This window comes from Phaseolus vulgaris, chromosome 4 (assembly GCF_000499845.2).
Source record: "Phaseolus vulgaris cultivar G19833 chromosome 4, P. vulgaris v2.0, whole genome shotgun sequence".
In the NCBI taxonomy this organism is placed as follows: domain Eukaryota; kingdom Viridiplantae; phylum Streptophyta; class Magnoliopsida; order Fabales; family Fabaceae; genus Phaseolus; species Phaseolus vulgaris.
The window spans coordinates 46479476-46623654 of NC_023756.2; the positions used below are offsets into that span (position 1 = coordinate 46479476).

The 144179-nt window shown below is 29.1% G+C and overlaps 12 protein-coding genes across 17 annotated transcripts in view; 3 read left to right on the forward strand and 9 right to left on the reverse strand.

Annotated features, from left to right (window-relative positions):
- The window catches only part of LOC137838909 (mediator of RNA polymerase II transcription subunit 25-like), a 4866-nt gene extending 3367 nt beyond the window's left edge, over window positions 1–1499 (forward strand). Inside the window, exons 9-15 of the mRNA XM_068648118.1 lie at window positions 1–237; window positions 532–585; window positions 679–773; window positions 902–976; window positions 1068–1158; window positions 1357–1443; window positions 1488–1499. The exon at window positions 1–237 is cut by the window's left edge and continues 228 nt beyond it. Coding sequence (XP_068504219.1) covers window positions 1–237; window positions 532–585; window positions 679–773; window positions 902–976; window positions 1068–1158; window positions 1357–1443; window positions 1488–1499 — 651 coding nt within the window. The remainder of the gene's footprint in view (window positions 238–531; window positions 586–678; window positions 774–901; window positions 977–1067; window positions 1159–1356; window positions 1444–1487) is intronic.
- A 15619-nt stretch (window positions 1500–17118) lies between these two features.
- Window positions 17119–22168, forward strand: LOC137836544 (mediator of RNA polymerase II transcription subunit 25-like). 2 transcript variants are annotated; one of them, XM_068645212.1, is made up of 12 exons: window positions 17119–17528; window positions 17744–17874; window positions 18293–18493; window positions 18586–18651; window positions 18996–19200; window positions 19487–19812; window positions 20009–20062; window positions 20253–20281; window positions 20683–20757; window positions 20842–20932; window positions 21636–21722; window positions 21833–22168. In XM_068645212.1, the coding sequence occupies exons 1-12, from the start codon at window positions 17384–17386 to the stop codon at window positions 21857–21859; spliced, it is 1437 nt and encodes a 478-aa protein (XP_068501313.1). In that variant the 5' UTR covers window positions 17119–17383; the 3' UTR covers window positions 21860–22168. The 2 variants fall into 2 exon arrangements, with proteins under 2 accessions (XP_068501313.1, XP_068501311.1); XM_068645210.1 differs by having other exon boundaries at window positions 17244–17528; window positions 19484–19812.
- A 1987-nt stretch (window positions 22169–24155) lies between these two features.
- On the forward strand, window positions 24156–27718 carry LOC137838050 (nudix hydrolase 20, chloroplastic-like). Its single transcript, XM_068647264.1, has 9 exons — window positions 24156–24467; window positions 24938–25002; window positions 25250–25436; window positions 25531–25611; window positions 26167–26292; window positions 26515–26594; window positions 26803–26918; window positions 27006–27126; window positions 27455–27718. Exons 1-9 carry the CDS (start codon window positions 24204–24206, stop codon window positions 27522–27524), a joined length of 1110 nt encoding a protein of 369 aa, XP_068503365.1. The 5' UTR covers window positions 24156–24203; the 3' UTR covers window positions 27525–27718.
- A 167-nt stretch (window positions 27719–27885) lies between these two features.
- LOC137838051 (probable strigolactone esterase DAD2) lies at window positions 27886–31448 on the reverse strand. The gene is made up of 2 exons (XM_068647265.1): window positions 30931–31448; window positions 27886–28599 (listed from the first exon to the last, which is right to left on the reverse strand). The coding sequence occupies exons 1-2, from the start codon at window positions 31335–31337 to the stop codon at window positions 28170–28172; spliced, it is 837 nt and encodes a 278-aa protein (XP_068503366.1). The 5' UTR covers window positions 31338–31448; the 3' UTR covers window positions 27886–28169.
- An 18701-nt stretch (window positions 31449–50149) lies between these two features.
- On the reverse strand, window positions 50150–57989 carry LOC137838052 (fe-S cluster assembly factor HCF101, chloroplastic). 2 transcript variants are annotated; one of them, XM_068647267.1, is made up of 15 exons: window positions 57871–57989; window positions 57638–57769; window positions 56213–56355; window positions 56079–56129; window positions 55719–55874; window positions 55195–55338; window positions 54976–55118; window positions 54625–54694; window positions 54062–54157; window positions 53751–53840; window positions 53569–53622; window positions 52243–52366; window positions 51663–51787; window positions 50944–51066; window positions 50150–50513 (listed from the first exon to the last, which is right to left on the reverse strand). In XM_068647267.1, exons 1-15 carry the CDS (start codon window positions 57941–57943, stop codon window positions 50439–50441), a joined length of 1599 nt encoding a protein of 532 aa, XP_068503368.1. In that variant the 5' UTR covers window positions 57944–57989; the 3' UTR covers window positions 50150–50438. The 2 variants fall into 2 exon arrangements, with proteins under 2 accessions (XP_068503368.1, XP_068503367.1); XM_068647266.1 differs by having other exon boundaries at window positions 56213–56361.
- A 2029-nt stretch (window positions 57990–60018) lies between these two features.
- LOC137836545 (FT-interacting protein 3-like) lies at window positions 60019–62488 on the reverse strand. The gene has a single exon (XM_068645213.1). The coding sequence runs from the start codon at window positions 62458–62460 to the stop codon at window positions 60118–60120; it is 2343 nt and encodes a 780-aa protein (XP_068501314.1). The 5' UTR covers window positions 62461–62488; the 3' UTR covers window positions 60019–60117.
- A 2165-nt stretch (window positions 62489–64653) lies between these two features.
- On the reverse strand, window positions 64654–72125 carry LOC137838053 (VIN3-like protein 1). Of its 3 annotated transcripts, none has more exons than XM_068647270.1 (6): window positions 71946–72125; window positions 71003–71071; window positions 68492–68559; window positions 67032–67659; window positions 66338–66648; window positions 64654–66230 (listed from the first exon to the last, which is right to left on the reverse strand). In XM_068647270.1, exons 4-6 carry the CDS (start codon window positions 67478–67480, stop codon window positions 65041–65043), a joined length of 1950 nt encoding a protein of 649 aa, XP_068503371.1. In that variant the 5' UTR covers window positions 67481–67659; window positions 68492–68559; window positions 71003–71071; window positions 71946–72125; the 3' UTR covers window positions 64654–65040. The 3 variants fall into 3 exon arrangements, with proteins under 3 accessions (XP_068503371.1, XP_068503370.1, XP_068503369.1); XM_068647269.1 differs by lacking the exon at window positions 68492–68559 and adding an exon at window positions 71455–71532; XM_068647268.1 differs by lacking the exon at window positions 68492–68559.
- Window positions 72126–78841: 6716 nt separating this feature from the next.
- On the reverse strand, window positions 78842–81618 carry LOC137838055 (uncharacterized). The gene is made up of 2 exons (XM_068647271.1): window positions 80996–81618; window positions 78842–79078 (listed from the first exon to the last, which is right to left on the reverse strand). Exon 1 carries the CDS (start codon window positions 81468–81470, stop codon window positions 81000–81002), a length of 471 nt encoding a protein of 156 aa, XP_068503372.1. The 5' UTR covers window positions 81471–81618; the 3' UTR covers window positions 78842–79078; window positions 80996–80999.
- Window positions 81619–84584: 2966 nt separating this feature from the next.
- LOC137838056 (copper transport protein ATX1) lies at window positions 84585–86185 on the reverse strand. Its single transcript, XM_068647272.1, has 3 exons — window positions 85749–86185; window positions 85436–85511; window positions 84585–85013 (listed from the first exon to the last, which is right to left on the reverse strand). Exons 1-3 carry the CDS (start codon window positions 85944–85946, stop codon window positions 84877–84879), a joined length of 411 nt encoding a protein of 136 aa, XP_068503373.1. The 5' UTR covers window positions 85947–86185; the 3' UTR covers window positions 84585–84876.
- Window positions 86186–88981: 2796 nt separating this feature from the next.
- LOC137838057 (uncharacterized) lies at window positions 88982–96102 on the reverse strand. 2 transcript variants are annotated; one of them, XM_068647274.1, is made up of 13 exons: window positions 94432–96102; window positions 92715–93024; window positions 92233–92306; window positions 91972–92131; window positions 91835–91859; window positions 91653–91742; window positions 91333–91504; window positions 91175–91248; window positions 90901–90970; window positions 90647–90718; window positions 90435–90568; window positions 89965–90038; window positions 88982–89508 (listed from the first exon to the last, which is right to left on the reverse strand). In XM_068647274.1, the coding sequence occupies exons 2-13, from the start codon at window positions 92911–92913 to the stop codon at window positions 89450–89452; spliced, it is 1203 nt and encodes a 400-aa protein (XP_068503375.1). In that variant the 5' UTR covers window positions 92914–93024; window positions 94432–96102; the 3' UTR covers window positions 88982–89449. The 2 variants fall into 2 exon arrangements, with proteins under 2 accessions (XP_068503375.1, XP_068503376.1); XM_068647275.1 differs by lacking the exon at window positions 94432–96102 and adding an exon at window positions 93344–93365.
- A 12315-nt stretch (window positions 96103–108417) lies between these two features.
- Window positions 108418–111534, reverse strand: LOC137838058 (leucine-rich repeat extensin-like protein 4). The gene has a single exon (XM_068647276.1). The coding sequence runs from the start codon at window positions 111194–111196 to the stop codon at window positions 109019–109021; it is 2178 nt and encodes a 725-aa protein (XP_068503377.1). The 5' UTR covers window positions 111197–111534; the 3' UTR covers window positions 108418–109018.
- Window positions 111535–133551: 22017 nt separating this feature from the next.
- LOC137838059 (probable sulfate transporter 3.5) lies at window positions 133552–139949 on the reverse strand. The gene is made up of 12 exons (XM_068647277.1): window positions 139440–139949; window positions 138580–138787; window positions 138152–138323; window positions 137652–137717; window positions 137125–137238; window positions 136901–137017; window positions 136695–136821; window positions 136048–136334; window positions 135523–135710; window positions 135355–135428; window positions 135191–135267; window positions 133552–133877 (listed from the first exon to the last, which is right to left on the reverse strand). Exons 1-12 carry the CDS (start codon window positions 139798–139800, stop codon window positions 133710–133712), a joined length of 1959 nt encoding a protein of 652 aa, XP_068503378.1. The 5' UTR covers window positions 139801–139949; the 3' UTR covers window positions 133552–133709.
- Window positions 139950–144179: the final 4230 nt, after the last annotated feature.

Consider the following 144179-nt stretch of genomic DNA (forward strand, 5'->3'; position numbering starts at 1 on the left):
CCCTTTCCTTCAAGTGAAAACTCATTCAATATTCTACCCTACCTAGCATCAATGCTTCCTGATGGTGCTAGCATTTGTTGCCCACGTCTTCCATTCTTAGCAGCAGGGTTTGATCCATACGGAAGACCTATATATGAACCAAATGGGGTTGCTCTTGCACCTGTAACACCTCAATTTAACCCCTTTGAGTTTTGGCCTCCAAAGTCATCTGTTCTAAATCTGGTGCAAGTATGGCAGGTAAGTTGATTGAATAGCTTCATTATTCCACATAACCCCAACATATACATAGTATATATGCCTTCATAATTGCCAAAATCTTTGAAACTATATATGTGCTGTATGTTGCTTTTTAATTTGTTTCTTATACCAGTTTCCTCTATATCCATATTTGATTCTAGATTGTTTACTAATGAAGAAACTACCTGGTTTATACACTGATATCTGATATAAATATTTGAACGTGCATAATGAAAACACACTCTATAAAATATTCCATACTTTCTACTTATAAAATTCATCTTTGGTCTCCAGGGAAGTTTGGTTGCAGAAACGAACAGGAGTCGCAAAAGCAATCATAGAGGAAAGGTATGATAGAATCAATGAACCTATAAAATAATCTTCCTTGCCCTAGAACTAGTTTGTTAGAGATCAACACATTCTAACAATTATGCCACTTAGCTATTAGCTACAATGACTGAACTTTTCCCCTCTTTCTTCTCATCAACAGGCTCACGTAAGAGCAACATCACCCTCCACGTAAGTGCACCTTCCATGTATTCTCAAGGAAAATTTGATAACTTGGATTATATTCAATGATATATAAAAGCTTAAATGAACAAAAAAAAGTAAACTAAAGTTGAAAACAAAAGACATGTTTCAACTGTTTTCTAATTTTTTGCAGGCTTACTATGGAGTGGTCGAGTAGGCTAGAAACAGCCTTCTATTTGCCCCAGAAAGCTCTCGAATATACGATAACGTAATGTTTTTAACAATGCTATAGCTACTTCATAAACGAACACTTTCTTCAGTGGGAATCTAACATATCTTCCAAAAACATTTCAATGTAGAATTTTTCATGGACCCATTGATTATGTTTTCTTCTACATGTTGAACTTCAACAACCTCGACTTCTTCGAACATCTCACGAAACAAAATCTGGTCAGTCATCTATACTTAATTTTTTATCAGTAAAAATATTTCAGAAATAACTCAATGCATATACATGAACACTGTATCTCTCCATATGTTATAGCTTTCTCATTAACAATCAAAAGATATGAATTTGCATTGCATTTTTATTTGATGAGTTGGTTCACGTACTCTATTTAATGATAAATTTTGTGCATGGTTTTGCAGTGTGCGAGAGTTACACTCCCTACTCAGATTTTGATCATATCTCCTACAGAAAACCAACACTACTACGTAGGAACAGTCTTCCCTAGGGTGAGTGTAATGTAAATAACATTTCACATTGTTCTTCTTCTTAGGTTGTCTACTGAACATTTAGCTACACACATGTTTTAACCTTTTGTTCTTTTCTGAATACTTTAATTTTGACTACTACGCAGGATATTACATTTATTCAAAGGAACTAAGTATGCAAATGAAGGGAATTTAAAAGAGCTGTTTGGGGTTTAAAAGAGCCTTAAAAGGAGAGTGTTTAGGGAGTGTACATGGGTTTCCATCTTCTATTGTTTCAATTTGTTTAATAAGTTTCTTTATAGAAAGTTTGTGAGATGTTTAATTTAGGAGCAACTAGCCAATTGTTGAAGTGTTATCATTAATTAGTTTTTGTATTTCAATTTACAAGTACAATGAATGTAACTCAATTTTGCTCTACTCATGAGTCCTTCCTCTATTTATTACTCACTAATTTTCTTTTTGGAAAACTATGTTTTCACAATAATTATATACGATTTTTTATGTGATTTTAGAAAAAAAAAAATATATATATATATATATAAAGAATAAATTTAAAATTGAATGATATAAAAAAATAGTATTATTGAGTATATATAGAGTGAAAATCAAAAAAAGTTAGTCGTGAATATTAAGGTATTTCCTTTTATTAAGAAATAGGTCGATTGACCAATAAAATATCATAATTCTTCCATTCCTTCTAAAATAATATTTCAATATAGAATAAAGTTTATTTGATATTTTAATAATAATAAAATTATTCAACAATCATTTTTTTAATAAAAATTATAATAAAATAATAATTTATTTAGTTGTCGAGTAAATAAAATTGATGTCGATATCATAGTATAAGTTGTGAGGCAAGATCAAATAGTCGAAGGTTATTTTACCAACCAAATGCCAATAAGCTAGAATTAGTGAGTAAACAAGAAAAGAAAAACATGAATAAACAACCAAATTGAAAAAAAAAATGGTTTTTTTATTATATTAATAGTTAATAAGAAATATAATGTAATAAAAAAATCAAGAACTTAAAGCAAAACATTTCAAAAGAAGTGAAATCATATCATGAATAAGAAAAAGGATCAAAAGACAATTAATTACTAAAAGTTAAACTATTTTATAAGAGGTTAAAAAAATCATCAAAAAGACTTACGAAAAAGTATTGTAAGGACTTAATGTATGATAGAAAAAAAATAAAAAATATATTACTAAAATTATAAAGAGACAAATACAAAAGGAAAAAAATATAAATTTTTATTAATTAAGTACTACTTCCATCCTTATTTTTAAGTAAGAAAATTATATTCTAAAATATATGTAAACTTTTACTTTTAAAAAAAATACTTAACTTTAATTAGTGCTTTAACTTTACGTTACACTGTTAATTATAATATTTTTTTATTATAAGAAAAGCATTTTAGGAAATTTTGTTTATTTTTTTCCTTTTTAAAGGAATCAAGTAATGTAACAAATTACCTTGAATTTAGTAAAATATTTATAAGATTTTTTATTTTACTTTTTTCAATTTTACATTACAATAAATGAATGGATATGTATAAAATAATTAATATTAAATAAATAATAAGAGTATGAAATGTAATTAATATTTTCTTTTAACTTTTTGAAATTGACGGTTGAATAAAAATAAGTTTTTTTTTCTTTCAAAAATACAAAATTAAAAAAGTATTGCTACAAAAATATTTTTTTTTCTTATACATTATACATGAGAATATATAAGTAGTATTTCTCAAGTGATGCATCTTTATTCACACCCTCATTTTTGTCTCCTTTACCATGCATCTTTTTTAAGTTTTCTTTTCCCTTTTAATTCTATTTGAATACAATGTCGGTTAAGAAATGGTTTAACATAATAATGAATGGCTCTTACTTTCCTAAAAATGTTTATGAAAAAATTGGTTTAAACTTAATAAATAATAAAAATAAACATTATCACAATATTTTTACAAGCAATTGAAAAATTGTCTCAGGAAGTTCTTCGATTTTGAGAACAAGTAGCCTTTTTATTTACATCAAATAGTGAAAATAAGAAAAAAAAAATGGAAAGAAACAAAGTGAGTAAAGAAATGAATTATTTGAATTAAAGGAAAATGAATGGGAAATAAAGAAAAATGAAAAGAATTATTTTATTTTTTTACTCACTTTCTCTTAATTTAAATGATTTAACTTTTTATTTTTAAATTTTTTTCTTTTTACTCTTTGATTCCACTTCTTAATCTAAACACTAATGAAAAGTAAATGATTTGCAAAAATAATGGTTTTTCGACAACTGTAAATCAATGTATGAGACATTTTTGTGAATCTGAGCTATTATTTACAATTTACTTTAATATAATTAACTTCATTATCTTTATATAAAAATAATTATTTATAAGGGTGGGTATTAAAAAAAATTCGAACAGCATATTTATTATATAAAAATACATTAATGTTATTACATTAATAACTGTTAAAAAAATATACTTTATTTAAAACTATTTATAATGTCATTGGAAATTTAAATTGCATAATAATTTCAAGGCTTACGTTAATGAACATTATTTATTATTTCCAGAATAAAGACACTAATAAAGTTTTAACTACTATTAAACATATCTTCAAAAATATTAATAATCTTGCGTTTTCCTTTACATTAACTTTTTTTTACCTGACAACACATTTATTATTTAAAATATATTTAATGTTATACCATGTGCAGTTTTATTTAAAATAAATATTTATTGGGAAAACAATATTTTCATTTAATTGACATGTTAAATTCATTATTGCTCAATTAATGAATATTCGTATTTTGCAAAATTAAGAAAAAAAGCATAGAATTAACAATATTTTTAGTCCAGAAAACTTTACAATTTTTTGTAATTAGCTCCTAATAATTTTTAGTTTCATTATTGCATTATTAATAACCAAATTTCCATAGGTAATTTAAGGTCACCATTCGACTTTTCACAACTTCAAAATTTTCATAAATATTTTATTTTTATTTACTTAATTTTCAAAACACCTCAAAGTAGTGTTTGGAATATTCATCACAACATTCCAACACTACTTTGAGCTTTTTCTTTTCTTGTTTAAAGTTTTGTACTGCTAAAATAATTTATTCATAGCTTAGTTGTTTTTTCATTTATTATTTTTTTTAACCGAGAACCGCTTTTGTTTGCAATTTTTTAGTTAAAAAATAACTTAAGTTTTTTTTTTAAATTAATTTTTTCTATGTGAGCAACTAAAAAGAAAATTATGATTACATAGAGATAAAATTCTGAAAGACTTATTAAGATATTACATCTGATTCATACATCGATTATTAGACTAAGTTCAAACATCTAATATCGATTATTGTGTATAAGGGTGGACAAAAAATCCAAATTACAAAATCCAATCCATAATTATCCAAATCCATATTGGTTTTGATCCATTTAAATGGATTTATTTCAAATCCAAATCAATATTTTTGGATTTTAAATCCAATCCATTTAATTGAATATGGATTAGATATAGATTGGATACATTTTTGGATTATCTAAATTACATTTTGGGTTGGATTTTGACTTAGCTCGATCCAGGTTGAGCCAAGAGAATTCAGGCCCAGGTTGAGCAAATTCGACCCAAGTCCACGTCGAGTTGAGTCGTCCGGACCCAAGTCGAATTGAGTCGGTATGAACAAAAGTCGAGCAAAGTCATTTCGGGCCAAAGTCGAGCCAAGTCAACCTTGGGCCAAATCAACCCGAGTCGACCGGGGCCGATATTAAGCCGAGTTGGCCCATGCCGAGCAGAGTCTTTCAGGTCCGATATTGAGTCAAGCGGGCTCAGGCCGATATCCAGACGACCGGGCCAGGGCTAACGTCGAGTCGAGCAGGTCCAAGCAGATGTCGAGTCGAACGAGCCTGAGCCCATGTCGAGTCGAGTGGGCCCGAGCCCATATTGAGCCGAGTAGTCTAAGGCCCATGTTGAGTCGAGCAGGCCCAGGCAAAAGTGAAGCCAAGCAAAGCCGGGACGATGTCGAGTCGCCTGGGCCGAAATCGAGCCGAGCGAGTCCGGGCCGATGTCGAGCCGAGCGGGTCGGGGCCGATGTCGAGTCGTTTAGGCCCAGGCCGATATCGAGTCGTTCGAGCTCGGGTCAATGTCAAGTCGAGCGGGCCCAGGCCGATGTCGAGCCGAGCAGGCCCGGGCTGATGTCGAGTCGTACGGGCCTAGGCCGATATCGAGTCGTTCGAGCCCGGGTCGATGTCGAGCCGAGCGGGCCCAAACTAATGTCGAGCCAACCGGCCAAAGCCGATGTCGAGCCGAACGGGCCCGGGCCAATGTCGAGTCAAGCGGGCTCAGGCCGAAGTCGAGCCAGAGCGGGCCCAGGCCGATGTCAAGAAGAACGGGCCTGAGTCGATGTTGAGCCTTCTGGGTCGGGGCCGATGTCGAGTTGTGCGGGCCATGGCAGATTTTGAGTCGTTTGTGCCGGGACCGATGTCGAGTCGTGCGAGCCCGGCCGATGTCGAGACGAGCAGGCCCGGACCGATTTCGAGTCGAGCGGACCCATACCGATTTTGAGTCGAGCGGGCCCAGGTCGGTGTCGAGTCGAGCGGGCCCAGGCCGATGTCAAGCCAAACGGGCTCGGGCCGATATTGAGCCGAGCGGGCCGGGGTCGATGTTGAGTTGTCCGAGCCCAAGGCGATGTCGAGTCGTCTGAGCCCAAGTCGATGTTGAGTCGTCTGGGTGTGGACCGATGTAGAGCCGAGTTGGTCTGTGTCCAGGTTGAGTCGGTTTAGGTCCAGTTCGAGTCAAGTTAGTCTTTGTCCATATCAAAATGAATTTAATGTAATTAACAAAGTGGATTTGATATAATTAACAAAGTGGATTTAATTTAGATTCAATCCACTTTAAATGGATTTAAAAAAAAAATCCAAATATATTTGATCTAGTTAAAGTGGATATGGATTTTAAATCCAATCCATTTATTTGGATTTGGATTGGATCTAGATTGGATTTTGGAAAATCCAATCCATGCCCACCCCTAATTGTGTATATGAACTTCCTCATGAGCTTTCACCACTTGATATCTTAGTCTATATGACTTGTATAATCAATAAAACTAGAGGATATCTATTAAACATGGACTTTTAATACTAAGTATACCAACAAACGATAACTTATATATTACTTATATATTACCCAAATGTATTACATCAATTTCATATAATTTTTGTCATTCACATATAATTTATTCACATAACATTCAAGCAACTTTCTATCATAAAAAATAGCACTTTATACATTCGATAGAACACACTTATTATTAAAATAAAAAATTTATATATTTAGTCAAATCTTTTAGCACATGGTTATATTGAAAGTTATCCAAACTTATAGTAAAAACTTATCTTCAAATCAGTTTCGAAAACCAAGAAATTATGTTATGCAAAGAGATAAGAACCTAAAGTAAATCATTCACACATAACCAAATTTCAGTTTATGGTAAAACAAGTTGAAATAATTACTTTTCTTAATATAGCCCACTAAGACTAATGACAAAATCATAAGGAAAAGTAAAGAACAAGAGATCTTTAAAGTAAATAAAATTTTACTTAGTTTGAAAATATCAAGTAGAAATGATCATTGACTCATCAACTACCTACAAGTAAGTAGGGGCGCAAGTGCGTTACAACAACAATACATATATCATTCATAATTAATAAAGAAATTTCTAATATTAATTGAAATTTAGTTTATGTGAGAGTTACGTGTTTAGAGAGAGTAAATCATAATATTAATTGGAATTTAATTTAAGCGAGAGCTACGTGTTTAGAAAGAAAACAAATTCTTAATATTTATTGAAATTTAGTTTATGCAAGAGTTACGTGTTTCAAGATAAAATCAATTATAATATTAATTGAATTTTAATTTATGCGAGATTTACTTGTATATTGAGAAAATACATTTGATAGAACATACTTATTTATTAAAATAAAATAGATATACATTTAGTCAAATCTTTTAGCATATTGTTCTATTGAAAGTTAAATTTAACTCCCCTTACCTAATAAAACTTATCTTCAAAGCAATTTCAAATACCAAGAATTTATGTTATGCAAAGATATAAGAGCCTAAATCAAATCATCCAAACATAACCAAATTTCAATTTATGGTAAAACAAGTTGAAATAATTACTTTTCTTAATTGATCCCACTAAGACTAATGACAAAATCATAAGGAAAAGCAAAGAAGAAGAGATCTTTAAAGTAAATAAAATTTTACTTAGTTTGAAAATGTGATTAGGTAAAAATGATCATTGACTCATCAACTACCTACAAGTAGAGGCGCATGTGCGTTACATCAACACTACATATATCATTCACAATTAATAAAGAAAATTCTAATATTAATTTAAATTTAATTTATGTAAGTTACGTGTTTAGAGAGAAAATAAATCATAATATTATTTGGAATTGCATTTATGTGAGTTACGCGCTTAGAGAGAAAATCAATTATAATATTTATTGAAATTTAGTTTATGCGAGAGTTACGTGTTTCAAGAGAAAATCAATTATGATATTAATTGAAATTTAATTATACGAGATTTACTTGTTTAAAGAGAAAATACATTTGATAGAATAAAACATAGTTATTATTAAAATAAAATAAGATAGATATACATTCAGTCAAATATTTTAGCATTTTGTTCCATTGAAAGTTAAAGTTAGCTTCCCTTACCTGACAAAATGATCTTTAGAGTAGTCTCAAAAACCAAGAAGTTATATTATGCAAAGATCTAAGAATCTAAAGCTTATGGTAAAACAAGTTGAAAAAATTATTTTTCTTAATTGAGCACACTAAGACTAAGGACAAAATCATAAGTTAAAGCAAAGAAGAAGAGATCTTTAAAGTAAATAAAATTTTACTTAGTTTAAAAATATCTTCGGCTACCTACAAACAGATACGCAAATGCGTTACATCAACAATACACATGTATCCTTCATATTAATAAATAAAATTCTAATATTAATTGAAATTTAATTTATGTGAGAGTTACCTATTTAGAGAGAAAATAAATTATAATATTAATAGAAATTTAATTTATGCGAAAGATACAGAGAAAAAAATATTTATAATATTAATTAAAATTTAATTTAAGTGAGAATTATTTATTTAAAGATAAAATATATTTAATAGAACATACTTATTATTAAAATAAAATAGATATACACTCAGTAAAATGTGAATATTCTTATTTTGTGTTAATAGATTTAGATATTATTTTATAAATACAAATTCATTTTTTATTTTTAAAATTTTTCTTCTATCTTTCATTGAATTTTTGTACAAGCAATTATAGTAATAGTATTTTTTTTATTCTCTATCATATTACAAAACCAAAATTGAAATTATACTCAACTCTTTTTAAAATTTATTTACATTTAAATTGTTTCTTCGAAACCAAATTAAAATTAGTTTCAACATTTTTAATCAATTATTTTAAATTACTTTTATAATTTTTCTTGAAATAAAATTTATTTCCCTTTTAAAAAAATTGAAAAAAAAGATCAAAATTTGATCTCCGATAAATCAAATTATAACACTAACATATTTGTTGGTGTTGGGAACCATTATTTACAATTGAGAATTTATGAGAGTCGAATTCTAAACTCACAATAAATAAGTCTAATTTAAAAAGAAAGTGTAAAAGATCTGTTTGAACATCTTTTTTAAATTAGGTTTATTTTTTGAAAAAAAACTATGCAAGAGTTTTTAATATTCAAATAAAGAATAAAAATAATTCAATTAACTGTTCACATATATATTTATAAAGAAAACATAATTATGTATTTTATATTAATAATTTTTAATCAAAATAATTTAATTTAAAAATTGTTCATTCATTTTCACAATATTTTAACTTATTTAAACAACATCAATTTCTACTCTTTTATTTATTATCATTTTTTCTCTCCTATTTTTTTTTCTTTTTTTCCATTCAAAAACAGCTTTAAAAAACACATTTTGACATTTCAGGGACTAAAGAAACACAACAATTTTTGAAACTGAAATTAAATTTCCAAATTTTTAGGGAAAATATATTTTTCTAAAGAAATGTAATAATTGATTTTTTATGGTTATTTGTCATTAATTACATAAAATCTTTAAAATAAAAAAAAAATTATGAAAAATAAAATAAAAATAGTGGTTCAAATAAAAGAAATATTATTCTTAGTTGTGTAAATAGATATAAATATAATTTTTTATTAATTTCGTAGATTTTATAATTATCTATAATAATTCATTTTTTCAATGTTGTAAACATTTTGAAAGGAGTTTTTAATAGAAAGGTAAAATTAATATTAAAAATGAATTGATATCATAAATTTGGTGGTAAAAGTTGAAAATATTAATACTAAAATTAAAACTTAAAATTTTAAAAATAAAAAATTATATATAATTTTTATGCAATAATTATTTAATATAAATTTATTTTATATATTCACTGAAGTATAATAATAAATTTACGTAATAATGTTTGAGAAAAAAAAACTTATATATAGATTGTAAAGTCAATAGCAAAAAAATAAAAATAAAGATAAACTAATGGAAATAAATTTCATAAAATACTTAATACATGCAAAAAGAACCAATATGATTAGTCATTCATAAAAATTCTTTTAAAGGTTGTCATATAAAATTTCAATATCAATTACATTATTCGTATAGACCACATATAGATCTATTTTCAATCACAATCATTTGATTTCATTTCAATCCACATTACTTTGATTTCATTTCAATTATATTGACTACATCTAATATCATATAAACTCCCTTATCAAGGGCTCACCACCCAATATCTTAGTCTATATGACTTAGATTATCAATGCAACTAGAGAATCTTTGTTAAAGATAGGTTTTTCGTACTTAATGTACCATCAAATAACAACTCATACATTATACAAATTTTTTTTATCAACAATAAACAATAAATTAAATATGAATCACTTCAAGGTGGTTAAACCCTTATACAAATCCTGTCAAACCTCACAAAACCAACACTAGTACAACAACAAAAAATATCACTTAACCAACCTCATACAACCCAAAGGATCATACATTATCCAAACGTATGACATCAATTTCAACTAATTTTCATCATTCGCATATAATTAATACAATTCATTCACATAACATTTCAACATAAAAAAACAACACATATCCACCAAACTATCAAAATATATAATTTTTATATCACATCATATAATTAAACAATTTCATTAAATAACAACATTCAAATGAGAAAAATTGAATATTGAAACCACAAATATAGAGGTACTAGTGCGTTACATGTACATAAACAATACATATATCCTTCCTTATTAATAAATTTTTTTAATATTAATTAAAATTTAATTAATGTAAGAGTTATGTGTTTAGAGAGAAAATCCATTTGCAATCACATTACATTGATTTCATTTCAATCCTTATTTCTTTGATTTCATTTCAATTATATTGAGTACACATGGGTCGATCGTCTTCCAGAAGACTCATCAAGTATGCTCCTCCCATATACTAACATCTAATATCGTATGAACTCCCTCATTAACTTCTCACCACCCAATATCTTAGTCTATGTGAGACTTAGATTATCAATGTAACTAGAGAATCTTTGTTAAATATAGGTTTTTCGTACTTAATGTACCATCAAACAACTCATACATTATACAAATGTTTTTTTATTAGCAATAAACAATAAATTAAATATGAACCATTTCAGGGTGGTCAAACCCTTATACAAATCCTATCAAACCTCACAAAACCAACACTAGTACAAAAAAAAATACATCAGTTAATCAACCTCAAACAAGCCAAAGGATCATACATTATTCAAACGAATGACATCAATTTCAACTAATTTTCATCATTCACATATAATTCATACAATTCATTCACATAACATTCAAGAACATTTCAACATAAAAAAAACAATACATATCCACCAAACTATCAAAATATATAATTTTTATATCATATCATATAATTAAATAATTTCATCAAAAAAACAACATTCATCTGAGATAAATTGAATATTGAAACCCGTGTGTTACATGTACATAAACAATACATATATCCTTCCTTATTAATAAATTTTTTTAATATTAGTTAAAATTTAATTAATGTAAAAGTTATGTGTTTAGAGATAAAAATAAATTTTAATATTAATTGAAATTTAATTTACGGAAGAGTTACGAGTTAGAGAAAAATTATAATATTAATGGAAGGATAAGTTATGCGAAAATTACATTTTTAGATAAAAAAAAATACATTTAATAATGAAATAGATATACATTTAGTCAAATGTGAATATTCTTATTTTTTTTATGTAGATATTATTTTATAAATAACGAATATTTTGGTTTTTACCAACAATTCGGACTATGATTTTTCACACTCCTATTACATTTTAGCTCTTTTATAAATAATAATAATAGTAATAAAAATAATATTTTTCTTCTTATCTTTCATTGAATTTTTGTACAAGCAATTATAATAATAAAAAAAAATATTCTCAATTATATTACAAAACCAAAATTGAAATTATACTCAACTCTTTCCATTTTTTATTTACATTTAAATTAATTTTTATGTTGTTGTTTCTTCCAAACCAAATTAAAATTAGTTTCAACATTTTTAATAAGTTGTTTTAAATTAATTTTAAAAGAAAAAATTTCCTCTCTACAAAATTTGAAAAAATAGGTGAAAATTTGATATCTCAAAAGTCAAATTCTAACATATTTTTTTGATGTTGGGAACCATTTTAAATATAAACTAATTTTAAAAATTAAAATAATTAATTATTATTGGATCAAATTAAAAACTATTTTATAAACTAAAAAAATTATTGATATTTAAAGTATAATTACCAAGAATAATTTAGCTAAATAATAGGTTATATCCTAAATTAGTATCTATTAGTCTTTTAGAGACTAATTTGTAATATAAAATATCGCAGTTAAAACTTTGGTAACTAATTTAAATATCAATTTAAAATTTATTTTATAAATTTTTATTGATAATAGAAAGCATTTTAAATTAAATAATATTTTAATCTCTAAAATAGTATATAATTTAATCAATGATTTTTTAGTTTTTATTTTTAAATTTAGATTTAGTTGTTATTTAATGAATTTTTTTAGTGTGTATGAATTTGTGAGAAATTCTAAACTCACAATAAATAAGTCTAATCTAAAAAAGAAAATGTCAAAGATCGGTTTGATATTTTTTTTTTAAATTAGGTTTATTTTGGATAAAAAATCTAGACAAGAGTTTTTAATATTCAAATAAAGAATAAAAATAATTCAATTAACCATTCACATGTATTTGAATCAATACACGAAAATTCAATTAAGCTGTGAAAAAAATTAAATAAAAGATTGGTTATTTGAATAAGGGAAAAAAATGTAGAGGAATTTAATTAAGTTGGAAATAATATAATAAAAAACTTATTTTAAAAAATAATTATGTATTTTATATTTATAATTTTTAATCAAAATAATTTTAGTTTAAAAATTGTTCATTCATTTTCCCTATATTTTTACTTATTTAAACAACATCAATTTCTACTCTATTTTTTTCCTCTCCTATTTTTTCTTTAATTTTTTTCTTTGTCCCTCTCATATTTTTTCTTTTTTTCTTTTCATCCAAAAGCAGTGTTAAAAAAAAAAACATTTTTGACATTTCAGAAACTAAAGAAACATAATTTTTTTTTGAAATTAAAGTTAAATTTCCAAATTTTTAGAACAAAACAAAATATTTTCTAAAGAAATGTAATAATTGATTTTCTTTATGGTTATTTGTCATTAATTAAATATTTAATTCTTTGTTTTTTATTAGCAATATACTCACTGTCAATTACTTTAACCTTTGATAAATACTTGGTCCATTCTTTTTCATTAATCCAAATTCTGAAAACATGATTTTTCTTTTTAAATTTCAATATATATTCTTATTTTTTATTATACTTCTAGTCCTTATATTAATTTTTAAATTATTTACACATCAATTTATCATATCAAACACACACAAAAAAAGAAAAAAAAAATACAACTATTTTACTAAAATTCATTATATTTCCCAAGAATTATTTAAAATACATATAATTTATTTTTTGGAGTGAGTATTTGTCACTATCTCTCATCCATGAATAAAATAACAAAAGTCAATGCAATGTTAATAAGGGTGGAGTCCACAACTAGCTTTATAAACAACCAAAACCCTTCTCTTCCTTCATTCTCATCCTTGTCTCTTCTCTTTGTGCTTCTTCTTCCATTGTTCTTCTGCTTCCATTGTTCTTCATTTTTGTTCTTCAAACTTTCATTTCCATGGCAGCTAAGAAATGGTTAAACATAGTGGTAGATGCCAACTCAGCCTTGGCTCCACACTGGCCCAAGATTGTTTCAGAATATCTAGAGAAGATTGTAAGGTATAAAAATTCTTGCTAAAAATTATAATTTGTTTCATATCATATATATCTTGACATGCATGTTGTGTTTTCTATCATATGCTACATCTTAATCATTCTTAAGTGTGTTTGATTAATAGAATATTTGTTTTTTAATCCTAACAATAATCTTTCTTGGTAAAAGTTATAATTTTTCACTCAAATAATGTGCTATGAATGATTTTTTTTGCAGCAGAGGATGAGTTTTATGCATGAGGAGGCAAAAAATTTAAAAATTGGAAAAAAAAATTTAAGAAAGAAAAGTTAGATTTGATATGTATGACGATAGTTTCTCGATTTATCTTTTAGCTCAGATTTTTTGAGTTGAGTGAAGGTGTTTTTTAATTTTAGGTGTCCGACGGTGCGAGTGTTGAGATAGAGTGTTTAAGGTATTTTATGTTTGTATAAAGGTTGAACCACCTCCGAAATGGTTCACATTTATTTATTTTTTATTATCGAAAAAAATAAAATTATTGCATTGTTTTTAAAATTTAGATCTAGAGTGAAAAACTTTTTCTTCCATCAATGGGAAATTTGTATCATAAACAAGGACAAGCTTTATTTTTATTTTTTCAAAAATTTCTTAATATTATATATATATATTAATTAGTGATGTGTAATAATTTAAACACCATAATGATAAATTGGTTTACATTATATACAATTAGATTACATGACAGTTGATAGAGCATGCAACAAAATGATATTATGAAAACTCATTATTCATTTAATGGTAACAATAAAAATAAATTATTTTAAAGTATTCATTAAATACATATTCTCTTATACATGTCACACTGATTAATAAGGTTTATTAGAAAAATAAAAATAAAAACAAAAAACTAAGTGCAGGGTAAAGGTGGCAGAACTTATTTTTTTTATTGTATTTTATCTTGTTGTATAATGTTATTCTATTTTTAAGCTTTGTGTTATTCTATCATGTTGTATCTCCACCATTTGTTTCTGAATGAAATCATGGATTGTTTACTGTAACTAAAAATAAAAAATATTTATTTGTAACCACAATTATGCAAAATGAATTATTAATCACCTTGTCTATTGATTATGCAGGACCTTCTTTGACAACTCAATAGAAGAGGTATATTTTATAATTTTGTATAGTTTGAATTTTTTTTATGATATACTAAACAACTGACAGAATTTTTTTGATTTCAAAACTAAAACTTAAAGTTTCTTGTTTAATTTTTCCTACACATTGTATCATTCATACAATACTTCACTGAAATTAAAAAAAAATCCCAATCTATTATTCCTATATTAATGTGCTTTGTTGTGAAGATATTTCAATATAATATGATTTTCAAAATGCAATTTTGATTTATTCACCCAATAAATTTTGAACCTACCTCTTACTAGTGATGTGAATGACAAATTTTATTTTATTTTAGTTTTTAGGTATAATTATTATTATTTTACATTGGTGAATATTCGATTTATTACAATAATTTTTAAAAAATATTAATTTGGTTCTAAGGTATTTTAAAAGATATGTAATTTGGTTTCTTTTGTTAATTATTGATGATATGGTAAATGTGAGTCGCACGCACACGTGTTTCTATGGTTAGAGCCTTGTCATCAATCTCAACCCTACATCCTTTTCTATCTCCTCTCTCTCCCAACCCTAACCATCTTTTTCTGTTGGCGGCCACTTTCACAACAATGACTTCTTTATCATCATTTATCATATTCCACATCACAGCCAAAAAAAATTATGATCTTCAGTTTTTAATCCTCAAACCCTTCCATTTCCCTCTTTCTTTAATCCTCCTTCTTTGTTTTTGGTCGTAATCTGAATTCACAATCTCTACATTTAGGGTATTGCATAAGCTTATAGGAACATTGAGGGTATTGCAAAACATTATCAATTTGATTTTGGGGGTATTGTAAAACATTCAACTGAAGTAGAGATTAAAAAGGATAGATAACAATAAGTGGTCAAAGACTCGGCGACGCATCTTGCGACAACAACACATCCTGCAACAGAAAGGCTGACCAGAGGATGTGCGCGAAGGAGGCGAAGACCGAGGTAGAGAGCACGTGAGGGGAGAGGATGTGTGTGCGGCGAGGGTTGTGGGGTTGTTACAACAAGAAGAAAGACTTAGGGTTCATAACACGTGGACTTAACACTTAGACCCTACCTATGCATTATTGTCCCACCATGTGTGACACATCATGTTATGTTAAGTTAAGTTGTTGGTGGAAATTTAAGGAAAGAGGTCAAATTATATATATATTTTAAAAACCTTGGGATCAAATTATTTTTAAAAAAAAAATCAATGTTTTAAATTGACTATTAATTCTAAATGTAGGTTTCTAGAATATTTTTTTATAATATGTTTTCGGATTTTGTTTTCAATAATAATATTTCTAGAATGTATTATTTGTATTTCAGATTTTCCTTTTTAAAATGAGATCTTGACTTTTTAATTCTATTTTAAAATTTTATTTTCAAAATGTAAAAAAGTCTATTTCCGATTTTATTTTTCAGAATGATTTTTTCAATTATGAATTTTCAATTCTAGAACTAAAGGTAATTATGTAGTATAAAAAATTTATAGATCCAGATTAGAATTGATGGGGTGAAGTAAACAAAAACCTTATGAAGTCTAGAAAATATCATTACTTAAGTGAGTGATTGGTAAGAGTAGAGAGATTCAAAGGAAGAGAAAAAAAAATGAGGGTAATTAAAAAGAATTTTATAATAATAGAAGGTTTATTTTTTAACACAAATATAGATATTAAAATAAGTTCAATCAGATGGATATTCCAAAAATTTTGTCACAAGAACTAAATTATCCTAAAAGAATTGTGGCTCAAATGGAATTGAATCATTTTTATATTCGGTTGGTTTGGTTCACTATTTAAATGAATTTAGGTAAAATAGACCCATAAGTTCACAGGGGTCTGTTTTATAAAATAAATTAAATTTTAAAAAGTTAATCTATTTTTTTAAACATTAATTAAAATAATAATTTATATTTATTTACATATTAAATCATTGTATCTAAAATTTAAATTTAAATTTAATAACATTAATTAAATTTTAAAAATATATATTTAATTTTTAATAAAATATTAAAGTAGGTCAAAATGATGGATTAAACCCGGTTAAAAAGTTTTTATCTATTTGTTCTCTCTTTACAAAGTTTTTACATGAGTCAACTACATTCGTTTAGATCAGACTAAATTAGGACCGTTATAATTACGGCCGTCGTTCACCGAGGCTTCGGTCGTCAGCTGCCCTAATCAACTCGACAAGTTTGATAATTCTCAAAAAAAATTTATTTCTACTTTTTTTACATGACTCATCCAAATTCGGTCATATCTAACCTAATCGACTTGACGAATTTGACAATTTTCATAGATAAAACTACATTAATTACAAATTTTCCTCAAAGTATTTTTTTAGTACATCTTCAACTCAAATTCATCCTTCTTTAGAATACTTTTATGCATCTTTGTTTGCAAATGTTGTCTAGTTTCCAAGTCCATGATACATGTCTTCCCTTACCATGCATAATTTGTTTACAGGAAGCTAGTGGAGCAGCATGTGAGTTGGGTCTACTCATGTATAATTCCAACTACAACAATATAGGTATTTCATTTTTGTTTAGATTTTTTTTATAAGATATGCCTTTTTATTGATTTCAATTCCCTTTGGAAGTCCACTTCTTATACATAGGATAGTTTAGCATAAGAAAGACCTATTTCTCAGTGATAATTCCTTCTTAGGAAAGGCCTATTCCACAATAAAATAGTTGTTTTGAAGCAAAAACCAGAAATTTGATTATTTATGTACTTTGTATGCAGGGTTGGACCTCCAATATATTCATTGGACAAGAGATGTGAATTACTTTTTGGACATCCTATCATGCTTAACTTTTAATGGGGACAACCTAAACCGACATGTTATGGTGGAAGGCCTTGCAGAGGCCTTAGTGGTACGAATATGTCATCACAGGCTAATTCTCTCTGCTCAGATCAATTTTGATTTGCACCCATCATTTTTTTTAAAATAATTTCAAATTGTCTTTGTCATCTTTTTCGGATCTTAGCATCCAAAAGCATTTTTATACTGTGAATAGTCATATCCGAAAGACACATCTCAGTTCTAAATTTGCATATCCATAACTGTCTTATTTATGTCTTGTTTATGTTGCGGATATAGATATCCAGAAGATTAAAGGTAAAATAGATATTTTCTATGCAATAAGTCACAATTGATCTGGTGCAGGGAGAATTAGCTCTCAACACAAGACAAACTTTGTTTACTTCTTATTCCAGTGTTAATTTTATTCTAACATGTTTTACCATAGAATGGAAAAATAACAATGCAAGATGTGAATCATGTTCTAACAGATGTTTCCAAGGCCTTCTGATATAATGACAACACAAGAGTACTATAATGGAGAAAGGCACTGTGTTCTTATAGCAGCAAGAGATCCATTTCCTAGGAGAATGGTAGTGTCTGTACCTGAGATTACTAAAGAAGGAATTATTGGCACACAATCACATCATGTAAATGCTGATTTTTACGAGGTGGCAGAGATGTTTGGTCCAGTAATGTCTTGGAACCCTGTTCTTGCATTTTTTTTTTCCATGGTAGCCTTCTGTTTATACTCACTATGCTCATGTTATTTTACTACACGCAGCTTGCAGTATCCCTATCAATAATCTCTCCAATGCTGCATCCCATTTTTGGAGTGATCTTCAACATGGTAAAAGTTCATCTCTCTAGAATCCTTGCACTGATATTTTATTTGTCATATAAGCCTTATGCAATGGACAACAAGTTCTATGATTCATCAAATTACCAAGCAGCCAATTATGCAAATCTGTTAATTTAAATCACAGCATCCATTCGATGTATTGTTCACTTTAGAGGTTCGAGGTATTGTTCACTTTAGAGATTGATATCCTGTTACAGTTTTATCTTTAAAAGATGTCTCAAAGTTTATAAATTGTCTTTAGTCTCGACTCCTAAGACTCCTAAGTGATGTGAGAATATATCGGCGGTACCGAGTTTTGGTTAGTATATAACTGTGTTTTCCTTGTTTTGTAGGGGAATGATGGTTCTGTGCTATCAACCACTCCCATCTCCAACACTGGAATGGATCAATTTACTGTGTTACTGTCAAGAAAATTTAAGGAGGCACATGATGCCTTCCGAGGGAAGAGAAAAATGGATCAAAGGACAGAAGAATGGCTAGAATCAATGAAGAGAATAAATGTTCCTCGATTTCCCAATGTTGCTAAGTACCTTCAAGGTTTTTTCTCTTTCTATATTCTGTGTATTGAAGAGCATATAACAATTCAAACAACTGTGAACTCATTCCCTCTCATAAGATAATTCTACAATGCACAACAATTTCTCTTTTTCCAAGTACTCCACTAAAAGTTAAACTCATGAAAACTTATATCTAATATCAATTATTAGATCGAAACAAAAATATCAAATAGCCAAAAACACAGTTATTTGTCTATAAAAATCTATCAGTTCAAGTGTTTTGATTATGCTTTAACATTCAATTCCACCAATGGTTTTCACAGCAGGAGAAGGGTCTTCAAAAGAAAGAGACAGAAAGGTTGTTCTTGGAGGCATGCCAGAGAACTGGTCAATGTTCCCTCGTTCAACTGGAAGTTCATTCAATATTCAACCATACTCATCACCAATGCTTCCTTCTGCTACTAATGGTGGTGGTGGTCATCAACATTCTGCATTCCAAGGACCCAGGTTTGGTCCACTTGGTAGATCTGCATTGGGATCAAGCACTTGGGCTCCTCCTCCTGCACCACCTGCAACACCTCAACTTAATCTCCCCAATGCTTTGCCTTTCTCACCATTTACAAATTTTCAACACTACTCGCTTGCATGGGAGGTAACTGATTATAGCTTCATCATTCCTCATAAGACCAACATATATAATTTCATATTCCTCTCTTGTTCTAATCAGTTTTTGCACTATAGTTGTTATCGATGGTAAACTTACTTAATAGGCAAATTTATATCAAATGAATGTGTATCATCTTCACATCAAATGGGTTTACAATTCTCTTTCTCTTATGCATCTCTAGGGATATTTGGTTGGAAATATTAACAATATTGCCTCCTCCTTTCACATAGCAAAGGTACGATTGAATCAATTAATCTTTCTGGTTTGTTAAAGATATCAGTTTATTTGTTAAATAAAATTTAAAAATTATTTTATTTTAATAAAAAGTTATTTCTCTTTCAAGTTGTAATTTGGTGCATAATTTTCAATATATCAACACTTATAAATAACTTATTTTTTTTCTCCTCTTTCTACTTATGAAACAGGCTCTCAAAAGAGCATCTTCGCCCGCAACGTAAGTGTATATCTTTCTTATATTCTCAGTCTTATGGAACTACAAATTTGACTGATTGTCAAATCATCACTCAAACTTTTACTCTCTTGTCAAGATTAGTCAATATAGCAACTAATTATTTTTTGTTTCTAAAATTTATTTTTGTTTAATGATTTTTTATTAATGGATAGTATCTAATTTAGTCACTATAATAACTAATTATTTTTATCTTTAAATGTAGTTTTTATTTAATAATTTTTTATGGTGTCGAATTTGTTAATTACTCCAAAACCATGATTCGTGTAGAGTTGAGGGGGGAAAAGATTGTATCAACCATAATTTAGTTTTTTCTCCCTAAAAAGGTGGATAAATACATGTATAATTCATATCAGAAGCATAATAATAATATTTTTTCATTGCAGGCTTGCTAAGGATTGGTCTAGAAGGCTAGAGATTCTCCTCTATTTATCAGAGAAAGCTGTGAACCATACAATAAGGTAATTTGAAGCCACAATGTTATTGCTATTATTTAAACTTTTGTGAAGAAATCTTACATATACTCCAATTACATCAAAATGCAGGAATTACAGTGAGCCTATAGATTTTGTGTTCATCACTATAATGCAATTCAACAATCTTGACTTGTACGAATATCTGAAGAGCGGAAATCTGGTCAGTAATCTATACTTTACAACAATAATGTACAAAAACAAGTTATCTGTCAAATTACTACATCTTTATTCTTAATCCAAAAACATTAGTTTGAATTTTGATAAAGAAAAACAAATTATATGCTACTTTTTATTAGGACATAACTACTCTATCTAACTCTGATGTGGAGAGGATCCAATAAAATGAGATAGTTTAGGAATGTCTCAATCTTATACAGATACTTCAGAAGTGACCCAATCCTTATACAAAAAATAGTTAAGGTCAATCTGTCAAACACCTGAACTACAAACATACTTCAGACTGTGCAAACCACCAAACAAATATTCAATTGAAAGTCATGGTAAGCCACATCAACAGAAATCATCATCTACCCTATCAGAGTCCTTATAATCAGTCTTTAGTCAAAACAATTCACACAAATCATCCCCTAATACAATCAAAAGCCTACAAACACATAACAAAACAAAATCCCTCACCCACAAAAACTCCTCCAACTTGAACTCGCTTTTTTCAAAACCTAAAGAAACTTTACTTGTCTACTAACCTGTCTGGGAACTACGATACCTGTTCATAGCTTCAACAACTATATACCACAATAATCTGCATAAAAATCAAACAAACCTGACCAGAAATCACATTCTCTTTTCATAACCACACCTAGAAAATGCAACAATCTATTCTAATGTTGAGTATCTTTATGCAGTGTGCAAAAATTTGTCTCCCTACTCAAACTATGATCTTATCTCCAACTGAAAGCAAGCATCACTATATAGGAACTATCTTCCTTGGGGTGAGTATAACATCAATAATGTTTCACATCATTGTTTTCCTTTGAAGTTTTGTACTGAACATGTAACTATGAACATGCTGAAATTTTCTTGTGCCTTTATAAATATTTAGGATACCGTATTTGTTGAACCTCTCTAAGCATGCACATGACTCTGAAGAGAAGATAGAAGAGGAAGTTTGAAAGAGTTGCCTGTTGTGGGAAGTAGAAGAACATGCAAGAGAGGCCATTTCAAACATCATGCTTCTCTAGTTTTCATATAAGTTTTAGTTTAGTTATGAATCTGCCATGAATGATATATGTTAGTTTTGTTTTGATGGTTTCGCTTTTAACTTCAGATGTTTCGCTTATGAATGATTGATAACTTTTTTAATTTGGCAGAAAAACCATGGTTCAAAAATTTTCTAGTAAAGGTAGTGCTTCAACTTGGAAGTGCTAATTGAATTTCAGTCATGGATTATTGTTCTAATCATATTTTTAATTCTTGTTTTCTTTTAACTCAATTTTCAACTCAAAACCTTTCTTATTTCTTTGTTATTTTAATCAATAAAGGAATCAGATATTTTCTGTTCCTATTTTATTTGACCTTATACTAAAATCTTATCAGAAAATGCAGGCTTTACGAGATCATCAAACTACCATTTAAACGAAGAAAGAGTTGCGCATATTTAATCAATAAATTACACAATTTTTTTTCCATGTTACACTTAAATCCTATTTTTAAAAATTCTACAGAAATCTCCTTTTTATTTTAAAAATATTACATTACCATTTAATTTTACATTTTACATATACATGTCAATAATTTTAAAAATATTACACTTACATAGAAAATAAGGATATTTACAAAAATAAAATTTTAGAAAAAAAAATAATTAGTTATTCTATGTACTAAATTATATATTATTTTAAAAATTAAAAAACTATTGATATATAAAGTAATTTTTATTATAAATAAAATTTATAAAATAATTTTTAAATTGATATCTAATTAGTTCTAGTAAGATTTTAACTACCAACTAGTCTAAATTTTAAAATTCTAAAGTTGGTAACTAAAATCTTTAAAGTTAATTATATAAAATATTTATTAATAATATAAACTATTTTATATATCAATATTTTTTTAATTTCTAAAACTAGTAACTAATTTATTTTTTCTCTTAAATTGATTTTTATTTAATGATTTTCTTGTATGTAGTGATCATTTGTAAAAATAAATAAATTATGTTATCATTATTTTTACATTACCATACATTTTCTTTTGTTTAAAAAAAAAAGTATATACTTACATTCTTATATAAATGAACCATTATAATGAGGTAAGAAAACAAAAGAGGTAAGTTTGAAAAAAATAAGATAATAACATATATTTACTCCTAATCAATCAACTCCTTTATTAAAGAGACACACATGAACACATATAAAAACTAAAATAGATAGTTGTTTCTCTTATTTTGATCAATAATATATTAGTAATTCATTAGTCATTATATGGAGCTTTTACTTCTTGCATCTTCATTTTTCGCACCCCCACAATTAAGTGAATGACTAAATTGCCCTTTTGTTTGCTTCTCCTCACCGCTCCCCACCATCAGTGCCGCCAGAGCTATTGCACCACCATCATCAGCAAAAGAAGAAGAAAAGGAGAAAGAGAATGTTGTAAAAGAGAGAAAAAAAAACTCAGTTCTAAAAAATATATTTCAAAAGGTATTATATATTTTGGAATTTTTTTTCTAAAATCCTATGATATATTTCATGTGTTTCGGAAATTTCAATATGGAAATCTTAATCCAAAAAATTTATCTTCTTCTAAAAAGCGTGGTTTTGGAATGTATTTCATAAATTCTGTAAAGGGTAATGTAGAAAAATAAAATAAACATGTAATCCAAAAGTCAATTTAAAAAAAAAAAAGGAGAAAATGGTTATTTTGAAAATCGTGGGGATGCGCCAAGAAATTGTGGGAGTGCAGGTAAAAAAAGCCGATCTATCAAAAGAAGGCAATTGCTTCCTACACCATGTCACTTTATCCAATCACAGGAGAAAAACCGAAAATACCCTTAAAAAAATGGGGTGCATATAAAATTATATTTCGGACCTCCTTTTCCAGAACACAATAATCTCTTCTGGATAAATTTTTCCGGTATTATTTTCAGTTCTGAATTTTTTTATCCAGAATGAGATTTTGATTTTTTTTTTCAGATTTTTATATCCGAAACACAAAAATCTCTTCCGAATTTATTTTTCCAGAATGCATTATTTTCAATTTTAAATTTTCATTTCCAGAATAAAGGGTATTTTTAAAAATTTTGAAATTATGTTGGGTGCAGGTTCAAAAGTGTTGGGTGCAGGGAGCATTTGCCTCAAAAGAAATATCTGGCCCAAACAAGGCCTAAAATTGACACACTACAAAAGTGTCTGCACTCCTTTGTTCACGTCATGACATAGATACCTTAATTTTGTTCTGTTGACAAACCAGAGACAGCAATGGGAACGGTTTGCTGCATCAGCAAATTTGCTAGTTTGAGCTATGTCAGATCACGACCCTTTTCTTCACTCCTTCCCTCTCACTCCTTTCCCTCCACAACTTCCACCAACTTCACCTTGGCCTCTTCTTTTTCTTCCTCTGCCACATTATCGCTCACATGGGACGATGCCATTGCCATATCTGAATCTCAAACTGACACACAAGACCGCTCTTGCTATCTCCATGGCTTCTTCAACAAAGTTCAACTATGCAATCGTGGTTCTGTAAGCTCTTTGCACTGTTCTCTTTGCTTCCTTGGAAAACACAAACAGTGAATGAATGAAGCAAATTTCATATATAGAGACACCCAATTGTTTGTTTGTGCATCATACCCTCTATTTTACCGTAAAGTTGTTTTCTTTTCGGTTTTTGAATTTCGGGTCTGGCTAATTTTAAGTTTGTGGGTGGGTGAGCCTTTGCGAAATTGGTTTGACTGCTATTGATTTTACGATATTGGTTTTTAATAGAATTGATTTTGGACTGAAGCATTATGTTAGTACTAAATATATGAAAAGTTATCTAAATTCATGATAGCTGATATTTTAACGTGATTTTAGGTGAAACCGACCATGCATTAGATTGTAGGACACACTTGTTTTTATTTCTGTCAATTCAACTTCGTTGGTGAAGTGATGCCTCTAGCAGAATTGAGTTTAACCATAGTCTTTGTTGTTGACATTGAACTTCCTTGTAGGAGGAACAATCTGAGTTCCTTCCGTTTGTTGTCGAGAACCACATTGTTGGATTCATTCACAATGGGTAAGTTTACTTCAATTCCATCTCTTTTTTCCTTGTAATTATCGTCTCTTGCATAGTTATATGTGAATGTCTCATTGGTTAACCTTGTCGGGTTCTGTCTGATCCATGTAGCCGATCTCACCTTGTGGGATAAGGCTTCTTGTTGCTGTTGTTGTTATTCTGATTTATTTTCATGACATGAACTGCTGCGCCTGCACCTTAGCTAATGATAGTTGCAGGTTTATTGGTTAAACGTAAATAAGTTCAGATTTGTGGAGCATTTGAGGGGCTTTGGCGATGTATTTGTTTTCCCCAAAGAAAAATACAATGGAGTACCCAATGGTGACTTTGTTTCTTTGCATCCAATGCTGAAGACAGCTGACGAAAGAACCAGTGCAGTTGGATATGTAGTAGAGCAGTTGGGAGAGAAGCAGATTCCAGGTATACGGAACGAGGTATAAAATGGCTAGAATGTTATATTTTGTCATTCTTCTGTGCCTTCCTAATGCTCAGGTACCTAACCTATGTCTATTGTCCATGTTTTACCAGCTTTACCCTGTGACCTCATCCTTTGGTGCACCCATTTTCTTTTCACTAGAGCGTGCAGCAGCTCCTTATTTCGGCATAAAGGTACATCGAGATATTTCTTGGTACTTTATTTCAAGACTTGTTTTCTGTACTTTTTGTAGTTTCTGCAAATGTTTGAACCCTTGTATTTGGCTGCGTGTACACTGTGAATTCTGCCCTGGCCTTGCGCTGTTATCATAGTTTACACTGCTATTTCTACTCTTCTAAGCATATTTAGCGCAATTGATCATTTTGGAAGAAAATGGATTTCATCCTCATTGCAGGTTTGTGAACTACTTTTTTCCTAATGAATTTCATGAGAAAAACTTTTAAACAAACCGGACTATTATTCATTGCTAATTGTAATTGAACATTGGACTTGCTTTAGTTTTGTGGAGTTGAATGTTACCAATTTTCAATCTTATGTTGGCATCATTCTGAAATTAATTGGTCATTTGTCTTCAAGCAAACTTGGGGCAACCACTAAATATTTTTTTTCTGAATTTCTAGTTGATTATCCAGTTTACATCCTAAAGCTCTTGTTGTTCATAACCTGTATTTTGATATCTTAATTCCAAAGCTCTTGTTTTAACCCGTTTTTTTCTCTTCAAAGATTAGGCTTATGGAGTCCATATGAATGGCTATGTTGAGGTGGATGGGCAGAAGCATCTGTGGATAGGAAAGAGAAGTGACACAAAACAGACATATCCCGGAATGCTTGATCATCTAGTTGCAGGAGGACTGGTTTGTAGTTTCATTTTTCTCTGTTCTGAGCTTAAACATTCTCCCCAACATCATTATTACCTTTTGTGTGAATCATTTTTCCTCTGGTTAGGAACTGAACAGTGCTAGCAATTTGTAACAACTGAATAAGCAAATCAATGTATAAGATCCATTCACTATTAAATGTTTCCTTTAGTTCAATATATTATCATCAAGTTTCTTATGTAATTGCTACTGTCACAGCCACACGGTATTGACTGTCAGGAGAATCTCATAAAGGAATGTGAAGAGGAAGCAGGAATACCTAGATCTATCTCTGTCAAGTAAATTACTAACCTCACACTAAACTTTTCTCCTTCTCCTCTATTCCTCTAGTGCAAGAATTTTGATCTGCCTTTGGGATGGTCGGTTTACTGTTTTTTTTTTCTGCCTATACTCTTTTACTCTTTCCAATCATTAGCCAAAATGAAAGATTTCAAAGGGGTGGTACACTTTCTCTCTGTCTAATTCTTTTGATTGCTGCTTTCACAGAGCCATACCTGTAGGGGCTGTTTCATATATGGACATTGATGGGTATAGATACAAGAGAGATGTTCTGTTCTGTTATGATCTAAAACTTCCAAAAGATTTCATACCTAATAATGAAGGTAAGCCTTTCATCTCCTTCAGTTTTACTGTTGTTTGTTTTTTTCTATCTGTGCCCTGCTCACCTTTTGTGGTCTAATAAATATCAGATGGAGAAGTTGATAGCTTCAAGTTGATCCCTGTTAGGAAAGTTGCTGAAATCATACGTACGACACAGTTTTTCAAGACAAATTGCTCTCTCGTAATCATTGACTTCCTGTTTCGACACGGGTACTTGTCTACATCTTTCCTAATCATTGTTCTATTCTTGGAACCATACGGTGTGTATTTGCATGTAACACTTTTGGTTGTGTGCTACTGTGGCCTCTGGACACTCAGCTTGGTTCATTGTCATTCCCAAAATTTATGAACTTTTGGTAGAGTATACACAATAATAGATTTGGAATTTCCAAGGCTTTGTGAATATAAACTATGAAATCATGTATTGCAAACATACAAAGTAACAAAAGTGAAATTTCTTTTGCAATAGTTCTCTTAAATGGTTTTTCTTAGGATGGTTCAAGTGAAAACTTGATGAATATTTGTTCTTATATTGCAGATACATCACTCCTGAATATCATGGATATTTGGATCTCCTACGAAGCTTAAGAATAGAAGATTGCTCCTGACAAAAACCATCATGACCATTCACTGTTTCATGCATTGATATTTGTTGTTGAAACTTCATGATGGTTAATTCAATACTATCTTAGAAACTCTTGGATTGAACTTTTCCTTTGATGCAGTCTTCAACTTGGATACTTATATTGTATTTCTTGTTTATGCAATAATTGGTGAGTAAACATTAAATATGTTCAAAGAATTATTCCATGCAAAATCTGACATTTAGATTTCATAAAGTCAAAATTGCGGCTGTTTGTTTTCCTTGTTTCTTTGCAACTACTTAAAATGAACAAAGAAAATTGGTCCAGATCATCATGTCAACACACTTGCCAGCATACCTATGAGAAAGAGATTAAAAAAAGTACATTTCCACAAAGCTAATTCACATTATTATTTCAAGAGTACAATGAATTTAAGTAACACAAACCACACTTTGTCCAGATGAAGACACCATATAAACCTCACACAAACTACACGTGTGTTTGGAACCACGTCAGATAACCCCTCAACGTGCGTTCACTTCAACACAATATGCAGTCACTTCAGTATTGGCGTGGGCTGTGAACGTAGTTCCAAACATGTACATCAACCTATATAAATGAAATCAGAAACAAGTATAACTAAGATGACAAAATGAAGGAGATTGAGAATTACAAGCCAATAACACCCTTGAGCACATCAACTAGCTGAGCTGTTGCAGTCATCTGAGGAAAATGCCCTTTAGCATCTAAAACCTCCAATGTAACTTTCCCTTTAATTTTTCTCTCCATGTAAAGTGCTGCACTGAATGGAACAATGATGTCACTAGTGGTCTGAATGATGGTGCATGGAGTTTCAATTTTCTCAAGCATATCTCTGTGATCACTATAGAACACAGTCTTGGCTAAGGAGGCTGCCACACCAGCTCTCATTCCTCTCAGGCACTCTCTGAATTTGTTAACAGATGGCTCATCATTTGGGTCCACTGCTAGTGTGGAGAAGGCAGTAACCCAGCTGTCATAGTTGGACTCCATGTTCTGCAATAACTCATCAACATCTGAGCTAGTAAAGCCCCCCTCATAGTCATCTATATTAAGATACCTGTATGTTATGGCAAGTTAGAGGGACTTAAAATGCATTAGATGAACAAAAAAAAAATAAAGGATAAGAGAAAGAATTTTTCTTCTGCTTTTTCTAGTGAAATCAAAATAAATTATTTGAATATATACAAACGGTAAAAAAAATGTAAAATAAAAAACCAATAAGACTGACACCTAAAAAAAAGTTAAGAATTACAAAATAACATAATTGTTATTAGCTTTCTTTATAAGCTTTGTATCCATATACTTTTATAAGAGGTTTTTGGTGTGAGTCGGTGCTTATTAATAAAAGCTTAAAACACATTTTTAACTCTTAAGAACATTTATGATGGAAAGAATGATAATGTAGTGATGGAAAAAAAAGATTCTACCTTCTTTTGTTTGGCATATTTTGAAAGGTTAAAAGAGAAAACTGTGGACTTCTAAACCAGAGAGGAAAGAACTGGATCAACCTTACTTTACCTTTATACAATTTTTTGTTTTGTTATTTGTTAAGGGTATTTTTGCCACTGTTGAGTTTTGATATTTTAGGACCTGTTCAGTTTAGTATCAAATTCAAATTTTCACACTGTAGTATACGTGTTTTGTTCTAACATTTCTGACTAAGACTGATATGAACACACATCTTAATCACTTCACCCTTTTAAATTTGTTCATAAATGTCTTTCTGCATTTTCTCTTATACATCTCTTTACTTCAGAGGAATCAAAATTAAAAAATTGTAAAAATGGTGAGAGAATATCTTTTGATCTTCAACTGAAATTGACTTGGCCGGCAAATTGGTGGTTCAAATTTGAAAAGGGCTAAGGTGCCATTTTCCTAATCTTATTTTATAAGAAGTGGAGATAATTGAAGTCAGCAAAGTGGGAAGAGAAAGTGAAGTTTTGTCTTTTTGAGTTAGTTCAGAGTTTTCTGTTTATTCTATTAACAATTTTTTTAAAGATGAAAGCAAAGTTGGTTCATCAAACACACCACGCTGAAAAAGGTGATACCACAAGATTACAAAAAAAAATGGAATCCCTCCCCCAATCCCGTATACACCACATGTTTTGGTTGGTTCATCTTTTTTTTTTGCTAAAATTTTCTAACTGGTTGGTTCTTTTTAATAGTGAAATCAAATTATTGTTTATTTGGACTGTGATATATCCTTATCTTTTGCACAGTGGAAAATTGCAAGTTGCACAAACATAGGTGTGTTGTTGTGTGAATAGTGTTGGTTACTTATTGTTCGTTTTCCCTCACAAATATAGATTCCTACAGACAGTGGAAAGTCCCACAAAAACTTTGGGACCAAACCATTAAACACGGTATAAGGATTCCCTGAAGAGAAAGAGAGAAACTCAAGCCTAACTCAAACAACATAGAGATGATGTGACAAATACTAAAAGAATTTGTCAGTGAGGAATAAAAGAAAGCAAAATTATATTTGTAAAATAAATGTTAAACAGTGAAGGAGAGATGAGAAAGCAAAATGAGATGCAATGAGTGACATGACAGAGAGATGTGTGAAAGAATATAGATTGTAAAATGTATTGCATGAATAATGAATTATATAATAGTAAAACTGATAAATTTGTAAGAGAATATATGATTAATTATAATTCACTCATATTTATATTATAATATTATAATACAATTTTAAAATTTATTTTTTATATAATAAAACACTGACAAAGATCATTTTTAATAATTTACTAGAGGTACTAAAATAAAAATATCAAATAGCTACTAAAAATATTGAAGAAGTTTAAAATTTTGAATTAAGAACGAAAAACATATTTAATATAAAATATATTTCTATTTCAAAGAAAATTGTTTAATATTTATGTTTTTAAAAAAATTTAAAATATTTAATAAACATAAAAGATATGTAATAATTTTCAATCTAAAAACACATGTTAACATAAATCCAAAAAGGTACATGAGAGAAAGCTCATAAAGAAGAAAACAGTTCAAAGTGGTACTATGTCCATGATTAATGCAAAAGAGAAGTACTGTTTCTATCAACAGACTGAGAAACTTCAAACATATTCAAAAAAACTTGCAAGATCAAATTTCTTCTCCCAAAAAAGTAGGAATTGAACATCTAGGATAAGATTTTAAGTGGCATCTACTAGGTAAGTTGTTTCTTAATCTTAAAAGGACAAGCAAACACTGAAAAGTTGGTCTGTCATGAGTGATGAAACCTTTCAAGAGATGTCAACATTCAATAACTCATAAGTTTATGAACAAGGAGAAAGAAAATAACTTTTTTTATCAGAATTTAATGAATAAAAAGAATAACATTTCAGAGGTGTTTGTATAAAGAAAACCAGAAGAAAGAAAAGATGACCTGGGAGAAGCACCAAGGAGAATAAGGGTCTTAAAGAGGTCAGGTCTGGCTATGGAGGCTATGCAGCCAATCATGCCAGACATGGAATGGCCAACAAAGGTGGTAGCTTTGAGGTCCATCTGGTCCATGAGAGTGATCAACAAATCAGCAAAAGCTTCCATGGAGGAATACTTCAAAGGGTCATAGAGGGTTGGATCCACAGCTCCAGAAAAGGGCCAATCAAACAGCACAACCTTGTAGTCTTCAGCAAGTAAGGGAGTGATCTTGTCCCAGACAGACTGGTTTGTTCCAAAACCATGAGCAAAGACTATGGTCTCAGTGCCTGATCCTAGGCTTCTGGCATTCAAGGCAGTAGAAAGCCAAGGTTTTTCCAACATCTTTGGGTTGTTATTACCTTTGGGTTCCATAAGAAGCAAAATTAACAGGGAGAAAAAGTAGTGAAAGATCAGAATGTGTGGTTTCTAGTGCTGCCTTTTCATCTGTCTGCCCATATTTATAAGCCATATGTGAAATGTTTTTCTCTTTCTTTTCTTTTTTATTGGTCAACATAATGATGTTGATATAATAACACCTCATTTTTCATTTACATTTACTTAACCACCTAATTTTTTTAAATCATCACATCATAGTTTTTAGATACAGTGAGTTCTATGGATCCTGAGTTTTAACTATTTCATTTGCATTTTTGTATGTTTGTTGAAACTTTTTAATTTTCGTGTTGAGTTCTTGTACGAATTTATAAATATGTTTACTTAAAATACTATTTATAAATCTTAATAATATTTATTATTTTCAACTATTTAAAATGAATAAATTAAGCGTAAGAGTACTTTTGCAGGTACACAACATCATCTCATTCTGAAGGAGATCATCAGCATCGCTAGGAGGACATCTCGAAAGACACAAAGACTATTAGGCAAGTGAGAATATTTTTTCGGTTCATACAAGAATAATTGACGTCCACCATGTGACCGGAAAGGATGTGAGGAAGATTTAATGGTAGTAACAAGGAATATGAAAAATGATAGACAAAAGTTAGTTGATACCCAAATGATCAAAGCAAATAAAATGGCATTGTTGGTTGAACTATAAAGGGAGATAACTGAGCTCAAAAAGCAGAATGCGGAGGGAATAGTCATCCTAAGGCAAGAAAACAAGACAATGAAAAGAAAGCTAGTAAAAAAGGGGCTCATGTATCCTAGAGTCCCGAAGATGAATCCAACCAAGAAACCTATACAAAGAGCACATCGTCCCACCCGAGACCTTTCCCATCAATTTTAACTCATCAAGAGAAATGTTGAAGTATATGTAGATAACATGATGTTCATGTCTGAGTCATGCGAAAACCATATTGAAAACTTAGGTGAAGTCTTCGCAACACTTGTAGGAGTAATGTTTAAGACCCAAAGGACACCCACACTGAACTTGTCGAAAGGAAATCAAACATGAATATTTGCAAAGAGACACACATACATATAAAATAACTCCCACAAAGCCCCTTCTCATCCATGACACACATTATCAACGACATTGCACTGCTCCAACAAGATTATGCCCACCTCAGCATCTTTCTTAAGCATTGACACACTAGTAGCAGAAGACCCTATCATGGACGACCACCGATACTTAGAAAAGGATTTGGTCAAATGCATATCTACCCCATCATAATCCAACTGAGATGGAAGATCACTCTCAAACTACTCCACGACCAAATTTATTGCTCAACTAGGAGCCTCAACCTGAAATGTCTCAGTCTCAAGAGGCAAAACTAACACTCATTATGGCAATTGAAGGCTCACTAGAATCCTCCAACGGTTACCCACCTGAAGAGGCCGACATAATCGAAGAAGAAGACATAACTAACCTAGGAAAAAGTAAACTCTTTGCACCTAGTCACTACTCGAAATAATGGTAAAACACGGGTGGTCCTAACACAAGGACTGACCCATATTTATAGAATTTGGAAAGCAAGGTAACCCAAAAAACACATCCTTCCCCAACCATCAAATTTATCCACATCCAATAGATGCAACAGTTCCAAAAATAATAATAAACTTAGAACATTCTAGATTCTACGAGGAATACCCCTCTAAAGAACATTCACAAAAAATTTCTTACAAAGACTCTAAAGAAAAGTTTTCCGAGCATGGAAAGTTAATATACTATATAAGACCGAGATAACCTTCACCTTAAAAGGTCGAAAAAAATAAAAAGATAAACTTGAAAATGTCGTCAAAGACATCTTAGGAAACCAACCAAAACAAAATAATTAAACATGATGTTAATCCTAAATCAACTTAATAAACATATTGTATTGTCAGACTAATATGAGGTTAATTACAATATACATACTAATTCAAACTCATTCGTGTTGAGGCCCAATACAAATTCTCAAATAGGTTTACTTGAAACAAATAAATGTTACATTTTCAGTAGCATTTATCGCTCTCAACTATTTAAGAGGACGGACTTGATCATCGTAACACATTTTAGAGGTACATACTTTCATTCCATACCAAAAAAAAATCATCAACATCATAAAGAGAACGTCTCAAAAGATATAGAGACTATTAGACAAGTGAAAGAAAGCATTTTCGATTTATACAATAATATACATGATTTTATTTTAGGACATGAATAACATGTCTTTTTTTTTCATATTCTATATTGTACATATTTTGGTCTTCTCCCCACTATGAATCCAGCACGGGCCTTTGAAGCCACGGGCCCTTGAAGCCACTGAAAAAAATCATCTCTAAATTAGTATTTTATTTTATTATTTCAGTATTTGTTATAAAAATATGTTAGGTTAATTATAATAAATTTTATTATTTATAACGTAGAGTTAAATGTTTAGTGTAAGTTTAGTTTAAGTTTAATTGTATGTTAAATTTTATTAAATTTATAAAAGTTTAGCTATACATTAAATTTTATTAACTTTAACTATGGATTAAATTTAATTAATTATATAGTGATAATTTAAATTTGAAGTATACCCTAAAAAAGTTCATGTAAAAAATAAATGCAAAATATGTTTTTTAATGTGAATTTGATCTTACATTAAGTAAGAATGAAGCGAATACACTACAAGAAAATCATGAAATAGAAACCAATTTTTAGAGACCAAAATAATTAGTTGCAATAGTAACTAAATTAGATACCATTTTAGAAACTAAACAAAAAAATTGGTTTATAAATTAGTTTCTATTATTTTCTATTATTGTTAAATAGTTTCTAAATTGGTATTTAATTAGCAACCAAGGTTTTAGAGACCAAATTTAGAAACTAAATACTTGGTAGTTAAAACCTTGGTTGCTAATTAGATACTAATTTAGAAACTATTTAACAATAATAAAAACTAATTTAGAAACCAATTTTTTTGTTTAGTTTTTAGAATGGTATCTAATTTAATTACTATTGCAACTAATTATTTTAGTTTCTAAATATTGGTTTCTATTTCATGATTTTCTGTGATAAGATATATTTATTTATTTTTTAAAATTTAAGATTTATGATGTAGTAGTTAGGGTTGAAAAGTAATACTTCGACTTTCTTATATATTAAATTTTCCGATTTCAACAGAAAAAATCAACAGTATAAAATACATTTTTTTTATTAATTAATTAATTTTTTATAGATAAAAAATTATTCATTAATATATTTATAGATAAAAATATATTACCATTATAAAAAAAAAAAAACAACTTAACTCCTTCAGACGTAATTACAACAAAAAGAACAATGTTGTTGGATTCCTCTACTCATCTTTTTGTCAAACTGAACTTTGGTCAAAAGCATACGCAAGTGCATTAAGTTGTTTTTTCACTAAATTTCATTTTTCTTTATTTTTTTAATTACAACTTTTTAAAAGGCACAAACAATTTATTATGAATTTGTGTAGATAGTTGGTGACATTTATTATTTTTGAATTAAACAGTGTGTGAGGTCCACATTAGCCTACTACTAACTACTAGGCTACCCACAAAAACAAAAGAAAAATCAAACTCTTCATAGTTCCACTCTTTTCAATTGTCTTTTCCACAGTTCTTCCAACTATTAATATTCCACTGTTTAATCCATCAACTTTTGCAAGCACTTTCTCATGCCTTTAGTTTCATATGAAAAAAAAAACACAAGACTCTTCCATTTTCTGTATAATAATGCTCCACGATAAGTTTAGAAAAAATGAAGAGGAAATTCTACTAATGGTTTGCAATGGTTCATAACTTATTAAGAAGGTGTATTAGAAAGTGATTTTAAGGTTAATTCAATTTTTATAAGATTCACTGATATGATAAAATTTGTATTCACTTATATACTATGAAATCTATTTATTTTTAATTAATATGAAGTTTTCAACACAACGTCGTGTATGTAAGACTATATATATTTATGGATTCGATAACAGGTGACCTAATAATTCTAACAAACTCTCGTTAGGATATATTTTAAATTCCTTTGATACTATATTAGAAAGTGAACTTTAATCTTAATTCAACCTCACAAAATCAACTTATTGTTGGGTATGAAGTCAAGATCAATTGGGTTGGGTTGACTAGACACCATGTTTAGTGAGTAGACTTAATCATTGTACACAATTGAAGCGCAGGTAAACATTGTTTCGTGGCTTCAAGTGAGAGATTGTTGGGTATGAAGTCAGGACCAATTGGGTTGGGCTGACTAGACACCATGTTTAGTGAGTGGCTTAATCATTGGGATCCCTTTATAATTTTTTATTTAAAGAGATCATTGTACTTGTAATTGGTGTGCAACATGATATAATGAAAACCTAATAGTTGTCCGTGTGGATGTAGTTTGCAGTTGGCGACCGAACCACAATAAATCTTGTGTCGTTTATTTTTCTGCAATTGATTTGTGATTGTGTGTGTTGTTTCTACGTACGTTTTTTCCATCACTTATAAGGTGAGGTTTATATTTACTTATATACTTTATATACGATTAAATGTCATTATCTCTAATCAATATCAACTATTGCGTTAGATAATAGTAGTCGATGGTCTAATAAGTTCAACGATCTCTCATTAGACAGACTCTAAATGAATCTTATATATATTAGAAAGTAAATTTTAAGTTTAATTTAACTTTATAATTGACTCATAAAATAAAATTTTATATCTAATTATATAATATAAAATGTCTTTATCTCTAATTTACGTCAATCTAACAAATTATTGTTGTATTAAAGTAACGTTGTGGAGTAAAAAAAAAAAAGAGAAGTTTATGGTGTGGTGAGTTGAAACAAAACATGAACATAGGGTGTGATGTTGTAACCTTATCTAGATGCGGTAGTGATGCATTGTTTAATGTGAATAAAGTAATGAAAAGGTAAATATGAATGGAGGGTATCTAATGTTATAATGGTTGATGGGTGGAACAGAAAAGGCCCCATTTGTCGTGTTATGTTTATAGCGGCGTGACAGTTGGTGGAATGAGATAAAGAAAGTCCAATGCCAACCTTTTTTCCGCCATTAAAACCTTCTCTTCTCATGTCCCTACCCTACACACACCACTTTCTTCTCTATTTCCCCAAAATCATACATTCTTTTATTCCCCAAAACCCTAAAACAACACAACCAAGGAACCTTCATCATAATAACAATAATTTCAACTTATGTAAAATATTTCTTTAACTTCTTTAGTACCTGTGCAATTTTCTTTATCAAAAAAGAGACTATAATAATATTTTCAAATAAATGAAAATTTAATGCAAAGATAAAAAAAAATTACAGGACCAAAACAGGAACTTTATACGGACTGAAAATACAAAAATATTTTTGAGACCGAAAGAGAAAAGAAACATAAATCAATTTTAGAGAAAAAAAAAACATATTTGAACGTAGGTTATTATTTAGGTTAAAAAATGAATTTTTGTAGTTTAAAACTATCTTCTAAAAAATATAATAAAAACAATAGTTGTAGATTATTAGGCAGAAAAGTGTATAATTAAACAGAGTCATTATTGTTTGACTTTTGATAACTATTATTTTTTATCAATATATTATAACTTAAAATTGTTTAATTCAAACTTTATACTTTTTAGATAGGTTTAATAAGAAAATTATTAAAATGAATTATTATTAATTTTTTCTTTACGTAATAAATAAATATTCAGTGTGAACTATATTATAATATACATCTCAGTGATAAATCAACATGAAATATTTTAACATCTTATTCCATTCTGAAAATTCGTTTAATGTGTAAAAAAGATATGGCAAGAACTCATTCCAATAATTTTCATATTACAAGTATCAGAAAATATGAAATTTGGACTAGAGATAAAAATCAATTTCGCGTGAAACTAATGGGACGAAAAACATATTTAATCCAATATTAAAAAAAACTAATATTAAACAAAACCTTATAGATTTAAAGAATATACATAAGCAACTATTGCTTTAATTATTATTATTTTTGGAAATTCATTTGCTTTACCTTTTTCATTTTCCATGTTAAAAGAAAACATTTTTTAGAACATATGTGACGTAATTATGAAGTAGAAAAATCATCAATAATCTATTCAAACTTTTTCATTTCCTTGTGTTAGAGGCTACACAGGAAGAACTTGAAGACCCCATTAAATTTATTTCATCAACTACCTCTAATTGGCCATTTTTATTCTATTTTCTTCAATCCCATTAACAACTCAAAGTGCAACTCTTCAAAACTATCTCTCACCAATAATAATAATATCTTCCACTTCTCACATCTCTTGCCACAATTAATAAATTCTATTTTCTTTTCTCTCTTTTCTCTTTTCTCTTTTCTCTTTTCCAACATCATTCTCTTGATTTGACAAAGATAAGGATTGATGGGTGAGATCTAATTTAGAAATATTTCTTTTTCAAGAGTTTTCTTCCCTATAATAATTAAGCACAACTCTATCTTATAAAGACATATACAAAGAAACCTTATATATCTAATCAACAAATTAATTGATACTTAGATAGCTAATCACACTATAAAATGATTAATCAATAATTAGAAACATAAGGGTTCACTCTCAAAAATTCACTAAAAATAATATAAATAGATTATTGAAAAGTACCCATACATATTTATTATTTCATTTATTCTCCATCTAACTTTAATGTTGGAGTCTCTTGACATATATACTGAACCCCACCAAACAAAAGAAAAGTAGAAGAGAACATCTCAACAATACAAAAAAAAATATCTCAATTATACAAAAGCAAAAAGAGAACTTGCAATCTTAAAGAAATGTTGGTTCTTATAATAATTCACGTATTTAATGTATATAAAATATTAAAAGTTTTTTTTTGTAAATGGCCTATTAATCTTGTTAAAGAGGTTGGGAAATGGCTTATAGACTTTATTTGGACACTTGGTATTAATATTATTGTTAATTATGATACTTTTTGGGAAATATTTTTGAGATTGTTGACACATGTGAAGATATAAGTTTTTGGAATTATTTATGGTATTCTTTTATATGCATTTCTTTGTTTGTTGGTGCCCTTTGTGATGCCAAGATATAACTTTTAACTAAAGTGTCTCATGCTTGGAATGACAGCTAGTGCCTTTTGTCATCTCCTTTATGTTGTTTTCCAGGAATTCAAACTTTGCAACCATGGCTATAACTTTGTTTTTGGATGTTATTAACTAACTATAAAAAAAATTATTAAATAAAAATTAAATTTAAAAGACTAAAATAATTAGTTACTATTTAAAGATTATTTTATAAACTAATTTTAATATCTAAAATGATTTATATTATTAATAAAAATTTATAAAATTATTTGTAAATTAGTATCTAACCATTAGCTATTAATGTTTTAGCTACTTACTACTTTATATTCTAAATTAGTCTTTATTAATCTTTTATAGACTAATTTAAAAACTAAAATATTAATAGCTAAAATCTCGATAGCTAATTCAGATACAAATTTAGAAACTATTTATAAATTTTTATTAAAATAGAAACCACCCTAGATATCAATAATTTTTTAGCTTCTAAAATAGTATCTAATTTAGTCAATATAGTGACTAAGTATTTTCGGTCTCTGGAACCTTGATAGCTAATAATTAGATACCAACTTAAAAATTACTTTATAAGTTTTATTAATAATAGAAACTATTTTAGATACCAATAATTTTTTAGTTTATAAAATGGTCTCTAATTTAGTCAATATAATGACTAATTATTTTGGTCTTTAAAATTAGTTTTTATTTAATGATTTTATTGTAGTGTAATAAGTATAATAACATTAATCATTAAGAAAAAAATATGATTTTAGAATTATAATTTGAGTATAGTTTCAATCTCAAAATTCAAGTTAGCAAATGAGAGAGTTTTTGTACACATATAAATTATTATTAACTAATTAAAAATGTAACATATATCTATCTTTGATGATGGTGACTTTTCTCGAAGTTAATTTATCTCTATAAAAAAAAGTGTTTAACTTGATTGATTGGGTTGTGCATATGAACATTCGACATTAGTGAAAGTTTTCCTTTGCGAGCTTTAAATTTGCTCCATTTGTTTGATTGGAGAATCTTATCCTTTCCACCATCATTGAACCAATAGAAGCTCAGAATTTCAGCTCAAGCAATTATGGGTAAGGTTTCTTCCACTCCCACCCACAAAGGAGTTTCTAATTTTTTCCAATTTTTCATCAACTTAACAAAACTTGGGGTCCTTGTTTGGTTCATATACTTTCCCTACAAATACTTAGGTCCATGTGTTAATGTTCACTCCTAGGACACCATTTTGTCTTCAATAAATAATTAAGGTCCCATAGTGCTGAAATGAGAAGGAATAACATATACTATAACGAAGTTACTTTAGAAATTCTACATCGATTAGATATAAAAATGTTTCATAATATATAAAATAATATATAAACAGGGTTAAATCTTATCTTAGAAGTTGATTTTATAAAATTGAATTAGAGTTCACTCTTTGATATGATATCAGAATCATAAGCACTTTTTTTAAAGATGATACGATTTATTATCCTTGGTTCATTTTGGATTACTTATAATTTTGTCTTTGCATGCTTTTCTTATTCTGATTGGTGCCTTGATCCTTTGATTTGTATGTGTACCGGTATGGCCGACCGACATGCTGACGTGGCTCGGTCTCCCTGACCGAGCTGACCGAGACACCCACGGACGGCCCGGCCGACTGACACATATAATCACTAACGCTCAAATCAAGTTCAGTAAAGCTAAATTACCATTAAGAATTAGGTAATACAACCATAAGTGTGATTCATTCCACTAATCATGCCCAATAAGGTAAGCCCATTAAAATAATATAAATAGCACACATCCCAAGAAACAAGGTACGTCATTATTACTAAATACCTACCCGAGTGTCGAACATCCTCTTTACTTACTTGTGCGTCAGAGTGTCTTTTGCAGGTATCTCCCCCATTTGGCATTCGCCCGAGACTAAGAGCCGAAGGAGTAGCAGGAAGGCAAGAAGGATCCCAGTGAAGCCCTAACAACCCGCCCGAAGGAATGAGGAAGATGAAGACTTCAATAGTTCTCTAGGCCTCATCTCCCTAACATGAAGTATGTATTTGATCAAGAGACTTTGAAACTCTAGGCATTTTGTTTTCTAGAAGGTTGGGATGAAGTGTTAGGTTATTTCTGAGGTGTCTTTATTTCGATGTTGACTTATTTTTTAGTTACTCAAGTAGGATATTTGTGGTAAGTTTATGGGGAAAGGTGATTCATATTTATTTATTTTTTCTTACTGATAAAAAAAATATAAAGTCTATTTTAACCAAAGTTTGTTAGGGTGATAAGTTATCCCTCATAAATATCCAATCTCAAGTCTTATTATATTTAATGAGTTTTTTTTTATTAGAAATAAAAATTATATACACATGAATCACTTCAGAGATGATTCCACCCTTAAACAAAGAAACAGGAACGACCTGACCACCTATCACCTTCCAAACTACTATTAAAAATACTAATTATATTTAATGTGTAAAGTTCCATAAAATTATATTGTATTGTCATGTTATTCGAATAATATAAAATATATTAATACAACATCTGATATATATGTATAAACAACTCAAAGTTCTCAAAATAAAAAACGTAAAAAAAATTATACACCATGATCATCTCAAAACTTGTTTGTTTCTACTCCTACCTATATCAATATTTGTCTGTGAATTGAGTATGATTATTGTAGTCATACGTAGAAGCATTCAAAGAAATTATAGTAAAATATAACACTATAATATATATCACATCATAATCAAGCATACATATGTAAATGAAATTTATATTATATCACGATTAATAACATATACATATTATGTCAAGCATATAGAATCCTAAGTTTCACCACCAAACATAATCTATAATCAAGAAAAAAACTTTGTTATTACATTATTATGATATTATAATAATTATTATTATATTAATATTTTTATTATTAATAATAATATTATTATCATTAATATTATTATTAATATTATTTTTATTATTATTATTAACAGTAGTAATATTATTATTAAGAATATTAATAATAATATTAATCATATTAATATTATTAATAATAAAAATAATATTAAAAATTTTGATTTTGAATTTAGAATATAAGGTTTTGTTTGAATTTTAATTTCTAAACTAAAAGTTTGTGATACATATTTGGAAACGTGTTGGATAATGAAAAACAAAATAAAACATATTGTATTTTTATAATTCAAAAGTATAATTTTTATTTTTCTAATTTTATTAATGAATTAATTAAATATGATTTAAAATATTTATAATTTCAAAAATATGGATTAAAGTAACCACGTTTTAATAATTGTTGTCTATATTAAAGACAGATTTAGTTAAATATGATTTAAAATACTCACAATTAAATATTACATTTTTATTAATTTAGGTCACACTTTTTTAATGTGATTTTTTTTAGACCATTGTTACAAAATTGTGACTTAAACATCCATTATCCTAATAAATATTTTATAGTAATTCATAAGCTATACTTATAAAACGTAGCATTTTTTACTTTTAAATCACGGTTTTATTGTTTAGTTCATGCATCAATGATCTTTGGTAGTATTTAAACATTTGTCTTTTCTATATTTAGGCAACGGTTATATACATGTGGTCTAGTTCAAGTAAAAAATGATGTGATGTATACTTTATATTAAAAAATTTAGTTACACACAATTTCAAAGACTTATATATTTAATTCATAAATTTTATAAATCCAAATAATGCATAATACATAATTATATTTATATATGTTTTTAATTATTATTGAGCTATAACATTAATCAAATCTAAATCATCAAATCAAATTTATGATTAAATTGGTTTGAATTAAATCACTTATTTGATATTAAAATAATATAAAATAAAATAAATTATCAAATTAGTAGAAATTATGCATCTAAGTAAAAGACTATGAAACATTAAACTAAACTTACAAAACTTGTAATGAGGCAATTCGGTATAAATTTTTACTATAACTCAAATCAAGGTTTGGATATGGGTTAGTTTTAAATTTTCTAAGACAAATTTCTCATATTCTGATTGTTACATTAATCTGTTTACATGTCTAAATTCAATTCACTAAAAGTTTGTTTTCATTATCTACATATATTTCATGATTGACTTGTGGATGTGAAGATGTACAAAATGATTGACTACAAGCATAAGCTGAAAAACCTTTGTTTTTGATGAAAATGGATTGCCAGAACAATTCTCAGGACTTTTGTGAGTTGCATGTAAATATATAGACTTTAAGAAAAGAAATATTGTAATCGCTATGTATATAATGTATTGTTTTAGCATAAATAGATGCAAGAATAGAAGCATGTCAACATAACTTTTTGATACCAATATCTCATACTTAAATAGAAGCTTTTGTATATGAGTTGGAGTACCCATATAACCCAGTTCTCCCATTTATACTATTTTTTATTGCGGATTAAAAAAACATACAAAACATAAAAATTAAAGTGCATTAAACTCTAAAGTTAATAAAATATCAAATTTAAAAATAAGACATTATACAATATGATAAATTAATCAATATTCGAATTAAATTGACTACATATTTACATATTTTGAAAAGTATTCGAATCAATAATCTTGGTGGAGATCACACATCGATTAGATATGAAAGTATTTTATTATATATAAGTAAGTGCAAACCTCATTTCATAAACTGGTTTTATGGGGTTGAGTTAGACTTAAAGTATCAAAGTCATTTCGAGCATATACTATCCACTTTCTCATAAATCCAAATGAATTATAACTTCTTTGGATTGATAAAAATTGAAGGAAGTGTTGATTAATTGGAATGTGGGCATAGCTTTAAGAAAAAGATGATCTAAGATAATGTATATGTTTATTTAGAAGTTGAGATGATAAAAGTGATTACAGGTGGGAAGCATTTTCTTTTTGGTGAGAATCTGGTTTCATAAAGACACAAAGATCCATTTATAACAATTTGCCGTCACTTTTGTCTTTTCTATCTTCCTCTATTCCAAATTCTGTGGACAGGGCCATAACTCACCATTTTTTTTATTTTTTTTTTCTTTATGAAATATTCATTACCGACACGACAATATGAACATATCCTAGATTATCCTCACTTTTTAGTTCTATGTTTCAACTTTCACTCACTCATCATTTATTCTATTCTTTTAAACCAAACTCTTTCAACACAAACCCTAACACTTTTAACTCAAATGGGAACACTATTATCGCTTCTAAACTTCCTTTTTTATTTTAAATCAATTAATAATAAAATAAATTAAAATAATCTGTTAAATACTTTATAATATATAAATGGGTTTAAACCCCACTTTAGAAATCGATTTTTATATATAAATGAAATATTTTTATTTATAGATCCATACAAGTGAAAAAAAATCTTCTAATTTGGAAAAAGTTTATATTCTCACATTTCAACAGTTCTACTAGAAGCACTGGTAAAACAAATTATGAGAAATAGTGTTTGCTAAGGTTTTTTTTTCTTTTCAAATTGCAGAAGGAGTGATATCCTTAACTTCAAATTTCTGAAAAATTAAAAAAAAATCCATAATACAAACTGATTTACAGCTAAATCAGTTTTTTCATAAGTTATATATAACTAAGTTTAGAAACATACATGTTGGGTGCTTACCGAGTTTCATCCTATGTTACTATGTTAATAGTTTTGTTAAGTCCTTGTTTTGTTTTTTGGATTTGTTATGAAGTTTTTCTTTTTACTATCTTTTGTATATGAGTTTTTTTTATATGAGTTAAGACATCTCTAAAATGACTATATCAAGAAGTAAACTTTAACTATAACTTAATTCTATAAAATCAGTTTATAAACTAAAGTTTGCACTCATTTATGTACTATGAAATGTCTAACATACTCCTTACGTTGAGACTAACAACTCTTGTGTGAGACTATATATTATGGATAATCTGATAACGATATGATAGCAGGTGACCTGATAAGTCTAACAAACATTTGTTAAAACATATTCTAAATAACTCTGATATCATATTAAGAAGTATATTAAAAAATGAATTTTAAGTCTAACTCAATTCTAATATATATATATATATATATATATATATATATATATATATATTAATGAATTATATGAGGATTAATATATATTAGAGATTAATTGACATACTTAATCAGGTTTTATGTATTACTCCTCAATCTGCGGCATGATTCATGTCCACGAACTTTGTGCGTGATAGTTGTGAACTAAGAGTAAATATTTGACCTAAAATTATATAGACAACAAGAACAATCTTGTTGATTATAAATTAAATGTTTTTTTTAACCATTATAGTAAAGTTCTTTAATTGGATCGAGTTCATAAAATTGGACAATGAATTGAATTCGATCGAGAATAATCTAAGTAGGATCACCACAATAAATACAAAATATTTTGTTATTAAACGTGATAAATGGTTAAAATTATTATAATTAAAAAAAGTAAAAATGTTTTATGAATATTAATGGTTTGGCACGAATTAGGAGAATAGTCATGATACGTTCACAATCTAAACAAATTATAATTATTAAAAATGAAAGAATTTTTTTTTAAAATAAATTATTCTAAATTTATATTACTAAAAATGGAAGAAAAAAATGATTTTTTAAAATTCTTAAAATGATGCAAAATCATGCAAGGAATCTACGTGTTTGTTGGATTGAAAGATACCTCGCAACTTATTATGGCATTTGTGGCTGTGTTCAATACAACGTTATTCTTTTCAGAAACGTGGAGCGTCCATGGAGTGACACGTGTACTTTACAATATTACGTCACAACTTGCATGTTTCTTTAGTCATCGTCACCAAAAATCTTATCACAATACTTTAAAATAAATGTTAAAAGTAATAAAAATGTACAACGAACTTTCTCACTCTAGATATAATATTTTCATTAATTTTTTAATAATAAAATATTATATTTTCTTAATAAAAAATAATATAAACAAAAGTTTAAAATAAAATAAGAGTATTGTTAAGCGAACGTTTTATGTAAAGATATAAAATTATCATTGTTTTCTTACAATGTATTAATCTTTCTTTTTAGCTACTATTCTATTCTATGTTTTATAAACGAGTACATAACTTTTTTATTTAATTGAAATTTGTAATAAATAAATATTTTTATGTTAATTATATCGTAATTGAAATTCATAATAAATAAACATATTTAAGCATGTAAGCTTTGTTTCAAATTTTCAGTAAACAAATTAGTATTTGATTTAATTAAGATTATTTAATTATTGCAATTTATTTTGAAAAAACTATTGAAATTTAATTTAAATATTCACATGAAATATGATGTGTTGAATTATGGTAAAAAAATATGAAAATAAAGATAAAAGGAAGACGAGTTAAAATTATTAGAAGTCAAATGTAAAACTCTAAAATATAATAATTAAAATTAAAAAAACTAATAAATGTATAAATATTTTTTTCTTCTTGAGGGTAAACAAAGACATGAATGAGACTTGGACATATTTTATAGTCTATAATAATATAAAAATAATCGTCACTATCTAATGTATTTTGTAATATATATATATATATATATATATATATATATATATATATTGCTAACCTGCAAAGCACTTGACGTTATTTTCACCATTGCAAAATAATTATATTTTTAATTTTTAAGAGAATTCTAAATTAACTTACGTTATTAATTCTAAATAAAAATTAATGAGTTAGATATACTTGTAGTCTCTGTTAATAAACCTGTTTTGATTTTAATTCCTGCAAAATAAATTATCTACTTTTAGTCCCTTCAAAATAGAAAATTTTTATTTTTATTTTTAATGAATATGACATTTGTTTATGCGTTGAATGAAAAATCAAATAAAAATAATACTTATTATTGTTGTCATATTATATAAGTAACACTTTTAATATATATATATATATATATTTATAAGTATATTTATATATATATATATATATTATATATGTTATTTATCAACTTTCAAGTAAGTACTAAAATTAAAATTAGTGAGTTCAAAATTTAAAATAAATATTGAATGGACTTTACAAAATTATATATATATATATATGTAATATTATATTTTATATAAATATGAGTTAATTATCTGAACTTATAGCATAGTCTACTTTGTACTAAATGTGTTTATTATAGTTATAAAAAACCATCAACAAACAGAATAAATAAATTTAATTAAATTAAATCTTATATATCATATTTATTTTTCCATGTGTAAAATTTATCCGTATTTCACATTTAGTAGTTAACGTCTCTATAAACTACTTAATTTAAGTATAGATTTGTAAGTGAATGACTTCTTAAAGACATGTTTTGAATACACTTTCACTAAAGACTAACATGTGATTTTGGTACATGAGACTTCAAGATGAGTTTCTATATTAGTTCAAAGTTATAGTGATATGTTTGGATAATTGATCAGGATTATGTGTTGCATGTTAGGTTATTCTTGTTTTCTTGAGAGTTTGAGCTCTTTGTGAGTATGCATACTTATAATTAAGTAAGGAAAATTAGTTTTACATTTCAATAGAATCCTATGTTAGAGGATTTGAATATAAAGGTGGTGTGATCACAAGTTTCAAATTTTCTTGCAAAGTTTGTTGTTGAGTAAAATAGATGTTGATTGATTTATTTAATTTTGAAAGTATAGAAATAGTAGATTTTGACGATTTGGTAATTTATAAGTTGATTTTGATGTTGGAAAGATTTTTCAATATGATTAAAATATATATATATATATATATGTTGACACGGGAGTTCAATGAGAGTACAAGTCAAATTTTGAGCAATATAATATTATGTTGAATCTTATATATTTTGTAAGAATATAATTTTGAACCGTAAATTTGAGTGAAAATATGAATTTAGTTAAGTCAACGGGAATAAAATTACATTAAACACAGATCCATTTTCGCTTAAACAAGAAAATGAAGTAAAGATTTGACTTGCTTTTGAATTTATTTTTACTTAAACAAAGAGATTTTCAAGTAAAAATAGTGTTGGATTTAATGATGCATTATCAACTAATAAAAAATCATTAATTGTTATTTTTCTAATTTTATTTCATTGTTTAATAATAACATAAATAGTGATATGTTTGATAAGAAAGAGAAAGTTAGATGACAAATTTTAGAAATTTTGTTCAAAGCAAGTAATAAAAATAAAAAACCTACTATTTACAATATTTAACTAAATAACATATTTCTATGTTAAGAATTCAATTTCCGATTAATCGAATTATAATTTCATTCTGATCATAAACGATAAATCTACGTCATTTTAATAAATATTGTGAATAATTAATTTTAATAATATATTTTAGAAAAAGGAGATTTAAAAGTAGAAAAGGGGAAAAAAGCAGCGTTCAGAGTGATGGTGTGAAAATATCTTAAAACGGGTCCTCTTTTCATTAATTGGACGGTTCCTAATACTGCTACTTCAGATGTGACTCAACTCCCAACTTTTAACTCTCTCACTCAAATATAATAATAATAAATTTTAAATAAGATCTCTTAAATAATTTTCCTTTAAAGGATTTAGAATAAAATATTATTAAAATAAATTTTACAAAACTCTTACATTAGAAAATATAATCAATTTTTAAAATAATATGAAAATTTATAAAAAGTAATTAAAAATTATATATATATATATATATATTTTTATATAAAAGTTTTAATGTTAGACATCGTTATGCAATTTGAGATCTTAGTTCGACTGACATCTCAAATAACAACAATCATTTATCATCACATAAAAGAAAGTATTATTAAAAAAAATACAAAAATTGAAAAACTAAACCAAAACTCAAATATTAACAAAAACGATATATAGGTAGACTATATAAATTCATAAAAAATCCTAAGAACAAACTAAACTAATGAAAATATTCTCTATGAATAAATCCTAAATTAACTAACTTATCAGTATTCTCTTTACGAAAAAATAAGATAAACCTAATTATTTAGTAACAGATAATTGTTACTATTTTAAATGTGAGTATATCAAATTTTAGAATAATATTTAATATAAAAGTTTTTATAAAAAAATATTTTAACTGAAAAGATGACCTAATAATTAATATGGAGAACACCATAGCCTTCCTTCAATGAAGGGCATTGAATGAGATTGAGTGTGACCCATAAATGTTCATGGCTGCCCTAAAGCAATGTCTAATTTATGGAAAACAGGACCAAAATGAGAAGAGTAGGGACAGTTAGATATGTTTGCACCAAGTTAATTTAAGACTCATTGAAAAATAAAGAAACAAAAATTGAGTGTTAGGTTATTTGAATTAAGAAAAAAAACGTGGAAAGTAAATAAAAATAAAGAAAAAGTTTGTAGAAAAATTTGGAATGATTTGATTGATATAATATGTTTAAATTTTGTTAAATTAATATATATGTAAAATCATTAAATTACTTTTATTATTAAAAATAATTTTAATTAAATACTAAATTCTAATTTTATTATTAATAATTTTGAAATTTACTACTTTTATTTTTATTATTAATAGTTTTCTTATTTTTATTTTTATTATTTCAAAACTTTATTATTATTAATATTTTATAAATATATTATTATTATATTTATGTTAATTATATTATTTTTATTATCAATAGTTTTATTATTATTTTATATTTTTACTATCATTAATAAGTTTATTATTTTACAAATTTATTATGCTTAACCAGTTAATCAATTATGTGTTCTTCTTAAAATATAATCTATTATCTCATTTTCTCATAATCGATTTTAATGTGATTCTACCTTTTATGAAACTCTTTATCTTCACACCAAGTTCACCAACGACCCTTGGTGATAATTTAGATTTCACAAAATATAAATGTGTTAGTCTAAATTTAAAAAAAATATAAACTATATAACCTTATTTACATATTTTTCAAGAATTTAATTTTGGTTGTAATATGTTAATTTTTAAGTTAAAAAATAATTTGTTTCTTGACAAAGCCTGTGACATGCACACAGATATAAAATTTATTTTGCATCCAAAATATCAAAATTTCCCAAAACAGATATTTTAATTATATTTTAACAAATTATTTTTAATACACATATAAGTTAAAATCATTTTTTATACTATATGAAACATAATAAATAAAAGAAAAATAACAGCTATGGACATAACAAGGACAAATGTTGTAATTCTATAAGAACATGATTGGACATAGTCAACATTGTCTCTTTCCATTTCTCACAAATCACCAAAATTTAAAACACATGACCATTGGAGATGGTGAAACTTAAAAGTTCTTAACACTTTATGCAAAAAGCATATAAATGTTCAATTTTACCAGGTTCATGGCTTTTTACTTTTAGTTTTCAATGGAAAGTGTGTTTCTATAATGCTATATGTCTCTCTTAAATTATAATTTTTATTGTTCTGTATTTTTTTTCAATGCATGGGGCAAAATGAAAACAATTTTCTTATAAGAAAAGAAAAACAATAAATACAAACTATTAGATATTGATTAAAAAAATAATTAATGTATATGACTTTTTGGGTGGCCATTGAATAACTTAATATTTTGACTATCTATATATAATTCTAGTTACTTGATAGTATAAAAATCTTTATCAGAATACATGAAATTAAAAATATTTTTAGTTTTAACTAAAGTTTTTGTTTATGCTCTTTTATCTCTGTAAAGAAAAGTGGAATTTCAGCAAAATATATCTTGATATCTGCAAAATGATACATCCTTAGAAGGTTTATGGTACAAGGCTAGCAGATGAAAATGGCATACACCTCTGTTCACAGTTCACAAAAATTGCTTTATACTTGAGAAGTGCAGTGAATCTCAAGGCCAAAATACATCTCACAGAATGCTCTATCAAACTCTTATCCCTATTTGTTGAAGGATTATTGAATTGAGGCTATGATACATGTATAATGATTTTTGCCATTCCCAACACCTATATCAATGCAACCCATATGATGTTTTCTTCATCATGCTTGTACACTTGGTTCAAGAACATCATCAACCAACCGCTCCATCGTCTGTAATTGATCATAAGGAGCAATCTGCAGCATGTGCCAGAAATAAAAATTAACCATAGATTAAAAGTTGTCAGTATTTTTATTTTTAGTCGAAGTGAAATCTCTAACACCCCTCGTGTCGAGACCTGTCAACTCGTATGTGGAATTATATATTTATTGGTAGTCCGACAGCGGGTAACCTGATAAGGTCAACAAACTCTCGCTAGAATAGACTCTACATGATTTTGATACCATATTAAGAACAGAACTTTAAGCTTAACTTAACCTTATAAAACCGGTTTATAACATGAGGTTTGTACCTAGTTATATAGTATAAAATGTCTATATTTCTAGTCAACGTGGAATCTCCAACAGTTTGGTTGATACTGTAAAAATTCTTTATACTGTCAATACTTATACTATTTACTCAATTCTTCCTTTTTCCAGGGATTATCATAACAGATGTAAATATTACCTGACTAAACCCGTCAGGCCAAGTTATTGAAACTGCATAATTTCCCATTGGCCGAATTTCTTCAGGTTCAATATCTTCAGGAACATCATTGTACTGCAATTTCTGGTCCCCCGTCCATTCATCCTGTTTTTAAATAAAATTAGCTCCTGATGAGATAGATACCTAAATTGAATATGACAGTGAAAGATCCATGCAGCTATTGATTCAAGTTATTTATTAATAAAATCAAACAAGGATTACTAGTCAATGTACAATTTTTCTTCTTAGAAAGCAACAACTTTTTAAAAGTATTTGGTATGGACTTTCTTTCACAACTAAACACTTTGAATTCCTGGTTAACATGAATTTCAACTTAAATCCAATGTTTCCCTTTACTTTTCAATTCAAAACAAAAATAGACTAGAATTTAGGAATTCCAGTTTTCTGTGCCAAATAGATTTTGGCTTCAGGTTTATTGAGATTGCATGTTGACTATAGATATGATCTGAATAGAGCATATAAAGACTTGGACAGTTCCTGCTTCAGTCCATTTGAGGTTGAATTACACTCAGACCAAAATCTGAAAACCTTACTGAGTTTTGCTAACAAATGCATCACATTGAAGTGTCAGAATAGCATGATAACTTGAAACAGTATAACTTCAGAAATTTTAATTTTAAACTAGAATTTCACTTCAAAATATTATGAAAATAAAATTTATCAGTTAATTTTTCACATACCACACTTTGAGCAGAGCGATCATTCCGTCTCACTGTTGCAGGATGCAGAAAAAATTCTTCCTTTGAATCTGGTACCTTCACTTTGATTGCCTTGATTGTTTTATCATAGGTGACAGCAGTGGAAACTGAATTGAAGTAAAGTATTTTTAAATCAAATATAAAACATGGATGCTTAAAAAAAACTGAATTTCAGTTTTTCAAATATATTGAAATAACAATTTTAGATTTGAACATTATTTCCTTGTTACACTTTTACAGAGGTTATTTACATTACATAGACATATGCTAATAACTAATGTGTACTCCAAAACATATAGAACATAAGTAAAGGAAAAACTGCATTCTGTTTCCCTATGTAGCATCAAATACAATAGTGGGACAAAACATTAATAAATAGCATTGTTTCACATGCCAAAAGGGACTAAAGATCTCAATTACTTCAAATTCATCTGTGATTAACTACTTAAAATTTAACTCCAGTTACATGCAATTAATTGAACATTAGCTTCAGTGTTTTGTTATTAAGAGATTTGGTATAAGGCATTTCATTCTCAAGCATCACCAAGAAGGAATAGAATACCTTGTTGGCGTATTTTGGCACACTGCTGAACAACACATACTCCTAGATTTTGGAATATCTTGGAAACTTCACCTTGAGGATCCGCCACCACTTCTGGCATTCCACTATCTCCAGAGGCTGAGAGCTGTGACACTTATTCAAATAAACTTCATTCGTTCTCAAATCATACTTTGCATTTAGTGATGCAGCAAGAACATTGAGGTTTTGAGACTGGTATAAACATAATATCTTTAGAGAACTAAGCAAACTCATTGCGTACTGTATAGATAGCCAACAATGCTCCTATCAAATTTGAATAAAAGAGGTGCACCTATTTTTGGAAATATGCTGTGGTTAAAACATATCAAACACAAATTTCATTGAACCATGGATGAAAAGATGTTTCAAGACTGATCCAATAAAAAGGTGGCCTTATAGGTTATACCTTAAGGCGTAAGATAAGACAACAAGAGTTTAATAATGATTAGGGGGGGGGAATATAAGTGGAGAGGAAACGGTAGTTATAGAGGGATAGTATAGATGAGAGAGAATATAGAAATGGTACACTTTCTATAGTTAGAGGAATATTGGAAATAAATGGCCAGCATCACACTACATCCATGCAAGGAATGGCAGGGACCTTCTTGTGGACACTCTCCAAATGGTTAGAGCAGTTGATTGTGTAACACTCACCAAGAGTATCTTAGGAACCAGTACATGGCAGAATTGAAACCGATTCTGTGGTAGAACCAGCAAGTTATTCAATAAGCATGAGCACTCTTGTCCAATGGAGTCATGAGCACAAGATAATGCTGAAGGCAGAATATTGTCCAATAAGCATGAGTTTGCTAACAAGGATCACAAATTGTTGAATCTGTTAGAAGGAATACTTATTTTAAAACTCCCTTTACTCTGCAACATTTTGCATCCTTATTCCTACTCACATGTTGACATATTCTTCTTTGGCATGCTTACCAAAACAGAGGTGTCATACATTGCAAATATTAAAGACAGAAGTTTGGAATGTTTCTGAAACATAAGAGTGCTCTTCTTGTAAAATAGCTGGGTTCAGTAGGAGATAAAAAAAAAAACTTTATGAAGGAAGATCATCTGAAAGTATTAGCATTCTCTTTCAAGTTTCCTGTAATTTAAGGAGGGCAAATGAGAACCAAGCTTGGTGCAGGTGGCAGATTTTATTCAAGATTGTAGTGAAGTGTTTTTAACTTTTGAAAGGTGGAGTATTGTCTTTAACTCGTCTAAGCCATTAAAATGTGGAAGGTTAAGGATAACTTTTTCTGGTGGTACAAAAGATTTGAAGAATAAAAGATAAAGTGAAATGAAACATACATTTGGTCTAATAGGGAGATCAAATAGATGAGGTATTCCAAACTGCTGAACAACCTGCAAACATAATCAAACATGAGCCACAGACAGTACAGAATTGTTTTATATTAGGTATCATGAGCTTGTCCACATTTTTTCCTTGATGAAGCAGACAAAAAGCTAACAATCAAAGACAATATTCATGCCTGAGAGCCTGAACCTCTGCCAAATGGGTAATATCGTTTTCCATCAGCATCAAAATGACACATGTTCTCCACAACAGCAACACAAGGCACCTTACGCATTGACAGACAAAAATACACATAAGTATCAAACATAAATAACATCAAAGTAAGTAAGACTCAAATTATGAGGGCAAGTACTTTCACAAACTTGTTTTTAAGAAAAAAAAAATATCAAACAGAGGAAGGATAAAAAAAAATGCCCAACAGTTAGAAGCAGGGAATTAAAAACAATAAAATGGAATAGTTATTCCTTCATATTGTAGAAGAACCACCTTAAGCTTTGAAAACATCCGAACTCCTTTTGCAACGTCAATGAACGACAGCTTTTGAGGAGTGGTAACAATTACAGCGGCAGTTAATGGAACTATCTAATGAAATATGAAACCAAAATCAAATCAAATGAGACTAGGCAACTAAAAAGATATAGGCAAATTAATTAAAGGATATATACACTATATAAGCTTCCTAAGCCCAATGTGATTGATATTAGCCAGATTTCAGCACTAAGAAAGGAGATCAAGTAGCCAAAACTTCAGCCAATATTAGTGCAAAACTACAAAAATAACTGGAAATGGCAAATTTTAGGTCAAAACCATGACTGAGCTGAAGACATGCCCATCCAATTATTTTTGCACTATGTTGAGCTGAATTTGGGCCAGCTTGAACTTTTCTAGGCTGAAATCTGACCCAGCTTAATAACATTTGGCTGTTCTGATTTCGGACAAAAGACAATTAAGCAGGGCCAGTTCCAGCATATGACGGAAGTCAAAGTGTGATTTCAAACGAACCATAAAAAATTATGAAATAGAACAATACTAGTCCACCATTTTAGAACCTGGCATAATGTGAGTTGAATATCTCCAGTTCCAGGAGGCATGTCTATAATAAGGTAATCCAGCTCACCCCTACATTGTATATGGAATCAGGATTATACAATTTTTGGACAGGATTAGAGATTAGATTACTATATGAATGTAATTTTTTTTAACTCCAATGCATGCTCTAGGGGAGATCAATAAGCTTGAATAACATAATAAATTGGAAAAAACAACAGAAACCTTGCCCCAATAGGTGACTAGTACAATAAATACAATGCAAAATACTAAAAGACATGGTTTTATAATCCAATATAGCATGTAATGTTTTCCCTTTTCCCTCTTTAGTATTTTTTTCTCTAAATGCTTACCACTCTGTAGTAGTAAGAAGTTGATTAATGACTCCAGAAACCATGGGGCCACGCATTATTGCTCGTCCTTGTCCAGCAAATCCAAAAGAGACCAACTTCACTCCCGAGTATTCAGTTGGAATTATGGTCTTCTTCACTGGATCCTGCAGCAAGACTCCGAAGAATTATGTTTGCAGAACTCAATAGTTATTTAAAATCAATTGGTTTATCAAATCTTACCATTAGTAACACTCGGTTTTCAGGAGAGACCATGGTTGGCAAGCTTGGACCATAAACATCAGCATCAAATATACCAACTCTAGCACCCATATCGGCCAATGTGTAAGCAAGGTTTACAGCTACAGTTGATTTTCCCACGCCCCCCTGCAAAGTTTGACATAAAAGGCTTTCATAAATGCAAATTATGGTAAATGAATTGGCTCATAATTCCATCTAGAAAATTTTTTGCTTCAAGCAATCGTTGATTATAATGCAACCTTTCAGTGTGGAAGAGCTGCATTCAGTTTTTGTTCCAATTAAAAAATCAAGATATTTTTCAGGTGCTATATGTGAAAAACTATCATTCATAATTAGAATAAAACTTCTATTTAACTCATTTAGATACTGCAAAGTCTTTTATCAGCAGGAATAAGGGGCAAAGTGAACGAAAAAAATATGGCAAGAAAGTAGTCCCAAATTATGGCAAATAATTTGATATAACAGGACCAATATAAGATGAAGGAAAACCTCCCACAAAGATCAACCTTGCAACTGGACACAGCCACAATATTTGAAATTGTCTGTAGACCTGCTGGAAGTTGCTCAGCGTATATAGGTCTTGCTGGTTGTGCAGACATTGTAACTTTAACATTCTTGACCCAAGGGAGCATTGCCACCACTTCATTTGCCTGCTGCTCAAACTTTGACATTCATATAGTTTCATTAGTCTCAATGACAGAGTTAGGGATGAGGAAAATCAAGTAAGAAACATTTCTTTCTCTAATGGAAGATGGATGAAATATTTCAGTTTTTATCCCTGCTACGTACTGAGTTTACAAAAAGAAAGGTCCACCACTCTAACCTACATCAGATATAGCTCAAACAATGGCAATTGAGTCATTTACCATGTCCTTGACTGGACATGCTGGCGTGGTGAGCTCCAACCGAAAAGATACCTGAGATTCAAAGGAAAAACTTTTAGTGAGAAAATTATCATTTACATGTATTGCAGAAAGTTTCAGGCCAGTGCTTTTAAGACCTCTCCTAATGCTTTATCAATCTGCAGATCTTTCACAAATCCACATGTAACAATATCTGTTCCAAAGTCTGGATCAATGATCTGAGACAAGGCTTTCAACACATCACCCTCAGCCGTTCCAGTTGACACTGAAGAATCACCAACTGCATCTATGAAAATCCACAATATTAAGGCAAGAAGCAACAAGTATTCCATTAATAGACCATTTCCTTATTATCTGGTTACTGAACAACTTAAGGCGTGTTATGTTTTATGCATGGAAATCTTCAAACTTTTTCAATATAAATTTGCCATCATCTTTAACCATTTACATGTATTGCTTGTCAATTCTTTATAATCCTTCCACTGATTGACATGATCTCCATGTAACGTCTTTTTATCATTTGATATACAACCCCACTGGTCTTAATCATCTTAGCATTCAAAAGTCTAAAGCTACTGCTGAATGTGAAAATAATCTGATTAAGTGCTACACAAAAAATAATGTTTTGAAATTCAATCTAAAACATTTGATTCATATCCTGGATTAGAGCCATGAGCTTTTTTAATTTATCCAAATTAAAGATATAAATATTGAAAAGATTATTTACACGCACATAAGAAAAAGTCTTATCAAACGTCAACCAAGAAATCATGTGTTCCTGGAAAGACAATTGGGATGGTTTTCATAAAAAATTGACTTTTATATTATTATTCATTCTTTTTTTTTAGTGTATAAATTGTCTAACCAGCCAAATCTGCCATTGGAATGGGCATGTACATTGAACTTCCAACCTGATCCCCAACTTTTAAGATTATCTGGTTGTAAATTACCATTCAGAAACAAAATTATAATTCACAACATGAGATACTAACATTGACATACTTTAAGTATTTTGCCTAAAAATACCACTAGGGAGCAAAAAAATATGAACAGATTCAGTACCCACCTGTACAAGTATGTCTAACTCCCAAATCCTTTGAGAAATATCCTATTTTAGTTCTCCACTATGTCAGAAAATTAGTTCTTTTATCTTGTTCTGTCAGCTTTCTCCAACCACTAATTTGTACAGGAACCAGCAGATTAAAAAAAACAGAACAAATATAATTATGTGAATCTATAGCCATTTCACCCCTATATAGAAGTGTCAAATTCTGCTCTTTAACTTATCATATCAATCCTGATAAGATTATACAACAGGTCAACCAACCTCTGGTGAGCTTAAGATTGATCAAGCATTGGATTTACACTCCCACCAAAACCCAGAAACAGGGAAAATGAATTTTTCATTATAAAACAGTTCCAACCCACACTGATACTCACAATGCCCACATCCCAGTTCACAAAACTTTAACTAAATTCCAAAACTTTAGCACACATAGAGGCCAATGAGTAGAATTAAGCATCTTCCATGCACAGAAAAGAAACCAAATTTAGTAATTTACCTTCAACAGAAGCAGCTCTGGAGGTGACCCTTTTATGGGGGGTCCACAAAAGCCGCTGGTCCTTTTGGGAGTGAAGAGAAAAATGAAGGGTGGAAAAAGGTGAAGAATTTACAGTCACAGAAGGAAGGAAACCTGCAAGAAGAAAGAGAGAGGGAGAAGTGTGATGAGCATAACATGGTGTGAAAAAGGGTCTGAGAGAAGTGGTGTGTGTGAAGAAGGAATGAGTAAGAGACCCCATGTTAGGTGTTGAGGTTTAGAGGTTTGGATAGAAAGGTGAGGAGAAGATGGAGCATGAAGAAGTTGCATTGTGTGTATGTGGGTGAGGTCAGTGACAGTTTCTTTCCCAACCTCATGTTTCAGTTACCAGTTTCCACTACTATATATATTTTTAATTATTATTTTGCAAATTACAACTTCAATATTTCCTTGTAAAATTTGGGTGTTTCGTCCTGCACCCCTACATTTTTCCTTCCTGCACCCTATATATTCTTCAAAATATTCAAATTAAACTTAATAGTTTTGGATAATTCTGAAATAAGATGTGTTTTATAAACAAAAGTATCTTTAGAATAGAAAATCTGAAATAAAAAACATCATTATAAAATATCTTTTCAAGAATATAATTTTTTTACTTTGAGAATGGTATATCTAAAATTCATAAAATGTGTTGTATGTTTCAAAAACATTTTGAAAAGAATAATTTTAAAAGAATGGTATATCTAAAAGTCATTTTAAAAGTAAAAAAGTCTTTTACGAAACTGATGAATTGTCGGCTATGTAGCACAGACAAGGATACGAACACTAAACACAGACACAAAGATACGTATAATTTCTAAAATATACAACACGAGGATACAGATCTATATATTATATAATTATGAATTATATAAGTTGACAATAAATATTTATGTGCATAAGAATGTTTCAGATTTTTTTGGGAGTATGAAGATGTTTTCCATGACTAGTTCAAAAAAATTTGTTCCCTATTTTCATGATCATAATACAAATTTATACAATAAATTTGAGTTTTTAGAAAATTATTCTATTTATTCTTTTTAAAATTGTGTTAGAATCGTGTTAGAATAAATATTTTTTGAATTGAACACTTCATCAATAAGTGTTCTACGAGTGTCGATGTGTTCGACACGGACACGTCATTTAAAAGAAGTGTCCGAGTCTCATAGGCTGCCGGTGAAATTTGTTGGAGGTGCAAGAAGAAACACCCTAAAATTTGTTAGGCCTTTGCTGTATAGGATATGTGGGCTAAACCCATGGCTGCTCCATACAATTTAAGATAAATAATAGGATTTAATTTTAATGCACTTGTTCTAATCTAATTCTCATGTATGATAAAAAAATTATTCTATAAGAATTATTTTAAAACTCACTACCATTTTTAATCCAATGAGTGTAAACAAAGTATAAAAAAATAGTTTTCCAGTAAAAACATAGATTTTGGACTTTTTTAGTTCATCTTCTAAAAGAATTTGACTGAAATACATTCAAAAAATTTGTAATATTATCATATAACCATGTATTATATCTACAAGTCTATAAGATTTCAGATTAGTTATTAATATAAAGATATGCATACTAACAATACATAAATGTTATAAATTGTAGGTTAAAAGAGTTGTGCTGTGTTACAAGGTGAATCCAAGTACTAGTAATATATGCTTGTCTACAAAGATTTAGGAAAGTTAATATTTTAACATTCTCTTTGATTTTAGATGATATAAGGAAAGTTTTTTTTTTTTCCTTAAAAGATGAAGTAGTTTATATATTTTATTATTTGATTAATCAATACTATATTTTTAGTTTATTCATTTTTCTCATAATTTTTTTTAATAGTCTTTTATGCTTTTTATGCTATTTTAGATGTATTCAGGAATAAGCTTTATAGAGAAGAAAAAACAATTTATATAAAATATTAAAAAGTTGACTATATATTATGGGTGATCCGATGGTTCGATGGCGGATAGTCGGATGAAGTCAACAAACACTCGTTAAGATAAATTCTGAATGACTCTGATATTATATTAAAAGTGGATTTTAAGTCTAACACAATCTTATAAAACCGGCTTATAAGAAAGATTGCACCCAGTTATATATTATGAAATATCCTAATCTGGTCGATATGAGATATTTAACGCAAAATATATATCTAAATTGTGAAAGAAACTCAATAGAGAGGTGAATAAAAAAATGACATTATTGGTCAATTTCTAAGAGTTAAAGTGAATTTCAAATCTTAAATCATATGAAATATAAGCACAGTATACACAAAGAGGACAGTGATCATGATTTATTTCAGGTTTCCATAAAAAAAAAGGAAACAAATCATTTCAATTGCTTGTAATAGAATTTATGCCATAGAAACAAATCATATACTTGTGTTTCTGAAAGAAAGAAGTGAAAGAATCAAATTGTACATCTCTAATGGAAAAAGTAAAAGTTTATCTTCCATGTTGATCTCCAACTCAAAGCATGCCATCTGATCTTGAAGGCATTCTTCTGAGGAAGTTTTGTGGAACTGCAGGAATATCAAAGCTGCGAAGCCTTGGAGGTCTCAACAGATAAGTGAGCCAAAAGAACATCAAAAGGCGAAAAGGAACAAAAAAAGTGACAATGACAGCCACAAAACAGAACATAACAAACAAAACAGTTGCTCTTGGATCCCTCCAGCTCAGTAGAGACTCAACCCTTTCTCCTTGAGTTGCCAAATCAGCCATCACTTCCACCACCCTCCCTGCAACTGCCCTTAATCGATCATACCTTCTTTTCAAGTTATCACCACTGAATTTAGATGGAAAGGGATCAAATTCTTCTTCTAGTTCTTCAACAGTGGCTGTGTCAGCCTGAGACAAACTCATGTCCATGTGGGAAGGATATCTTGGCCTTTTTCTATACCGCCAAATTCCAACCAAGAGGAGGAAGGAAAATGCTGATGGCAACACTATTTTAGGAAGGAAAATGATGAAGAGAAACATGAAGTAACTAACCACTGTGGTTACTGAACTCTTCCAAGAATGTATCTCATGAAACTGTTTGGCAGCAGAAACCAAAACACTCAGAAGACCAGCAATCCTGTAAAATTGAGCTTTTCCTCTCCTCATGCTCCACACATTTGCCCCCATGTCTAGCATGTACTCCACAACCTCTTTACTCAGTGGTGGCTCGGCCCTTCTGAACCTCAATGTGGTGATCACAGCAGCTTGGTTCCTCAAACTATCCAACTGAAATCTAGACAAAGGACTTGTATAGTGCATTCTTGGGAGCAAAGGCTGTGCATAAGTTTGCAAAACATTCAATATAGATGCACAAGAAAACCTCACAACCAATTGAATTTCTCCCATCTTTCTGGCTCCTTGAGTTTGCAAGTTTATAAGTGGATAGGAGTGAGTGTAAATCTTATCACTTTCAAGTGTGGACAGACGAATCCTCACCTTGCCAATTCTCTTATCAGCTGCTTCTTCAGTTTTTTTTCCTCCAGCATTTTTCACTACATTCAAGTTTCCATTATCAAACACAACAATGGTGATCACAGTGCAAGGATCATAAACTTCCCATGTGTATTGTTCATTCCACTTTGGAGAAAGACTATCCACAATAGTTCTTGTCCTCACCCACTTGGGACCATACTTAGCTACACAAAAGGCATCAGTGCGGTTATCCTTCTTCATTGGAGAGAGCCCCACAGCATTCAGGATTCCCAATTCAAGAACACCAATACTTGGTTTGCACAAGCTCTTAGATGATGGCCTCACATCACTGGTGTAGTGAGTGGCCTCATCAAGAACATGGTACCCTCCATCCAAAGAGATCCTCATGTTAAGTTTACTTGAAAACTTGACCTTCTCATCACACTTGTTTTCCTTTGGCTTCTGAAGGTTGTACCACACACTAGCTGGTGGAGTGGCATCAGTTCTCTGCTGCACATTCTTCAGAGGAACCACACAACTTCCCACCCTTTCATGCTTGTTGTAATTCCCTTGTTCAATTGTGACTAACAAACAATCATCAAAGGGTTCTTCCACAACAAAGATCAAGTCCTCATTCCACATGGGGTTTGTACTACTACTCCTAAAACGGCTCCTCAAAGCCAAGTTCCCCACAACACCTTGGATGAAAATATCCGAGTTATTACCAGTCTTAAGTTTGAGCAACAAATCCTGAGCTTGAATCACATTAACTCTAAGATACCAAAGCCTAGGAGAAATATATACCTTGGAACGAGTGTGAGCAATGTTTTCACCACAAGTCTCTGCTGCATCTGAATGCCAAGCCTCAGGAAAAGCTTCATCTGCCTGAGTTCCCATCCAAACAGACAACATCAACTCTGCTTCAAGCTTCACCCCTTTTTGATTCTCAAGCTGGTACCACTGTGGTGCCAAGGGGCTATCAGGAGGAACCCTCATGGGAACATCACAAACTGTGAATGCAACACGACCCAATAACTCATCAGGGTCATCACATTTCTTCTTCCAAACCACAAATTCCAAAACTGGTACTTGAATCCTATCCTTGGAAAAAGCAAAGACATGGTTCCATTCTGGGGTAGTGCTTTTCTCCAAGCATCTGGTTGTTCCTGTAAAGCTTCCAAGGTTCACTTTCACATAAGGATTGCAAGGTTGAGATGCACATAAACGTTTGGCCTTCACCACCCTAGCAAACAGAAACTGCATTTTCTCAACCAAGTCAAATGAAGCGGGGAGCCTATCACCACCGATCACTCTTCCAGCATTGATGTTTGGAGTTGTCACCTTCAGAGAGAAATCCTCTTTGTGCTTTTTCTGTTGTTGATTTTGGTTTTGGTTTGCCATTGTTTACTCTGCAAAAGTGAACACATAATACAGTTAAATCAATCACAAACACATACATAACATGAACAAATATCACATACAACCAAAGATGAAACATGCACTCACAAAACTGTTGAATAATGAAGAACTCAAATAATATGTTTCTCTCAATATTTCAAAAGAGAAAAGGATTTGAGAACATATAAAGGAAAGTGAAGGTTTGGTGAAGAAGGCCAACAAAAAAAAAAGCAGTTGTCAGTTATGAAATATGATACATAATTGTATGGTGATTACAGTTTGCAACAGCTATATGAAATTGATTGAAATTTAAATTCAAAATTGAAAATATGTAACAGAGAAAATTTTGTCTTGCATTTTTTACTGTGTGCTTGTTTTACTTATGATATATATATATATATATATATATATATATATATATATATATAAACTTTATCAGATTTAATTTACTATCACTCACTGTTAAATCAAATAATAAAAAGTTCACACACAGGAATGTGAAAAATTGTGAGACAAAGAAGAAAGAATAACCACCTTTAACTTCCTTCCTGTCTTATTCCTTGTAATAATATAATTTAATTAAAAGTGATAATAAGAACAGTTACTAAACTCCATAGATAACGGCTGTTACTCAGTTTCACAGTAGAATGTTCAAAGAAACTTTCCATTCTGTATATATCTTTTACCATGTTATTTCAGTCTATATTGATAATGAACATGCATTTAATTTTATTAAATTATTATTATTATGGGTCTATGATTGGTTTATGTTTCTATGTTTTGTTTGATTCTTTGTATATTTCTATTTCATTATTTTTTTAAGAATACTGGTGGTAATTTATCAGTTTTTATTTGAATTTTTAAAGACTATTCAATTCAAAAACAATGAATGTCATCTAATAATTCAGTAACTCATTAGATTGAAAAAAAAAATCGATTGTATATTCTGAAATAGTTTCACTTTATCTAAAAAAAATTGTTATTTACATGAACATGTATAAAGTTATACAAAGTTATTTGTATAAGGTTAGAACATCTGTTTTTTTTTTAAATAATAATACTTTTAAAAGAAAAACTCAATCACGTACTAATTTTGATGTAAAATAATGGGTAAATACAATATTTGAATCAATTGTCTATTTTTAATTGTTATAGGTGTGAAATATTTATAAAAAAATTAAGAAATTTAGTCTAGCATATAAGTTAAACAAGGTTTGTTAATTATTATATAATTATTATCCTTGTTGATTAAAATATCTAAATTATAGTTTTAGATTATATTTCTTTTAAGTAAACTTTATATTTTAACTTAACTTTGTACTAGTATGAACACTAGATAAAGAATTAATAATTAAAAAATTTACTTAAAATTAATAGAAGCATGGAATACTTTTAATTATCAAAATCTTTAAAATATTAGAATCATTTTCACTTTTCTAATAATGATATTTTTACAACTCGACGGTTCTACTTTTCTAATAATGATATTTTTACAACTCAACAAATAGTCAAAGCATTGACTTACAACTCGACAAATAGTCAAAGCATTGACGTCCCTGCTTCTTGAAATTTGTGTTATTTATATTATCCTAATAAGTCATGCTTATTAGACAAGGTTAGAGAGTTTGAATCATGTTTAAAAGTGTATTATGTAACTCTTGATTGTTAATTAACTTTACTAACTAAACATAATTGGATTTGTGGTGTCGATTAACCCATTGATAAAGACCGAGACATGGTATCCGTCTTACGTCTCTCATCAGTACACAATCAATTAAATGAAAAATAGGATTCATTTTCTAAAAAATCAAAAATGATATTTTTCAAGTTTACTTAGATTTTTTATCCTCAAGTTTGAATTAAAAGTGTAGAAACTACAACATTAGAAAACATATCCTTAATTTTAACAGTGTGAAGCTGGATACAACTACAATGTTATCAGCTTAGTTTAATCACTATTCATGGTGGCTTCAGACCTACAACATAATAACTAAGAGAGTGTGCATGAGCACTAGGTTTACATAATACAGACCCACAGGAAGATAATCATGGTACAAGAGAGTGACAAAACATCAAAGATAAGATAACAAAAGAATGACGGGATGAATAAATCAGCCATCACAATGTTGCTTGTCAAATGAAGTAATGAGAAGAGAGTTCAACACTAATAATGATCTACTGTGACTAAATTCATAATTGATAAATAATTGCAGTAATTTAGTAAATAGCAAATTGCCTTCAACATCCTGAGACTTGATGTCTAAAGATCCTTCTTCACTTCAAGGATCTACTGTGACTAAATTCATAATTGATAAATAATTGCAGTAATTTAGTAAATAGCAAATTGCCTTCAACATCCTGAGACTTGATGTCTAAAGATCCTTCTTCACTTCAAGGATGAATGAGTTACTGTCTGCGCAATCATCAATGCAAATCCTTTTAGCAGGACAAAAACTTGTCCCAATAAAATGAATCACGGTGAGCAATAAAAAATGCATTTACAAGGCAGAAACAATCAGGGTGATTTGAAATAGTGGAAGTCTTGAAGCATTTAGGGATCTCATGTAACAGGATTCCAAAGGCTTAACTTGATGTCACAGTCTTGTTGCAGAACCCATTTCTTGGCCTCTTGTTGGATATAATATCAGAAAATGAGTCAACTAGTTGCCCTGCCAAACTACTAGGATCATCAATCAGAGTTTGAATGAAAGTATTTACCACCCTTCGTTCTTGCTCTGTCGACCTCAAACTAAACCATGTCAGCAATTTCAACCTAAATTCCTGCTTGATATGACCCTGGCATTCTAGCCAGCGAATAACTTTCACACAATACTCAAAGTTTTCATCTAAAGAGAATGGACCATCAGAAGGGCGTAAAGGAGAGCCATTTATCAAAGTGCTGTCACAGTCATGTGTCTCTTCATTTGTGCTAGTTTTTCTTTTCCTACTTGCGTCTCCACGTGAGTCAACAGCCGGAACTTCTCCGGTTTGTCCATGGTTCCATGTTTGCGAACCACCACTACCATGTGATCTTGCTAAATTTTTGTCTAAATCATGAGAAGCAGCATCATCATCAGCCTCAACAGCCTGCTGCAAGGTACAACCATTATCTTCATCCCTGGAAGACTCAAAAGGAGGTGTCAGCTCTTCGTTCAAATCAGGCACTGAAACAACATTTAGATCAAGGTCGCGTGAAACTGAAGGCAACTGCTCTTGTGGTTTGCTAGGCTTGATAGTTTCACTCTGCCCACAGCAATTTCTCTTGTCAGCACAGCAAAACCCCTCAAAGCTACCTTGTTCTTGAGCCCAAGTAAGATGCAAGATTTTCCCAAGGTCTCGAACCTTAAATCCAGAGTCTGCTGATGTGGGATTGGGCTCCAATTTGGAACCAGAAGAATTGCATTCAGCTTGAAGGTTCTCCTTTTTTTTATTCACAGCCACTGATGAAGATGAATTCTTTTCCAATATCTCAACACTCTTGGTGAAACACTTGGTCTCAGAGTGACCCAGATCACCCGTATCAGTAAAAGATACAATCCGAAAAGTATATTCCGTGCAAGGTTGGAGGTTGGATAACAAAATCCTTCTCTGAGATTTGGGAAAAACACAAACAGGATCTTTAGTGTGTGATTCCTCCCTGCTCTTGTAATACCATAGCTTGTATCCCTTAATGTCCCCAGAAGATGCATTTGACATTTCAATTAAAATTATTTTGACTGAGGAAGCAGTCACCTCTTCAAACACAACCTTGCAGGCAGCGGGAAGTGAACCCTCTGCAAATGTTCATCATATACCATACATAAATCAAATTGCCAGGCAAACAAACAAAATATAAATATATATATATATATATATTACTATAAAAAATAATAGTTCCAACCTCTGGATTCTGGATTTACATTGGGAACAGTGGCCAACCAATCATCAGCTTTCTCAATAGCAAGAGAGCAGAGTTTTTGGACATCACTAGCAATAGGGAGTCTGCTGACAATCCCACGTGCCATTTTGGCAGAAACCCCATTAACTGGACCAACTTCAGTTTCCAGTTTAGCCTTTGCTTCTTTTACCATTTCATGCAATTCTTTAAATCTTGAAGTACCATCCAAAAGCCTGTAGCTCAAATATATCCTGAAACATAATACATCCACACGTCGAGCATCTTTTGCTATGCTTAGCTGCTTCTTCCAACATCTGCCAGCATATAACATGAGTCACCAATTATACCAACGTAGGATACAAATTTAGTCACAAACACAAGTAGAAAATGATTTAAATGTTTTATACACCACAATATTCTCTTTCACAACCAAATTAAAAGTACTGATAAAGTGTCTTTGATAACATAAACAGTAGCCGTTAAAGTTTACTTCATTGTTGCAAATATGTCTGAATGATGGACAAGAGACAAAAGAAACATGGAATATATAGTTATAAACACAGTACAGGTTGATGCATGCTTGATATTTCACAGCATAAACACAGAAATCTGAAAAGTTTAATCAAAGCTTCATTCGATATTGATACAAAGAACAGGTAAAACACCAATAATTAGGAAAGTAAAGAAGATTACTCACCCAAGTATCCCAGTAACTTTACCACAGGATGCACAACAATAACCACCATCTAATTGCATCAGTTGTCCGTGATCAACAACTCCAACTTTTTCATGTTGAAGAGCACACTCAATATGGCAAGACAATCCACACGAGTCCCCTTGAGCAGATTCACATGTGCATACTAACCAAAGGCTGGGATCCTTATTATCATCAAAAAGGTGGCAAATACAGCAAGAGCACCTTCTACAAAATGTGTCATCTTTAGAGAGAACTGCTCGACAAGCAGAATTCTTACAAATCCAGGAGTTTGAGTGTCCAAAATCACTAGGTGGGTCAGGAACTGGTACAAACCGCAGAGGGTTTTCTCCTTTGCGATTTTGCTTCCTAGAAGACTGATTGCTGACACCAGAAACTTTTTTTGAGTCCTGTTTCTTGACAATCTTGCTGGTTGACTTAGTTTCAGTCATCCTGCTTTTTGAAGAAATGTTCTTTTCGTCCTTATCAAAGCAAGTTCGTAGAAGCTCCTTCTTAAGACCAGGTTTTAAGAACTCCTGAAGTAGTTCTGAACTTCTTGAAGCATCATCTGAATGACCATTTTTTTCAGGAGTACTTTGTGCACTAGATGAAAGGCTTTGAACACCAGAAACTGGACCGAAATAAAAACCAAATAAAAAGTAAGTCTGGTGGAAACAGAAGGAAAATCTAACCAGAGTAAACAGCAAAACCTACAGTCCGGTATAGATGTTGATCAACTGAAGAGAAATAACAACAATAACAGATTAATCCAGAGCAATAACAAATGCAATAGATAATAAATTATACACAGGTTCCACTTCCACCAAAGATATGAATAAAAGGGTAAGCATGGAGCATTTCAATCTTGAACCGAAGAACTTAAACCAATAATTGACTACATCGTTCAGATCAAGGTAGTCAAAATCAGGATTTCATGCACTCAGAAATGGGAAACAAAATTGCACATCGTGGAATTGTAGCACAGCATAAGATTCTACAAGATTCAGAAAATTCATATAATGCACATTTCATAAGTGAGAGAAAAAAGTGATAATAACACTTAAGATCATAATCATAAACATAAGAAAGCAGTGCTGTTAAATGGAGCCAACCTATAAAGAGTTAATTCAGGAGAAAACCATTAATTCACATTCCAAATACAATAAAATTCAAAAGCATTAGCACAATTTTCCAAATAATGCCACATAAATCTGTTTTGACTCTTGCTTTTTAGACTAAATCATTTATCATGTGATCAAGAAGTATCGTCCTAATTAAAACACAATAATGGTCTTTGAAAGCATTACTCTTTGCATGGACAGAATCAATTCAAATTCATTACCACTTTCAACTTCAAAAAAGCAACGAGAAAATTTAAAACATCAATGTCAAAATTATGAGCAGATACTAATATCGTACTAATTCAGGAAATGAATTAAGCATTTAAGAGAATAGACACACACCAAAAAAAGTTACTTCAGTTCAAGATGAATAACAACCAAGCAGAAGACCTGGAATCGAGTTCCCCTGGCTGAAATGCACAATTTATCATTAGATAAATAGGAGTGACAAAAGTGAGCTACCTGAATCAGTTAAAACTATAGAACAATCTCTAACCTATATTCCAAACAATAAAGATCGGACCTTCTCACCAAAAGTTTGACAATACACAACAAGGACATGATGACAGATAATTGTATGCACACATCAGGAATTCTCATACTTAAAATACCTAAAAGACTAAATACAGGAAATATAACAGGGATTATTGAGAATGAGAAAGTAAATACCTCATAAGCACCACATCCTCCCTACCATGGAAAACAGAAAAAGAAAAGAGATATCCTGACAGAGTTTATGCTAAAGGAGCATCTACAAACAATGTAGCAAATCCTGAAAGGAGTCCAAGGGCATTGCGCGACAGCTATAGTTTGGAATAACCCTTTATATAGACTAGACTATGCAGGAAAAGGAGAAAGACCTAAAGCTTTAATTTTCAACTTATTATGGATATCTTAATTAATACAAGTGCAAATCTTGATTCACGGGCACCATTCAAAATACTTTTAAGGAATGTATTCTTCTTCTATCCAACCATTTATGTGTACTTATTCATCTTGATCTTTCTTGGCTGATATTTGAAAATTTGGTCCTCAATACATACATAAATTATTCCCTCATTCCTATTTATAAAATCCAATTACCTATTTCATCAAGATTAAGAAAGTGGTTATTTAGTAGATAGCAATAAATTTGTCCAAAAATTTATATTTTATCTCAAAAAATGCTCTTGTCATTAATATTTCTCTCTCTCCTAATAATTTGCTGGTACAACCACTCCCTGTTTTTAGTTAGGGGTATTTTAAACTAAAAAAAAATAATGCAAGAGACATTATGGTTTGGGTCTTGTAAAAAGGAACCACTTCTAATTTATCTTACAACTAGGGACAGAAGAGGCAATATTTTCTTAGCTTAAAGAGTATACTGTATGCTCATCTTTAATATTTTCCTGTGAATATTTACAAATCAAATCCATTTCAGATTAATGTGAAATATTATGGCCATGATATCCCATAGAAGTTTTCAGCGAAATTTGTTATAAAAAGGCCTTGTCAGGATAAAATGAGTAGATATAAATAATATCGGAGTGTAATGCATTTTAAAAAAGCATCTTTTGTAGAATGAACTGTATATTTAGGAATGTTCTCCCTAAAGGTAATTGATACAGAAGTATCAAAAGTACTTTCAGCCAAACTTTTAATTCCCAAATCAATTAAGTTTGTTAACTGACAAGACAATTTGAACAACAGAATCATCTTTTGAGGAGCAATTTACACAAGACTAAATTCAATAATCACACCCAATTCTTAGCATTTATAATACCATCAAATTCTGCAGTTTATGTTTTAGTTGGGAGGATTATATGTACTTCAATTCCATCTAACTATACTCTATCCATAGCAGTAACACACATTAATGCATTAATATTCATAATTTCATTTCATATGATAAAAGCAGAACATCATTGGTACATCAAAATTCATATCCCCAAGGTTTAAAGGGAAAAAATAATAGACATTCATATTGTGAATAAACATAACAGGAAAAAACAGAATAAACATCCAGTTAAAAAGAAAACCCAGATTAGTTTTGAAGACAATCTTCGTAGCCTTACCTAATTTATTGCTGAAAATTTTAGTACATCTTATGCCACATAATTCTTCCTTATTATTATCCTTAATAAGATATCACAGAATTTAACATTTCCCCATAACATAGGACATACAGTATTGTTTATTTAGCATAATATAACTCCAATTAACAAATAAGAGGAAGAATAGGAATTACATTAACTTTATGCTGCATTGCGGCCCATAGCCACAATTACTTTCCAAAGCTATACCATACAGAGGAAAAATAGAAAAATACTAGATTGTAACCATATGTGTTCAGCATTTATAAATCTGAGATTCTGATATAACATTGATCCTTGACTCTAAGAAAGTTCCAACAGATAAGACCTCAAGCATATATGACATCAAATGAGCCAAACAAATTTCAAGTTAAGGTTTAGCCAACAAAAAAGGAAAAGAAATGTTGATGAAGCAGTTAGACACTAACACAGTAATGAGGCAACAAACCATCGGGCTATAAAATGATCAAGTAACAAAATGCCTTCCAAAATAAACCACTTCCAATATTTAAACCAAACAGTGGACTGAAACTGTACATAAACATTAGTACATGTGTTTCACATGTATGTATCAGTGATTTTGTCGGTGTAAAACACATAAAATAACATAATCATTAAATAAATCACACAGCATGCATCCTTCCCTTTTTAAATCGTGTCAACGGATGAGAAAACTACACTAGCCCTCGCTCAGCCAGCCAGACAATATTTCAAACACAACAGAATGTTGCAACTTGTAACTACTGAGAGAACAAACTCAAAAAGAAGCTCAAAAACACACCTTTAGCAAGGAACTTGTCTTCTAGATCCATTTTGTAAGTGCCCAACACTATAACAGAATGGCCCTTCTCTGACAAACAGAGAAAAAATGCATTAAAAGGCTGCTTAAGTTATTGTGAAGAGCAACCCTCCATTAAATTCCCACATGAATAGAAAAATGAAACATTTTAGTAATGTCGAAGCTATGCATCACACAAATTCCAACTCATTTTCGGAAAAAAAAACAACCATTCTCAAACACTTATTCATGATACCTCATCTATTATCATTTACCTTAAAGAAATAAGAAAATAACAGTTTACCATGTTTCAAATACACCAATTTGAGAACACAAGAACATAATAAACAGAGACATTCAGAACGCAAAACCATAAGTACATGACACCAACCATTAAAATTAAAAAATATATATCTAAAATTAAAAATATAAAAAAAAAATCAAACTCCAAATACAGCTGTACTATCTCGCCCATTTGACTCCAATCCACGTTCCATCATGGAAATGATTCAACTCCAATCAACACTCAACAGCTAAATAAAAACAAAACATTAATATTATTACTATTATTATCATTGACTCAAACACATTGCGAAGGAAAAGAAATAATACAGAGAAAAAATAAATGCGAAAGTGAAGCTGAAGAGAGAGCGCAGGAAACAAATCACGATTTAATCGTTCTCCCAACAGGCATTGCGCGCGGTGCATTAACGAAAGCAGAAGAAAAAAATCAAAGAGAGTGTCCATATTATTACTTCGTTTAATTTTAGAAATGGAATAAGGAAAATTAGAAAGAACAAAAGAGGTCATTAACGCGAGAATCACGAGGCGAACGTGAAGGTGGGAAAAGGAAGGTCGGAAGGGGGAAAACGAGAACGAATCTGCGGAGAAAAAGGAATCGAAGAAAAAGAGAGAGAGAAAAAGGAAAAGAGGCTTAATCACTGACCTGGTGAGAATGGGGAGAGGAATCAAGGGTTTGTTGCCATGAAGAATCCCCAACAAGACAACACGACCAGACACAAACGTTGTTGGTGGTGGTGGTTGTTGTTAGTTTGCGTTGCGATGGAGAGAGAGAGAGAGAGAGAGAGAGAGAGAGAGAGAGAGAGAGAGAGAGAGAGAGAAGGAGGAGGAGGAGGAGAAGAAGAGGTTGGTTTTGTACGAGTCGTTCACGTTTTGAGGAGGGGAAAGTGACGCGCCAGGTGGGCGCGTGGGATGGCGGTAGTTTGAACGGTTCGGTTTTGGGGGGTGCATGCGTACGGATAGTGTAGTCAGGTCAGCTGCTGCCGCTGTTTTTCCCAATCTCTTTTTCTTCTTATTTCGTTTTGGAAAAATATTATTATTATTATTATTATTATTATTATTATTATTATTATTATTTTAATTGGAATTTATGAAATTATCAATGGGATCTCATCTCACACATGTTATAAGACTGGAAAATGTGTTTTCTTATTTTATAACTTTCAAAATTCAACTCTTTTATATATATATATATAATATAAGGTAAGGTATAACACTTAAAAGTTATGATGTATTATATTTTATTAAACATAAAAAATATTGTTGTATTTTTTATTTTAAATGAGATAATATCCACGTAAATCATAGTGCATTTATCTTTATCTTTATTTTTCATACGATTGAATACACTTTTTTTTTCAAATACAAGAATAAATTTATAAAATTATACTTTTAATATTTTAAGAAAAATAAAATTTCCTTCCATCATGAACAACTTAACTTTCATCGTATTCTTATCTCAAATCACTCTAAATTTATTTCATCAAATCTTCACCTATCGTCTTCTTAATCTAAATAAAGTAATACATTAGTTTGGATTGGTATTAAGAATAACATGTTAAATAAATTAGGTTGAATTTTATTATTTATAAAATAAGTTAAGATGGATCAAATTGAATGAGTTGTAAAAAATAATATTAATTTAAAATTTTAATATTTTTTTAATTATTTAACTCACATTGCATAATTTTGTTAAATATAAAATATTAAAGAATATTTAAAAAAAAAAATGTGAAGATAATTATTTTAAAATTTAGATGATCCACTAAATTACATTGAGTAATATTTTTTTAGCATAACATGTTAAGTAAGTGAAATGAATTAAAATGGGTAAAATCTAAAAACCAATATATGTATTTTAACAACTATTTTTAATTTAATGCGTGTAATGTTATTAGATATATCATTTCAACAAGAACAGAAGGCATATATATAAGATATATGTAATTTAATCTTTATAAATGTAACGTGTTTTTTAATGATACAATGTATTTATAAGAATCGAATTAAAATTATGTAAAGAAACTAAGAACAATAGAAACATCAAATCATATAAAAAGTTTTTATGCATGAGAACACGTATTTTTATTTTTAAAAAATTTGAGATTTTGAAAATAGGTGTATGGACAATAATACCCCTATGCTTTGTTTGAAAAATATAGAAGTGTGTGTATTGCAACTGTTTTGGCTTCAGTTTTACGTAAACCTCATCAACAGCTGTACTTTTCATCCAAAAGATTTGAACTCAATAATAATAACCTACTCAACCTAGCACAAATTATTTTCAATTAAATTAATTTTTAGTTCATGTACTTTATATCTAAAGTTCTTCCTTAAAAAACTAAAAGTTTAATAAAGTCAATAGATTAAAGTAATGAATAGGACGTTTTACATTTACATCCATGCCAAATTATTTTAGGTAAAGGTTTAAAAGCTTTCTAGTTTTATTTGTTTATATGTGAAAAATGTATATTGTAATTGTTCTTGTATGGATGGAAAAAACCGTTTATGCATAACAAATATTTTTCATTCGTGTTTTTCGTATGAATTTGGTTTTTAATCTTATGTCTAGTCTCAATAAGATGAAAACTATAAACGGGAGTTGCGTAAAAAAAGTGGATGAAATGCGTTATTTATAGATAAAGAAACTCAAAACTACCGCATCTTTAAGTCCTAGATGAGTGGTCATGGTTGCTGTCGGAGATGGAGGAAGATCCGCGTGAATAGAGGAGCCAACCACCCACAACTCTTGCAACGTTCTCCAACGTTCACAAGATTCCACAAGACCACCATAGCGAAGACATGAACGTTTAGGGTTTAGGGTACTATGATTCAGGGTGGAGTGGGCAACGTCGCGCGACATTTTCGACTGCACTTCTGAGATCTCTTCCAACAACATCTAAACAACTAGGTTTTCTGCACATACCATGTTGCATACTTTGTTTCTGTTTTACAATATATATTCGTATATTCATACGATTTTACAACAATAACTTCGTTGCGCCAAAGATCAAAACTTGTCTATGACATTGAAATGGTCCCTCTTTACATTTTTAATTGAAAAAAGTATGGGTAAAATATTTTTTAATAAAATTAAATGTTTGAGAAAATATTTATTCTTGCAAATTCGTTGTAGAAACTGAATTAAATACTTAATTATAAAACAATATGTTCTCCTTTACGTAATAAGGTATTAGTATGTTTGATTTTACAATGTTTTAGATGTGACTTATTAGATTAAATATAATTTTAAGAAGTTAATTATAATTTCTACGTTCTAAATATAATGTTTAACCTGTTAGTGAGTTTCAAACCCACGTGCTATGTTTTTGTGTGATGCATTCGTCACTAAAAATCAATAATAGTGAAATAGTTAAATAACTTTTTTGCATGTTATAACTAAGACTATATGCTAGTTTTTCTTGTTAAGTTTTGGATTATAGTATTTGACGATTTAAAATTCGAAATTTTATGGTATTATCTAAATGAAAATTTTGGATTGTTGGTATATGTCTTTTTTTTTTTTTATGATAGATCATATTGAGAAATGATTTTGAATGGTAATTTTGGTTTTGATTTATGTCTATAACAATGTTTTGAAAAATAAGGTAATTTTTTAGAGTTGTTTCATCTTAAAAATTTACACGAATTAATAGTTTTATTGTAAGAATTTTATTAGTATATTTCGAGGCATTATTCTAATCTTTATTTGAGTTAGGATAATATCATTAAAATTTCAAGCTATGAATTCATATGAGAAACTTTTAAGTTAAAGATATTAATATCATAATTATTCTCTTGAGCGGTAAATTTTTATTCAAGTGATATTTGGCCACAATTTTTTTACTCATTTTTTTTCTCTTTAATCCAATTAAACTATATATAAGTAATTAAACAAGAAAGATAAAAAAAAATAGTGTAAATTAAAATGCAATTATTTGTATAATATTTAATCACAACTTATTGTATTAATAAATTTATTTATTTAGATAAATTGTTTCAGAGTTTCTACTTTTAATACTATTTAATTAATTTATACTTTTATCATGTAAAAATATACTGATACACCGTACATGAAAATCAGAGTACAAATGAAAAGGGTAAAAAAAAAGCACTGACAGGGTAAAAATGTTGATTAATTAAACTTAACTTTTTTTTCATCTAATTTATTTCCTACTTACTTATCATACAGTAATATACTAATTATGGTCGTACAAAAATTAAATACATTTTTCATTAACATTGCATAATACGTGACACATGCAATACATTTCTCTTAAATATTATGTTTATTTAGACATCAAACATCTTTGTAAAATATATATCATTAAGTGTTTAATTAAAAAAATATTTATTAAATTTGTGATAATTTTAATACAGTTAGAACACAAATTTTTTAAAAAATACATTAATTTTTTTAAACATCAAATTTATTGAATAAAATTTTATTATAATTATAAAAAGACAAATTATTTTGAACAAACTATCGTATACATATAATTATGTACATAAATTTTTATTATTAATTTATATAATTTATAATTATATAATATATAAATTCGTATATCCTACATTATTATAAAAAAAAATATGTCCGTATCATATAAAAATTATACACATTTTTGAGTGTCGTATAATTAACATATATATAAACACAATTAATAAATATAGACAAAAATAAAAAATGAAAATAAAATATAATTAATGAAAAAGTAGAGAAAAGTTGATGAGTGGGACCTTAGGGCAGGTGCAGAAGCAGAGAAAAAGCTACATTAAGCAGTTTTCTCTGACGTGATTCATACCTCAATTCTTCATTCTTTCCACTGCGCGCGTGAGAATAACATTATCCATTTTTTTTATTGATTAATAATAATAATAATTATTATTATTATTATTAGCTATTTCTTCTTCTTCACCTTATTTTATTTTTTAATTTTAGACAATATTGTCGGAGACAAAAAGTGATGTTTGGTGCATCACACTACACCATATCTTCTTCCATTTATGATTCCTCGTAACCAAAATATATACAAATGCATTTCGTTTTTCATTTATCTTCGAAAATAAAAACATTTAAAAGATATAGGATATGATTATTTAAACGTTTTTAGGAAGAAATTGGTAGTTAAAAAATTAGAGTTTTTAAGTTAAATGTGATTATAGCCATCGCATTACCAATCTATATGAAATCAGAAAATAAGTAGTGTTTTTTTTTTAGTCACAAGCTATTATTAATTACATCGTAGTGAATAATTTCAGAGACAATCATTGAAAGAGTGTAAATTGATTTACTAATACTATAGGATTCAAAAGTGAATGAAGTGGTTGGAGAATTTAGGTATAAGAGTATTTTATATTATATAAATATTTCAGTAGCATATAAATGAAAAATCTTATTTTTAAATTGATTTTATAAAATTAAATTAAGTTGAAAATTTACTTTTTAATATAATATTTAAATCATGTAAAATTTATTATAGTGAAAATTTGTTGTATCTAACCTAAACTTTACATTTATCACGAAGTTTTATTAATTTGGTGATATATTGATTAAAAATAAAAATATTTCATAATATATAAAAATCTAAATTGATTTATAAGATTAATGTACTTTTAAAATTAATTTTTTTTAAAAATTATCCTTAATTCTCAATCTAAGTTGGGTAAAAGAATGAGAATCTTATCATATTTAGTTATTATTTCCTCCAAAGATATTTTAGGATACCAATAATTGGGGAAATGTCACATAAAAAATGAAAGAGATAAAGGAGTAGGAGAACATTTGAAGGATGCATGGATTATAATTCATAAACATTTATTTATATGTATATGTAATTAATAAATATTTTAAAATATGACATAAATCTCTATTATTATTTCTATCAAAACTTAGAATCCACTCCAAAAATCTAGTAAAATTAAACTAGACTCTTACGAGTATCTCCAATATACCGAAAAACAAGTTTAATATATTTAATAATTATTTTAACTGGAAGGAATTGAGATATTTCTTTTAAGATAGGTAGCGTAATAACAACATAAAAAAATCATAATGAAAAAAGAATTAAAATTCACGATAAATAATAAAATAATGTTACTAAGAAAAATTATAATACCATTTTTTCTAAATTTAACTAATAAGATTACTTTTTTTAAGTGTTTCAAAAAAAATAAAAAAATAAGAAGAATTCATGCTTAAGCATGATATCAAAGATACTTCACTAAAATATAAAAAAAAAACGGATCCTATCTTTATATTTTGTATAGTGAACTAATTTATTATTGACATTTATATATAAGATAACATGTTTTAGAATTTTACAAAATAAAACTTTTCCCTCATAGATATCTTAATGTCCTTTATAATAGTTAAACAAAATGTTATCAACATATGTTTAAACTAATATAATTTTACTCACACAATTTTAATAAAACGAATTGAATCAACTTTAGTTTTATTAAAGTCACTTTGAATGGAAATGTACTCAAATCTCAACCTTTCGTTCCTAAATTTTTATAAAATATCTGTAAGAAAAGGTTCACAAAATAAGAAATTATGAAATTTTCTATTTCTTATATTTTTCAATTGTAAAATAACCAAGACTAAGTGAGAAACAAATTCAAATAGTTTGTATAAGATTTTAGATTTTGTTCTAATCTTTATAAAAATAAAAGATTTAAGCTTGATATATTTAGTTATTATATATTTTTTAAAATTTTAATATTAAGAATATAGCTTATTCTGTATACTCATTTCAATATCCATTTTTTATTTTTTTTATTTTAAAAACGAAGACTTATATTACGTGTTCTATTATTATTATTAAAAAAACAAACTAAGACGAAATATTCATTTACTTATTAATACATTTATATTTTAAACTTAGGTGGAATTTAAATAGTCCTGTAATCAATTAACTTTAACTAAAACTTAATGTGAGACAAATACATGTGTTTAGGTAAATATTTTTGCATTAATACTAATTACGGAAACAATAGTTACTACTAATTACCTAGCCAGGTATTTCACTATAACATTTCTTCACACTAAATAGAGCTAAACTTTTTGTTCTAAAAATATATTTTTATAATAAATTTGTTTTCTTTTTTCAAATTAAGCTTAGTACTGAAAAATACTTTTAAGATGATATATATTGTTCTAGAACAGTTAGAAGAGCTTATAAAAAACTTATTGAAGTTATTTAAAAAAATGAATCCTAAATTCAATCTTAATTGAAGAAAATTTAACTAAAAAATAGTGACGGTATAGATTTGTTGTGCACTATGATATCATTCAATCATATATACACATTCATACAAAAAGTTTATCATTTTTTTTTATAAAAACTCTCATGATATGCATCACTATAAAACTTGACATCAGAGTTAGGCTGAGACCTCAATTAACAACAATCATCTGTTGTCATCAATCAATCATCTGTTGTCATGTGACAACATGAAAAAAAGAAAGGGAAAGCAATCAACTTTTTATAACATTGTGTAATTTAGAGTGCAAGAAAAGAGATTGGATAGCAGAGAATATTGAAGAAGAAACGTAGAAAGTGGTCATATTCAGGAGTCCAACGAGTATTGTGAGCATCAAGTGATATCAAAGTAGATTCGTCTTAGCATAAACAGGACTGTGTAAAAGTATTACTAGGCTTGTAATATTACACACAATAGTAGTGATTTTAAATTATCTCCACTTAGTGGACACTGATGGATGCTATGCTATTTCATTACATAACACACGAAGACTCAGAATAAGTAGCTAATACCCTGCATGCATAAAGGAAGATAAGATATCAAAAATAAAGACGATAACTATAGCATATTAAATAGTATAATTCATAAGTCAACTTCAGAACAACCTGTTTCATCAATGCACCTAAAACAAGATATATCAACGAGATTTAGTGACAAAAAAACCTGACATCTCACAAACCAAAGGCACCATGCATGGCTTTAGCATCAAGTTTCTTATGATGGGAATAAGTCATAGACATCAGAATATGTTTTCTTCCTTCATCCAAGGAAGATTTCTAAAAGTCACATCAAGGCTAATATTTTGAAGTTCAATGGTCAAACATGAACAAGAACCAGAGACTCAAAGCAAGAGACTGGGACACACATAAACAGATATATGAAAATCAAGCAAATGCAAATAATACTTCAAAGCTTATACAGAGCTTCAAACTCATATGGCCAAACAAAATCCGAAGTAATTGTCACTAATCAAGTGAACCTAACTAAGTAAACAAGTCAGTTTCTAAATAACAAGACAAGTAATAGCAGAATAATCTGCAACCAAACAAATTTAAGAGGTAGAAATATGCCAACAGTTTGTAAATGTTAAAACCAAGGAAACAGTTAACTGAGAGAATTAATGGTACTAGCAATGAAACAGTATCTCAAAAAATATTGTGGGCTAGCAATGAAACAAAACCAAAAACAATATCTGAATGGTGGTCAACAGTCAACAAAACCATTTGCCAGTGCCAATAGAAAGCTAAGAGATATCAGGCTCAGAACCTACACCACCTAATTGCTAGAATTTATTTTGCAAGTTACCTAATTAGAATAGAATAGAAACAATTATACCAAAGAAGTGAACTAATAAATAAACTCTAAATTCTACCAATGCACGCCAATTATTTTTCATAAATAGGATAATATAAACGAAACAAATTGACAATGTACCAAAATTTTATAAAATAATTAATAATTCAAAATTCAAAATTTTCTACATTTAATACAAGCAGGAATGTTTACAATTTTGAGGGTGACATCAAGTATTATGAAAAGTGAAAACAGTCAAAAGCTAGAATAATTTCAAAGTCTGATACGAACTAATTCAAAAAAGAAAAGAAAGCATAGTTAATACATCACGTGGAACAAAAGATAAAACATAGTCAAATCTTACACACCAAGTAAAATCATTAATAATAACTGTTATGCTTATAATCACATTAACACAGACGAAATTACATAACCAATATTCTCCAAAACTTAATGATGACATTTGAAATACTATATCCCAAAAACTACACTAAAACCCAGAAAAATAACAACGTTGGTTTGCAATTCTAATGAGCACATCCACCACAAGCAAGCAACTAATCAGATTCATGATATAACAGAGACCAACAAAGTAAATTTTTATTATTTTTCGTGGCCACATGTCATCATTTTGCTTTTGTAAAATAAAAAGACAATCATGGAATATCTGAAGACATGAAAATGAAAGAACCATATAACAGTGGAGCTCTCTCTGTCATTCTATCCCCATCCAAAACTTTATTCAAATTCACAATACATCACAACAAAAAAAACCACAAAATAAAAGGAATAACCAAATCATCAAAAAAGATAAAGAGAAGCATAATTGTAAATCCAGAAACTATTACAACATAGTTAAAAATTATTATTGTCTAAACTAAATTAAACTTTTTTTTCATAAACTGAAGAACTCGATTATATCTTATGTAAAGATTAGTTGAGCCACGAACTCTGATTGATTATTTAATAATTTGTCCTCAAAAGTCATGTCAGACTTTATTTCCGATTAATTTAACAACTAAAAAAGAAGTTAAAAGTTTATCAATAAAATTCGCATATTCTAACATAAAAGCAAATTACATATGCGTGCAACTAGTAATCAAGGTTATTGAGCACGATGAAGAAAAAACAACTAACCTTTTCATGAAGAAGAGTGTTGGCCCTCGCACGCGGGGCTATCATCGAAGTTCTTCGATGGATACTTCGCCGTGACCATGCCGACCTCGAAGACGATGTCGTCGCCGGAGGAGCGGATTCCGGTGATCGACCACCACTTGAAGAACGCGCGAACCCTAATTCCGTCGAGTTCCGCGATTTTCCCCTGCACGATCTTCCCGCTGATGGTGTCGGAGTAGGTGGCGACGTAGTTGTCCGGCGGTAGCGTGATTTTGCACGCGCCGCCGAGTTTGACAGTAAAATCGCCGGTGGTCCTGTTCACGGCGTATCCCAGGACGGTGGCGGCGGGAAGAAGACCGGAGGGTAAGCCGTAGTTGAGGAGCTCAACGTGAGCCCGCGACGGCGTTGATTTGGGGGTTTTAGGGTTAGGGTTTTGGAGCGAATTGGTGACGAGATTAAGGAGAAGAGCGAACAGGAAGAGGATTTTGGGATTCATTGCGTTTTCGTTTCGTTTGATTCAATTTTTCTTTTTAAATTTTATTTTCTCTGCTGTTCTTATGAATAAATGAAAGAGATATTTTTATATTTATATTTTTTTATTTGTGAATTTTGATATCTGTCACGATAATGACGAGACTCTGGAGGAGGATTTTTATTGTGCGAATCAATGCAAGTATCTTTCAACGGAAAAAACGACTTCCTCTTTTGACTTTTCGGTTCACAGAATTGGGCCTGAACTGAATTTTGGGAGTTTCTTCCTGCACCCCTACGTTTTTATTCCTGCACTACCATAGTTTTTTAAATTCCAAAACTAGTATTAACCTTTTATTTGAAAAAAGACACCTGCATTTTTTGAATTATGGATTTTTGAATTGGAATGCATTTTTTTTTTCATTATGGATTCTAAAATCTGGAAACATACTACGGATCCATAAATCTGGAAAATTACTGGACTTATTAATTTGGAAGATTTACGGATGCACCAATTTGAAAATTTTGTGGATTTAATATTTTGAAAGACAAAAAATAAAGTGTGGATTCTCTGTTTTGTAAACCTAACAGATTCCACTGTTTGGAATCATAACATATGTACTGTGGAAACCAAAATCTACAATAAAAATGAAACTATAGATTTGTAAACAAAAAAATAATTCTTACCTTCTTCTCCAAATCAAGAATCGCTAAGAGAAACTATCGAACCACCACCAAGTCGCTGGAGACACCACTGATCACTACCAAGAGAAACACTTTCCTGTGTCAAGAGATGAAGTAGCGTCGTTGTTGAGAAAAGAGTAGAGTGTGGGTGTTGTGTGCATTTTAGGATTTTTAGAAAATATTATGGATAAGTTTGTCTTTGCATAACACTGTGAGGCTGCAGGAAGAAACTGCCCTGAATTTTTTGTTGAGGCCCAACTTATGAAATGAGCCCGGCCCAAACATGTACAATTATCAGTTTCTAATTTTGGACACGCATGGTGAGATGACATGGATAATGATATGGATCTTTGCTTATTTCAAGTACATCTCTGAAATGTGTCCAAAAGGAATAAATAAATAAATAAAATATGAAATTAAAAACTATTAGATGGATGATTGAAAAGGATAATAATTCGCAAAAAATCTAAAACTATTTTCTTTAATAATTTAAATTTTTTAATTCTCTTTTATATTTTTTGGTAGATTAACCAGCCTATAAATAGTATGGATATTTTTCAACTCTAAGTCACCTCATTCTAACCTGTTTCTTAACAAGTTGATGAAGGGACAAATCAAAAGAAGTCAATCCAACTTATTTTTACCACTTTTAATTCCATCAAACCCTATTAAGAATGTAAAGATATGAACAAATCTAATAAGGGGACATACTTATTTTAGCCTTTTATTATTTCTATTCTTAGGATGAGAGTTCAAAATTGAATTTTTATAAGGAAAATTAAGCTCATTATTGCTTGGGTTATGCATATGATGACATGTTACTCAATTCTTTCATAAGTAAAATTAACAAAGAATTTTTAGTATTACAAAAAATAAATAGTTCCACAATTGTCTAATTCACAAACTCTTAAGAAATGTATAGAATGGATTCAATTGCAACTTTGAATATGAAATTCAAAGGTATCAAATAGGAAATGATACTCTGAATTATCGAACTAGAATGAAATAAACAATCAACCAACATTTATCAAATTTGAAAAAGAGTCAAAAGAAATAGTTCGATCCTCTTATTTTGATTTCTCGAACAAAGAGATCTATAAATTGGAATCTCAGATGATCAAGATATTATTTTATACATGTAACTTATTATTTTATACATGTGGCTATGATAAGTTCTAAATGGTTTTAATACCATCTTAAGAAATTAATTTTAAGTCTAACTTAACCTTACAAAATAGGTTCGTAAAATAAGGTTTACATCACTTATATATTATGAATCAGTCTTGTCTTATCTCTAACAGAGAGGTGATTGAATTCACTTGGCGAACAAGTTAGAGAAGCAAAACAGAGCTGGACCTCTCAAACTATCATTAAACATGCATGTCCCTTGTGCTCTTGAAAACTTGCACATGTCCCACATCAGCTACAAACAAATTTAGACCTCTAACTAAGAGATGCATTCTCTTTTCCTCCATTTGTTTTGCTGTCTCCTTTTCATTTTTGATGATTGATGACAGAGGGAATTGTGATGCAAAGCGATACTTGTGCAAGAAGGCAAAGTACAAATCATACATTTATTTAATGGTGATGAATATATTAGGCATGTGAGAAAACCATTTTGTGCTTTATTTGTATTATTCACCTCATTTGCTTTTGACTCAATTAAGCTTCTTTTAGTCTGTGGCCATGATACAATTATTTTGTTTGCTACCAGGGACACATTTTTGTTCAGTAATTCCAAGTTTCAAACTAGGATAGAAGTAGTGCATAATGGATCTTCCTTTTAATTATTCTGGAAGCAATAACCATAGATTTTTGTTGCTTTAATAATATAAAGTATGAACATCACTGGCCAGTGTCCACCCAGAAGAGTTTGAAGTCAAACTTTGAATACTCTACTGCTAAAACTGTCTATCTTGTTATAATATCAGTGACCTCAAAGTTATGGTCACTGCCAGTTAGCACTGGTTTTCAATTTCAGCAGCAAGCATATCTGTTATTTGGGATGAACATGCCATGATGAGTTGGATATCAGTTATTGACTGATTAATAGGAGGTATATTGGTATATTGGAATATTTGGAGAATATTTATAACATCTTTTAGTTAATCAGTATTTAGCTGATTTGTCGGAGATATTTCTCGCATATTTTGATATATGAATGTGACTCATTAAGTGTTATTGTAACTGTCATTACTATTATTTATTGCATAACTTGAGGTATTCTTTGACTCGATCGATCGATTACTAGATCCGATCCGAGACTGGCTCGTCAGGTACCTTTTGGTACAAAAGCTTTGAAACACCAGAAATTGTTGTATGGTTTGAGATAGTAGTGTGTGTATGAAAAACTGAGATACATGTGTTATGTGGAGTTTGACTAATATCATAAATGCATGGAAAAACATACCATGGTTTCTTGCTAAAAAGAATGTTAAAAGAATAAGAAGGTTCAAAAGAGAAAAGAGTTTGCTACATTTTAACAGAGAATGCAAAGTATGACATATATTTATGGAACAACTTGATCAAACTTAGGTGAAAACTTTAATCACCAATGATAATTGGCTTAGATATGAATCTTGACAAATGTGTTAAAAGATATCAAGACAAACCGAAAGAGACATTAGATCTTAACATGATACACTATATACAAGACCACAAGGACACATAGAAAATTAGAGCTCCTTAATTCTATTTCAATATCTTCTTTTGGTTGAATCTGATGAAGATGGTTCTTCAATCCAAAACTATTGCTTACTACCTTGAGATTTCCAAAGCTCTGCATTTTTCACCTTAGACACACTCTGCAACACTTCAGAGGGAAGAATATCGCCCATAACCACTACTATTTTTGTTTCCAGATCCACCTTATAAGAGCTCACTCCTGTTTTAAAGGTGAATGTGGATTCAGATATCATGATTATACAAATAGATGCAAAGCAAACAAGAATACAAACACACTGCACACACACTGAAAATAAACATTAATAATGTTGACTTTATGGCAGATGTTGTCAAAAGGAGTGGTTAGCATATTCTCTATCCTAGTATCCTGTGGTGGACATTTGAGCAACCCTCTGTGTTCATCAATATCTGACAGAATTTGCTTTAGCTTGTGATGAAATTTAGGAAATAAAGATAAACTGATAAAGCAAAAAGCTGGCATGCCTATCAGTTCCAGTGATGTTACATACTTACAAAGTTACATTGATGGTTAATTTTTTTTTCTTCATTTTGTTTGTGACAGTTAAATTACTCTAGAAAGCTGCTTTATGATATGGGGAGAAAAAAAGGTAATATGCTCACCTTCCAACTTCGAGATATGTTTCTCAACTTTTTTTGCACATCCATAGCAATGCATGGACACCCTCAATGTCACTATCTGCATATTTTGTGGATAAGAACATGTATATGTTAAACCATTCAAGCTATCTAATATAATAATGAACATGTGTTTCCTTTTTCATTTTGGAAGAAGAGAAGGACTTATGATGTTACAATAGAAAATTCACTACCAAAAAAAAAAGAGTTGGAACAACAACAACAAATTCTTATTGTATTAGGTGAGACTTGAGTAAAGTTTCAGAATAAGAGTTAGAACAAAAGAAAAATGCCTCACCTGGGGTTTCAGTTGAAAAGCCAGTGTCTGCTTTCCATCTACTACATCCTTCAATCTCAGTTTATGATCACTAGAAGCACTTACAATCAAAGGCTTTTTCTCAAACTCATCTTCAAACTCCATGGAGTTCATGCAGAAACAGGTGTTTGAGCCAAAAGAAAGACAGAAGGTGTCTAACATCCTCCCTAGTTTCCCCATTTCAAAGATTTGTTCTTAGTCTAAGGCAAATCCAGTTTAAAGAAAAACACTATTGTAACAACTAAACTAAACTAACCTCCCACACAAGTCTCGAGTTTCATTTCAACCAAAGCAGGGTTGTAGGAATATCTTATATTAGGGAGGAGAGAGAGTACAAGGGAGTGGAGGTAACGAATAAGATTAAAGTCAAATTTTATTGGGGAAGCCAAAAGCAGCACAGAACCCAATAAATTTTACAAGGAATAACAATAGAAAATAGATTCAGTTTGGTTATATAATGTCATGTGATGAACTTCCAAAAACACTTGACCAAACTAAAAATGAAGTATGCCAACTGGGGTGGAAGACATTCATTGTCACTATAAAGTATTACTAATCTTACACAACTCACAAATTTTAATTATTTGAATAAGATGAAGAGCATAATTGCTTTCAAAAACAAGTTTCTGTGTTGGAGATCGTCCATCACTACATTTCACAGTATATAGTATATAAGTGTATACAACCTTTATCTATGAGTACGTTTTATAAGATTGAATTAGACTACACATTTCTTAATATTCTGTTAGTCAAAATACAGTATAATAAATTTCAAACAACACATCATTAGTGTGTTTGATTATACATCTTAAATGTGGTTTTTTCATATTTCCTGAAAAATTAAGTTTTGGCATTCACATCTTAAGATTGCTTTTTATTTAACGGATTTGTCAAAGGTGCTTATATATCAAATCGTAATATTTCTCTGGCAAACCTGCTAGAAACAGACATTTTGAGTTGTCTCTGTGACTATTTTGGTCATGGATGAAACAGGTCGTATTAAAAGAGGTGAAACTTGGACCATATGATCAAGAAGGAGGACACAAGTAAAGGAGGAAACGCAGATCACAATATCAGAAGTAGAAATGACAAGCTTTATCAGTGAATGTGATGAGGCTTAGCCCAAGTTAGAGGAAAGGAATATGTGTGTAGATCCATGTGGGTGATTTATCATGAATTATATAATAGGTTTTCTCATGTTACTAAAAATTAACAGGTTTTAATTTATAATGCAAACTTCTTTATTCATATTATGCTCCAATCATGTAAATTACTCATCCTACTGGAGTTTGTACAACTCAACCAACAATCTCCAATTGTAGTCTTAAATATAACATATTAAAAGGATTTATTACTGTTATTGAAGATCTAGTAAGAGATAAGGAGATTTCATAATATATAAATTAGTACAAATCTTAACTTATAAGTCAGTTTTACAAGGTTGAGTTGGACTTAAAGTTCACTTTTTAACGGTATCAGAGTCATTTAGAGTCTATTTATATCAGTTTGTTCTTCCTATGTTTTTAACTTAAAACCTTAATGTAATGCGAGTCTTTTTTCTTCAATCATTTGTACTCAGTGTGGAAGTTTTTACTCTCCAGTTGAATTTATCACAGATTTTATCTGAGTTGTGCATGAACTTTGAATTGATTTTAGATCCTAAAAGGAAAAGAGACAAATGATGAAACAAGTAATTGAGAGGCATTAAGACCAGAATGAGAAGCTGTGGACATGTGTTGTCCTCACCTTGGATGTATGATGGGACAGGAGGTGATGTATTGCATTGCATTATTGAAGTCCATGAGATAAGAAGTGTTTACAAATTATTGAATCATTGAACAAGTGTGATAAATAAAGGCTCTTTCATCTACAGCTTGGTCCATGTGACAGTGGAAGCTTTCAAATGAAGCAGAAGGAGAATTTTGAAAAACAAATGCTAAGGGTTAAGTGATGTGTCAGGTGTGTTAATCACATGGACTTTTGTTTCTGCATGGATGAAAGTTCTGGTTTTACATGAAGTTCATACTCAGAACAAAATGCAGGCTTCACAGGTCCATTCACACTGACTAGTTACTGCAACTCAATAGATCAATTCATGCAACACAACAATTTATTAATATATATTTTCTTAAATTCTATAACAAATATATATATATATATATATATATATATTTTATTTTATTTTTCTAAGGAATGGTAATGCTTGATGATGTGACATTGGATATTAAGGCATTTTTTTCTAGTTGAAAAATGTATCAAGCTTTTATTTAATCATAAGTAGAAGTTAGATAAAAGAATTGTTTTAGTTAATGAATAATTTAACTTTAAACTTAAAGAAATTAATTATTTGTGACTATTTTTAAGTTTAAAAAAAATATCATGAAAGATTTAAGAATGCTCACAATTAAACCCAAGTTCTTAACTTATTTTTTTTATTTACACGATAACTTTATTTTAATTTAAAAAATATCTTTTAATAATTAGGCAGCCTTAATAATTATTAACAGTTTTTTAAAATTAAAATAATACTTACTTATATAAATATCTTTTATAAAAAATTATAAACATTGATTTTTTTTAATGATATTTTAAAGTTCTTCATGAGACTTGTAAATCTTAGAGAGATATGAGATATATTTTATTATTTTTTAAAAACTTATAAGAGCTATTGTTAAAAGCAAAAAGACCAAAAACACTCTAAAACAAATTTACTAAAGGGGACATATGGAATAACAAATCAGTAAGACAAAAATATTAGCTAAAAAATATCACAAAAGAAACTAATTTAAGAGATTAAAATAATTAATAACTATATTAACTAAAGATATTTGATATTTTATAAATTAAAAAAAATTATTGGTATATAAAGTCATTTCTATTATTAATAAAAAAATTATAAAATAATTTCTAGATTGGTATCTAATCATTAGCTACTAAGATTTTAATTACTAATATTTTATATTTTATATTAGTCTATAAAAAACTAATAAAGATTAATTCTAAAATATAAAGTAATTAGTAGTTAAAATCTTGGTAGTTAATGGTTAAATAGCAATTTAAAAACTCTTCTATAATTTTTTAAGGAGTCTTCCTTTTTAATTAGTTATTTTCATTTTGTAAGAAATTAACTCACTCTAATTTAAAGAGATCGAACTAGTACTGCTTCAAACACCATTCACTTTCACTTGTTTTTGCTGAAGGTTGATGTCTATGGCTTCCACATCATCTTATGAATTACATTATATATATATTAAAAAACAGTGAACACTGTGTTTCATTGATTGTGATTGGACATTATTTTATTTGTTACAGACAAATGGTAATCCACTTTGTGTTGAACATACAATGATGTATGAAGCTGGGAAATTGAAAAATGATGAATGAAATTTCTGATAAGCATACTCTAACTGTTGAGTTATTTATACTCCCTTGGTGGCAAAATGAGCATAACAGGTACTGAGTAGCTTCAAGTAACAAATCCAAAACTTCTGAACATTTCTGCCACCACCATAGCTTCTGACTTCAAATTTCTAGGATGTTGCAAGCAGTTGGAAATTCTTTTTCTTATCAGAGAGGGGCCCTTGGAGGAATCAACTACATGTGCAGCAGAGATATAGTGCAATTTAAGATCTTAATCCTCACAAACAATTTCAAAACCAAAATGTGGGATCACAGGGAAGTCCTTATGTAGTAGAATCAGCATGTCTGCTCTTCCATATGATTGGAGCTACCAGCATCCATACTGTCAAAAAATTCAAAAGCTTCTTTGCTCAAGAAATTACACTAAAAAGAGTCTACAATGAAATGTCACAAATAATCACTCGGATAGGTTCGAAATGATTCTGATATCAAATTAAAAAGCAGACTTTAAACCTAATTGAATCTCATAAAACGGCTTATGAAATGAGGTTTGCACCCACTTATGTACTATGAAATGCACTAATCTCTAGTTAATGTGCGATTTCCAACACTCAGTTTGAAATTCTCCATACTTGAAACACATTTCTGAAACTTTTTAATACATTCTTTACTAAGGGCAGAAATTTATAAGTCTTGAGTACCATTTCAGTTTAATAGGTCTCATTCCCTATTCATATGCATTTCATCACTCAATACCAAAGAATGAGTTGGAAATTTATTTGTGGAATTCCTCTTTTCTGATTATGGTTAGATAAAATTGAGATGAGATCATACTTACAATAAACACAAACTGCCAACCATTCATTTACTATTCTGACCCAGGCGCTGGTCCAGCCTATATCAATAGTCCATCTGCAGCAGAATATAGGTATTATAACTTTTTATTGAAGTATTTTCTAAGACAATAACCAACTTCATATAAACCTTGTACTAGCACCTACAATTAGCAACTAGGTAAAAAAAGGTTATGTTGTAAGTGTGAATTTTGGGAGTGATACTGTTGTTGACATGTGATATAACCAAGTTAAGTGCTTGGATTCAAAATGATATTATGTTACACAAAGAACAACTACAAGGCTTCAGGTTGTAACACAGTTGTTGTAACACAGTTATTGAGTTAAGTGGAATCTAGATATGTATATGATGATGGCTTGACTATTAGTAGTCAGAGTAGAAATGGAATGTGTTTCTTTCTTTTGGGTGAAAAAGCAAATGCAAGAAATCCAAGATGTTATGATGGGATCATACTTTTTCATAGAATGGTGACTGTTCCATCCAATCAATAGCATTGCAAAGTACATTGCTCCTGTGGCAAAGACAAAATGGAAGAAGCCATAACCGTATGGAACATCATCTTCTGCTGGTGGATCACTCTTCCTGAACTGTAAGAGAATGAGTTAGATATGCTTTGGAGAGAATCTGATGTCAAAATGAAGTTCAATTTAGATTCTGTAACTAACCTGAAAGCATTTGGAATCTATGCCTGTGGAAAATGTTGCAACAACAAGCGCTAGTATTGCAACAACAAAGCTCTGCCAAAAGTCAGTGTCAAATGTCAGTCAATAAGAAGGTAAAGTGATATCATGTTAAGAAAATGAAATCATAGCAATTGTAACAAGATAAATAATTTTTTTCATAAAAATGTGTTGATGTTACTCATTAATATGAGAAGATTTCAAACATTAAGTCCAAATTATGAAATAGTAAATATTACAATGATGCTTTGCCAATCTGTTTTGGATTCAGGTTCTGACTTTCTGATGCAATCAGCTCCTGCAGGTTCACTGCACACACAAATATGTTCTAAAGGTCAAATTCAACAGAAATGAAGATAGTAGAAAGCTAGAGGGATCACAAAGGCCAAAAAATGGAAAGGAATTAAAGAAAATTAAAACATGGTTTGATTTTACATCCATGTTTCCTTTGGTTTGAACAAAAATCTAAACATTTTGAAGCTGCATGCTTACATAGCTATATCAAATTCCTACCTTCTAATTGCACACCAGCAAAGAAAGACAACATAGAGCCCCATCAACCCTGGACTTAGAATGCCAGCATTCACCTAGTGAGACACATAAATTCCACATAAAGTTATGGCAGGAGATAAAGTAAGTTGAGCAACCAAAAGATCTGCAACAGTACTTACTTTTGGGTGAAGAGATACACTTGTCATGAGTTGGAGAAGCACCAGGGTCCAAGTGATAAAGAAAATGTTGAGGAGGCAAGATGGTAGTGGTGCATACCAAATGTACATCAAAATGATCCCCCCCAAGCAGATAAAATATGAAACAGTTGCAAATAACATCACCTGGATTTGGCTGCACAAAAATTGAAGATAAGTGTAAACGTTTTAGGAAGTATTTTGAGCACTAGACAAGTATTCTGCAAACTGAATTTGATTAACTGAATTTAAGGCATTTTGTACTATGAAAGAAGAATAGCATAACTAGTTTAATATTTTCATACCATCTTTCTGCATATTTTTCAGAGGCAAAACAATCAGTCAACCACGTAATGAAGCTGATTATGCTTATTAGTTGAATTAGGAGGAAAACCCTGAAAATTATAGAGAAAATTAAAACTATCACAGATCAGTTCAAGACAAAAATACACTGCAATCATTTAGTTGAGGTGAAAAATAAACATACCCAGCACCAAAATGTGCAACCTCACCTGACCAAAAAAAATAAAACTGTGTTAAGAGGGATGAATCTAAGCAGCATTTTCTTAGATCAAATAGGAAGCATTAACACTTGGAGGGTTTTCAGAGACACAATTTACCAACCATAGAGCTCAATCAACTTAGAAGGGAGTAAAAATGGGAATATTGTCACAAGGATCAACAGAACAGTCTTGACCAACCACCATCCTGAGTGCCATTCATCTCTGCCTTCCTTCAATTTAGAAGTACCAGCAGTTGACCAAAACATTATCATATAAAACAACTGATAAAGAATTAAGGTTGAAAAACTCAGCATCAATATTGATTAATGATTGACCAAACCAGATTTCTTGCATGTAAAGATTCAAATTTGAAAAAGGATACAAAGCAACCCATGCTCACACGTAGAACACCATCTGCACCCAAGCAGTCTTTTCCAACCTTGCATCCCTTTACTCCTGTGGGTTCAATATATGTTAGAATTCAAGTTACTGGTGTCATAACAACATAATGCTAATCAAACATTTACTGTGGCACTCTTTTTAAACATTTATTGAAAGTCTCTTGTTAGATTCAAATTTCAAAGTTTTTGTTGCAATTTTCTGTTTTTATTACAAGAGTCCATGCAAACTACTCCAATCCAAGAGTCCATGCAATTGTTGTCACATTCACAGGAATTGCCTATATTGTAATATCAAGATCTGTGATGAAAAAAATGCCACCTTGAAAACAGCTTAAAACCTTGCACGTGTTGGAAAGAAAACTCTGTCTATCATACACATGGCATTGACATGACCAAGATTTAAAAGTAGCAACAAAAAATTAAATGTGATGTGAAAGCTCATGAAGGTTTGAAGCAATCTCACCCTTCAATTGAGTTAAAGCAGTGAGGCTAGAAAGTTCATCACGTGCAGCCCATGCCAGCAGATTGGCCACTAGGAAAATCAAAGCATACACATATCTTGCCAACCAAGGGTTGCAAACATTTCTGAATTGACTATACCATGAAGAATCCTTCAACACTTCACACCTTTGGTTACTCATGTTGCTTTCCCCATTCTCCATCTTCTATCTAATTTTCAACAAATCAATGCAACACTGTGCATTAATGGATTCACAGACACAAAAATATGATCCACACACTCCAATCAAGATCTTCTATTCTTCTCCCCTGCACTGCAATGCATCAAAAGACTAAATATCACATTCTTCCATGCCTCGAATGAAACAGAAGAAACAATTAAATAAGAACCAACAATTAGCCTTCAAGTAACCCTGAGAATAATAGTTGTTATAGTTGGTCCTACCAGCCATAGATTCTTTTCATGCTATGCATTATCTTACCTATCATCATAGACTAAATGCTAAACCCCAAAATTTTTGGTATGCCTACCATATATTATTGAAACTCCCTTTATACAACTCTGTAAGAAAAATAGTCCAACCCAGAAAAAAAATATTCATTAGAACATTCCTTGGTTCTATAAAGTCTCACCAGAACTTCATCGAATCAGAAACCTCCACCTTGTTGAAGTGGAAAACGGTAAAGCACTGTTTTTTAAAGTTCAAAAAGAAGAAAAAAATGGTCTTTAGATTGTCATTTTAACCCCCACCTTCTTAAGTGGCTAAAGTTTATCATGGGTTTTTTTTCTTTTCAATTATTAGTTGTTGGAAAAAGGAAAGTGAAAGAACTTTTTTCACGTCACTTGCTGTAACTATCTTGATGTTGGATTTCCCTTGGCAGTGCTAAGGAGGTGTTTTTGGATTAAAAAAACAACTAAGAAAAGCGTATAATTACCTTTTTCATGAAAAAGAAATCATTTTCAGTTTAAAAACTGCTAAAATTCAATAAATAATCTCACCATCATTGTTAACATTCTTAAAATGTAGAAATAATTTAATCGACCACAGTTGTCAATTTCAAATAAAAAAAGCACAAGTGGGTGAGTGAAAAAATTAAAATTTGTCTGTTGAAAAAAAAATTAAAATCAGAATGAAGCAAAATAAAGAACATAATATATATTTAGAGATTTTCCAACTTTAATAGTATCTAAAAGAAGAGAACAATTTGGAAGAGATATTCGTTTTCCCATACCTCGAAGTAAGCGTCCAATTTTTCGTTAATTTCCCTTTCAGATTTTCTCAGCAAACAAGAATCGATCAAACTTATGTGTTCATCAGTTCCATACACATGTACATATTTGTTACAAACTATAATCTATAATATTTATAGTAATGTTTACATTATAAAATAACAGTTCACACGAACGATAAAGATTCAATGAACACAACTGAGAAAACAAAAACACAGGTAGAAATTTCTCTATTTAAACATTCACAAAGTAGAATGCAAAACATGAAACCACATAGCAGCAAAAACATCAGGAATCAATGGAATCAAGTTCAAAAATTTATCAGAATCAATCAAGTAGTAAGAAACTGAAGATGGGGTTTAAGTTTGATTCTTACTATTTCTATTATTAAAAATAGTCTGATCAATACATGCTTAGAAGGCATGTTTTGCACTGATACTTCAGATAACATCAATCATATTAATCAATGAAAAAATATGATGAACAGTACCTGAAGATGATCAGAATCACTGTAGAAGAGAATTGATGAGGATGATGAAGAAGAACTAGTATAAGGTAATAACATGGAGACAGAAAAAGAACTGTGTTGGTGTTGGTTCTTGGAGAAGCTTTGATGATGATTATTTTCCATTACAATCTCTCTCTCTTTCTTCTCTCATTAAGAGACACAAAAAAACCAAACACAGAGAGAGAGAGAGGGAATAGTTGGTGCAACTGTGTTGTTGTTTTGAGTGTTTAAAAATGATGATAAAGAAGGATCAGAGACACTTAAGACTTGTTGTGAGACAGCGACATATAGGTGGCGAGGTTGCTTTTCGGTGGTTTCTCTTTGCTTTTTCCTTCTTTTTTTTCTTTTCTCCGCCGTAAGCTCAAGCTTCATGCACTTTCTATCTTCTCTTTCTCTCTCCCAATAGGTTCCCTTTCAAGCTAAACTATATATTCTTCCCCATACAAATCTCTTACTCCATTTTATTCTTCCACTTCAATTCAATTCATTTTTCCACCACATATATACATATTCTTTTCAACCATTATCCAATATTAAAACAAAATCTTCACTTTCAATCAATTATCACTATTCTTATAATAAAAACCAACCATCTAATGGTAATTTATGATTGCATGAACACACTACATGGAACATGTTATGCAAAGTTGTCTCTTGACTTTTATGTGTTATGTATCTAATACTTGGTGAAAAAATTATTATCTTTAGTGGTTTTATTTAAGATATCATCAACAACTAAGGATAGTATATGTGTTGGGTCATTCCCTTACATGAAAAATATTTTTTTTCTTTATTTGGTATAAAAGAATAATAGTTGAGTGAAATTAAGAAGGCTTAATTCATTAGGTAATTAATGTAAAGACTATTGTATGATCGAAAGGTGCATGATACTCAAGTCACGACTACACCACTCAAATATAACTCAGTTGCCAAATGCAACTTTCCACTTAATTGTTACAATAATGTATATTAAATAAAATATGTCAAACTAACACAATGACTTTTTATGAACAATGAAAAATAAATAATTTGGAGTATTTGAAGAATGTTTCAACTCTTATACAAGAAATCTAACCTAAAGTTAGATTTTTTTTATCGACCCTAACCTAAAGTTAGTATTTCCTGATGGACATAGATAACAACAAGGAACAAACAAGATCTAGATGGAAACAAAAACTATAACATGAAGCAAACCATCCAAACAAAATTCTAAAGTTTGACAAAAAACCAATTAAAAAAATTATCCACCCATAAACACCTACTACAGCCAATTATCCACTCATAAACACCTACTACAGCCCTGCCAAAAAATACGAGAAAATTCAAATTTTTCCTATAAAATCAAATCCAAAAAACCACATGGACTTACTAACGATATTTGTGTTAATCGGGTCCAACACTTCTCAAGACTCAATCCATCTCTATAAATAAGTTGACTAGCACCAAACAAAAATACGTATTCTAATACCATTCATTACTTCATACTGAACACTAATTTAAACATCGAAAATCTTTTTGCAAAAAGCTCCATACAAAGTTACTAACAAAATCAATCCAAAACTAAATCAAGAAGACACATTGAGAAGTGAGGAGAACTTTTTGGTCCCATACAAGAACACAAAGTGTCATAATAAGACAACTTTTTTAGCACATAAACTAATTAGTGAGAAGGTGTGACTTTAAAAGAGAGAAGAAGGTTGGTGAAATGAGAGGATAGTAATGATGCATGTACCATCCAGGTCTTAATTGAGTGTAAAGATTAGATTCTAGTGTTTCTTTCACGCCCAACTCAATCATTTGGTTTCATGCTACATACTATTATGTTTTTCCAAGTAAAACAACAATAATGAACACTGTGATCTTTTGTTGCGTGCATGTAGCAACATTACACTGTAACTTTTTTGACATTTCCAAAAGCTGCTTCAATTTTATTCTTCCTATTTTGACTTCTCAATCTCATCAGTTATAATATTCCAGATTCTTATGTTATAGATTATTATTATTAATAACTAATCAAAGTTAAAATTTGTTCGCCTTTCTTCAAAACAAATCTCCTTTTCTTATCTTTTCCCTGCAGGTTGAAAGAATATATATTCTGTGTTCAATTTGAGGGAGTTATATATCATATACATCATCTTTTTAACCAAGTATAGATACTTCTAACCTATATTCTTTTAACACATATGCATATATTATGTAAAAAAAAACTATTATATAGTTAAGAAGTACACAAGACACACTCTTTTTAAGATATATTCTTATATTGACTAAAATTTATTAAAAACAATATGCAAAATAAAGAGAGAAAATCGTTAAAATTAGGTTTAAAGAATCAAACTTTAGTAATTTTTAATCAATTTCAACCTGTAAAAATAAATCTAAAAGAATCTGACAGTCTAATATTAGTTTATATAGTTCAAAAATATATATATATATATATATATATATATTCCAATCAATATTCATTTGATACATTATTAATCCCATATATTTCCTATTGCAATTTTCGTAGAGATGATTTATTTTTTAGTAAAATTATTAGAATTTTTTATTAAAAATTATTGAAATAGTAAGTCATGTTAAAGTGAGATGAGACGACTTTAGAATATTTAAATGAAAGTCGTGTTAAAATAACACGATTTCAGTATAATCAAATTTTAACTAAAGTCGTGTGTAGGTGATACGACTTACATAATAATTTAAAAAAAAATACCTATTTTAATAATTAAGAGATAAAATTATACTAAATAAATAAAAGTTTCTTTATATACATCACAACCACACATCAATTCAAAATTCATTATCTAATAGGACAACTATTTTTTTAAGCTTAGACAAGGGTTTTTTTATTATTGTATAAAATTATTTTTTGTTGTAATAACGGTATATGGAATAATATTATAAAATGATGATAAAATGTGATTAATTTTTACTAATTTTTGTGTTTTTGTTTGACAACATAGTATCAAACACAAATTGGTTTTGTCCTTGGATAACATGGGTGGTGTACGTAAGTGAATTAGGCAGCATCCAATGTTGGAAAGAAAAGGTTCCTTTAAATTAGTGGATTTCTGCAGTGAAAGCACATTGTCCATCCTTTATTTGTGTTGAAGTTCTCAAAGGAAAATAAAAAGCAACAACTCATCATCTTTTTTCCATAGGCACACACATAAATATCAACAATGCCCTCAAAATGCTACCTTTCTCATTAACTCTCCTATTTCTGACCACACAATTAATTTTGCAAATCATTAATTCTATTATATGGTGTGCAAATGTTTAAAAGCAAAAAAATATTTAAGAAATGCATTTACAAGGAAAGACCTTCTAGTTAAAAAAAGTCAAAGAAGGTTTCCATCCTCCCTTTAAACTCTATAAAGTGTTGTTGATTTTGGTTAATGATGTCTCTGATTTTCGATTTTCTGTCACTGTATATGGTGTATTTGTAAAACGTCGTAAGTTAATGTTTCATTTGAATAATTGAGTGTAATAAATATTGTTTAGTGTGTACATATGCGTATATCTGTTTATAAGATAATGATGAGTCTCTATTGAGATTAAAACAAGTAATCAGGTTAATCTTCAGATTTGAAATAAAATTTCGTTGATAACAAAAAGCTTCGTGTAAGAAGGTGGTTATGAAGTAAAGTCGTCTTCTTACAACAAAACGATTTGTGTAAGAAAGCGGTTATGAAGTAAAGTCGTCTTCTTACAACAAAGCGATTCGTTTAAGAAGGCAACTATGAAAGAAATAAAATTTCGTACAATAATTACATTAATCATTTTATATTAAGAAATTTTTGGAAGATTTATGGAAACAATAATGACCATGTATCGAACAAGTATTCAGTAACTATATTATCTAAGAACCCTAAAATGAGAATTTAATTTGAATGGCCTCATACATAATAATTTGCAGTGAATGATTAAAACCGAGTTTGATTATTGGTTTAGGTCACGCACTGTTTTGTAATGATTCAAAGGAAAAGATGAGTTGAAGGAATTTGATTCTTTAGAATTGGTGAAGATGATGGCAATAACGTGTAGATGTATAACTCACATTAAAAACCATTACGAAATTGAGAAGGGAAAATACGTACATAAAGTAACCATACATAAAACGTGAAAGAAAGATGTGGTATACCAATACACTACGCAACAAAGTTCTTTTTTTGCTATTTACCATTCAAACATTCATTTTTTTTCTTTTCTTTTCTCTATTTATTTACTCTCTACCAAATGGGAAAAATTTCTCTCTTATCTAATATTATCCATGTTCAAAGAGAATTCACTTGTAAACACTTAATGCTCAAATTAGTATTAAATAAAATATCAATGTTTTATTTGAATGGTACAATTATATATATGGTTACTAGAAATTGTTATAAATATATATATATATATGATGAATTCACTCATATAGATCTACAAGATTTCAATTTTTATTCATCACTCAATTAATTATAATTTTTAATTGGGATAGGAATTGAGATATAACAAACAACACATTAAACAACAACTAATTTAGATATAAAAATAATTAATCATTATATCCATGAAGTATATAATATTTTATAAATTAAAAAATTATTTATATATAAAGTAATTTTTATTATTAATAAAATTTATAAAATAATTTCTAAACTAGGATTTAGCTTTAAAAATAATAAATAGTTTTAGAAAACCCCTCAGATAGATTTATAAAGAATAGGTGATTGCTTTATTCACTAATCATTAACTAATCTTACAAATATTTAACAAAATTTAGTATTAATTAATGAGACAATTTCAATTCAATGAAAGTTATTACGCTTTTTCTTGATATGGTCCTATATAGACCATTGGAAATAATAGTAATAATCATTTAAAAAAATTCAATTAAGTCATTTTTTTTTTAAATCCAATCCCTATTTTTCCAATTTAATTAAATAATTTTAATATAATATTTAATTTTAAATAAACAACCATTTTTTATTGGAATTTGATAACATGATGGATTGAATCTTTGCCATACACACTTATCTCAACATAGTTATATATACAACATTAGTTTGATTGATATATAATTTTGTAATGAAAAAATGTGAATTGTGGACTTAAAATGCCTTTTCCCAAAGTTATTTATACAAATAAATCTTCATATTGACTAAAAACTTACTCTCTTCAGAAATTACATATGAGCAATTGCCAAATTAATTTCCCATTCACTAAAATTTTCAAAAATTCATTCTTATTTTTTTTTACAGGACTATTTACTACTAGTAAATCATTCAATCAAAATTAATTTTAAAAAAAATTATCATATTAACTAAATTAAATATTTTTTTTTAAAATAAAAAAATTATTGATATCTAAATTAGTTTTTATTACTAAAAAATAGTTTTTAAGTGGATATTTAATTAACTATCAATTATCATTAAATAACAAATTTAAAACTATTTACCAATAATAAAAACCAAAAATATTTTTCGGGAAAGGAATGTGTATGCTGATAAGTTGACTAATTTATTATTTATTCATAGATAATCATTTCATTGATATAATAGACTTTCATCTAGTTTGTTCTTAGAATTCTTTATTAATAGGTATAGTTTACCTATGTATCATTTTTGTTAATATATGAGTTTTGGTCTAGTCTTCCCATATTTTTGTATATTTTTTTCTTTTTTTTAATAATACTTTTTTCATGTGATGACAAATGATTGTTGTTACTTGAGGGGTTAGTCTAGCTCAGATGTCAATTAGCATAGTGATGCCTAACATCAAAATTTTTTATTAAAAAAATATTATTTAATTTAATCAATATAGTAATTAATTATTTTTAGTTTATAAAATTAATTTTTTAGTGATCATAATCAATAGCCTGAGTTTATTTTAAGCAAAATTCAGAAGAAAAAATTGTGGTTTTACACTTTGAATACAAAATTGATATCGAAGCTTGAAAAAGTTGACTTAACATTAACTAAGAAACATGTTTTGATTGATGATCATGTGGGTTTCGAAGTTGAAGTGCGATGACATCTAAACATGTTGAAAAGGATTTTGTGTCTGTGTCTCTGTGTCTCCCTCTGTCACACAATTTACCTATTCAACACACTCAAGGGTATGACCCACATGTGTAGGATAAACCCTAGAACTTAAGAATGAAAAAAAAAAAAAAAAAACATAATTTCTAGCAAAAGAAGAAAAAGGAAGACAAAATGGTGACTAAATTCACTTTGGGGTTATTCAAGTTTCCAAATTTCAATGAGTTCAAGACCTAAAAAACAAGTTTTTAAGTGCTTCTCAGCAAAAAAAATTCCCAGTTCAAAAGGGTTTTAATAATTTTTAAAGAAACTTGAAATGATGAAGTTTAAAAGTATTTTAATGTTTATGTCGTGTCTAATTTTTTATCGGATTTGAAATAAGAAATTATTATAATTCAATAGAGGAATTGGTAAAATGTATATTTTATATAGTCATTAAATGATTTAAACAATGAAATTATTTATCTACAGATTAAGCCTAACTTCTAAGTTTAGCACAAATCTTAAAAGATTTATAATTATATTTTATATCTCACATAATTAAATTTTAAAAAAATAATTAATTATTATATTAATTAAGTATATGTTTTATAATTAAAAAAATTATTATTTTATATTATTAATAGAAGTGTATAAAATAGTATTTGATAAAATTAATATAATAAATTTTTTTTTTTCTAGAATTAATTATTATTTAATGATTTTTTTTTTATCAACACATATGTTATAAATACTCAAATTTTATAACGAGATATTTATAAATTTGGTTTATACTCAAATTTCTTTTATTAACATTAATTTATAAATGACGCATTTATAAACCATCAAAAAGAAGTATTGCATTATTAAATATATTCTAATTTTTTTTAATTAAAATTTCCAAATACCTTTGTTATTAAATATTTTTAATTTTTTTATATGAATTCTCACTCTTTTTGGGTAAACATATTTACGTAATCCGTTAACCTATTATTAGCTGTATTAAGGTTTTGAAGTCTCTCTCTCTTTTCAAATTTTTTTGGGATCAGTTTTGGTCACAGACAAAAAAAATTCAATAGTGTAGGCCCAACTAAAAACTCAGCTATGGGAGTTTCTTCTTCCACCCCTATATATTTCTTCCTGCACCCCTACATTCTTTAAAATACAAAAATTATCCTTTCAGAGTTTTATATGATTCCAGAATAGGAGTTCTGTATGCAAAAAAGAAATGTTTTCAGAAAAAAAAAATATTACAGAATATCTTTTCTGGAATATATTTTTTGATTTCCAAATTGATAAATATGAACCTGTCTAGTGGGAAATTCGTCTAAAGCTTCAATGAAGAATGATATGTTGGACTTCAACGTGATTAAGTTTTTCGGTATTAAGACTCGTAGTGGTAAAGTTTTTCGTCCTCTTCCTATTAGATGGGAATTTCCTTCACCAGGCTGGGTCAAAATTAATACTGATGGGGCTGCTAGGGGTATCCTGGTCTTGCTACTTGTGGAGATATTTTTCGTGGGAGTATGGGAGAATTTATTGGTGCTTTTTCAGCGTTTCTTGAAGTTTAAACTGCTTTGGTTGCTGAGTTTTATGGAGTTATACATGCTATGGAGGAAGCTCAAAAAATGGGACTTACTAATGTCTGGCTTGAATGTGATTCTGCCTTGGTTTGTGCTGCGTTTACTGCTAGGACTAATGTTCCGTGGATGCTTCAGAATCGATGGAATACTTGTCTTAATTTTTGTGGGACAATCAGGTTTAGGGTAACTCATATTTTTCGTGAAGGGAATGCGTGTGCTGATAAGTTGGCTAATTTAGGATTTATTCATAGAGAATATTTTCATTGGTATAATAGACTCCCACCTAGTCTGTTCTTAGAATTCCTTATGAATAGGTATAATCTATCTATGTATCGTTTGTGTTAACATATGGGTTTTGGTTTAGTCCCCCCATATTTTTGTTTTTTTTTTTTTTTAATAATATTTTTTTTTATGTGATGGCAGATGATTGTTGTTACTTGAGGTGTCAGCTTAGCTGAGATGTCAAGTTACATAATGATGCCTAACACGAAAACTTTATAAAAAAAAATAATAAAAAAAATATGAAGTTAATAAAATATATTTCAGAAAATATATTCCAGAAATATTTTGAAAAGAACAATCCATAAGTCATTTTTAAAAAGGATAAAATAATTTTCTTCAAAAATAATAGGGTACATGAAGAAATTTGGTAGGATGCAAGAAGAAACAGCCCTGAGCAGACGAAGGCCCATTACTACATTAATATTTTATTATAAAACACATAAAAGTTATTTTAATTAGTATCATACAAGTAATATTTGTTTTGTAAAAATTATGTCTGAGAAAAGAAGGCCCATTACTTCTTTATTTAATGGTTAGACATTTATTTATATACATTTCTTTTGTAACTATCAATATGAAAATTCATATTTTATCTTTTTTAGACGGTTCAATTTAAAAGTTAAAAGTATTATTTTGGAAAAAAAAATATTGCATAAGTTATTTCTTACTTTTAGATTATATAATACAAAAAGTTTTTGAATTGGACAATCTAAAAATTATTTTTGAATTATAAACTGCATGATCCAAAATTGAGAAATATGAAAATCACACAACCTTCTCCGTAAAAAAATGGTAAGTGGTGGTTGAGATCGCCTTCAACGTTCACAACCCCTTCATCGAAAATTGTGAAAACAAGTGAAATTATGATGTTATTAGTGAAGAACTCGATGTTGGAGATAACTTTTTTCTCGAAATAAGTATTGTTGACTAAGACATTTAAGATAATGAAACTCATTTCGATCGTGCAATTTGAAAGTCAAAAATAACTTTGAAATTATACCATCCAAAAGTTCTTTTTTAAAAAAAATACTCTCAAATTATGTAATTTAAAAACTAAAAATAACTTCTAAATTATACAATCTAAAATACACATTTAACTTTCAAATTACACAATTTAAAAAAAAAATGAACTTATTACAATTCTAATAAAAACAATAATAATTCCTCACTTATACTAACCATTTTAACACAAGAATACAATAAATATATATGACTTAGTAAAATGTCTAGAGTTTGAATTCGAAACCGAATTAATTATAGTTCTCATGTGATTTTACCAACATGCATTAATATCGGAGACTTTTGAATTGGTAAAATATTTTAGTAACTAAAAAAATTAAAAATTAAAAAAAAAAAAAACGAAAGAAGAAATATATTAAAAAAAAGTGGGCCCCGTACCGCACGTGTGTAAACATGAGAAACCAAAACATTATGAAATCACGCGAATCTTGTCGGTCACTAATTTACGCCGAAATTATCACGAGTGCTCTCACCTTTCACTACTTTTAATCCAATAATTATTACTATCGTTAATTATTTTTATTTTTAGGGTTAAATAGGTTTTGGCTCCCTATACTATCATTCGAAATTATTTTTTATCTTTAGGCCAAACATTAAATTTTTTAAATATTAAAAAATTATTGAAATAAATCATTAAATAAATTTTTAACATATACTATTTTATATTATTAAAACATTCATATTTGTTTCTAACAGATCTATATTCTATCAAAGTTATGATTATTTGAAGTTTCTTTAAATACTTTAATATTTATTGTCCGAAAGATAAAAAAGTGAAGTCAAAGTTTGATTATCTTGATTAAGACAAAAAAGAAAATATAAAAATAAAGGTTTTAATGAAAATCTATCATAAAAAAACTAACAAATACTCGTATCAATAATTTCATTGATAAAGAAAAAAAATCAATTTTGATGAAATACAAATATTAAAAACATATTTAATTTTTTTTTTATTAGTGCTTGTTTCTTTCATGCAGAATTTTGAAAATATAAAAATAGTATTAACTTTTGATACATTAAAAATAGTTATTGGAAGATAAAGACGTATTTATAGTGTTATTGAATAGAGATTACGAGAATAGAATTACATAATAAATGAGACATGAAGATGGCAACTACTAATCAAATACGCAAATTAGGAGCAAACATTCTGATGATAGAGAAACTCGGAATTGAATAATCTGAGAATGGAAATTTGAATGAGTCTTATTCATCAAAATCCAAACAAATTTGTCTCATTTTCTTCCAATCTTTTTCTTTTTCTTTTGATTTTGTTTTCCCTTAGAATGGTGAGTTTCTCATTGACCCATCAATTGCGGCAAAACTTTGTACTCTCCATAGGGTAATTTATTCAAATTCTCCTTTTCTATTATTTCCTCTTCTTCTTCTTCTTCTTCTTTTTCTCATTTATGTGTGTGCAGTGCTTAACTCAATTATTGGATTGGCAGAGAATGGGAACTGGAAAAATGGGTTGCTCAAGGAATCCATAGCTACTTACTTCAAGTGTTATTATTGGAGCACACAAAACCCTACCCATCACCATAGCCTTTGACATTTTGTGTTGCCTGAATAATGGCTATGATTAGGTATATGCATCTATGTCAATTGGTTGCCACTGCCCACCTTCTTCCCCTTCATCCATTAATGAATTACCTACAACTTTTAAACACTTCAATCCTTCCATTCACTTTGCTTTCATAATCTCCCCTTTATGCCACCACCCACATTAATACTAACCTTGCCTCCATTCCAATGTCCTTCATCTTCTCATGTGTCTTTCTAGCTCTTTCTTTTCCTTTTTCTTTCATCCACAAACTAACATTTTCACATGTCAAAATATTTAAGGATTTCACTTGTGTACTTTTTAAATTATAGTTGCCACCATGACAAATTTGTTGTAGTCTTTTATCTTTATGTAAAATTGCAATAAAATACAGCTAATTTGACTTCAAATATAATCATTGTTGGAGATCCCAGATCAAAGATAAGACCGATTTTGTAAAGTTGAGTTAGACTTAAAATTCACTTCTTTAAGATGGTATCAAATTCATTTAGAATCTATCATGGCGAGAGTTACGACCTGCTATCGGGTCATTATCGAACCAGACATAAATATTTAATCTTACGTGAGAAATGACAGATCTGAGTGTGTTGAAGATCGCACATCGACTAGAGATAAGATTGGTTTTGTAATGTTGAGTTTTAAAGATTTAACCAGCTGGGTAATTTGAAATGATGAAGAATGAAGAAGGGGAGGGAAAAGAAACTACATTGTTTTTAATGGAATATTTGAAATAGTGGGGGCATATGGAAAAGACTAGTGGTTAACCTAAGTTGATTTGAGAGAGAAATTTCCCTATAAAGCCAAGTATTTTGCAAATTGATAAGGTTGTTTATCTCTTTATATTGGTAGTTTGTGTGTTGTTTAAAATGTGAGAATGGGGTGAATATGATGAGTCACTTTATGAAAGGTCATTAAATATGCTTGACCTAATCACAGGCTGTCCTTGAAGCCAAATTAAATGAATACTTATGTCCCGGTTGTGGCATAGAACAAGTCAACCAACTTCTAACATTAATATTTTTCATTACATGTTTGATGTGAAAAGCCTTTGCAGGCCATGTGAATTCATACATGGAGGGACCCTTTCATGTACGTCACTATCCATTTGGTGGTGGGATATGCCCTGCTTGTGTTGCAATTTTTCCTAATTTTTCCCCTTCATCCAAAGGTAGCAAGGGCAAGTGGAAGTTCCATGCTTTTACTTCTTTCCACTTTTTCCCTTCCCCTAACACAAAGGGTATAGACAATTAATTCTAAGCCAAAACCACCAAGGTATATACAACTTTCATCTAACTTGCCATGGTTTCCATGGTGGAGAAAGTGACCCCAGGTCCACAGTGCCCTTCAAATCTAGAAACTTTGAAAAGGGGTATTCTTTTTATGCATGTTAAATGCTACAGGAGAAATAGATTCATGTATAAAAGAGATTAAATTTGCTTCATGGCTCCAGCTAATTTGTTTCCTGGTCCAATATGTGGGCACTGATGTGTTGCACAATGGTGCAAGAAAATAAATACTAATGTCCTGAAGAATTTTCTTTTACAAACCCATTAATGATAATTGAAGTTGGACACCATGCAAGAGTTGGTTCTTCCAAGACATTAATTAGGAAATTAATTGTAACTTTTTTGATCAAAAGTACTATGAAAATAAGGATTAGGGTGTATTAATGATCATTTTTAAATACCAATTTTAATAAAAATTATACTCTTGTTCCTCACCCTTAAAAGAATCCCACCCTTTTGTGAGACACCTATCTGCAAATATTTAAAGCGCTGCTACCTATCGCCACTCTACATTTTTCAAATAATTTCAAACAAAATAATTGGATTCCATCTCCCTTTTTCCCAACTTTGTTGAACAAGTTGTCCTTCAATTCAAGAAAAGAAAAACGAATAACGAGTAAAATAAGAAACGAGTTGAAAAAGAAGTTACCATTATAATTGTTTTTTATTTTATTTTAATTTAATGTACAGTGTTGACAATTTAGAAATCGTGCTTTATATTTATCCTTATGATAGTTATTGTCAAAAACAATAAGTTTAGCATTTGGTTGATAATATAAAAGTAGGGCATATCTTAATTTTTCATGATTTTTTCTTCTTTTGCCTTTTATTAACATAGGCACGTCTAAATTTGGTTGTCCCAATTTTAATTGCTTTTGGGAAATTCCTTTTGAGAATGAAAAAATGCAAATTGAGTTCTGGTACAGAGGTTAACGGAATATATGGAGAATTCACATCAATGGGGTTGGAAGTGATGTGCCAGAAATAGTAGAGTGGGATCTTTGGTGGTAGGAAACAAGTTTCACAATCATCTTGCCTTTGCTTTTATGTGAGACAAGTTTGAGTGGACAACACCCGAGGAAGGCAGGTGGTGATGAAAGGGGTAGCACAGAAGAGGCACAACCAACAAAAAGTAAAAGACAAAAGCATTTTTTTGTCATTAAAGTCAAAAGCCATTTCAATGAAAGCACAAGTTTCAATTCACAAACTTTGATTTTTGCTTTTGGTTTTGTAAATGAAAATGAAGTATTTTTACATTTGAGCATTTTTTCAAACAGTATGAGAACAAAGTTTGTGAGTGTGAAAAAGCAGCTTGTCGTTTTCTATGGCCAGAAGTAAGTTGTGGTTCGGCACCCAATGTGGTAAGGTAATAAGAAACAAGAGAAGGGTTAAAATAAGGGGAAAAGCAAGTTTGAAGGTTTGGTAAGGGAGAGTTTTAACCTGAAGGAGGTTTTGGCAAGGTTAATAACAGTGTTTATGTCCAAAATTGCAATGGTGGAAAAGTGTGGTTTACGTAAACAGATTTGAATTCAAATGTAAAGAGTTATTACTGTGAAGGAGGTTTTGGCAAGGTTAATAACAGTGTTTATGTCCAAAATTGCAATGGTGGAAAAGTGTGGTTTACGTAAACAGATTTGAATTCAAATGTAAAGAGTTATTACTGTGAAGGAAGTGTGCACATGGGGAGCAATCTTAAACGATACCGCTAATCAAGTGAAAAGAAAGGCTTAAAAAAATGAAATCTGGCATGCCATCATCCTTAAAAGGTTCCTTGGGATGGAAATCCAGGTCCCACCACCATTACAACCTGAATTAGGGTGGAGGTGACCTCGATCCAAGATTCAGGATCATTTCAAACCGCAACTATAATCTTTGATAACACCAGCAACCATAATTAGATTCCTAACCTTAATTATCAGGTTTTTAATAAAAATTTCATAAACCTTCATCCATATCTTTGAAAACAATTGAAACAGAGATTGGGTGGGGTTGTATTTGGTTGGCCAAAACCATATTGAAAGTTTAAAGAAAGATGGTGGTGGAGTGGGAGGTCTGAGGTACAAAGGCATATTGCGGCGAAAGTTTGAATTGAAAGAACTATCTAATTGATCTCATTGGCATGGAATGAGAAATGAGGAGAACATCACATAAATGCAGATAGAGATGGGCAGGTGAAGCATAAGCACACACAACATTCTCATAGTAGAGAAATATTTTGGAGACACTCGTACGAGAAAGGAATTACCTCAATTCAGAAAATCAATACATGTAAAGTGTTCTTAAATTATGCTATAAATTGCAAAACAAAAGAAACAAAAAATTAAATAAAAAAAAAGTATGATATAAGAGAGACAATAACAATAAACTCCACAAACCTGCAGAAGCAGCAGCAGCAGCAACAGAAAGTGCTGCTACTCTCTATGCAATGCAACCCTGAATTATGGTCTCCAAATTCATCCCTATACATACACATTTTCTCTGCAACCTACTCTTTCTCTGCCATTTTTATTTCACAACTCGAATATCCATAACAATTCAAATCAATATGGAGAGACTTTCTCCTCTTACCTCAATCCACTGTAACCTCCTCTCTGTTTTCCTATACTAGAACAAACATCACATGCAGCCTTACACAAACCCTTTCTGGTTCTCTCAGGTTTTATTTTTCGCGACGAGAGTCGCGGACTTACTTGACACGGCTGGCACAGGAAGAAGAGGGCACAGCAGAAATGGCCACCAATAATAACAAAAGTATGAACTGAACTTGAATGTTTTTCTTCATTGCTAGGGTACAGGGCAAGGGTTAGAGGAGAAAAGTTCTCAAAAGAATCAATAAAAGGGAGGTGGAGGAGGAGATGCATATGAGACTCCAATGACAGGTGGCAAAGGCCCTTCATAAACGGGGGCTGGTGGCGGAGACGACGGAGGTGGGGGCGGCGGTGAATTGTATTCATAAACAGGTGTTGGTGGTGGAGGAGAATTGTATTGAACTGGGGGAGGTGGTGGTGATGGTGATGGCGGTGGCAGGTAAGGTGCAGGATGGGGTGATGGCGGCGGCGGCGAATGCTCTTCACAAGGCGGTGGTGATGGTGGAGGCGGCGGCGGTTCTATACAGGGTGGAGGCGGTGGTGGTGGTTCTATACAAGGTGGAGGAGATGGTGGTGGTGGTGAATGGACCGGCGGAGGTGGAGAGTGAACAGGAGGCGGTGGGGGCGGTGACAGATAGGGATAAACTGGCGGCGACGGTGAGGGTGGTGGCGGCGGTGGTGAGTGTGGTGGTGGCGGTGGAGGTGAGTGTTGTGGTGGCGGTGGTGGACTATAGTAATATTGCACAGGTGGTGGTGGGGAGAATACAGGACTTGGTGGAGGTGGGGGTGATGGTGGAGGCGGTGAAGGTGGTGGCGGAGACTTCACACAATAAACTGGTGCGGGTGGTGGCGGTGAAGGTGGCGGTGGTGAATAGACTGGCGGTGGTGGGGATGGCGGAGGTGGCGACGGTGGCGGGGGTGAAGGTGGGGGTGGGGGTGGAGAATAGACTGGAGGTGGCGGTGAAGGCGGGGGTGGTGAAGGTGGTGGTGGAGGAGGAGAATAGACCGGTGGAGGTGGTGGAGGTGGCGGTGGCGGCGGTGGAGGCGAATACACTGGAGGTGGTGGCGGTGGCGAGTACACTGGTGGCGGAGGCGGTGGCGAGTATACCGGCGGTGGTGGCGGAGGGGTACGAGGGACATAAACAGGTGACGGCGGTGGCGGTGACGGCAATGGCGGTGACGGAGGAGGAGGAGGTGGCAAAGTAGGAACAAAAGACTTACACCTAAAAGACTTGCAATCGACAGGGTGCGACAAAAACGACTTACATTGTCCGGCGGAGCGCTGGTACGGCCTGGCCGGAAGGCAGTTGCGGCGGTCATCAGCAGCCGGCAAAGCTCTACACCGAGGCGGCTCGCCCGTGAAAAAGTTGTAAGAGAAAGTAAAGTTCTGAAGATTGGGAAGCTTACAAATGCTCTCGGGAATCTTCCCGGAGAGTAAATTATGCGCCACATTGAGCTGCTCCAAACCCACGGCCCCTCCGATGGCCTCAGGCAAAGGCCCTAACAACTGGTTGAAGCTCACATCGAACACCGTCAAGTTTGTCAGCAACCCTATCTCCTCAGGGAAGCACGACCTGAACGCGTTGTTCATCAGAATAATCTCGTTCAGCCCCTTCATGTTGCCGATTCCAGCCGGCACGCAGCCGTGGAAGCGGTTGTTGGCCAGCACGATAACCGACACGGGGGAGTTGCCAAAGTTCTCCGGCAGGTCAAACACAAAGCGGTTGTCGTTGATGAAAATGGCATCCAGCTCCTTATCAAAAAGCTCCTTGGGGACCGTGCCTTCGAATTCGTTGAACCTCAGATCTAGGAACTTGAGCTGCGGCAGTCGCAGCACCACGTCAGGGAACTTCCCGGCGAACCGATTGTTGCTGAGATCCAGCTCGAAGAGGAGCTTGAGCTTGTCGAACTTGTGCGGCACGGTGCCGCAGAAGCGGTTGGTGTTGATGTGGAGGAGCGCGAGGTCGGTGAGCAAACCAAGCTCCTCGGGGAGGTACCCGGCAATGTCGCCGTGGTTGAGATCGATTCCGGCAACGGTGTTGATCTTAGGGTTGTCAAGCGCCGGAGCACAGAAAACGGAGGTGTAGTTGCACACATTGGGCCCCACCCAGTCGAGCGTGAGGTTTTTGGGATCAGAGAGAATGGCATGCTTCCATGCTTGTAACGCTATATACGCGTTTCTCAACCGGTTGTTCTCGAAGCGAAAAGAGGGATCTACGGTCACTTTTTCTCCCCTGTCACCGAACTCGTCCTTGTAGTACAGAAGCTGACGCTGTTTGATGTAGGAGGCTTCGGCGTCGGTGAGAGGCCCATTGTGGGAGATTGCTGCAGAAGAACACAGAGAGTTCGCAAGCACAACGAAGAAGAGCGAGAGTGAGAGTGAAAGTGAGAAATGGAAGGAATAGGTTTTCTTCCTCATCTCACATGCCGCATCTGAAGAACGAAATCGCCACACGATTTTCCAACTCCCTCAGATCTGCACCAAATAATGCACCTCTCTTAGATTTCTCCTCTCTCAACACCAATGTGCGTTTCTAGGGATTTAGGAAGAGTATGAGATTGAGCCCTGGGGGAGCGTATAAGAGTGTGTGAAGAAAGAGAGTGAACCCTCAAATGAAATTCAAATTAAAATTAAAATTAAATTTAATAATTCATCAAAAGGACAGCTAAATCACAGCTCAAACCCCACCAGATTCTCCCTATTCCTATTCCTTCTTCTCTCCCTCACTCGCTTTTCTTTTCTTTTTTTTATTCTTTTTTACACAAAAAAGCAACACTCTTTACATTATAAATTATAATTCCCTATTTTTATTTTCATTATTATTAATTATAATTATTATTATTTCTAAAAACTTAGTTGGCACTCACTCGCTTACGCTTTGAATAAAGTGGTTTACGCGGAGAGATGGAATGGGATAGACAATTCCCACCAAACATGCATTAATTTATTACCATTTTTTCATCAAATAAACTTAATAATTAATCAAAACTTTATTTATGCTATTTTGTCTAATTATTTTTATTATTTAGAAAAGTAATGCGGTTTTTTTCGTAATGATTGATTCCGTTATATTATATTTAGACATGATGAAGTAGTTGTTGCATCCATCGGATTATAACGCGCCTCGCTATTTGCCACAGGATTTGGGTTTAGAAATAATCAGAAACCGTTAGCCACATGATGTGGAATTTGAGAATGCCACAAGTTTAATTTAACTGTACAGTTTTTGTTTTGCTGATTCGTAACCTGAGAGGTGTTCCTCTGTGTCGGTGACCATTGTCAAATCAAACACCTCTCCAACCAAATTAAATGCCCCCAACTTTATATTTAGTGAATAAAATAAAATTTATTTAATTATTAAAAATACCTAATACGTATATACATACGAGTAGATTGTTACATGAAAAAGAATGGTGTAAAACGATGTCACGCACTCACACCTCTTCATCTTTTTCCGTAATACACATTCCCGTGATGGCGATAACTTCTGGACGGAGTTATGGCTTTTTCTGCTTAATAATAGATTCCACCGTTTCCTTTTTTTTATGATATTAAAAAACACGGTAAATTTATTCACTTTTATAATAATTATTTTAAAATGTATAGCAAAAATCATTTAATCATTTAATCAAACAAAATTTTATGACTGCTACGCTTAATTAAAAATAATATAATTAATGCGTTTAATATATGTAATGTAAATATTTAATAATATTTTTGGCCGTTTATTTATTTATTAATGTAATGTTAAAAAATATACTATTACTAAATATTCTCATAAAAATAGAGATAAATTAAACTGTTTGTGAGAAAATATTCATCAAACTAAAATAGTTATATATTATCACTGAGGCTTAATAAGTAACTTCCTCTCATATATTTATTAATTGTATATGGTTATTTAATAAGTTTTTCCGTTCCGTTTTTTAATAATATTTTATTTCAATTTTGGATCGTGACATCCATTACAGGTGAAGAAATAGGAACGAGTCATGTGTGCGTTTTTTTTTATTATTTTAATTATTATAAACTTTTTGTTTTTATTTTGTTTATGCGGTTTAATTTTAATTTATTATTTTATTTTATACAGTAACTAAAAGAATAACTTGTTAAAATTGATACATATTTTTTAAATTTATTTTATTAAAAAGTTAATCAGTTTAATGAAAAATATAAAAGAAGGGAAATACATTATTTACATTAAATTGATTTATTTCTTCCCTTCAAGTAAAATAATCTTTAAAAATATACTTTTCAAGTATGAATTAAGGACTAAAAGTAAAAGAAAAAAAATACATAAAACACTTATATTTATTCAATCAATGATACGTGATTTCACCAACAATTTATTAATTAATTCTCTAGGCCAAAATAATAATAATAAATTATCTAATTGCTTATAAGGAATCATAAATTTTTTTAAGTATATCATTGATTACTAATATGTTTAATAATTAATTTAATCATAATGATATAACATTGAAACATCAGGATAACCATTGAATCCAATTAAAAATCCTTTGTAATATAATTAATGAGCTTAATATATAATATTTAATAAGATTTTGTTTATTTATTAATTAATAAATCTGTACATTAAATTTAATTGAAGTATTTGCATAGGATATTATACTAATAATGTATCTAAAAGCATATAAATTATAAATATTTTCTATAATTAAACTCATTTAATCAAAGACGCGGAATTTGAGTTATCTTGGAGAAAAGATTCATCGGAAATAGTATCATTAAATTTTTGTTTGAATGGTGTAAAAAGAATTCGAGAAAATTAAAAAAATTAAAAATATTAAAAATTGAACTTTTAAACCTCATATATTTATATATAATTAAATATTTTTATTTTTAGTTTATATTAGTTTTTGTAACAAAATAGAAAATGTGAGACTCCATATTTGAAACTAATAAAATTATTAATAAAAATTAACTATATAAGGTCATTGATTACTTTGAATTTTTCATTTGAAAAATTCAAAACTAATGACCAGATTAAACATGAACGACCCTTAAAATAATCGAACAGAAAGTTAAATTGCTATTTCCAATCAATAACTATTTTTAAATGAATCTGGAATTTTGTTTTTTATTTTTTTTATTCTCGTAATACTTTCCACAATTAGTTTATAGAGTTTGTTGGTTTTAATATTATTCATAAACTAAACTGAAAGAGACACATTCTGAATTCGTATGTTAAGATCACACTCCTCCAAAATCGACCGCTTTAAATTCCTAAGTTTTTTTTTTCTTTAAATATGATTTCTCTTAAAGTTTAATATAATATAAAAATTATTTATATAATAGTGTTTATGATTTAGGGTTTGAAATAACATTAGATTAATTCTCGCATTTAAATTATTATCGATTTTAGAGTTAAAAAAATTGTTATAGTATTATTCTTAAACTAAAAGACATTTCAGAAAATTACGAAAAAGTATAAATATAAAAAGCAAATACAACAACTCAATGTATATTATACCGGTTGAGAGTCCGTACAATACTTAAAAGGTGAAGCATCCGGTCAAAGTCGATCGTTATGACTAAAATCATTACACTTAAAATAAAATACTAACAAAATTAATTAGTGGTCAAACATTAGAGAATACACTTTTAATCATGATTCAAAATCCTAGTTCGACCCAATAGCAAATTATTCATGACAATCATATAAATAGACACAGATATCAAGAATCATGTACGTCATGATTCAATATTAATAGTACTGAGTACTAAACACCAAAATCTCACTTTAGCGTCGGAGTGTCTTTTATAAATATCATCCGAGTTTTGAGTCTATGAAAACGAGGAGTAGAGAGAAATGACAGAAAAGCACGGAGAGTGTTTCAAAAAGGAAGAACAAGTACCAATCGAGAAAGAAGATAATCGTTATCTTGATTAGAACCCGTTCGATAATATTTATATATATATATATATTATTTTTATTTTTATTTTTATTTTCTATTTTCATATAAGGAATTGATGGTTTTAATTATGATGAGATCTAAAAGTGCTTGAAACGCGTTTTGGTCATAAAAAGTTAGCAACAACTGGTGATAATAACTTAATCCAAACGTCATTCTTTAATCGTTATAACTCTCAAAATTCATTACATCAATCACAACCGTGACACTTAATTGACCTGTTTATTTCCTAGTATCTTTGTCTCCCAAACACTTTCAAACTATGGATGAGTGGTGTTTATGAGTTCGATAGCTTCATCAAACATAACTGAATTCGTTTATTTACATTTTCTAAATTTTCAGTCAATCCAAATTTATCAACATGGTTTCATTTTATTTGGATTTTCGGTTTCTTTTATAAAAAAAATTATATTTTTTATATTTTTTGACAATTTAAGGTAAGATGTTTTTTATTATTCTGTGATTAAATGCTTTTTTATTTGTCATGTTTATATCACATTATTTTTTGAAATCAAATTAGGTAAAAAAATAGGACATAATAAATAGACTAAATTAACACATTTAGTTACCACATCTTAATTTTAGCAAGACTATTATCATTGATATAAAACAAAAATAATATAATTTATATATATATATATAAGTTTTTAGAATATGATTATTCTTTAATATAATATTCTCTTTTAACTTTACTTGCAACCCAAAGAAATTAATCGTACAAAGATCACATCAAATAGTTTATTTATACTAAACTTATATTATTGACATACAAATACAAAGATTACTCTTATTAACTCTGCAACAATAAGAATAAATACATAATTATTTTAAAAGAATTAACAAAAATATGATGTCTTAAGAATAAGTTTAAGATTATCTTGGTATGATAACCACACTTGTAATGTCAAGTTCTTGCAAAATTGTATTTATGTTTCTTGATATTTTTATTTAAGCGAAAAAATAGAAGATAATGGTTTATATTTTTTAAATTATTTTTGTTTAAACAAAGACTTAATTCTTCAACAAAAATATTGATGAAACACAAAGCTTTTTATTCGTGTTGATTTTTTAGCAAAATAAAATAAAATAAAAACTCGCTCTAAGTAATATTTTGTGTAATAAAATTCAAGTGTTTTAGAGTTGAGAAGTATATTATATATATAAATAAGTAGATGAAAAGGTTAAATTATATTACTTGGTTAATGATGTAATTTATAATTAATTATATATTTGATGGTTAAATGTTAGTATTATATGATATTGTGATGTTAATGGTGTACTACATAATGTAGACATTTTTAAGGTATTTTGTACATTGTAAACTGTATGATTAAATTCATATGATATGCATAATAATGTGTGATGTATGTAAATATCTATATGATATTATGGATACCTAGATATATGATACAATATTAAACATAAAACTTATTAAGAAAATAAAATATTATGATTAACATAGAAAATTAAGGTTGATTTTTACCAATTGGATCTTTGATGGGAATTATGTTAGTCTCTCTTAGGGACATGTTTAATACTAATATAATGAAAGACATTAATTGTGGCATATTACTTTGAATCATTGAAATGGATACTATGTTAATCTCTTTCGCTAAAGCAATAAATAGTTTAATAAGTGACCCAATATTCAAAAAAGAGATAGAGAAAATTGTTACGATTAATCTCCCACACATTTATCATGTAAAAATTTGAGGTTCCATAATCATTGATTGAATAATCAATTAGAAGCTCGAGCAATGAGTCATTACCACAACCTTCAATGTTACAACTTAAATATACCTTGATCGATCAACTCTTACTTTACTAAAACATAGTAAAGATATTAACTCAATAATTTTATACAAATAAATAAAAATTAACTTTTTCAAAACAATAATTTTTTACATTAATTTCAATTCAAAATAAATATTTTTTAATATACACTATTCAAATTTGTTTAACTTTAGTCAAACATAAGGCTTAACATTGAAAAAACAACCACTTATTTCAATAATCATTCCATATCAAATAAATTAAAATTAAACCTAATTATTATCCTTAATATTTTAAGATATTTTATGAGCTGATAACCAAAATAACAATAATAATTCTCAATATCATACTTTTTTTTTTGATATGCATATTTTTTGAATAAATATATAATCAATGGTGTGATGAATATCATTATGTATGCATGACATATGTCTTTTTTTGGATGGTCATTCATGAATGATGCATCCTAGATGAATTGCTAATATCCATGTTTTATGTATGTATGTGCATTGAGTATATATGTATACAACCCTGTATATATGAGTATATATGTGTACAACCCTGTATGTCTTTAGGATAATTACTCATATTTAGTCATTACATTATGTATGACTGAATGTGAGTTCATTTACATTTATATGTATGATATCATACAATATTATGCATTGCTTTAATTAACTCACATTTATGTGTTTGTTATATGTTATTGTTATAATTGTACTTGATGATGAAACATTATTTTATGATTTGATGTATGTTATTGTTATAATTGTACTTAATATGATCACGTGTTATTTTACAAGACGAAATGAGCAAATTTTTACAAAAATAATAAATAAAAAGTTTTTTTTTTTAATGTAATTGTATTTTGAAAACTTTTATAATCTTAATGATAAATGTAGTTTTTTTTAGAACATATTTTACTAGTATAATAGTTATAACTTTAGTTAATCATTACATTGGTTATTTGTAATCTTAAATAATAATTACAATTATAAGATTTAAAAAATCAATTAAAACCAATGAAAATTAGGAAGAAGATTGAAAATATCGAAAGAGGAAGTATGAATGAAGTGACTTGTAAGATGAAGAATAGGCTTAGAAGTTAAAAGGTGACACTTTACATTGCAACCACAGACAAGTGCCATGTTACGCGTCCGTATGAGCATTGATGCGGCGGAGGGATCAGGTCCCACGAAACTCGAGGCGGGAGAAAGCGACGTCATGATTGGGCCCCACGTGTCACGTCTTGCTCGCCTGGATCGTCGGCGCTCGTCACATCTTTCCTTTTCCTCACAGTTTCATTCAAACATTCAATAGCTTTTTTTTTTAATAAATTATAAATAATATTTTTAATTATTTTAATTTTTATATACCATTTTTCTATTTTTTATTCTTTATAAAAAGTCTTATGTGTAGGTCAACTTTTGAATTTATTAAAGTGGTGTAGTCTTCTCTACATAAATATTCTGGAAGTTGATAAAACAATTAAGCTTTAGGGACATAAAAAAAACATTTTACCTAATTTTGATCACAGTTTTTTTTTTTCAGTTAGGAACTAATTATGCTTACAATTAGGGATACGAAAAAGTGGATTTAACTATATTCATTCTATTTTTGAAATAAAAATTTATATTCGTTCTGTTTTTATTGAATATAAAATTTATGTCTCATTCTTATTTTTGTTAGTGATGAATAAGGTCTATACTTTTTTTTATTATTCCAAATATAAATTAAATATTTTGTTTTACAAAAATAAGATATTAAATAACAATTACAACAATTATTTTTTTACATTTTTAACAATTATTTTATATTTAAATCATTTTTTAAATTTGGTGATAATTGAAATACTCTATCCAAATATGTCAATTAAAATTCATTAAATTTGATTTTTTTTATTAAAAAAATATTTGAAAAACAATAATTTTAAACGAGATAAATTCAAAATTCAATATATTTAAATGTTTTAAAAATTATGAAATTTCTTATCTAAATACAAGATAATTTTTTTTAGTAATTTAAATAAGATAATATGAGAATAAGGATGAATGAATATGTATAGTTTACCTATGTATCATTTTTGTTAACATATGAGTTTTGGTCTCTATTTCTATATTTTTTTAATAATATTTTCTTTATGTAATGTCAGATCATTATTGTTACTTGAAGTGTCAGTATAACTGAAATTTTTATAAAAAAATAATTAAATAAGGATGAGTGAATATGCATACACTATACCCAATCTAAAATATCTAATATTATTCATACTTATACTCATTTATAGTAAAAAAAACAATGTTAAAATGGAAATAAAAATAAAATAAAAGGTTTATTTGTCATATAGTTAGAATGTAATTAATTTTATATTTTGCATGTACAACTATTTTAGTTTATCAATAAAGTATTAAAAGTTTATGATTAATATAAATTTAATATAATGTTAAAGATAAAAATTCCAAAAAGAGAACATCTTGAGATGCATTATTAAGCACATATTTAGTAAATGATATAGTAATTAAAGTTGGTGACTTTCTCAATATAACGATGGTTACATTATTAGTTCCAATCATACATTAATAACTAGATTTAGAACAAGTTGAAGAAGTTGTATCTCCGCAAGCAACCAGTTCCATTTTGTATACCTAATTAATGTTTAATTGCTCACCAAATTATGTAATAAATAAGGAAAAAATTATGTTGGTTGAGATCGATATCTCAATTGTGTGAAGTATTATGCTTTGATTAGTTAGAGATTTTATTGTTAGGGTGATTCTTCAATTAATTAGTATATCCTATATTAGGTATTATCATACAGATAATTCATCACTGTATTCGAGGTATTGTTCATTTTAGAAGTTTGTATTTTATCACGAATTTTTTCTTAAAATACATATTGGTGGATTGAAAAGGTATATAAACTACTCTTAACTTCGACTCCTGAGCGATATGACACTATATTGACAATACTGAAAAATGTATAAAAGTTAATTAACAAAATTACTATATAATATTTTTTTTATTATCAACGAGGTTTAGAAGCATAAAAATATAGTTATTTTTAACGGAGGAGTAGTGGATGTTCTATAAGCTTTTGCTTTAGTTCAATTAAAAGTTTGGTCATGGGTTACATTCAAGTCATAGTTTGTGAATTTTTCATTTTCTAATTAGTGCATAGATCCGTTGGTTTGTATGAGGATGATCTCATGACGTATTCATTCAAGCTGTTTGACTGTTTTCCATATATGTCTTCCTCTATGTTAGCTAGGAGAGTTCTATTTTGGCAGATTTTGGAATAAGTCTTGTCATGAAAATTATGGATAAATTATTGTATAAGGGTTGAATCACCACTAAAGTGATTCATATTTATTTATTATTTATTATGAATAAAAAAAATAAAAATATTCACTTTAATGAAGTTTGAACTTAAAAAAAATGACCATGATTCAACAATAATAGCAATTTTAATTGGACTTTAGCCATCAGGAGCATTTGGCTAAAAAATCAGATAACGTAACTAACTTTCTATATTCTATTTTTTAATAAAAACTTAATCCATAATAAACATTATTTTCACGTAAAATATCATTTTAGATAATCTACGAAAACTAGAGTCTCTAACCTCTTTTGGCTTTTAACGTTTGAAAATAAGTTGGTGCACAATCACTTTTATTCAATTAATTAATAAACACCATTTACATATATTAAAAAGTACTTTGAATAATTTATTATTAAATTAATTTGGTAAAGTACGTTGAATTAGAGTTAGATACGATTTATTTATATTGAATAATAATCGATAAAAAAAAAATAGTGCAGTAGGAAGAACCTTAGGTGGCAACACCTGCCACGTATGAATGAGAGTAAGACAAATTTGCCAACCGGCAATGCCAGCTGTTAGTTGTTTTTGTTTTAGGTTAACACGTGTCGCGCTCGAAACATTCCACGTGGGTCCACAAATCTTATTCCGTGTTGACTATCACATTCAAAACCTCCTCACGCCATCTATTTTTTATTTTATTTTCAAAAACTATTTTTTTAACACAAAATAATATATATATATAAAAAAACTAATGATTGTTTTAAGCATTATTGGATGACAAAAGTTCTTGTTATTCAGTTCCTTATTTTAAAGTATATAAAAAAAACAATTAATTTTTAATTAATTATTTGAATCTTTGCTGCGAAGTGCAAGCGATAACACTCAATAATGAACTGTCAAAGAAAAGTTAAAGAAAGTGGAAATGATTAAATAAAGTTTTATTTTATTTCTTTTTAAGCACTTTATTAGCCTAATAAATATATTAGTACTCTTTTCGGTGGAAAAATAAAGAAACTTCTAAAAATAAATATGAGAATTATCTTGAAATGAAATAAAATAAATAAAAGGAAAAAAAACAAAAAAAAAATTACGTGATGACGCAAATTACGGAGAATTTGAAGAAGTCAAGGTTTTTTTTTCTTTATATTATTTTTTTCATTGTTTTCAAAACTAATATTCAATTATGTTCTCTATCACACGTTCTATATTCAATAAGAAAGAAAATTTCTTTGAGCACTAGTTAATTCTAAACTCTTCGTGATCTCCACTCTCAAAAAGAATTGTAAGCAAATAATTATTTTTTATTTTTTTAAAATTGCACATTATATAATTATATATATTCCACAATTTCACTTTTGTGACACTTTATTAACTATAGGAATTATTTAATTTAATTTTGTGATATAAAATGATACCTTAATTTTGTTCCACGTATGAGGGTTTATTTTAAGTTGAAAAATGGAAGAAAACATGTGCATATACATGCTTGTATAGCACACAAGCATTTAATTTTACCCTTGACCTTTTCTGTGTATATTCCTTTCAATACAATTATTTTATGTAGAGAAAGTCAAGATTTCGAATGTCCCATGGAACTATAGTTCTTCAAAATCGTAAATGTACCAAAATAAATAAATAAATAAATGACAGACAAATTGATCAACATTTTCTATTTGTTGCAATTCACGGCTTATATACTCATCACACATGTGCAACCTCATTTGCTTAGGATCTATGTAACCCTTTCTTTTATAAAAAAACAAAATTCCCAATTCATTCCTTTTTAGTTTAAAGTTATAATTGTACTTTTATTATTTTTCTTAAAAAAATTATGTTTAAGATCCCATATAAACATTTTTTTTTTATAAAAACTTTCATATTAAGTATCACTATGCAACTTGACAGACTGACACCTCAAAAAAAGAATTATTAAAAAAAAAATACAAAAATATGGAAGGATTAGACAAAAACTCATATATTAACAAAAACGATATATATGTAAACTATACCTATTCATAAGTAATTCTAAGAACAATTTAGATGAAAGTCTATTATACTAATGAAATGATTCCCTATGAATAAATCCTAAATTAGTCAACTTATTAACACACATATTCCCTTCACGAAAAATATGAGTAATCCAAAATCTAGTTTTTCCACAGTAATTAGGACAAATATTTCATATCGATTATGAAGCATCCACAAAACATTAGTCCTAACAGTGAACGCAACACAAACGAATGCAAATAAATACAAATATTGCCTTCTAAGTCAATTTTATACGACTGGATTATACTTAAAACCCACTTTTTGATACAATATTATAGTAATTTAGAGTCTATTTTATTAAGAAAGTTTTGTTAATCTTATTAGGTTATCGTCCACTATCGAATCACCCATAAATATACAATAACATATAAAGAATTTTGACATAAAATGATGCATTAAAAATGTTAGTTTTATAAGTGTTTCAACCTAAATATAATCTCACTTCGCTTATGAGTTGATGTCAATGACAGTTTAAATACACATTCCTCTCTTAATCCACTGATACGCCTTTTAAAGACAAAACCGTGACTAAGCTCAAAAACTCCAAAACAAACAACATTTCAAATACAGTTATGAATCCTAGCGATACTATGAGATAATAATTCATAATTTACAACGAAAAACCTTTAAATTTTGGTAAAGATTTAACTTTTTTAATTGGAGATTAAAATGGTGAAAGATTAAATAGTGGTTAAATAAATTTTCAATCCTAATAGTTTAATAATTTCTAAAATCTTAGCTTATAAAGCTTTTTTCTACTAGTTTTTGCTTTCAACCTTTATCTTTTTGTTAAGACTTGTTTCAACAATCTTGTTATAGTAAATTATGTCACCAAAATGTGACCTTACAATGACATCAACCATATATTATCACATCATCGTGATGTTGTGAAATTTAAAAAATAAATATAGAATTAAACATTTTCTACAATATTGAAGATGAAAAAAATATAAATTGAAAGAAAATATTTGTAATATTTACATGTGCATGCAAATATTTATGTTTTAAGTTTAGTTTAAAATTGATACAAAATAAAAAAACTTAAATAATAAAGTAAAATCATTCAACCATATAATTATAATTCTGTTGGTCCAAACGTAGCATACCTATCCAAATTTTATGATTATTATTATAATTACACACTTAGATTATCATTTAGCAATGCCTTAAAAGATAATTTAAATTCATAATGTAAAGACTTAGAAGATACTTTTAGAATAATTAAAATAATATTTAAATATTTTATTCATAAAGAGAAAAGTTTTATAAAAAAAATAAAAATAATTGTTCAAATTTTATTTTAAAAGAAGTACTGTTTATCCGGAAACATTTATTCTTTTCTCCTTTAACTTCTCTCTAATCATATTACTCTATTTATTAGAAGTTATTATTGGACTCTTGGCATTAAATAAAATAATTTTCGATTATATTTTTTTTATTAGAGTAAGTTTAATTTTATATCTTTTTTCTTTAAGTTAGATTTTAGTGTATTTATATATAATCCCTCTTTGTATATGCATACACATTTTTATAATATCTTTAATAAAAATAACTAATATTAACAGTTTCATATGTTAAAAAAATGTATTTTATAGTATTTATTCAACCACAATATCTCTATACAACTTAGACTCAAATTTATTTTAATTTTTTTTTTAAATCCTCATAATTCTATATATTTTTTAATTTAGATTTGAATTTGATATATAATGATATTTATTACTGTTGTTACAAACTTAGATACAATATTTTGTTCTTCTTAAAGAATAATTATTTGTAGAAGTGACTTAAAACTTTAAGCAAACCATAAATAGTTTCAAGCAATAATTTCTTACCCTAAATAGTTTATAGGCACTTGTTACTATTAATGCTCTTATTATAGTTGGAAAGTTCTTTTAATTATAGGAATTTAAATATTAGAGAGAGGTTACTTATACATTTGAGATTATACGATGGCAAGTAATATGACATTTTTAACAAAATAAAGCTAAAAAGGACATAAGAATCACTCACCTATATATTTAATAAAGGAATTAAAATAACTTTTCTTAGATAAAGATGAGAAAATAAGGCACAATTAATAAATAGGTTGATAAAAAAAAACAAATTTATAGGTTTATAGGTATGAAAATAACTATATATATATACCAATTGAAAGTAAATAGCCACCTTCCAAAAAGCATAATATAAAAAAGGGAATCGAAGTAATACTATAAAAATTATTAAACAACAAATAATTTTTTAAAAATTAATTATTATATTAATTAAATTAAATATTGTTTTATAAACTAACAAATCATTAATATTAAAATAATTTCTATTATTAATAAAAATTTATAAAGTATTTTTTAAATTATATATAATATTATTTTAACTACTAATAATTTTATATTTCAAATTATTTTTTAGTTAAATTAATAATTAATTTATAATTCAAAGTAATTAACAGTTAAAAATTTAATATCTATTATTAAATATCAATTTAAAATCTACTTTATAAATTTTTATTATTAATAAAAACTACTTTATATATTAATAATATTTTAATTTATAAAATAATATCTAACATAATAAATATCATGATTAATTTTTTTTAATTTTTAAATTAATTGTTATTTAAAAATCTACTAAAACTATTCTAAAAAAAATATTGGTTTATTGAGATAACAAGTGATTAATAAATTCATTGCAAAATTAGACATGTTAATTTTTATAATTGTTTTTATTAAACTGATAAGGAAAAACTATTTGCTTTCATTGATAGAGTTGTATTCACGCACAAGATCATAAGATTTATTTTTCCTAAAAATGAAATTAGTTTGGTGAGTAATATATTAAAAACATAATATTTTTTATTAGTTCCGTTGTGATGTGACGTTAATACACCTCTTTTTAAGGGTTAATTTTTGTAGTTTTTCTTTAAAAAATTAAAAAGTAAATTGCAACTTGCTTTTGTAATTTTTTAGAAGAAAAAAAATAATGATATAAAATTAGGAGACCAAAATTGCATTTGTTTGCTAGCTTACGTTTTATTCAAAAAGTATTTTTATTAATATAATAAATTTTTATATTTTCTTAAATCTATTTATTAATAAGTATAAATTATCTATGTATAATTTTTTATATGAACCAATTACAAGTACAATAATCTCTTTAAATAGAGATTATAAAAGGGACAGTATGATTAAACTCACCTACTAAACATGTGTCTAGTCAGTCCAATCCAATTGGTTCTCACTTCATACCCAACAATTTTCGTTAATATATGAGTTTTGTTTTAATCTTTCATTTTATTTTATTTTTTTTATACAGAAGATTTTTATTTCTTGAGATATTAAGTTTCACAATCATACCTAACATTAGAGTTTTTATAGAAAAAAAATTAGAAAACCAAAAGTATATATTTAATGTTAAATTAACTATTTTCAACGTGATTGTTTGCTTTATTCCTAAAAGAGAAGGTTTTGAATTATTATTTAATGAATAACTCAAATAGTGCGTTTGTTAGAGACAAAGAGAGAAGTTGAAGATTTTTTTGGATTAGATTAGTTAAGTAACGGCATCTTCTTATCTACCCATGTACTTTCATATATGATAAATTTGTTTTTTAAACTTAAAAAAACATATAAATTTAGTCTTTAATTTTAATATTTTCCACAAATAATCAATTATGTTTTTAAAATTTTAAAAATTAAGTTTACTAATATGAAAAATATAGAATTTGGACCGTATTTATCACAAAATACACGGACTAAAAAGATGTATTTTTAAAAATAATTTATAGAAATATAATATTTTAAAAAATATTAATACTTTTTAGTTAGCTATAATTTTCTTATAATAGAATGTGAGATTTGAACGAACAATGATCGTTAATACGACAATGAGAATGTTAGAATATGATTTGTTTTGTTCTCAATTATTTAAATCACTTTACTTTAAAAAATTAGAAGGAACATACAATTATTAAAAATCCCAAATTCCTGAAAGGAATTTTCAATGTTGGGTTGTTGGTAGTGTTTGAAAGATTATTAATTATTGCCATTCATTGAATTAAGAATGTGTTGAGGCCTATTATTTGACGCACCAAAGGTTATAGAAAAATAAAATAAAAAGCTAATTATTTTGTTATATATTATAAGCACTTATCTATAGTCCAACCATCTAAACTAATCCCTTTAATCACGTCTGAAAAATAAAAAAAAGTCCTTTTATTTACACTCACTTTTTGTCCTTAAGAGAGTGCCTTGCATGTTAGGCTACACATATTTGTATTGTTGGTAAAGTCTTGAAAATGAATTTGGTGTTCAATGTTGAATCAATCAAATATATATATATATATATGAAAAAATTTCTTATCTTATCTAGTATATATTTTATTCATTTTCACTACAAGAAAATTACTAAATAAAATTCAATTTCTGAGATAAAAATAATTAGTTACTATATTAATCAAATTAGATAATATTTCAGAGACTTAAAAAAATTATTGGTATCTAAATTAGTTTTTATTGTTAATAAAATTTATAAACTAATTTCTAAATTGGTATCTAATTAGATATCGATATTTTAGCAATCAATTTTAGAATTTAAAGTAATTAGTAACTAAAATCTTAATAGCTAAATAACAATTTAGAAATTAATTTATAAATATTATGAATAATAAAAACTACTTTAGATATCAATATTTATTTAGTCTCTAAAATAATATTTAATTTAATTAATTTAGTGACTAATTATTTTTTATCTCTAAAATTAATTATTGATTTTTTTTTGTAATGTTTTAACCATTAGCCTCAAAATAAAAAATTATGGCAAGAAGATAGAAACAAGAATAATTTGTATTTTAAGTTAAAGCAAGACGTAGTACAAGTAAAGGAACTAAATAATGTATTATTTGTTTTTATAAATTATTAATACTTATGGAATAAAAATGAATAGAAAATTTGGTGGTGGTCCAAAATTGGAAGTGTCCGTGTGGGTGGCATGTGCTAGGTATGATCTTATCATAAGGAACATGGCAGCATGAAGATAAGATAAACCCTAAACTCAAAAAGCTCTTATATAACCTTGTTTTTTTGTGGCATTGGACTCAACTCTTTTCTCAACATTAACTAGATATCTCTCCATCAAAATTACATGCTGATTTGACATTCCACTCTACCCATTCATCATCCATCAACACTTCCTACAACACATTTGAAAATTATGATAATTATTGTAGAAGATTCACGCCAATTAGATATAATGACATTTTGTAGTATATAAATGTATGCAAACTTCATCTTATAAGTCAGTTTTGTAAGATTGAGTTATACTTAAAGTTTACTTTTTGACATGGTATCTAAATCATATAGAATCTATTGTAACGAGAGTTGTTGGACTTATCAGATCACCCGCTATTGAGTTTTTATCGAATCATCCATTATATAGTCTTAGGTATGAGTTTGTACATAGGTTTTTGATGGAAAAAACGCACGCGGAAGCAACACACATACTTACAAATCAACTGCAGAAAATAAACAACACAGAATTTAACGTGGTCCGGTCGCCAACTGCAACCTACATCCACACGGGCAACTATTAGATTTTCATTTATGTCGTGTTGCACACCAATTACAAGTACAATGATCTCTTTAAATAGAGATTATAAAATGGACACAATGATTAAGCTCACTCACTAAGCATGATGTCTAGTCAGCCCAACCCAATTGGTTCTGACTTCATACCCAACAATCTCTCACTTGAAGTCACGGAACAATATTCATCTGCGCTTCAACTGTGTACAACGATTAAGCTCACCCACTAAACATGGTGTCTAGTCAGCCGAACCCAAATGATATTGACTTAATACCCAACAGTCTTAACGTGATATTGAGTTAGATATCTCACATCAATTAGAGATAAATATATTTCATAGTATATAAGTGAGTTTTCAATTATTTTTGTAAGGTTAAATTAGATTTAAATTATAATTTCTAGTAAATATGATGTTTGAAGAAGTTAAATTTTAATGTATGAGGAAATAGGAAAGTAGTAGGCAATCATGCATAGGTCCAAAGAACATGAGAAGCACCAGCTGCATTTTTTATGATCCCTTCTTATCTGATATGAATATTTTAGAAACATAAGGGAATAGAAAACGGCTAAGAACTCAAAACTACACTAGCTTTTCTTAACCTAAGAACTTGTCGGCACGTTACAACAAAAACAAACAACTTTGTATTGTTCAAACTAACCATGAAAATTTAGATTCGTTGCAGACGCGTATTCATGCATACCCCACAAATGCAACATAAGAAATACGTAACCTTTTCAAATGCCAACTCACTTCGCATGCCTCATACAAAGTGTCTCCTAATAAAAATAAATAAAAAATAATATATATATATATATATATATATATATATATATATATAATGTGAAATATGTACCGATCGGTATCAGATAGTCTCAATGCCCAGTTTGTACCGATCAACATGACTAATTCCATTAAACTCAGCAAAGGATTAACAACCTAAAACAGTGGTTAAGTATTAAGTAATATGTTCTGAATTATGACCTAAACGCTAATTCGGCCAAATAATAATGTACATAATAATCATATAAATAGTTACGAGTTTCAAGAAAAAAAATTGATCGTTAAAGTATCTTTTACAAGTACCAGCCTAGTTGAAAACTTACGAAGGAGTGAAGGAGGAGTAGGAAGAATGAGTCAAAGGGAAACAATTGTTTAGTGAGATAAATAGGAAAGAAATATGACCGATCGATCAAGAATGAAATAATAGTTCTCTCAGTTCCTTCCAATACGAGAAAAAAATATAATATCAGTTATTCTACTTTCCTTTAACATCTAAGTACAATTTTTGTAAAAAACGTCTATATCACAAAAAAAAAAGTTAAAAAGTTCAACATAGAACTAAAAAAATACACATTTGAATGTTTTGGATGTAGGTTAACTCTCGTTCCAATATACATAGAAAGAATAGTAATTTTTTTTATAAAAAATAATGTGTTTAGGAAATCATATATATATATATATTTGGGTAATTTTGTGATCTTGAAGTGTCCGACCACTTTTTTATTTGCCTAAGTAATGGTTGTGAAAAGGTAACCAAATGATTGGGCATGATTGACATTGTTTAATATAGTGGGGGGTTTGGAGTAAGAATGAAAAAGGTAATTGTTTAGGTAATGAGAAAAAGTGGAAGAAAGCAACAAAATGAAGAAGAGAAGAGAAGAGGGAAAAACAAAAAATAATGTTAAAAACAACCATTATTGTAGTCAATATTGATACATATGACATAGATTGAGTAGAAGTAGAAAAAACAAATGCCATTTTTGAGGCACCTGGTCCCTTTGATTACCTTCCTCTGGCCCACTGACAACCTGCTAAGAGTTGTAGAGCATTTACAAATATGTCTGCTAAGAGATTCCTTTCAGTTCTTCTTCTTCTTCTTCATTTCTTTTTCTCTACTGGGATTGCATAACAATAAGAATAAGAATATTGGTATCAAGAACTTTTAAGGGTCACTTTGGAATACCAACATGGAACTAACAAGGATTAGAATTTGTGTTTGGTCCTTTTCCAAGAGTGTGGGAAAATGGGTTATAAGATTTTTTACTTATGAGACCTCAATTCATCCTTTAACTTGTTTCTGTCATTTCACATGTTCTTCACCTACCAAAGAAACCCTAATTTTTCAACACTCTTGGAGGTACATATAAGTTTTATAGTTCATGTAAATTTGAGATTGAGTTATGGTTTTTTATTTGACCTATCTACTATAACTGTTTTTAGACCTTCACTTGTTGTAATTTTAAGGTTTAAGTTTATACCTCAAACACAAGTTTTACTTTTTTTATTAGGTGTTTTCTGTTACACTTTCATATCTTTTTGTTCATGTATTTTCATATTTTATGCGAAAAAGTATAATTTATCATTTTTGAATTATATAATTTAAAAAATATTTTTGAATTAAAAAATACCTTTCAAATTTCATTATTTGAAATATAAATTTGTATTTTGGATAGTTTACTTTAGAATGCAAATTCTGTATTCAAAATTTTACAATCTAGAATTTAAAATTTTGTATTTGAGATGGTAGAATTTGAAATACAAAATTTGAATTTTGAATTGTAAACTTCGAAATGAACAATTTTGATATTTTTAAAAATATTTAGTGTGAGAAGGAGGTGCACTAAGAATTTGGCAATGTAACTCTTAGAGATCTCACTTTTTTTTCATTTTTTGTATTGGTAATTGTTTCCGGTACATACGACTGCACCCAATTAAAGGTGAAAAAGATAAAAATACCTTTAAAAATGGGTACATATAAAATTACATTCCGGGCCTCCTTTGCTAAAACACAATAATTTTTTCTGGATAAATTTTTTCGGAATACATTATTTTCAATTATGATTTTTTTTTATCTGGAATGAGGTTTTGATTTTTGTTTCTAGATTTTTATATCCAGAACACAATAATCGAATCTTCAAGAATGCATTATTTTTAATTATAGATTTTCATTTCCGAAATAAAAGGTATTTTCGGAATTTTTTAAAGTGTGTTGAGTGCAGGTTCAAAAATATGTTGGGTGCAGGAAGCAATTTCATTTTGTATTTTGTATTTTGGGCCTCTTTAAGATTTTTGGCCAATATCCAAGGCTTACTTAGATAGACTTTGATAGTTGATATATAACTAGGATTCAGACTTCAATAATTTTTTTGTTCTTATAGTAAATATTTCAATTTTTGTTTTCTTCTTCTGTTGTAATCCTTCTATTTATTTTATTTTGTTTCTCACATTACTACTGTCTAAGTTCCTATACAATTATTTTTTATATATAAATTTAATTTATATTATAAAATTTTCATTTTAGTTACCTTTATATTGAAACGTTCCATTTCAGTTCTTATATTATTATGAAGGTATTCATTTTTAACATCTATTATTTTTACAGAATTTTAAATTTTGTTACTTAAATTAAAAAAAATTAAATCAAAATACATTTTTTTAAAAAGGACCAATAACGCATGTTTTGTCCATAAATTTGTAACTCTTTTTTAAAGCACTACTTTTTTTTATATGTTCTATTTTCAACTTTTAACTCATTTTTTTATTAATAATAAATTAGGTTTATGGTATATATTTATTTTAATTTTATATTTTCAGTTCATTTTTCTTCTTCTTCACTGTTTTGGTATAACTTCTTTTTATAAATATTACTTTTGACTTATTCAAGTTGTATTGGATTCTACAATTTTAGGAATTTACACATGATTTGCTAGATTTGAGTTTTATGATATTATTTATGATTTTTTTAAATTTAGACAAATTTGTTTATTTTTTTTACAATTTGTATAATTCAATTTTTTCCATTTAATTTAAATTTTTGTAATTGAGTTTATAATCTAATTAAAACTCACATTTATATATATATAAATCACACAAGAATTATTTGTTTAATTTTTAGTTTTAGAAATTGTCTATTTATCTTTTTTTTTCTTCTTCTCTTAATTTTTCTCAATTTCATTTGTTTCATCCATGAATAACTAGTTATGGAGTATCAATTCTTGAAAACAATATTAAACAAAATATTAAACAAGCAAATTGAGTTTTGCACATCTTTCAACGATATGAGTTTGAGTTTGTTCTTCTTTTCTCTAATTTTAATTTACACTTTTTTATTACAATTTTTATTTTGATTTTGAAAATAAAATTAGGAATAAATTGAATATTATTTTTGATAATTAAATATGAATTAGATTAAATAATATTTTGATTTTTGAATTAATTAATTAATTGAATGAGTTAATTATTTAAATTTAAATATGAATTTTTAGAAAAATATTTAAATTTGGTTATTGAATATATTATGTTCACACTTTCACTTCATTTACATTTTGTTTTTAATATCATAATTCCAGGCCCAAAAGCACACTTTGCTGTATTAATCATTATTTCAGGCCCAAAAATCTCATGATCCAGGATGATTCAAATAAAGTTGAAAAAGAAAGAAATTTAATTAATGCCACATAAGTTTGAATAAAAAATTAATGATGCTTTAATGTATGGAAAAAACTTATCAATCAAAAATTAATAAAAATATATGACACAAGGGGAAAATAGTTTGAATCATTTAATAATGAAATAAAACAAATATATGTTAGTTAATACTGTGGCACACATATATTAGAAAAATAATCATTGTCTTTATTTGATAAAAGTATTTCAATTTCTAACTCATTCTTCTTATTTATAATTTTTACATTTCACAATAAATTTTATATTTTCTTATGACGATTTAATAGAGGGACTAATTCACATTTTTTAAAAATTTAAAATACTAATGTAATTTTAGTTGTTAAAAAAACAGGTGAAAACCATTCTCAACAAAATTTTATCAAATAAACGAATTGCAAGTTTAGGAGAAACTTAATTTTTAAATATGGATTGTTTAAAATTATAATAATACTTTAATACTTTAGTTATCACACAAGTTTTGTAAATGATCTTTTCATTACTTACTCTTGTCAATATTTACAAAATAAACAACTTCTCCAAACAAAATCCTCTTAATACCATCACATCAACAAAGAGTTAACCTAATTAATTTTACATATTCAGAAAATTTGTTAGGTATATGATCTAGCTTATTTGTAAAAATGATTATATTAAATTTAAAATCAAATAAGAAAATTTACTTGTTTAAAAGAAAAAAAAATTAGTAGGTTGCCAAACTTTAAAATGGGTTGATGATGTAGGAATCTCTAAAAAACTTGCCAAACTTTTGGGGTCATCTATAGCTGTGCAAACACATATTAAGAAGTTTTATTAGTTATGGCTAACATGACAAAAAGAAATTTTGAACTTAACCCAAAATAACTTTATTGACACATGAACTTAATAAAGAAAAATTTGTTCTATGTGATAATTTCATTGAGTTTATGCAAGCTTCAACAACATCAAGAATCAAACTATTAAAAAAATGGGAAATTTTACACTTTTATACGTGTTTTTATGTATCAAAATAATTAGTTATTATTTGAGTAAATTAGAGACCGTTTTAGAAATTTAAAAAATTATTAGTATTTAAAGTAGTTTATATTATTAATAAAAATTTATAAAGTAATTTTTAAATTGATATCTAACCATTAGCTACTAAGGTTTTAACTGCTAATATTTTAGTTTCTAAATTAATCTCTAAAAGACTAATTGAGATCAATTTAAAATTTAAAATATTAGTAACTAAAATATATTAGCTAATGATTAAATACCAATTTAAAAATTACTTTATAAATTTTTATTAATAATAAAAACTAGTTTAAATACTAATAATTTTTTTTTCTCTAATTTAATTCAATAGTAATTAATTATTTTAATATCTAAAATTAATTTGAATTTGATGATTTTTCATTCATTTACTTTGATTTAGTTTCATTATTTGAATATAAAAAAGTTAATGTCATACGTGATTATCATAACTCATTATTCATTTCTTTTCTAGAAGAAATTGTCCTCTCTCAGCTTTCGAAACCCATTCAAATTATTTTGGCATCTAAAAACATGATTAGAAAAACTACATATTATTAGTTTAATTTGATTAATTAATTTGCAGATAAAAAAAATAGTTTAAATTAATGTTCAGCCTTTTAGTTATGCTATGTGTTGCTCTATATTGCACTTACACTTTATGGGAAAATTGATTACTAGCTAAACTTTCTCAAATCCATAAACAGTTGTATAATAATAATTAATAATAACAACAATTATTATTATTATTATTATTATTATAATTATTATACTAATACTAACATTGATTTGGGGGTAAAAAAGTGCATGAATTTCTTAAGCTATGGTATCTTCACCATTTCCCTTTGCTGAACGAAGTGAATATTGGCTTGCCATCACTGCATCATCCAATGTTAGATAGAACGTCTCTTTCCCAATTTTGTCAACAAACTTTGATGCCAAAAGCTTCTCCAACACCTCTAGCCTTGGGTTTACGAACAAAATCTACACATTAGGAGAAAAAAAAAATTAATCAGCTTATAAGGTAAGGTTTTTCACATTTTTCGTGGGGAGAATACATATGCTCATAAACTTGCTAACATAGGTTTTATTCATAGAGATTATTTTCATCAGTATAATAAACTTTCATCTAGTCTTTTCTTAGAGTTTTTTTATTAACATGTATAAATTACCTATGTACCATTTTTGTTAATATATAGGTTTTGGTCTAATCTTCCATTATTTTTTTTATCTCGTTTCTCTTTTCTTTTAATAATACTTTTTCCATGTGGTTGCAGATGATTGTTATTACTTGAAGTATTAGCCTAACTGAGATGTCAAGTGTCATAGTGATGCCTAACTGAGAGTTTTTATAAAAAAAGAGAGTAAGGTTTACATCTACTTATATACTACACTACAAGAAAATCATAAAATAGAAACCAATTTTTAGATACCAACATAATTAGTTGCAATAGTAACTAAATTAGAGACCATTTTGAAAACTAAAACAAAAATTGGTTTCTAAATTAGTTTATATTATTGTTAAATAGTTTCTAAATTGGTATCTAATTAGCAACCAGGTTTTAAAGACTAAATTTAGAAACTAAATAATTGGTAGTTAAAACCTTGGTTGCTAATTAGATACCAATTTAGAAACTATTTAACAATAATAGAAACTAATTTAGAAACCAATTTTTGTTTTAATTTCTAAAATGGTCTCTAATTTAGTTACTATTGCAACTAATTATTTTGGTTTCTAAAAATTGGTTTCTATTAATGATTTTCTTGTAGTGATAGGTTTTAGTCTAGTCCTCCCATATTTTTTTTATCTCGTTTCTCTTTTATTTAATAATACTTTTTCCATGTGGTTGCAGATGATTGTTATTACTTGAAGTGTTAGCCTAATTGAGATGTTAAGTTTCATAGTGATGCCTAAATGAGAGTTTTTATAAAAAAAAGAGTAAGGTTTACGTCTACATATAGTATGAAATGTTTTTATCTCTAGTTGATGTGAGATCTCTAATATTAACATTGTTTATCCTTAACAATCACTTAAAGACATTCATTTAGTAATAAGTTGGGAAGAGAATCTAACTAAGATGTCAAGTCTCATAACGATGCCTAACTTGAGAATTTTTTTTTATAATAAAACAAAAAAGGTTTGCATCTACTTATATACTATGAAATGTCCTAATCTCTAGTCAATGTAAGATCTCCGACATTATCATTGTTTATCCCTTAACAATCACTTAAATATATTCATTTAGTTAAATGAGTTGGGAAGAGAGTCTACTCTAAGCACTTGAAATCCATGTTACCTTAATTGCATTCTTTGTCAACACTTTAACTAATTCATCCAATGCTTTGATAGCAGTTGAGTCAATGGATGTCACCCCTGTAAATTAACCATTTAATAACAAAAATAAAGTTGATTTCATTCCAATGAACTCATTCTAAACAATTTTTTGTATCTTAATTTCACCTGACAAATCAAGTATGATGTGCTCAACACCATCTCCAGTAGACGCTTGCTCACTTCGAATATACCTCATAATCCTAATGCAAATTAAATTGCAGAAATGAATTAATTCCAATAATTTTCATAGTTGCGATGCATCAAGACTAATCAATGGATGAATCCATAATTTACCTTTCTTTGACGTAATTAGAATTTGCAAAGTAAACGGGAGAACCAAGTTGAATAATAAGAACCCCTGGGAATGTTGAAACATTATATTGCTCTGTGTCTCTGTATAAACCTACTTCAGTTAACTTTCCAAGCTTGCATGGCAATGGTCTAGCCACATATAGAAGTGCTCTAAGAACCCCAAGTCCAACCTTCATTGCAAATAGAATCATCATCATCAAAGTCAAACTCCATTTAATCTAGTTCAATTCATTAATGTGTTAGCCCTTAGTAGCAGCGACACTGACATGTACAATACGGACACGAAATTAATGTATTTGTTCTTTTTAAAGTTATGTTGTCAGAGTTTCAAAAAATATTTTTTGAATTGTGTTGTACGAATATCATACATGTGTTGGTGTTCGATACGTGTGTCTAACACGGATGCGAGGCGTGTTGGAGTCTCGTAACCTAACTTATATGAAAATGAAAATTCATATGAAAAGAAGTTACTAAAATGAAGAACAGAAGAAGGAGTTGAGTGCTGACAGAAATCATGAGGCCAACATCCATGCTTATGAAGACAACTCCAAGGAAGGCAGCCATGCAAATGACAAAATCAAACTTGTCAACTTTGTAGAGATGAATGACTTCTTCGTAATGAATGAGTCCAAGCATGGCAGATATAATAATCACTGAGAGAGCAACAAGAGGGGTGTAGCCAAATAATGGTGCCAAAAATTGTAATGTCAGTGCCATTATTATTGCCTGTATCACATTTGCCATTGCAGTCTTGCACCCTGCATTGTAATTCACTGCAGTCTTCGAAAATGGTCCTGCACAATAGATTTAGAACCAACATGTAACACCACTTGTAACCAAAACTAGGCCAATTTTTGTGTGTGTGAAGTGTGACAAACACATTATCATGAAGTAGTATATAGTAGCAAAATGGTTGAGTTTTGCAATTTAAAACATGAACTATAAAGTGTTAAACAAAAGGAAAATGTTACTTATTGAAAGTTATCAGTTTATAACTGTGATTTGAACAGTAGAATTTTAAAATTCTCACACTTAAGCAAAAAGTTATTTATCTTTCTAGTTGTAATCTGGTGTAGAGTTGTGAACAATTCATCGATCTAGATAAAGTATTACTGAGATGGTTATTTTGTGTGCAGGTGTGAATAAAAACTCACCACTAGTCAAGTAGCAGGAAGTAAAAGATCCGAATAAGTTCATGAGGCCAAAAGCGACCATTTCTTTGTTCCCATCATGAGGTGTGTTATCAGCAACAGCAAAGCTTCTTCCTATTGCTATTCCTTCCTATAATAAAAACAAAAGAATAGGTAAATTTTTTTGATTGAAGTGTATCTGATGATTGGAAGAGATTTTAATTTCTTACTGCTAATGATAACACCCCTGTGATAAGACCAGCTTGCAAAACTGCTGATAAATATTTACCATCAAAGTTCAAATAGTGGATGGACAATGGATTTAATCCTTTATCTAGATGCCCCACCTATATGTAATAATCAATTTCATATAAGAACAAATTACACAAAATCTTGGTATATTTTTAAGATACTTTTTGGAAACTGAAAAAAGTTATCACAATATCTAACTTACAATTTGAATTCCATGTTTTTGGCCCTTGACGAGGTAGGTGAAAACTCCAGCAACTACTACAGTCACCATTGGACCTATAGCCTGTACCCAAAAGAGTTTTGGATTCTTGTTCCTCTGAAACATCAGAAAAATGTTAATTTTGATAACTGTTTACAACTGTAGTTCTAGTCAATACAATTTTTGATCTATGATTATCAATATATCAGCACTCAAAAGATTATACCAAAAAGTGAAATCCATTAGGATAATTAACTTTGTTACACATGTTAATTCAATCACTTAATTAAAATATGGCAATGGTATGGTGAGATATTAATATTGTTATATTTTCTTTGTCTAACTTTGACTTTACTGTTAGCTAGTATTGGTGGCATAATTATACTGATACGAAATTCTTAAGGTCCAACAAGGGTTGAGTGGCGCACTAAATGTCTTGTCTCATGCCACTTCTTGCTCTTTATGACAAATAAATTATATATGAAAAGGAGAAAGCTGAGATGAGAATGGCTACAACAAAGGGTACTCACCAAGTGTCTGGTAAATTGCAAGAAAGCAAGGAACACCACGCCAAGAACTGTAGGTTCCCACCTAATCTGTTAAATGAGTAAAAAAGACAACCCCACCCACGTTATTCATTCCCAAAATATAGATAAACATCATTATTTTCTTTTCTTAAAAAGTTGTTTTTGATGAAACTAATGAAACAAACAAGTGAACATATGTATAAAAGAAACCAAGAGGGAAAAAGTTGTGAACTGATATTTCCATTTTAAAGCATCAGTGCCCTTTGTGATTAAGGTATTACTATTATATGTGTTATGCTTCGATCATATTTTCCATGTGTAGGTGAGTGAGATTATGGAACCTGATGCTTGTGTTGAAAGAGGCTAAAATTGAGTTGGGATATCATTATCATTCTAGAGGGAACTGTCCTCATATGTAATAATTTGATTTCGTATCGCAACCTTTTAGTATTTTGGTCGGTCAAAAAAGCACTAAATATAATTTGAGCTTGTTCTATGCTAACCTCGTGTCTATTGTTGACGATGCTCTTTACCACTTCAATTAAGTTGGTTTTTTGTGAAAAATGTACCATGCCAAACACACCCTTTAGTTGTTGGAGGATGAGAATCACTGCTGTCCCTCCCATGAAGCCATTGATGGTAGAATGAGAGAAAAAGTCCACCAGTATCCCCAGCCTGCAACAAGTTTTGCAAAATATATATGTAATTCTTCATTTGTAAGAAACATATTTAATAGATTTCAACTGATAAAGAGATGTGTTGGAAGCATTTTCTGATATCATTAATTAAAATGTTCCTTTGACAACTGCAAAGTAGAAAGTAAAGTATAATCTGGTGCATAATTATCAAGGTAGTAACAGTGTATCATTAAAACTTGGTTAGAGAAAGACCCTTTACATGTCCCCACATGAGAAGAAAATGTGTTAATTACCTGAAAATTCCCAAACAAGCCTGGAAAATACCAGTGATAAAGGTGGTAGTGAAAATCAAATGAAGATACAAGGTTGGGTCTTCTTTTGGGTCTGCCACTGTTTGTATGGTTTGACCAATGAGCAATGATGCTGCTGCTATCGTCCCCACTGCCATGTGCCTTGAACTCCCAAAAATAGCATAGACTAGAGGTGGGACAAAGCTTGAATCTGATAAAATCATGCCAAAACGTCAAATCAACACACACAACCTATTACCTTAAATTCTTCATCTCTTCATCCCAAACCCAACCTTAAAAAATCGAATCAACTATCAGTTTCTTTATATCTCACACAACAGCATTAAAACTGTCGAAGGGAGTTACTTACTCACGTAACTAACTCTCTACACACCCACATAATGAATTCAACCAAACCATACACAAAGTGATGCCAAAAATTTCTCCATCTTGGTTTCTAAACCATAGATGGCCATTCAGTTTTCTTTCGCTGATAAAATTCACACCAATTCAATCCATGCACAACGAAAGAACGATGTTAGAGATCTCACGTTAACTTAAAATTAAGACATTTCATAGTATATAAGTGGTGAAAATTCCATCTTATAAACCGGTTTTATAAGGTTGAGTTAGATAAAGTTCATGAAATAAATCTTGATTCTAATCATAAACACTATCATGAGTAAAATCAATGGTTTTACTATAGAGAGCAATATAACTAAATGGTGCCAAACAAACACAGATGAAAAGCAAATAATGACTGAAACACATGGAATGAAACATCAATCAAACAGAGTGATTGTAGAAATGAATGGATGAGGGAGAAAAGGAGAGAAATAAGAGAAAGAAGAGTGATTTCTTACAAAGGCCAATGAGAGGAGGAAGGTCTGCAAGTTTGGCATAGCTGATGCCTTGAGGGATGGCAAGGCTTGAGATGGTTAAACCAGCAACCAAGTCAGAGCAAAAGAGACGCCAATTGTAGGTTGGTAGCCACTCAAAGATGGGAATGAAGTATTGCACCCCCTTCAGTATCCTCCTCGTTGTCTTCTCCTCGTTCTTGAACTGCCTGAAGGGATCATCAGGGAACAAAGTTTCCTTCAACCCCGTCTTCAGTTTCGCCCCGAATCCTCTCTGGATCGAGAAATTCACCCCATGAACGTGATCATCACGATCATTATCGTCATGGTTGTGATTATCAACTTCCCTGTTACCAAGACTACCCATGGTAACAAACACAACACTAACAAAGAATGTATACGTGTATATATGTGTATGTATGTGTATGTATGCTGAGAGAGAAGAGAAAAGAAGAGAAAGAGAAGAGAAAGAGAGAAGAGGGTGTTAGAGAAATAAGAACTAGTTAAGGGTGTTTGTGAGAGAGACGCGTGGTGGCTGTGAGAGTATATATAGGCCTTTTGTAGTGGAAACTATTTATAGGGTAAATGATAATTGGTTGAAAGAACAGTGATGAATATCTTGTTTTGTTTTCTTTTTGGTATTTGTTTGGTTTGGATAATTGAGAGAATTTGGTTTTGGAACAACTTAGAATCTGCTGTTTCTTGCACATTCCAACGTTAAATGTTCTGCACAAAACACTTCAGCAGTGTTATTTTGCTGTCTCTTCTGCATAATTAATACCAGTCTTCAACTTTTCTTATATCCTTTCTGTAATATTGTTATGTGTGTTATGTTTATAACCCTATATTGTTATGATATATGGTTGTATGATAAGTATATGTTGAGAATTTTGTATAAGGGTATAATTAAAAAAAGAAATATTTTTTTTAAAAAATTAAATTAATTTTAAAATTATATTTGTAAACTTGAATATGTGTGTGTATATAATTTATAAAGCTAAAAAAATATCAACTACTCTTTCATTAATTATATACATGCTATTAAATTAATCTTTGCTTATATATTTTATTGTAAAGTAGAATAAAGAAAATAAAAATCTCGTAACTATGTTTTAGAGTCAAGAAATTTATCGTATTTATTGAAAGGAGCAATTTGAAAGACATAAAAAAACTAAACAGGTATATATTTAATTTTTTATTTTAGAGTAAAAAATGATATTAATGTTTTATTATATAATTTGTTTCAATTACAGACTTCATATTCAGAAACATTAACTCTGATGAATTTATTCCTCAATATATAATGCTAGATGTCTGGTCTTGGTTTGTTAAAATAAATTAAAAGGAAAACTCATTATTTGAGAAACTTGAGAATCTTCTTTTTCACATATTATCTGCACATAATTAATAAAGGAAAATATTCTTTGGGTTTAAATATGTTAATCGATAAGAAAAGTTATTATTGATGGCTTTTAAGAGAAAGTGTTGTAAACAAAATATAAACTTAAAATATATTTACGTTTTAAAAAAAAAATATTTTAAATCTAACTTAATTTTATAAAATTTCATTTTTAATTAATGTTTGTATTTATTTATATATTAATATTAATATTTTTATCTTTAATCAAACACCTTCAAATGTATAAAACTATATATTATGGATAATTCTATAATGAGTAAGTTGATAAGTTTAATAAATTTTTGCTAAAATTAAAAAAAATTCGCGTGACTTATCCAAAAATAAATTCACATTTAATTTATTTTCAGAAATTTATATTACAAATACTTTTTTTCCTATTTCCATGAAAAAAAGGTAAAAATCTTATATTTTTCCATAAAAATGGACTAAAATATATTTCTGCATTTAACTCATTATGCATTTTGTAATTTTTTTATTATGGATTTTCCCTTTCTATAGTATAAAGAAAATATTCTGAGTCAATATCATAATGCAAAAAAAAAATAAAAATGTCACGTGCAAATAATACTCTATTTAAAATAGTTAATACTTTTATAATACTGAAAGAGTAAAAATACACATCCATATAACTGTGTTTTATGTGGAAGAAATTATTATTATTATTATTATTGGGAGATGAATTTGCCCTACTCTAATCCATCGTTTTGAGATCATTTTGGCTGATATTAATAAATTAAAAATTATTTAGTAATAGTCTTTTCGACGTGGGGAATGGAGAAATAAATTTATTTTATTATAGTATTATAGTTATTCAAGTGATATTGTTTGATATTTAATTATAAGCTATTTTATTATGTTGTGCTTCTTCATCAACCCTTACACACATATTCATTTATGGTATTCTTGGGTTGATTGTGAAATATAATAATTTAATAATTTTAGAGTCAACCTTTTAACTATAATTCAATATAAAGTTCATTTTATGTTTAAATATAATTTAACCATTATTGCCTTTTGAGCTATTATTATCAACACGAATCTTCTATGCCGTTTCTTCAAAGAGTTAATATATATATATATATATATATATATATATATATATATATATATATATATGTATGTATGTATGTATATAAGTTCAGCAAATGTAATATTTTTAGTACGTCGAAGTGTATTTAGGTAAGTGTGTGACACTTCCAAATTGGAAAGAGATACAAAGAAAATTTTTGAAAAAATAAAATTACTTTTTGATCCACATCTATTATATACATTTATCATTTCTTATAATTTGATATTTTTTAATACGTTTTTCTTCTCGAATTGTAGTTTAAATAATGTTTCCTTATAATTAATTTTTTAAAAATATCTTTCTAGCTTATGTAGCACGTACACGGACACGGACACTGATACGACATGGATACAAAGATACGTATAATCTCTAAAATGTAGGACACGGGTCTATATATTATATAATTATGAATTATATAAATTAAAAATAAAGATTTATGTGCACAAGTATGTCCGAGATTATTTTTTGGAACAAAAAGATGTTTTTCATGATTGGTTCAAAATGATTTGTTTCTTTGTTTTATAATCATAATAAAAAATTATACAATAAGTTTGAGTTTTTAGAAAATTAATGTATTTTTTCTTTCTAAAATTGTGTTAGAATCGTACTAGAATTGTTAAAAATCTAACAAATACTTTTTGAATTGGATACTTCACGAATACGTGTCCTACAAATGTCATACGAGTGTCGATGTCCGATACGAGGATCCGACACCGACACAAAGAGGAGTGTCCGAACTTCATATAACATTTCAACTTTTCTAAACATAATTTTTTAATGTTTTATTTGTTGCAAACAATTATTATTTTTTAATTAGGAAAAATGGTGTCCAAAGAAACGAATTATTGTATTTTAATTAAGTAAACGAATAAAAAGAGAGTGAAGTAATGAAGTAGGAGAGAAAGCAAAACCAATGAAGTTCCTTTCATTTTTATTTTTTATTTTTTAGTGAATAATTATGCGGCAACAGGTAGAAGTTATTAAGTATAATTTTCAGTTATTAGAATATTGAATGGGTTGCTTCCATGGGTAAATTAGTCTTTCTTTAGCTTCTTAATAAATTATTCAAATATATTTATAACTGATTTTCTACATTCCTTTATTTAACAAGACACCAACCCTACTTGAAGGTAATGAATTTCTTTGTTTTACATAAATTTCATGTTTACTAAAGATAAAATGAAAAAAAAAATGAAATTGTTAAATCCAATTCATACTTATCCATATTCATATTACTTTAAATTTATTTAAGTGGGTTTATTTCAAATTTAAATAATTTATTTGTTTTTAAATTCAATCCATTTATTTAATTTAATGGAGCTTTCTCTGTTTCTTGAAGTTCATACGACTCTACGACTCTGATTGCTGAGTTTTATGGGGTTATACATGTTATGGAGAAAACTCAAAAGATGAGACTTACTAATGTCTGACTAGAATGTGATTCTGTTTTGGTTTGTGCTGTGTTTACTGTTAGGATCAGTGTTCCTTAAATGCTTCGTAACCGATGAAATACTTGTCTTTATTAATATGAGAAAATCATGTTTAAGGTTACTCATTTTTTCGTAAAGGAAATGCATGTGCTGGTAAATTGACTAATTTAGGATTTATTCTTAGAGAATCTTTTCAATGCTATAATAGGCTACTATCATTACAAGAAAAGCATGAAATATAAACCAATTTTTAGAAACAAAAAATAATTAGAATAATTAATTGCTATAGTGACTAAATTATAGACCATTTTAGATAACTAAAAAAATTTTAGTTTCTAAATTAGTTTCAATTACTGTTAAATGGTTTATAAATCGGTGTCTGATTAGCAACCAAAGTTTTTGCTACCCATTATTTAGATTCTAAATTTAGTCACTATAACAACTAATTATTTTTTGTTTCTAAAAATTGGTTTCTATTTTATGACTTTCTTGTAGTGCATCTAGTATGTTCTTATAATTTTTTATGTATAAGTATAGTCTACTTATGTATCGTTTTTGTTAATATATGGGTTTTGGTCTAGTCCCTCCTTATTTTTGTATTTTTTTAATAATATTTTTTTATACAATGACAAATTATTATTGTTGTTACTTGACAAAGTTGCATAGTGATACCTAACATAAAAGTTTTTATTTAAAAAAATTCAATCAATTTATCTATTATATTTTTTTTTGGATTTTAAAAAGTTAAAATTGAGGTTTTTCTTATATTAGATATTTTTTTAATTTTAAAAAACTAAAATTAAGGTTTTTCTATAGTAAATATGTTT

What these genes read in the sequence shown, in the direction of transcription:
- LOC137838053 (XM_068647268.1), bottom strand. Translation starts at nt 71,033, where the DNA reads ATGGATCTAGAAGACAAGTTCCTTGCTAAAG. An exon ending in AAAGTTACTGGGATACTTGG is followed by an intron (nt 66,649 to 67,031) that starts GTGAGTAATCTT and finishes ATATGCTGGCAG; the next exon opens with ATGTTGGAAGAAGCAGCTAA. An exon ending in TGTAAATCCAGAATCCAGAG is followed by an intron (nt 66,231 to 66,337) that starts GTTGGAACTATT and finishes GAACATTTGCAG; the next exon opens with AGGGTTCACTTCCCGCTGCC.
- LOC137838050 (XM_068647264.1), top strand. Translation starts at nt 24,204, where the DNA reads ATGGGAACGGTTTGCTGCATCAGCAAATTTGCTAGTTTGAGCTATGTC. An exon ending in AACTATGCAATCGTGGTTCT is followed by an intron (nt 24,468 to 24,937) that starts GTAAGCTCTTTG and finishes ACTTCCTTGTAG; the next exon opens with GAGGAACAATCTGAGTTCCT. An exon ending in TTCCAGGTATACGGAACGAG is followed by an intron (nt 25,437 to 25,530) that starts GTATAAAATGGC and finishes ATGTTTTACCAG; the next exon opens with CTTTACCCTGTGACCTCATC.
- LOC137836545 (XM_068645213.1), bottom strand. Translation starts at nt 62,460, where the DNA reads ATGGCAAACCAAAACCAAAATCAACAACAGAAAAAGCACAAAGAGGAT.
- LOC137838056 (XM_068647272.1), bottom strand. Translation starts at nt 85,946, where the DNA reads ATGGGGAAACTAGGGAGGATGTTAGACACCTTCTGTCTTTCTTTTGGC. An exon ending in CTTTTCAACTGAAACCCCAG is followed by an intron (nt 85,512 to 85,748) that starts GTGAGGCATTTT and finishes CAAAATATGCAG; the next exon opens with ATAGTGACATTGAGGGTGTC. An exon ending in ACATATCTCGAAGTTGGAAG is followed by an intron (nt 85,014 to 85,435) that starts GTGAGCATATTA and finishes CCTTTAAAACAG; the next exon opens with GAGTGAGCTCTTATAAGGTG.
- LOC137838058 (XM_068647276.1), bottom strand. Translation starts at nt 111,196, where the DNA reads ATGAGGAAGAAAACCTATTCCTTCCATTTCTCACTTTCACTCTCACTC.
- LOC137838052 (XM_068647266.1), bottom strand. Translation starts at nt 57,943, where the DNA reads ATGCAACTTCTTCATGCTCCATCTTCTCCTCACCTTTCTATCCAAACC. An exon ending in ACCTCAACACCTAACATGGG is followed by an intron (nt 57,770 to 57,870) that starts GTCTCTTACTCA and finishes TTCTTCTTGCAG; the next exon opens with GTTTCCTTCCTTCTGTGACT. An exon ending in CATGTCCAGTCAAGGACATG is followed by an intron (nt 55,875 to 56,078) that starts GTAAATGACTCA and finishes TGAATGTCAAAG; the next exon opens with TTTGAGCAGCAGGCAAATGA.
- LOC137836544 (XM_068645210.1), top strand. Translation starts at nt 17,384, where the DNA reads ATGCATCTTTGTTTGCAAATGTTGTCTAGTTTCCAAGTCCATGATACA. An exon ending in AGAGCATCTTCGCCCGCAAC is followed by an intron (nt 20,282 to 20,682) that starts GTAAGTGTATAT and finishes TTTTCATTGCAG; the next exon opens with GCTTGCTAAGGATTGGTCTA. An exon ending in TAGGAACTATCTTCCTTGGG is followed by an intron (nt 21,723 to 21,832) that starts GTGAGTATAACA and finishes ATAAATATTTAG; the next exon opens with GATACCGTATTTGTTGAACC.
- LOC137838057 (XM_068647274.1), bottom strand. Translation starts at nt 92,913, where the DNA reads ATGGAGAATGGGGAAAGCAACATGAGTAACCAAAGGTGTGAAGTGTTG. An exon ending in GTGTGAGCATGGGTTGCTTT is followed by an intron (nt 92,132 to 92,232) that starts GTATCCTTTTTC and finishes ATTCTTTATCAG; the next exon opens with TTGTTTTATATGATAATGTT. An exon ending in GTTGCACATTTTGGTGCTGG is followed by an intron (nt 91,743 to 91,834) that starts GTATGTTTATTT and finishes TATAATTTTCAG; the next exon opens with GGTTTTCCTCCTAATTCAAC.
- LOC137838055 (XM_068647271.1), bottom strand. Translation starts at nt 81,470, where the DNA reads ATGAATCCCAAAATCCTCTTCCTGTTCGCTCTTCTCCTTAATCTCGTC.
- LOC137838059 (XM_068647277.1), bottom strand. Translation starts at nt 139,800, where the DNA reads ATGGGTAGTCTTGGTAACAGGGAAGTTGATAATCACAACCATGACGAT. An exon ending in GCTTGTTTGGGAATTTTCAG is followed by an intron (nt 138,324 to 138,579) that starts GTAATTAACACA and finishes AACTTGTTGCAG; the next exon opens with GCTGGGGATACTGGTGGACT. An exon ending in CAGGGGTGTTATCATTAGCA is followed by an intron (nt 136,822 to 136,900) that starts GTAAGAAATTAA and finishes TTTTTATTATAG; the next exon opens with GAAGGAATAGCAATAGGAAG.
- LOC137838051 (XM_068647265.1), bottom strand. Translation starts at nt 31,337, where the DNA reads ATGGAACCCAAAGGTAATAACAACCCAAAGATGTTGGAAAAACCTTGG. An exon ending in CTCCTTGGTGCTTCTCCCAG is followed by an intron (nt 28,600 to 30,930) that starts GTCATCTTTTCT and finishes CATAACATACAG; the next exon opens with GTATCTTAATATAGATGACT.